This window comes from Hemiscyllium ocellatum, chromosome 46 (genome assembly GCF_020745735.1).
Source record: "Hemiscyllium ocellatum isolate sHemOce1 chromosome 46, sHemOce1.pat.X.cur, whole genome shotgun sequence".
In the NCBI taxonomy this organism is placed as follows: Eukaryota; Metazoa; Chordata; class Chondrichthyes; order Orectolobiformes; family Hemiscylliidae; genus Hemiscyllium; species Hemiscyllium ocellatum.
The window spans coordinates 14,165,539-14,287,434 of NC_083446.1; the positions used below are offsets into that span (position 1 = coordinate 14,165,539).

The 121,896-nt window shown below is 43.6% G+C and overlaps 4 protein-coding genes across 14 annotated transcripts; 1 reads left to right on the plus strand and 3 right to left on the minus strand.

Moving 5' to 3' along the window:
- Positions 1–50,161: 50,161 nt before the first annotated feature.
- LOC132836281 (zinc finger protein 239-like) lies at positions 50,162–55,430 on the minus strand. Of its 2 annotated transcripts, none has more exons than XM_060855668.1 (2): positions 55,300–55,430; positions 50,162–50,917 (listed from the first exon to the last, which is right to left on the minus strand). In XM_060855668.1, the coding sequence occupies exon 2, from the start codon at positions 50,811–50,813 to the stop codon at positions 50,196–50,198; it is 618 nt and encodes a 205-aa protein (XP_060711651.1). In that variant the 5' UTR covers positions 50,814–50,917; positions 55,300–55,430; the 3' UTR covers positions 50,162–50,195. The 2 variants fall into 2 exon arrangements, with proteins under 2 accessions (XP_060711651.1, XP_060711650.1); XM_060855667.1 differs by having other exon boundaries at positions 55,090–55,430.
- A 175-nt stretch (positions 55,431–55,605) lies between these two features.
- LOC132836271 (gastrula zinc finger protein XlCGF8.2DB-like) lies at positions 55,606–119,305 on the plus strand. Of its 8 annotated transcripts, none has more exons than XM_060855641.1 (4): positions 55,606–55,666; positions 57,843–57,925; positions 97,612–97,720; positions 118,111–119,305. In XM_060855641.1, exon 4 carries the CDS (start codon positions 118,220–118,222, stop codon positions 119,195–119,197), a length of 978 nt encoding a protein of 325 aa, XP_060711624.1. In that variant the 5' UTR covers positions 55,606–55,666; positions 57,843–57,925; positions 97,612–97,720; positions 118,111–118,219; the 3' UTR covers positions 119,198–119,305. The 8 variants fall into 8 exon arrangements, with proteins under 8 accessions (XP_060711624.1, XP_060711628.1, XP_060711625.1 ...); XM_060855642.1 differs by having other exon boundaries at positions 55,653–55,693; XM_060855645.1 differs by lacking the exons at positions 97,612–97,720; positions 118,111–119,305 and adding an exon at positions 72,190–73,878.
- On the minus strand, positions 86,943–91,256 carry LOC132836273 (gastrula zinc finger protein XlCGF7.1-like). Of its 3 annotated transcripts, none has more exons than XM_060855650.1 (2): positions 91,192–91,256; positions 86,943–89,248 (listed from the first exon to the last, which is right to left on the minus strand). In XM_060855650.1, exon 2 carries the CDS (start codon positions 88,947–88,949, stop codon positions 87,981–87,983), a length of 969 nt encoding a protein of 322 aa, XP_060711633.1. In that variant the 5' UTR covers positions 88,950–89,248; positions 91,192–91,256; the 3' UTR covers positions 86,943–87,980. The 3 variants fall into 3 exon arrangements, with proteins under 3 accessions (XP_060711633.1, XP_060711634.1, XP_060711632.1); XM_060855651.1 differs by lacking the exon at positions 91,192–91,256 and adding an exon at positions 90,807–91,181; XM_060855649.1 differs by lacking the exon at positions 91,192–91,256 and adding an exon at positions 90,738–91,181.
- LOC132836267 (zinc finger and SCAN domain-containing protein 2-like) lies at positions 99,590–113,317 on the minus strand. Its single transcript, XM_060855635.1, has 2 exons — positions 113,216–113,317; positions 99,590–106,646 (listed from the first exon to the last, which is right to left on the minus strand). Exon 2 carries the CDS (start codon positions 106,527–106,529, stop codon positions 105,324–105,326), a length of 1,206 nt encoding a protein of 401 aa, XP_060711618.1. The 5' UTR covers positions 106,530–106,646; positions 113,216–113,317; the 3' UTR covers positions 99,590–105,323.
- Positions 119,306–121,896: the final 2,591 nt, after the last annotated feature.

The following is a 121,896-nucleotide window of genomic DNA, read 5'->3' on the forward strand; positions in this document are numbered from 1 at the left end:
GGTCCAGGTGGGTTTAGCTTTAGAGTCAGTTGGGACGCAGGGCCTGTTTCCACACTGTAGGGAATCTAATCTTGGCTGACCTTTTCATGGACTTTACAAACACAAATACACACAAGTGTCAACCAGAAGCAGACAAGGAATGTATTTGGTTTTCACAAACACGTGTACTCATAGACACACATGAAAGTGCATGAAACTCCATCATTCACATCCAGTGGTAAAACTCACTCACACAAAACTACTATCACCAAAGAAGCATTTTTATGATCTAATTCACACATCTTTATTGAGTTCTTTGTGAAGGTGACCAAATAGGTAGATGAGAGTAAACAGTTGATGTGGTGTATATGGATTTCAGCAAGGCATTCAATAAGGTTCCCCACAGTAGGCTATTGTACAAACTGCGGAGGAATGGGATTGTGGGAGATTTGGCAGTTTTGATCAGTAATTGACTTGCTGAAAGAAGACAGAGGGTGGTGGTTGATGGGAAATGTGCATCCTGGAATCCAGTTACCAGTGGTGTACCGCAAGGTTTGGTGTTGAGTCCACTGCTGTTTGTCATTTTTATAAATGACCTGGATGCAGGCGTAGAAGGGTGGGTGAGTAAATTTGCAGATGCCACTAAGATCAGCGGAGTTGTGGATAGTGACGAAGGATGTTGTAGGTTACAGAGAGACATAGATAAGATGCAGAGCTGGGCTGAGAAGTGGCAAATGGAGATTAATGCGGACAAGTGTGAGGTGATTCACTTTAGTCAGAGCAACCGGAATGCAATGTACTGGGCTAATGGGAAGATTCTTGGTAGTGTAGATGAGCAGAGAGATCTCGGTGTCCATGTACACAGATCCTTGAAAGTTGCCACCCAGGTTGACAGGGTTGTTACGAAGGCATGCAGTGTTCAAGCTTTTATTAATAGAGGGATCAAGTTCCGGAACCATTAGGTTATGCTGCAGCTGTACAAAACTCTGGTGCAGCTGCCCTTGGAGTATTGTGCACAGTTCTGGTCACCGCATTATAAGAAGGATGTGGAAGCTTTGGAACGGGTGTAGAGGGGATTGACTAGGATGTTGACTGGTATGAAGGGAAGGTCTCACAAGGAAAGGCTGAGGGACTTGAGGCTATTTTTGTGAGAGAGACAAAGGTTGAGAGGTGACTTAATGGAGACATACAAGATAATTAGAGGGTTGATAGGGTGGACAGGGAGATACTTTTTCCAACTATGGTGATGGCGAGCACGAGGAGGCATAGCTTTAAATTGAGTGGTGATAGACATAGAACAGATGTCAGAGGAAGTTTCTTTACTCAGAGAGTAGTAAGGGTATGGAATGCTTTGCCTGCAACAGTAGTAGATTCGCCAACTTTAAATACATTTAAGTGGTCATTGGACAAGCATATGGACGTACATGGAATAGTGTAGGTAAGATGCACTTCAGATTGGTATGACAGGTCTATGTTCTATCATATGGAGAAGCAATGGCAGGAGAATACCGAAACAAGAGATAAATGATACAAAAATATCAAACATCAATAACAAATTTGCCAAAACCAAATGTCGAAGATTTATTTGAATGGACACTGCTGGCAATAATTGCCTCTGTCAACATTCGTGGGAACATATTGTTTTATTGAATCGCATAGTGGTCCTGCTATGCATTGACAGAACTTTCTCAGTTCAATGTCCTTGATGATGCCCCCTACATTTCCATACGAGGAAAATGTTGGGGATTCATATCAAACGTGTGCTAGGCTGCAGCTATGCACTTCTGGCATATGTTATTGGAGGGATGTGATGGCACTGGGGAGGGAAGAAAGGAAATTTATCAGAATGTTGCCTGTTCTGGAGTTTTAATTATGAAGACAGATTAGATATATTGGAGTTGTTTTCACTGGAAATGAGAAGACTGAAGGGCGACGTAATTGAAATTGATAAAACTACCAGGGACATCAACAAGGAAGACAGAAAGAGGCATTGGGGTGAAGTGATCATAGAGTCATAGAGTCCTACAGCATGGAGACAGGACCTTTAGCCCAAACTGATCCATGCTGACCAAACCATCCATTGATGCTGACCCCATTTCTCTGCACTTGGCCCATATCCTTCTAAACCTTTTCTTACCATGTATTTGTCTGAATGCCTTTTAAATGTTGTTAATATATTGGCCTCAATCACTTCCACTGGCAGCTCATTCCATATGCATACCACCTTCTGCATAAAACTTTTGCCCCTCAGGTTCCTTTTTATTCTTTCCTCTCTCAACTTAAACTGATGCCCTTTTGTCCTCGATTCCCCAAATAAATGAACTCACATCAGTGTATAATTGTTTCAGCCAGGAGCTGAGTCAACAAGAATGTGAACTATGTGGAGGAAATGCATAACTGTTTTTTTTTGTATTAGCTAAAAGTGTATGCAAGAAAGAAACGGGACTGAAAAACAATGGTAAAACATACAGGCACTAAATAAGATGCTGTGAAGACAGGCAGTTAAACTAGATATGCCTATATAAACAATAGGTATAAACATCTGTTTCCCACTTTTACAGAAACACAGGAACCAACTCCAATTAAAATGGTTTAGTGATAAGATGCTGTGAAGGGCAGCACAGATGGAAGGAATAGATAATGGCAAGGCAAGAAATGCCTAACAATAACCCACAGAAGGACGAGGTCAAATGGCCCTGTGAAGCCAGACATAAGCATTTTGTCACAGTCAAGGCCGGATAAGACAAGAGATAAACAGGAGTAATGGGTACCGGTCTTAGGGAAGTGGAGGATGTAAACAGGGGGGAAACAATGAAAGAAGAAAAAAATATCGGAACCAAATTATATAAATATCGAGTATTTGTTGAATTCAGTGTGTTTTGTCCCTGCCTTGTGGACATCACACCCGCTTGCAAGTGTGAAACAAAGGGCACTACTGATTCAGATCTTGTCTTGGTCTGAAATTATTGACATAAGTGAGTTTTGTTTCTCACACTGGGAAAAAGACCAAGTGCATTCATCCTATCCATGCCTCTCCTGATCTTCTCCACTTCTATAGGATCGCCCCTCAGTCTCCTATGCTCTAACGAAAACTGTCCTAGCTTGTCCAATCTCTCCCTATAACTCAGACCCTTGCGTCCCAGCAACATCCTTGTCTGCACCCGTTACAGTTTAATAACCTCCTTTCTACAGCAAAGTGACCAAAACAGAACACAATAATTGAAGTGATCGGGGAGCATAGATTTAAGGAAAGGGCAGAAGGTTTAGACGTGATGTGAGGGTTTATTTAATGCCCTGAGGATAGTGGGAATCTGAAATTCACTGTCTGTACGGTTGGTTGGAGCAGAAAGCCTCATAACATTGAAGAGGTATTTAAATGTGCACGTGCTATACTAAGGCTTATAAGGCCATGGGACAAGAATGAGAACATTGGCATCAAATAGCTCGATGTTTATTTTTGACCTTTTAGGCTTTTACTGTGCTGTATTCCTCCCTGACTCAAAAAACAGAACAGTTGGAAATTCATATCCAACATCTTATACAGAACCTCAGTGAGCCCACACCGTGAGTATTGTGTGCAGTTTTGGTCTCCTAGTCTGAGAAGGGACTTTGAGTGAGTCCAGCGAAGGCTCACCAGACTGATTCCCAGGATGGGAGGACTGACATATGAGGATCAACTGGACTTGGATTCGCTGGAATTTAGGAGAATAAGGGAGTGGGGAGATCTCAGAGAAACATATAAAATCCTGATGGGACCAGGCAGGCTAGACGCAAGATGTTCCCAATGTCGGGGAAGGTCAGAACAATGGCTCTCAGTCTAAGAATAAAGGGTAAGCCATTCAGGGCTGAGATGAGGAAGAACTTCTTCCCCCAGAGAGTTGTGAACCTGAGGAATTCTCTCCCACAGGAAGCTGTTGGGACCAGTCCATCAGACGTATGCAAGAGGGAGCTGGATGTTGCACCTGCCGATAAAGGGATCAAGGGGTATGGGGAGAGGGTAGGAATGGGATACTAAGATTGCATGAACAGCCATGATTGTATTGAATGGTTGGGCAGGATTGAAGGGCCGAATGGACTACTCCTGCACTTAATTTCTATGTTCACTAGCACTAACTGATACCTGCAAAACAAACTTACAGATTTGAGACTATAAAATATATTCACATGATCATCAATATTTTAAAATTGCAGGCGCATCAAGTGTTTGCAAATATAATCATGCTTGAGATTGAGTTGTTCATGATAATTTCATGCAGAGCCTGCTGGCTAACAAATGAAGGGAATTGCTTATTGAATTGTATCACAGGTACTTTGTTAAACTATTAATTCAGTTTCCTTACCTCATGCGATTCAGGTGCCTGTAACGAGGGCAATATTCATTGCCCATCCCTAATTTTCCAGAAGACAATTAAAAATCAATCATATTGCAGTGGGTCTGGAGTCACATGTAGGTCAGATCAGGTGAAAATAACAGTTGTTCGTACCTCAAGGGCATTAAATGAACAAGATAGATTTTTCCAACAACCAACAATGGCTTCATCATTATCATTATACCCTGAATTATCAATTATCAAGGAAGCAATGTCAGGACATTCAGAAAGTCAAAATGCTATCCATCAGAGCCTGGTTTGCCCTTTATTAAGGGCAAACCAGGTTTGATTAATATGTTCGAGTTCTTCAAAGATGGAACAAGCAAAATGGATAATGGGGATACTGTCGATGTAACACATCTGGATTTCTGAAAGGCATTTGATAAGGTGCCACACAAAAGGTTAAATTACAATTGGATCATAGGGAATTAGGGGTAATTTATTAGCCCAGATAGATGTCTGGCTAAGGGACACAAAATAGAGTCGGTATAAATGTTTTTTTTTTCCAGATGGCAAGATGCAACTTATGTAACCCATAGGGTTCAGTCCTTGGACCCCAGCTATTTACAATCTATGTTAATGACTTGGATGCAGGGATGGAAGGCTCTTTGGCCAAATTTGCAGATGACACAAAAATAGGGAGGATGCTAAATTGCATTAAGGAAACAGGAACCTTACAAATGGTAATAGGTAGGTTAGGAGAGTGGGCCAAAATATGGCATATGGGGTTTAATGTGGATAAATGCGAGGTCATGCATTTTGATTGAGAAAATGGGAAGGCGACCAATGATCTTAATGGGGAAGAGTCTTTGGGGTGCTCTGGTGCAGAGGGAGCTAGGTGAACTCTTTCATGAGTCACAGAAAGCTAGCACACAGTTACCGCAGGTGATAAAGTGAATGGAATGTTGACTCTTATAGCTAAAGGAATGAATATAAAAGGTAAGGAAGTATTTTTGCAACTATATAAGGTATTGGTAAGACCACACCTGGACTAGTGTGCACGGTTATGGTTCCCTCATTTGAAGATAAATGTAGTGGCATTGGAGGCAGTTCAGAGGAGGTGCACTAGATTGATCCCAGAGATGAGGCGTTTGTCGTATGAAGAGAGATTGAACAGTTTAGGCCTATACTCTGTGGAATTTTTTTTAAAAAGAGGGAAGATCAAATTCAAGATGATAAATGTTGTGAAAAAAAAGAGGTGCAGCGGATGCTTCCTCTTGTGGGGGATTCTATGATGCGACCTCATAGTCTGAGGATGAGGGATAGCAAATTTCAAACAGAGTTGAGGAGAGACCACTTCTCCCAAAGTGTTTGTGAATCTGTGGAATTCGCTACCCTAATGTGCAGTGGATGCTGGGATAGTGAGTAAATTTAAGGAGAGTTTCACCGATTGAAATTGGCAATGGGTTGAAGGGATAAGGAGAGAAGGCAGGGGTTGAGGAGGATATCAGCCATGATCGAGTGGCAGAGCAGAGTCGATGGGCCAAATGGCCTAATTCCGCTCCAGAAGCTGATGAAAAAGCAACATTCAAACAAGATTTCATGTCCTAACTTAACATCATGTTATTACTCAGAGAATAGTAGGGGCATTGAATGCACTGCCTGCAACAGTAGTAGACTCGCCAACATTAAAGGCATTTAAACCGTCATTGGATAAACATATGGATGAAAATGGGATTGTGTAGGAAAAATGGGCTTCAGATTTCTTCCACAGGTTGGCACAACACAGAGGGCCAAAGGGCCTGTGTAGTGTTGTAATGTTCTATGTTCCATATCATTGGTTTAAAAGAACAGAAGCCCTACAGGTGGAAACAGACCTTTTGGCTCAAAAAGTCCACACTGGCTCTCCAAAGAATAACCCATCCCCCTCCCCAATTATCCTACATTTATTCCTGACTAATGCACCTAACCTACACATTCCTGAATACTGTGAGCAATTTACCATGGCCAATCCACCCAACCTGCACATCTTTGGACTGTGGGAAGGCACCCATGCAGACTCAGAGAGTATATGCAAATGCCACACAGACAGTCACCCGAAGCTGGGATTGAACCCGAGTCTCTAGTGCTGTGAAGCAACAGTGCTAAGCACTTAGCCACCCTGTCAGCCCAAGGTTGAGGGCATCTTATTTTATTCTTTTGTTTCATATGGCATTGCTGACTCGGTTAACATTTATTGTTCACAACTTTACAAAGGAATAACTTATTCACAACTCACAATCTTCCTTCCCACCTATCCACTCCACCCTCCTCTTAGATCTATAACCTTTACCTCCCACCTCCATCCACTTACTGCACTCTCAGCTAACTTTCCCCCAGTCCCACACCCTCTCATTTATCTCTCCATCCAGGGGGCTCGCTGCCTCATTCCTGATGAAGGGCTCCGGCCCAAAATGTCGATTTTCCTGGTCCTCGGATGCTGCCTGACCTGCTATGCTTTTCCAGCACCACTTCTAATCGTGATCTATTGTTCACAGCTCTTTGAGAAGATAGTGACGAACGACCTTATGGAGTTGTTGCAGGCCTTCAGGTGTAAGTGCACCCTGAATGCCGTGAGGGAGCTTCAGATTCAGTGAGATAGCAACAAGGGGGAGAAAAAACAAGCGATATCGTTGCAAGTCAGGATGATGAGCTGAAAATGTGTTGCTGGTTAAAGCGCAGCAGGTCAGGCAGCATCCAAGGAACTGGAAATTCGACGTTTCAGGCAAAAGCCCTTCATCACTGATTCCTTGGATGCTGCCTGACCTGCTGCGCTTTAACCAGCAACACATTTTCAGCTCTGATCTCCAGCATCTGCAGACCTCACTTTTTACTACAAGTCAGGATGATGTGCAACTTGAAGGGAAACCAGCAAGTTCTGATGTTCGCATGAATCTGCTGTCCTTGTTCTTCTTAGTGGGGGAGATTGAAGAGTGGGAAGGTGCTTTTGGAGGACTCCTACAGCAGTGCATCATGCAAAAGGTGCATGCTGCTGCTAATGGACATCGGTGGTTTACATAGTAAATACTTTATGGTTTATGGGTGCCTGTGGGGTGTACTGTATTGTCCTTACGAGTTTTGAGCTTCTTCAATGTTGCTTATGTTATATAAACCCAAGCAAGTCGAGGGTATTCAACATACTCCTGACTTGTACCTTGTTGGTGGCGGACAGGTTTTGGAGAGTTAGAATTCCCACTCTCTGACCTTTCATTTTAGCCACAGTGTTTAAATAATCTATCCTGTTCAGGTTCTGGTAAGTGGTATCCTTCAGGTTCTTGATGTTGGAGGATGCGATGATGACCGATGATGATTGATGATGATTGAACTGAGTAGTCTTGCATTGTAATTCACACAGTTACATTTCATTTTACGGATGCCTGGCGTTTTTCTTGGGATGGCCCAATACACTGCCCTTTGAAACTGTGTTGATCCAATTACCTGATGTTGATGGTGAACTGAGGATATTCCAGATCATATGGTTACACATTGTGATTGAATTCAACTGCTATTAATGGTCCTTAGAATCTCATGGTCATCTAGTCTTTAATTCAAAATCTATCCCAAACAGGATGTTGGAGTATGTCCTCAAAGAAGATAGCAAATGTTTATGGAGTGGTTGCTTCTCCTGAAACTGTCATGGAGAGTTCCATCTAAGACAGGTAGCTTGGCTATGATGAGATCAAATATTTTCACCCCTGTTGATGCTTTCAACAAGACTTGCTACTGACCATATCAAATAGCTCAGTTAGTAGTTCTGCTACCAAGTCACTTTTGATTCTGGACTTTACATTTCGTCACCCAGAGTGCATTCTGTGTCCTTGCCAAATCTCCCTGCTTCCTCCAAATGGTGTTCAACATAGAGGAGTATTAACTCTAAGGTGGCAATGATGAGGACCTTGATCCAAATCAACTGGAAGTGTTCTTGCCCATGTTTGAATTTATGCCATGAGGCTTAATGGTATTGAATGTTCAAAGGCTCATGTTAAGAATCCCTAAAGAAATCTGTTCTCATTGGAAAGGAGAAGGCAAAGAGGGGATTTGATAGAAACATACAAGATGATTAGATAGAATAGACAATGACATCCCAGGATGATTACGTCAGCTTGTACAAGGGGGCATAACTACAAATTGAGGGGTGATAGATTTTAGACTGATGTCAGAGGCAGGTTCTTTACTCAGAGAGTGGTAAGGACGTGGAATTCCCTACCTGCTAATGTAGTTAACTCAGCCACATTAGGGAGGTTTAAACAATTCTTTGATAAGCACATGGATGATGATGGGGTACTGTAGGGGGATGAGCTTAGAATAGTTCACAGGTCGGCGCTACATCGAGGGCCGAAGGGCCTGTTCAGCGCTACATTGTTCTCTGATCTATGATTTATGAAACTCCTTCCCAATAATGTATCATTGCCTGGCCCATGTCTGCCTTGCATGTGGGACAGAACATGCCTGGAGTGAAAGTAACATTGTCTGGATTGAATCAATGCCCTTAACTATGTGAGACTACTGCTTGGTTAATCTAGGTGAAAGCTTGTCCTTTTTTCCTTCAAACACGTCGATAAACATGTGGATGAAAATGGAAAAGCATAGGATAGATGGGTTTCAGATTGATTCCACAGGTAGATGCAACATCGAAGGCCGAAGGGCCTGTACTGTGCTGTAATGTTCTGTGTGCTATTTTCTAAGTCACATTTCAATCTGGGACATAACTTCTCCAGCCATACCACCGGCTTGTTTCATGACAGGGGTCGCATGAGACTCGTCTAAAAATAAAAGATGACTCCACTTGCATCACAATTGATGCAATATCATTGTGACAGTTTGCAAGCTGCAGCTGGTGACTGTCTGTGACCAGCTAATCCTGAATAAATGGTGGGAGAAAACTCTGATGTTGGTTATTGAAACAGCATGGATGAAATATAAACTGAAATTTGTAGCAAATAAGACTGGCCCTGTGTAATATAACAAGCACACGGTCCAGTTAAAAAAAAACTCAAGCAGAAAGTATTGCAAAATAAACAAAGCCATGGTCTACAGCAGTAATATCTGAGATAAGGCCCAGAACGGGTGACTGTGTGGAGTTTGCACATCCTCCCTATGTCTGCATGGGTTTCCTCCGGGTGCTCCGGTTGCCTCCGACAATCCAAAGGTGTGCCAGGTTAGGGTGAATTGACCATGCAAAATTGTCCATAATGTTCAGGGATGGGTAGGTTAGGGGTAAATGTAGAGGAGTGTGGATGGGTTCGGATCGGAGGTCTTGTTGGACCTAATGGCCTGTTTCCACACTGTAGGCTTTCGATGATTCTATGAATATAACTATGGACATGGTCATGTGCCAAATACAGACACTGATCATTATAAAAGAAGAAATGAGGTTCAACGCATTAATAACTTTGAGAGAATCTGATGTAATGTGAGTAGTCATGGTCTACTGCAGAAAAGCACGATCTGTTGTGGTATTATCAGGGATGGGATGTGGTACAAATTACACCAACACAGGGCCCAGTCAAATAAAACTGAAATGGAACATTTAGTAGCAATATGCTCAGAAGTGCCTGGCATAAATGTAATTTTGGCTTAAGAAATCCATGTAAGATCTGCAGTTTCAACTGCTATAATAACTGGCTCAGGGCTTGGTTCAAAACTGGGATTTGAGTTCATTTGGTAATAGTCATACAATCATAGAATAATTTAAATTCCAACACCGCCATGCCAAGATTTTTCCACTTCTTCACACTCATGTCCACATCCACTTTGTTTTAAATTTCTTGTTGCAGTTACCTTACAAATCTTTTCACATATAATAAACTGGAAGGAACTGTGGATGCTGCAAATCAAAAACAAAATCAGAAATTGCTGGAAAAGCTCAGCAGGTCTTCCAGCAACTTCTGTTTTCAGAAATATTGTTCCACATCACACCCACTTTGAGCAGATTTTGTTTTTTGGTCAAATTCTGTCTGTATCTATTGCCCCCCTGCTTTTAAGAATCTCTACAGTGCGGACAGCGGGGGCGGTGGGAGGTGGGGGTGGGGGTGGGGCGTCGGCGTTCGACCCAGCAAGTCTGCACCCATCTGCCGAAGACCATCTGACCCAAATCCTGCCCCCTACCCTGGCTTTGTAACCTTGTATGCACCATGGACCATCCATCTAACCTACACATCCTTAGAGTGTGGGAGGAAACCGGAGCACCCAGCAGAAACTCACGCAAACACATGGAGGGGGGACGCGTAAGAACTCCACGGAGACAGATCCAAGGCTGGATAGAACCTGGGTCCCTGGCATTATAAGATAGCTGTATTAACCACTGAGCCACTGTGATTTTTAATGTACGGCTCCTCCTTCTCGAATAAATCGGCCGAGGGCATCATGATTCACCGTTTCCTCTGAGCAACCTCAAATTATTTTGAAAGCAATTATGCATCACTTGCCAATCTTTCCAGTCCTGTGGGGAAAGGTGCTGACTTTATCAGCCTGTTCTCATAACAGGAGTCTTCCATTCTCGGCAACATCCGAGTAAAACTCTCCTGTTTCCTTTCTGAGGATTTTTTTTTTCATCTTTGACAGAATCAGGGAATTATAGCTATTTAATACACAGAGGAAGCCCATTTCACCTTCTCTGACTGAGACAGAGTCATAGAGCTGAACAGCACATAAACAGACCCTTTGGGCCAATTCGTCCATGCAGACCAGCTATCCCAACCCAATCTAGTCCCATTTGGCTGAATATCAGAGAATTACAGTTCCTAGCAGTCTGTCTGCACCTCTTGTTGGCTGCAATGCCTCAAATCTATATCCGCTGGCACGGTGGCTCAGTGGTTAACATTGCTGCCTCACAGTGCCAGGGACCCGGGTTCCTTTCTCGCCTTGAGCGACTACCGTGTGGAATTTGCGCGTTCTCCGCTTGCCTGATTTCCTCCCACAATCCAAAGATGTGCAGGTTAGGTGAATTGGCCATGCGAATTGCCCATTATGTCCTGGGATGTGTAGGTTAGGTGAATTAGTCAATGTTAAATGCAGAGTAATAGGATAGGGGAATGGGTCTGTATGGGTTACCCTTTGGAGGGTTGATGTGGACTTGTTGTGCCAAATGGTCTGTTTCCACACTGTAGGGATTCTACTCGAATGGTAAGATTGGCTCACGATTAATGGATTTTGGTACATTCAATTACAGAGACAAGTTACTGCAAAGATTCACTAACTCTTCCCTTTTACCCACCAATTGGATGTTTGATATTTCTCCATTAATCTCCATTGTCACAACACAATACTAATTTTACTTAAATATGTGTACTTCCTTATTATCAATGAGTTCATTGTTTTAAAGTCTGTTTCTTCATTGATAATGTGTCCGTGCCATGTCATTTAACCTATGCTTTCCTACTCTTCTAGGAAGAGTGTGTTTATGTATGTGCATGCGTGTGTGCGTGCATGCATGTGTTACAATGCTTTGCAATTTGAGGGAAGATTTGCAAAATCTGAACATAGACGTCCTTCCATATTATGGAGAAAGTATCTTGAAATAAATTCGTATTAGAATCTCTTACGTTATTTGCATTTTTGTCTCCATTTCCATTCTGTGTTGGTGAGGAAAAGTTCGTTATGTTTCTGTCACTTAATAATATATTCTGAGGGTTATGTTTCTGTGGTTATTTACACAAATACCTCACCAGTCCTTTAATAAAATGTGCATCACAAAAATAGAAAACATATTAACAAAGTTATTTCTGCAATAGTTTCAACTGAGAGCAAGGTTTTCTTTAAGAATGTAAGCAGTCAATACAAACATCATCGAAACTTGTTGAAAATTAATTAGCACAGATATTATTTAATTCAAGCAAAATACATTGAAGTGAAGATTTTGTTTCTTAACATTGCCTCAGAAATTAAACAATTCTGAACAGGCTGGTAGAATACAAAACATCAATTTGATTGAAAATTGAATCAATTTCACCCACATAATCTTTAATAGCAGAAAAGGTAGCCATCTACACTGCATTAATTTCAGATCTGTCACAGCTTGCAGTTCATAATTACAATATGTAGGAGAAAAATGCATTGTGAAAACACTGTTCAGAATGAATAGGAAGGGTTCGGGGGGGTGGGGGGGGGGGGGGTAAGGGCCAAATGCTGGCAAATGGGACGAGATTAATTTAGGATATCTGGTCGGCATGTACGAGTTGGACCGAAGGGTCTGTTTCCGTGCTGTACATCTGTATGACTGTATGTCCTCACAACATCATGACGATGTGGGTAAAGTAACTGACTACCGCTTGCTTTGTTACACTTCTGCTCACCTTCTCTGCCCTTCCACTAACGAATCAGGCTTCCTCCAATTAGAATACCAGTTGGAGGAATCACTGGAACTGAACCACGATAAAGGCACAAAATATACTCTGCATGGAGAACTTTAAAGTCCACCATAATAAATGGCTCGACAGCACCACAACTGGTAAAAGGCCAAACGAGACGATGCATGGAGGACAGAGCTGTGGCAGGTGAAGAGTGAGCTTACAAGAGGCGAAAATGTATGTGACTGTAACCTCACAGATGTGCTTGTTTCAGATCCGTTTACCTATGACAATATCAATGAAAGTAACAATCATGCTGACAACCAAATTCCAGGTTGCACTTTGAGAACACAGTCATCATATTTGGCACTATCGTTGTCCTAAATGGGATAGAGTTTGAACAGAAGTTATCAAATAAGACGAGACATCAATGAGAAGTTGTGGACCGTCAAAGGCAATACAACTTTACTCAAACACAATTAATAATCTTGTGACCAGCAAATCCCATTACCGTCAGGCAGGGGACCAAGCGTGGTGAACGAGTGGAAGAACAAATTCTGAGGGTAGCAGCGGGCATGCATAAAAGATTAGGTGTCAATCTGGAGAAGCAGCAAAACAGGACTACTTACGTGCTAACCAGCAAAAACACGTGATAGACAGAACTAAGCAATTCCACAACTGACAGAGCAGACCTGAGTTCTTCAGTGCTGCTGTATTGGATCTGTAGTGGAAGACCATTTCACTGGAAAAGGAGGCTCCACAATCATCGCCTCCCTCATCAAATGTTGGGGGAGACAAGCAGATCAGTGAAGAAATAAGGCTGAAGCATTTACAACAATCTTCAGCCAGAAGTGTGGTGTGAATGGTTCTTTTGGCTTCCTCCAGATGTTCCTGGTATGAGAGCTGCAAATCTTCCAGCAATTCGATTCACTCCATGGCATAAGAAGAAATGGTTGGAGGCATTGGATCATGCAATGGTGATGGGCCTTTCATAGAATCCCTATAGTGTGGAGACAGGCATTTGGTCCAATAAATCTATACCGACCATCCAAAGGTTATCACACCCACACCCATTACTCTACGTTTCCCATGACTAATGCACCTAGCCTACACATCCCTGGACACTATTGTCAATTCGCCGAACCTGCGTAACTTTGAACTGTGGGAGGAAACCTGAGCACCTGAAAGAAATGCACGCAGACAGGGGGAGAACATACAGAATTCACACAGACAGTCGCCTGAGGCTGGAACCGAACCTGAGCCCCTGTGAGGCAACAGTGCTAACCACTGAGCCACCGTGCCACCTTTACATCTTGCCAGCAAATGCACTGAAGACCTGTACTTCCAAAATTCCCATTCCACACTCGCCAAAATCATCTCCTACAACTACAATAAATATGTTAAGCCAAAAATGTGGAAGATCGTCCTGTCGAGAGAATTCAAGTGACTTTATTGATATGACACAGCATTAACTGATGTCAGACAGCATTAACTGACTTTATTGATATCACTCAGCATTAGCTGACCTTATTGATGCCAGACATTAACTGACTTTATTGGTATCACACAACATTAACTGACTTTATTGGTATCAGATCGAATTAGCTGACATTATTGATATCAGACAACATTAACTGACATTATTGCTATCACATAACACTAACTGACTTTTTGATATCACACAGCATTTACTGACTTTATTGATATCACACAGCATTAGCTGACTTTTTTGATATGAGACAGCATTACCTACTTTGTTGATATCACACAACATTGACTGTATTGATATCACACAGCATTGGCTGACTTTAACGCTATCGCACAACATTTACTGATTTTATTGATATGAGACAGCATCAACTGACTTTGTCGACATCACACAGCACTAACTGACTTTTTGATATCAGACGGCACTAGTTGACTTTATTGATATCACACAGCATTAATTGACATATGTTGATGACATTAATTTTAGTAACTGGCTGATACTGATGTGAATAATAATACCATTGTGATGACTGTGATTATCTACCATATTGTTTACGCAACAGAATGCAAAACGCGGTGTCGTAGAACTCCTGGTACTAGGCTCATTTATGTTCCAGTGGCCTGAGTGATAAACACGGCTCCAGTGTTGATATTCCTATGATTCTAATCGCCTTCCTCCATACATCTACTTCAGACTTTCACGTGGTATCTAAGGCAGATTGTGATTCTGGAAGTAGTTATGGTACTAAAGTAATGAGATTTCTCACAAATTTTCTCAGAGATGAATTCATCTGGGGAAAAACCACAGGCCGGTGTATAAATTATATTTTTATACCTACAAACATTGAGAGGATTAATCTTAATGCGAAGCACTCTTTTTAAAACATTTTACACTTATTATCGCCAGAGAAAATTTGAAGACAAATCAGAGACTTTGGAATATTGTGGCGATTAACTCACCTCCTGACTCCTCCACACTTTAAGGCACCAATCAGGAATGTGATGACATACTGACCACTTTCCTGGATCGGTGTCACATCAACAACACTCAAGAAGCTTGACACCATCCAGGACAAAGCAGTACATGTTAGTGGCACCACATTCACAAATATCCACTACCTCTACCTCTGATTCTCCGTGACAGCAGCGTGTGCTATTTAAAAGATATGCTGTGGAAATGTGTACTAGATCCTTAGACAGCACCTTTCACGAGGAATTAAGGGCTACGGGGAGGATGCGGGTAAGTGGAGTTGAAATGCCCATCAGCCATGATTGAATGGTGGAGTGGACTCGATGGGCCGAATGGCCTTACTTCCACTCCTATGTCTTATGGTCTTATGGTCTTTCAAACATCCAACTACTTCCATCTCGGAGAATGAGGGCAGCAGATAAATGGAAATACCCCCATCTGCAAATCCAACCCACCCCCGCCAGCCACTCACTATTCCAACTTGGTGATATATCGGTGTTCCTTCAATATGATTGGGTTAAAATCCTGGAAATCCCTCCCTGAGGGCTTGGTGGGTTTACCCCACATGGACTGCAGCAGTTCAAAAAAAAGCTCCCACTTTCTCTCGGGGCAGACAATAAAGGCTGTCCAGCCAGCGACGTTCCACATTCCAGCAATTTCAAAAAAAAGTGAATTGGAACGAATCACAACTGAGTTAATTGAAATTTTAACATAACTGAGCTAACGCTGTATGTTTTTATTCCTTATTCACCATGGGAAATATGAATCATAAGGAGCTCTCGCGCTTGGCCTGAGGGTAAAACCAGCTGCCACTTCAATTTGTGCAAATACCTGTGACTAATGTCCATGAATGTTTGACTAATTATTCTCATTTGAGAGTTCTCTGCATTATAAGTTAGTCTAACCTCAAAGATCCTTATCAGTGCTTCAATAACACCAGCAGCATTCTTCACCTCTGGAAAATGGAATTCGCCATCATTCCAAACATTGAAAAAATTTACTACCCCATCCTGGCCCTGATTGGAGTTCCTGGTAAGTTAGCACTGGCCTTTCCTCATATTTTTGCGGTGTTTTTATGTGCTTTGGGAATTAGGTTATTTTTGCTGGTATCACTGCCTAGCGTTTACTGTTCATCCCCAATATCCCAGAAGGTTAATATGAATTAATCATACTGCTGACGGTCTAGAGTCACGTGTCAGTAAAACCTGGCGATGGGACAGTCACTTGCCTACATGTAAGTTCAGTCAATCTGATGAGTGTTTAATGACAAAAAGAAGACAAAGAACAGCGGATCATGGATATCAGAAACAAAAACAGAAATTGCTGGAAAACATCAACAGATCTGGCAGCATCTGTGAAGCCAAATTAAAGGGTGCAGTGACCTGTTCTGAAAAGGAATTGCTGAGTTTTCCGTTTTTGTTTCTGATTTCCAGCATCCCCAGTTTTTTCCTTTGCTAAAATTCTGTTGTGCTGATATGTCCGAGCTGTGGAAATATTAGCTTTGCCTTAACTGCCCACGTTCTGTTGGTTCAATTCTGATTTTATTTAGAATCACAAACTTATCACAGCGCAGAGGGAGATCACACAGACCACCTTATCTGTGCTGACTCTCCAAAATGAATGAATGGGCGTCACTTTTATTGTCTTTCTCTTGCCTTCTCTGCTATTACCATGACTCTATGACTCTGCAAACTGATGACAAGCAAGAATTTTGACAGTAAGAATTGTGAGGCGGCATGGCTGTAACATGACTCGGCGAGGTCCTGGGGTGTGTTGCTGAACAAAGAGACCTTGGAATTCAGGTTCATAGCTCCTTGAAAGTAAAGTCGCAGGTAGATAGAATAGTGAAGAAGTCATTTGGTATGCTTTCCTTTATTGGTCTGAGTTGGAAGGCCATGTTGCAGCTATACAGGACATTGGTTCGGCTACTTTTGGAATATTTTTGTGCAATTCTGGTCTCCCTCCTATTGGTGGATGTTGTGAAACTTTAAAGGGTTCAGAAAAGATTTACAAGGATGTTGCCAGAGTTGGAGGGATTGAGCTATAGGGAGAGGTTGAGTAAGCTGGGGCTCTTTTCCCTGGAGCATCGGAGTCTGAGGGTGACCTTATAGACGTTTATAAAATCATGAGGAGTGTGGATAGGATAAACAGACAAGGTCTTTTCCTTGGGGTGGGGTGTCCCAAACTAGAGGGCATAGGTTTAGGGTGAGAGGCTTAATGGGCAACGTTTTCACACAGAGGGTGGTACGTGCATGGAATGAGCTGCCAGAGGATGTGGTAGAGGCTGATACAACGTTTAAAAGGCATCTGGATTGGTATATGAAGGAAGGGTTCAGAGGGATATGGGCTGGGTGCTGGCAAATGGTTAAGATTAGGTTTGGCTATCTGGTCAGCATGGATGAGTTGGACTGAAAGGTCTGTTTCCGTGCTGCATATCTCTATGACTGGATGACTCTATTACTAGCAATTCAGAACTAAAATAGAGATGGCACAATTCCTACAATTGCCAATGGTAAAATATGAGCCCAATAACAAAATTACATAAAGTTGGAATTATACATTCCAACACGGGAACACACGCTGATGAATGATAATAATAACAATAATAATTATCATTCTTGGGACATGATGTCTAGGTCACAAGCCTGATTGATTCAGTTTCTTTCTCCTGTTCCAAGAACTTACACTTCCCTTATTTTATGCATAATGAAAATACATTTGATGAGAAATTCTGTTCTTACCGCATTTTTCAACTAAAAAATTATAATTGCAGACAGATTTTATGGTTTGGCAGCTCATTCCAATTTTCCGTAGAGATTTGCAATGAACTTGTCAACAGTTAGACATTACTGTGAGCTGATGTTCTTTATTGATTCTTTATCTTGTGCGCAAAGTCCATCAAAAATGTTGGGAGGGAGTGAGGACTGCAGATGCTAGAGGTCAGAGTCCAGAGTGTGGTGCTGGAAAAGCACAGCAGGTCAGGTAGCATTCGTGGAGCAGGAGAATCGATGATTCGGGCATAAACCCTTTATCAGGAATCAGAATTATCATTGTTGGCCCAAGCTGTACTATTTGAAAATAAGGTGCATCCATCTCCTCATTGAGCATTGAAAGTTAATGACAGATTGTGGTATGAAAGAATATTAAAATGGTTAATATGTCGTTGACTTAACATTTACTAAATAGTTTTCAGTGAGAAATGTAAGATTGAAAATTAAACTTAATTGGCTATGGTGCAATCCCATGGAGTCTCAATTATGAAGGGCGTATGCCCGAAACATTGACTTTCCTGCTCCTCGGATGCTGCCTAACTGGCTGTACTTTTCCAGCACCACACTCGCGACTCTGATCTCCAGCATCTGCAGTCCTCACTTTCTCCTCAAATTCACACAAGCAAATGTCTCAAAATTCTCAAGGCATTTGACTAAATCAGGACATTTAGCCAAATCAATTCTGATATTTGATTCAATGTGTGCATGAGGAATACTCATTAATATCAGTGTATTGCAATGTCATAAACATTGGTTCTACTAATTATGCATAATTTCATTTCAAGTGTAAGGGATGCACTAAAGGGAGAATGGGTGTGAGTGCAAAAGAGATTTGCCAAAGTGATTCCAGGTTTGGGGCACTTCAATGATGATGACAGATTGGAGAGGCTGAGGATTTTCTTCTTGGAAAGAAGATGGCTCAGATGATATTTGATATAAGTTTTCAAAAATCATAAGAGATATGCACAGAGCTGGTGGTAAATATTAGTTCCTCCTCTGAAAAGCATTGAGAGTGAAAGACACAGACTTAAAGTGATTGGCAAATGAGGTGTGACCAGAAAACGTTTCATACAATGAATGCTTCAATTCTGGAATGCACTGCCTGGAAGTAGGAGGCAGAGTTAATTTAGCACAACAGATGGTTTAACATGTTTATTTGAATGCAAACAATGTGTAAAGGTATGTGGAACAGGCAGAGGAATGACAATCAGTCTCCTTGGAGAGTCAGTGCATTACTGATTGTTGCGAATGGCCACTACAGTATAAAACGCTAGTGTGATTCTGCCATTCTCTGAGTAGGAATGATCATACCGCTCATCAATCGACTGATAACTTGGGGATATTTTTAGTTTTGGGCGATTGACTAAATCGTGAAATTTTAGAACAAATGTGTGTTTCAATTTACCTATTTCCCTCAGTTTTAATGGCAGATAATCATCAGGGATGTTTGCTCCAATATCAGACAGCTGTACTTGTTTTCAGATTTTTTTTTCAATCAGGTCCCTGAAAGGGAAAATGGAAAACAGTGTGCAATCTACTTGCAATCTTATATGCAATAATACAAATCAAAATCGCCTCAAATATTTTTCTTTATTCAGAAGATTTGTGTTTCGCTGGTTGGACCAGTATTTATTGACCTTCACTAGCAGACATGTAGAAGTTGTTGGCAAAATGTTGTCTTGAAATGCTACAATCCGTTGAGTGTAGGTGCCCCCACATTGCAGTTTTGGAAGGAGCTTTAGGAATTTGGCTCTGTTATGATAAAGGAATGGCTGTATATATCCAGGTCAGGATGGTGGGTGGGTGGGGAGGAAGTTGCAAGTTCCCATGTATCTGCCACCCTTGTCCTTTTGGATAGCAACGTATATAAGTCTAGAAGGTACTGTCGAAGGTACTGTCGAAAGAATGTTCCTTCTGTGGTGCATATTGTAGATGGTGCTGTTGCGAAGCATCCGCACTGGAGGGAGTGAACATTTATGGATTTGGTGGCAATCATGTGCACTGCTTGGTTGTGGATGGTGTCAGGTTTCTTAAACATTATTGAAGTTGTGCTCATCCAAGAACTTGGAGAATATTCTATCACATTCCATAAATATTGATATTTTGGAAACAGTCCACATCACAGAATATAGAACATAGAACATAGAAACGTACAGCACAGAACAGGCCCTTTGGTCCATGATGTTGTGCCGAGCATTAATCCTCATGTAAAATAAAATAACTTAACCTACGCAGTCGTCAATTCACTACTATCCATGTGCATGCTCAGCAGTCGCTTAAATGTCCCGAATGACTCTGCTTCCACCATCACCGCTGGCAACACATTCCATGTATTCACAACTCTCTGCATTAAAAAAACCTTCCTCTGATGTTCCCTCTATACCTTTCTCCTAATATCTTAAAACTATGCCCTCTTAAAACTATAATGCCCTGGGGAAAAGACTCTGGCTATTGATTCATCTTATATACCTCAATCAGGTCACCTCTCTTCCTCCTTCTCTCCAGAGAGAAAAGTCCAAGCTCAGTCAACCTCTCTTCATAAGGCAAGCCCTCCAGTCCTGGCAGCATCCTGGTAAACCTTCTTTGCACCCTCTCCAAAGCCTCTGTATCTTTCCTATAGTAGGGTGACCAAATCTGGACACAATATTGCCTCACCAGGGACTTGCAAAGCTGTAGCAAAACCTCATGGCTCTTAAACACGATCCCCATGTTAATGAAAGCCAAAACACCATTTGCTTTCTGAAACCCTATCCACTTGCGTGGCAACTTTGATGGATTTATGTACTTGAACACCAAGATCCCTCTGTTCCTCCACACTGACAAGAATCCTGTCATTAATTCTATGTTCAGCATTCAAGCTCGACCTTCCAAAATGTATCATGTCACATTTATCCAGGTTGAACTCCATTTGCCATTTCTCACCCCAGCTCTGCATCCTGTCTATGTCACGCTGCAGCCTGCAATAGCCCTTAACACTATCAACGGTACCTCCAACCTTTATGTTATCTGCAAATTTACTAACCCATCCCTCAACCTCCTCATCCAAGCCATTTATAAAAACTACAAAGAGGCGCAAGAACCGAGCCCTGCAGGACTCCACTCAACACTGACCCCTAGGCAGAATACTTCCATCTACAACCACTCTGCCTTCAGTCAGCCAACCAATTCTGAATCCAGATAGCCACAACTCCCTGTATCCCATACTTCCTGACTTTATAAATGTGCCTAACATGGGGAGGAGGTACTGGAGTTCTTGAGAGGCATAAAGGTAGATAAGTCCCTGGAAACCAATCAACTAATTCCCAGGAGATTGTGGGAAGCTAAGGAAGAAATTGTAGGGCCCCCAGCAAAGGGATTTGTTTCATCTCGAGCCACTAGTGGGCTGGTGGAAGACTGGAGGGTGGTTAATGTTGTTTATTTTTGACAAGTCTGTAACGTGAAGCCTGGGAACTATATAATGGTGAGCCTGAAGACAATGGTGGGTAAGTTGTTGAAGGGGATTCTGAAAAGGAGAATTTACATTCATTTGGAAGGGCAAGGACAGATTAGTCAGCTTTGTGCATAGGGAATTGTTTCACACAAAGTTGGTTGTGTTAGAATTAGATGGAAGTGGATACTGCAGATTCTGGAGATTAGAGTGGTGCTGGAAAAGCACAGCAGGTCAGGCAGCATTCCTGATGAAGGGCTATTGCCAGAAACATCGATTTTCCTGCTCCTTAGATGCCGTCTGGCCTGCTGTGCTTTCCCAGCACCACTCTAATCTTGACTTAGATTAAGAATCCCTACAGTGTGAGAATAGGCCCTTTGGCCCAACAAGTCCACACTGAAACTCCGAACAGTAACCTACCCAGACACATTCTCCTACATCTACTCCTGATTAATGCACTTAACCTAGGCATCCCTGAACACAATAGGCAATTTAGCATGGCCAATTCACCTCACCTGCACATCTTTGGATTGTGGGAAGAAACACTTGCAGACTTGGGGAAATTGTTCAAACTCCACACAGACAGTCGCCAAGGCTGGAATCAAACCTGGCACTGTGAGGTAGCAGTGCGAACCACTGAGCCACCGTGCCACCCTAAAGTTTTTCTTGAGAACATGGCAAAGACGATAATTGAGGGCAGAGGGACAGATGTTGTCCACATGAACTTTAGCCGGGCCTTTGGCAAGGTTAGTAAAGCTAAACCACGTCAGATCCAGGGACACCTTGCCAATTGGATACAAAATTGGCTTGCCAGCAGGAGATACAGGGTATTAGTGGAGGGTTGTTTTTTGGACTGGAAGCCTGTGAGCAGTGGTGTTCCATAGAGATCGGTGTTTGTTCCACTGTCATTTGTCATATAAATGAATGATTTGGATGTGAATGTAGGAAGCACGGTTAGTACGTTTATGCATGAGAACAAAATTGGATGTAAAGTGATGTGTGAGCAAGGTTATCTAAGAGAATGATGAGAATTGATCAATTGGGCCAATTTGCTGAGGTGTGGCTGATAGTGTTTAATTTGAATAAATGTCTGGCGTTGCATTTTGGCGAGACAAACAAGGGCAGGACTTACACAGGTGATTGTAGTGCCCTATGTAGTGTTTTTGAACAGACAACTAGGGGTTCAGGTAGAGAGATCCTTGAATGTGGCATCACAGGTAAAAGTGTGGTGAAGAAAGCATTAGTTACACTTACCTTCATTAGTCAGAATACTGAGTACAGCGGCTGGGACATTATGGTTGCAGCTGTAAAGGACATTGGTGAGGCGACTTTTGGAGTACTGTGTCCAGTTCTGGTTGCCCTGCTATCAGAAGGATATTACTGAATTCAAAAAGGGGCCTGGAAGGACTTACAATGTTGTTACTGTGATGGGCGGGGGGGGGGGGGGGGGGGGGGGGTTTGAGTTCTAAGGCGAGGCTGGATGGAATCATAGTATCACTGTGCAGATAGAGTCTGCACTAACTTTCCGAAAAGAATCCAACCTGACCCAGCCTATTCGCATAACCCCACATTTATCATAGCTAACCTGTGGGGCTTGCACAATCCTGGACACTATGGGCAATTTAGCATGGCCAATCCACCTAAACCTGCACATCTTTGGACTATGGCTGGAGACCAGACTATCCAATACAAACCCACGCAGACACAGGGAGCATGTGTAAACTCCATACAATCACCCAAATGGAATTGAATCCAGGGTCCCTGGAACTGTAAGGCAAGTTCATTCAGCCCTTCAGATGTTGTAGCAGTTTGATACAACTTAGCTATCTCATTGGCTAGTTCAGAGTCAAGCATTCATAAGTAACAATACATATAGCAAAATTCCTGAACCAGGGTGGCCAAGGATGATTTTATGATCTTCATTAGATCCTCACATCCAGTTACATCTTTTAAATTAGTTATCGCTGTGATGAGATTCTCACACCCTTTCCCCAGAGCTTTACCTTGTCACTGAATTTCTCAGCAAAGAACACACTACACCATCGTTTACCATTCATCAGTTTGCCATCAATGGCCATCTCAGTGTTTTCTTTTCAATATCTGACTAATAGTTTAATATTCATATTGCACATGAAGAGATGCAAGGAACTGTCACTGTCCCTTGCAGTGTTTTTTGTAGATAGTTGAGGCAACATTAACTGGGTGCAGTGTGAAACTAGCTGCTGATTGAGTGAGTACATTGGTGCATTGTGCAAATCCAATTTCATCTGATTAGCTGGCCTTTTCAACAAGAGGTAATCTGACCGAGGATAAAATATAAGTGTAAAGATCACTTTAAAACGGAAGCAAGAGAGCCAAGGTGGTGGAAGGTAAAGCATTAATGTGCAAAATTATCTGAAGCAAAAGAAAACTAGCATTGTATGGAAATAAAGAATAGAAATTAATTCCCAAACTGAGCATCCATGTGTTATTATCATATTCACCATGTCATTCTCTTTCATTTTTTGCAGGCAATCTGGTGGCGATTGTGATTCTCTCCCGTGGAAAATGCGGTCTGTCTAAATGTATCACACGTTATCTGGTTGCTATGGCAGTGGCAGATCTATTTGTGATAATATTTGATGTCATATTGTATGAGATTAAAGGCATATATTTTTCCTATACATTTCTGGATTACACACCCGTTTGTAGTCTTAATATTGCCCTGGTTTTCACAGCCATTGATTGTTCTGTCTGGCTAACTGTTACTTTCACCTTTGATAGATTGATTGCCATTCGCTGCCAAAAGGTGAGAGAAAGGTATTGCACTGAAAGAACCGCGACCATAATTATAGCCGCTGTGTTTGTATTGAGCATCATAGAAAACATTCCAATCTATTTTGAGAATGAACACCAGGAAATCATTGACAATATAAAGTGGTTCTGCAGTGTAAAATCAAACCTTTCAAATTTACCAATATGGGTAGCATACTTCTTCTTCGACATTACCTTAACCCCATTTCTACCATTTGTATTGATCGTTCTGCTGAATGCTTTGACCGTACAGCACATTATCCAGGCCAATGATGTTAGGAAAGGACTCCGAGGAAGCAAAAACTGTGATGATTCTAATGACCTGGAGATGGAGAATCGGAGGAAATCGATCATATTATTGCTGGCTATCTCCACCTGCTTTATACTCTTATGGATGATAACTTTTGTACATTTTGTTTGTACACAATTTACCAGCATTCAGTTTATGCTTACAGATTACAGTGACCCCTTTGCCATCATGGAACACACTGGATACATGTTGCAGTGTTTGAGTTCCTGCACAAACACCATTATTTATGCAGTGGCACAGTCTAGGTTCAGAGAAGAATTGAAGAAAATCGTTAAATATCCTTTCACTTTGATTAAGTTTGCTTTTTCATAATTCTAAAATGAAATGGCACCCAATCTCAGAAATTAACCAACATCAATTAAAATATGTTCTCTGAATCCATTGATGGGCTTTCTTTCTCTCTATCCTTTCTAATTTTCCTTCTGACTCTCATTCTCTCTCCCACCCTCCCTTTGTCTCTCTCTTTCTCTCTCTCTCGTTCTCTCTCTCTTTCTCTCTCTCTCTCTCTCTTGCGATCTCTCACTTCCTTCTCTGCAAATTCTTTTCATGAAATACTGAATGGATTAAAACGCAGACAAAATACAGGTTCATTGTGACAAGTGGCAGGCAACATTCTCGCCAAACAAGTACCAGGCATTACCATCTCAAACAATCAGCACCTGTTGTCCTTCAATGGAAGCAACATTGTTGAGTCCTGCATCAACAATAATTAGCATTGATATTGACCAGAAACCGAATTCAACCAGCCATATCAATACTACAGCCACATCACAGGCTAGGATTCTGCAGCGAGGAACTCAACTCATGGTTATCAAAAGCAAGGCAGAAGTGGGTACTGCAGATGTAGGAGATTAGAGTCAAGATTACTGTGGTTCTGGCAAAGCACAGCAGGTCAGGCAGCATCCAAGGAGCAGGAGAATCAATGTTTCAGGTAAAAGCCCTTCATCTGGAAGCAAGTTCACAATCAACATGGCACTGATTCGAGGGGTGGCTGAATGCTCCCCAATTGCCTGGAAGAGTGCAGAACCACCACCACTTAAAAAGGCTTGATACCATCCAGGATAAGCATAGAACAGTACAAGCCCTTTGGCCCTCAATGTTGTGTCAGCCTTTCAACCTACTTTAAGATCAAACCAACCAACATACCCTTCATTTTACTATCATCCATGTGCTTATCCAAGAGTCGCTTTAATGTCCTTAATGTACCTGACTACTACCACTGCTGGCTGTGCATTCCACACACCCACCACTCTCTGTGTAAAGAACCTACTTCTGACACCTCCCCCATACCTTTCTCCAATCATCTTAAAATTATGTCCTCTCATGACAGTCATTTCTGCCCTGGGAAAAAGTCTCTGACTATCCACCTTATCTGTGCTTCTCACTATCTTGTACACCTCTATCAAGTCATCTCTCATTCTTCTTCACTCCAATCAGAAAAGCCCTAGCTCCCTCAACCTTTATTCATAAGACATGCCCTCCAGTCCAGGCAGCATCCTAGTAAATCTCCTCTGTGTACTCTCTAAATCTTCCACATCCTTCCCATAATGAGGCAATCAAACTGAACACAATATTCCAAGTGTGGTCTAACCAAGGTGTTATAGAGCAGCAGCATAACCTCGTAGCTCTTAAACTCAATTCCCCGCTAATGAAAGCCAACACAACGTATGCCTTCTTAACAACCCTATCAACTTCAGTGTTAACTTTGAGGGATCTATGGGCGTGGACCCCAAGATCTCTCTTATTCTCCATACTGCCAAGAATCCTGCCTTTAACTCTGTGTTCTGCATTCAAATTCAACCTTCCAAAGTGAATCACTTCATACGTAGAACAAAGAAAGAACAAAGAAAATTACAGCACAGGAACAGGCCCTTCGGCCCTCCAAGCCTGCGCTGATCCAGATTCTCTATCTAAACCTGCTGCCTATTTTCTAAGGGTCTGTATTCCTCTGCCCTCTGTCCATTCATGCATCTATATACATTTTAAATGATGCTATTGTTCTTGCACCTACCACCTCCACTGGTAACGGATTCCAGGCACCCACCATCCTCTGCGTGAAGAACTTTCCCCATATATCTCCCCTAAACTTTTCCCCTTTCACTTTGAACTCATGACCCCTTGTAATTGAATCCCCCATCTTGCTATCCATCCTGTCTTCACCTCTCATGATTTTGTAGGGCTCAATCAGGTCCCCCCTCAACCTTCTTCTTTCCAATGAAAATAATGGCAACCTACTCAACCTCTCCTAGTAGCTAGCACCCTCCATACCAGGCAACATCCTGCTGAACCTCCTCTGCATCCTCTCCAAAGCATCCACATCCTTTCGGTAATGTAGCAACCAGAACTGTACGCAGTATTCCAAATGTGGCCAAACCAAAGTCTTATTCAACTGCAACATGACCTGCCAACTCTTGTACTCAATACACTGTCCGATGAATGAAAGTGTGCTGTATAACTTCTTGACCACTCTATTGACCTGCATTACCACCTTCAGGGAACAATGGACCTGAACACCCAGATCTCTCTGTCCATCAATTTTCCATTTACTATATAGTTGGTTCTTGAATTAAATCTTCCAAAGTGCATCACCTCATATTTGTCCAGATTGAACTCCGTCTGCCATTTCTCTGCCCAACTTTCCAATTGATCTATATTCTGCTGTATTCTCTGACAGTTCCGCTCACTACCTGCCACTCCACCAACCTTAGTGTCATCTGCAAACTTGCTAATGAGGCAACCTACACCTTCCTCCAAATCAGTTATGTATATCACAAACAACAGTGGTCCCAGCACAGATCTCTGTGGAACACCACCATTTTGAGAAGCTCCCGTCTATTACTACTCTCTATCTCCTGTTGACCAATCAGTTCTTTACCCATCTAGCTAGAACACCCTGGACCCCACGCGAATTCACCTTCTCCAACAGCCTACCTTATCAAATGCCTTACTAAAGTCCATGTATGTGACATCTATATCCCTTTCATCATCAATCAACTTCATCACCTCTTCAAAGCATTCTATTAGCTTTGTAAGACATGGCCTTCCCTGCACAAAATCATATTGCCTATCACTGATAAGCTCATTTTCCTCCAAAGGGGTATATATCCTATCCCTCAGTTTCTTCTCCAGTAGCTTCCCTACTACTGATGTCAGCCTCACCGGTCTATAATTACCTGGATTATCCCTGCTACCCTTCTTAAACAAGGGGACAACATTAGCAATTCCCCAGTCCTCTGCGATCTCCCCATCTTCAAGGATGATGCAAAAATATCTGTTAAGACCCCAGCTATTTCCTCCCTTGTTTCCCTCAATAACCTGGGATAGATCCCATCCAGACCTGGGGACTTGTCCACCTTAATCCTTTTGGAATACCCAACACTTCCACTCTCCATGTGCCAACTTGGCCTAGACTAATTTAGGACTATCCCTAACCTCAACACCTGTCATGTCGTTCTCCTCGGTGAATACCAATGCAAAGTACTCATTAAGAATCTCACCCATTTTCTCTGACTCACTGCATATCTTTCCTCCTTTGTCCTTGATTGGGCCAACCCTTTCCCTAGTTACCCTCTTGCTGCTTACATATGAATAAAAGGCATTGTGGTTTTCCTTAACCTTGCTCGCTGAGGATATCTCATGACACCTTTTAGCCCTCTTAATTCCTCATTTCAAATTGGTCCTACTTCCCCGATATTCTTCCAAAGCTTCGTCTGTCTTCAGTCGCCTACACCTTATGTAAGCATCCTTTTTCTGCTTAGCTAGTCTCACAATTTCACCTGTCATCCACGGTTCCCTAATCTTACCATTTCTATCCATTATTTTCACAGGAGCATGACTTTTCTGCACTCTAATCAACCTCTCTTTAAAAGTCCCCCACATGTCAAATGTGGATTTTCCCTTCAAACAGCTGCTCCCAATCTGCATTCCCCAACTCCTGCCAAATTTTGGTATAGTTGGCCTTCCCCCAATTTAGCATTCTTCCTTTCTGACCACTCTCCTCTTTGTCCATGAGTATTCTAAAACTTATGGAATTGATGAAGATCTGGACTCCCCAGGAGTTTCTTTCTCTCTCTGTTCCACGAGTAGTTCAGTCTGGTTCTGTCAGATTTCACACTTTATTCAATCTTGGCCGGGCACAGGTTGTCCAGCAACACAGACATTAAACTCTTCTGTGTCCCTCAGAGAAATTGCTTCACATGGTTTAAGACAAAGACATTTTTATACCTTTTTTGAAAAGAGCAGATTCAAAAAATTACCAATCAAATTTAATAAAATGACATTATTAACAGCAACTTAACCCAATGATATTTCCTGGGAACCAACTTTGTTTTACACATCCAAGCTTCTTTATCTCCCTCAGCACCTGTGTTTGCAAGGTCAGTTAGGATAGCTAGTAATGCGGTGGCTAAGTGGTTAGCACTGCTGCCTCACAGTACCAGGAAGCCGGTTTGATTCCTGTATCGGGCGATTCTCTGTGTGGAGTTTGCACATTCTTCCTGTGTCTGAGTGGGTTTTCTCCATGTGCTCCGGCTTCCTTCCACAGTCCAAAGGTGTGTAGGTTAGGTGATTTGGCCATGCTAAATTGCCCATAGTGTTAGGTGCATTAGTCAGGAGTAAATGTAGGGGAATGGGTCTGGGTGGGTTACTCTTTGGAGAGTCGGTGTGAACTTGTTGGGCCGAAGGGCCTGTTTCCACACTGTAGGGACTCTTATTTAGTCTAGTTATTTCTATGCTATAAAGGAAGCATTATCTGCTAACCTCTGTTACAGTACCCTATGGTTAATTCAGGAATGCAGCTTTAAGCAGGGTTAAAAAGCCATTTTAAGCAGAATTGTCAATTTGCAGTCTAGAGCCACTTTGTCATGTTATTTGCATTAGGAAGCCATTTTGTTGTTAGTAAGAGCATGTATTAAATGGTTTTTCTTGACAATAGCCTGTATTCAGATTTCAGATCCTCATTGTGATCACTATTCCCAAAATAATCCCCTTCTGAAACTTCAACCAAATGGTCGGGCTCATTTCCCAACACCAGGTCTAGTATGGCCCCTTCACGAGTTGGACTATTTACATACTGCTCTATAACACCACCCTGGATGCTCCTTACAAATTCTGCTGCTCAATGGTAGAAGACAGAGGGTGGTGGTGGAGGGTTGTTTTTCAGACTGGAGGCCTGTGACCAGTGAATGCCACAAGGATCAGGGCTAGGTCCTCTACTTTGTATCATTTACATAAATGATTTGGATGCGAGCATAAGAGGTAGAGTTTGTAAGTTTGCAGATGACGCCAAAATTGGAGGTGTAGTGGACAGCGAAGAGAGTTACCTCAGATTACAACAGGATCTGGACCAGATGGGCCAATGGGCTGAGAAGTGCCAGATGAAGTTTCATTCAGATAAATACGAGATGCTGCATTTGGGGAAAGCAAATCTTAGTAGGACTTATGCACTTAAAGGTGAGATCCTAGGGAGTGTTCTGAACAAAGAGACCTTGGAGTGCAGGTTCATAGCTCTTTGAAAGTACAATCGCAGATAGATAGGAGAGTGAAGAAGGCGTTTGGTATGTTTTCTTTTATTGGTCACAGTATTGAGTACAGGAGTTGGGATGTCATGTTGCAGCTGTACAGGACATTGGTTAGGCCATTGTTGGAATATTGTGTGCAATTCTGGTCTCCTTCCTATTGGAAAGATGTTGTGAAACTTGAAAGGGTTTAGAAAAGATTTACAAGGATGTTGCCAGGGTTGGAGGATCTGAGCTACAGGGAGAGGCTGAACAGGCTGGGGCTGTTTTCCCTGGAGCATCGGAGGCTGAGGGGTGACCTTGTAGAGGTTTACAAAATTATGAGGGGCATGCATAGGATAAATAGACAAAGTCTTTTCCCTGGGGTCAGGGAGCCCAGAACTAGAGGGCATATGTTTAGGGTGAGGGGGGAAAGATATAAAAGAGACCTAAGGGGCAACTTTTTCACACAGAGGGTAGCGCGTGTATGGAATGAGTTGCCAGAGGATGTGGTGGAGGCTGGTACAATTGCGACATTTAAGAGGCATTTGGATGTGTATATGAATCGGAAGAGTTTGGAGGGATATGGGCCGAGTGCTGGCAGGTGGGACTAGATTGGGTTGGGATATCTGGTCGGCATGGACGGGTTGGACCGAAGGGTCTGTTTCAATGCTGTACATCTCTATGACTCTATGACTCTAGACCTCTAACACATAAGTGAATCCCAGTTAATGTTGGGAAAATTAAAATCTCCTATCACCACCACCCTGTTGCTCGAACATCTGTCTATGATCAGTTTACATATTTGTACCTCTGTCTCACATTCACTGTCGGGAGGCCTGTAGTACAGCCCCAACATTCTTACTGCACCCTAACTTTTTTCTGAACTTTGCTCATATTGCCTCACTGCTCGAGTCCTCCATAGTGCCCTTCTTCAGTGCAGCTGTGATCTGCTCTCTGACCAGTAATGCAACACCTCCACCCCATTTACCTCCCTCTCTATCTTGCCTGAAGCATCCACATCCTGGGATATTTAATTGCCAATTATGCCCTTTCCTCAACCAAGTCTCAGAAATAGCAGTAACATCACACTCCCAGGTACTCATCCAGGTCCTAAGTTCATCTGCCTTACCTACTATACTTCTCACATTAAAACAAATGCACCTCAGACCATCAGTTCCTCTGCGTTCATCCTCCACTCCCTGCCTACTCTTCCCCTAAGACATGCTAACTTCATTATCTAGTTCCTTGCAGGCTTTAGTTACTACTTCCTTACTGTCTACAACCCCTGCCACATTAGTTTAAACCTCCCTAACAGCGTTAGTCAAAGCACCCCCAAGGAAATTTGTTCCAGTCCAGTCCAAGTGTACACCGTCCAATTTGTAATGGTCCCACCTTCCCCCAGGACTGGTCCCAATGTCCCAAAAATCTGAACCCCTCCCTCCTGCACCATCTCTCAAGCCACACACTCATCCTGCTTATTCTATCATTCCTACTCTGACTAGCATTGGACACTGGTCGCAATCCTGAGATTACTACCTCTGAGGTCCTGCTTTTTAACTTGACTCCTAACTCCCTAAATTCTGCTTGTAGGACCTTATCCCTTTTTTTTAACCAATCGCATTGATGCCTATATGCACCACCACATCTGGCTGTTCACCCTCCTCTTTTAGAATGTTCTGCAGCCCATCCGAGACATCCCTGAACCATGGAGGCAACGTACCATTCAAGAGTCTCATTTTTGACAACTGAACTGCCTATCTACTCCACCTCCAATTGAATCCCCAATGACTATAGCCCTTCCAATCTTTTCCCACCCTTCTCTATAGCAGAGCCAGCCAGGGTGCCACGAACCTGGCTACTGCTGCCTTCCCCTTGTGAGCCATCTCCCCCAACAGGATCCAAAATGGTAAACCTGTTTTGGAGGGAGATGACCAGAGGAGACACCTGCAATGCCTTCCTGCTCTTTCCCTGCCTTTTGGTCACCCATTCCCTTTCTCCCTCAGCAATCCTGGTCTGTGGTGTGACCATTCACTAAATGACCTCCTCAGCATTGCAGATGCTCCAAAGTGAGCCCATCCACAGCTCCAGAGCCATCATGTGATCTAACAAGAGGTTAGACCACATTTCCAGGTTGAACTCCATCTGCCTCTTATCAGCCCAGCTCTGCATCCTGTCAATGTCCCATTGCAACCGACAACAGCCCTTCACATTATCCACAACTCCACCAACCTTTGTGTCACTGACAAACTTACTTACGCACTCTTCCACTTCCTCATCCATGTCATTTATAAAAATCACAAAGAGCTGAGATCCCAGAGTCAAGCCCTGTGGAACGCCACTGGTCACTGAGCTCCAGGTTGAATACTTTCCATCAACTACCACCCTCTGTCTTCTGTGGGCCATCCAATTCTGTATCCAGATTTCCCTGGAGAAAGTGAGGACTGAAGATTCTGGAGATGAGAGTCGAGAGTGTGGTGCTGGAAAAACACAGCAGGTTGGGCAGCTTCCAAGGAGCAGGAAAATCGATGTTTCAGGCATAGAAATCTCCCAATAAAGTGACTGCTCCTTTCCTGTTTCTAACTTACACCCATACTGACTCTGTAGATAAACCCTCCTCGATGATCTCACTTTCTGCAGCTGTGATACTATCTCTGATTAGCAATGCCACTCCTTCACTACTCTGACCTCTACCCCTATTCCTTTTGAAACATCTAAACCCTAGAACATTCAACAACCATTCCTGACCCTGTGATATCCAAGTCGCCATAATGGCCATAACATCATAGTTCCGAGTACTGATCTATGTTCTGAGTTTGTCATCCTTGTTCCTGATACTTCTTGCATTAAAATGACACACTTCAACCCATCACTCTGACTGCAGCTTTGCCGTATCAAGTCCCTATCCCTTTTCACAGACTCTCTGCACGCTGTATCTGGCTGTTCACTACCTACTCCATCCTCGGATCCATAGCTCCAGTTCCCACTCCCCTGCCAATCTAATTTAAGCCCTCCTGGAAACCTCCCACCCAGGATATCGGTGTCCCTCCCATTCAGATTGAAATTGATGTCAGAAGCCAAACTTTGATTTATGAATTAATTCATAATCATCTGCCATTTCTGCTGAAGTTATAACTCTATGCCCTACCACGTGAGTTTTCACTACTAGTTCTCACTAGTGAATTTTGAACACCTCGGAAGCACCTGATGCAGTAAATGAGGTTGGAGGAGAGGCAGGTGAATGTCTGTCTCACCTGGAAGGACTGTTTGGGGCCCTGGATGGAGGTGAGGGGGTTGGTGTACCAGCAAGTTTTGCATCTTTACTGAGGGGGGCTGGGGAGGTTTGGTGGGGACAGTGGTGTGAACCAAAGATTGGCAAAGCAATTGTCCTTGTGGATGGCAGAGAGTGCTGGGGAGGGGAAGATGTTCTTGGTGGTGGGGTCCGGTTGGAGTTGGCAGAAGTGATGAGTCCGATGTGGTGATTGGTGGTTGCTAGGTGAGGACACAGGGGAGACTGTCTTTATAACATTTGCAGGAGGGGTATTAGAGCAGTAGAGTGAGGATTGGAGGTGGTGCGGCTGATGGCTGTCTAGAAGACAGAGGGAGGAATAATGCATTGTTCGAAATAGTTGGACATGCGGGATGCTTGGGAGTGGAATGCCCTCTATCTGAGCAGATGCAACGGAGCAATTGGGAAAACGGGATGGAGGTCTTGCAGAACAGTTGGTGGGAGGAGGTGTAGTCCAGGTAGTTATGGGAGTCTGTGGGTTTACAGTAAATGCTCGTCTGGAGGCTGTCGCCCGAGATGGAAATGGGGACGTCAAGAAAGCGGAGGGAAATGTCCGAGATGGACTAAGTGAATTTAAGGACGGGGTGGAAGTTGTGGGTGAAGTCGATGAATTGCTCCAGTTCAGCCTGGGTGCAGGATGCAGCTGTCACTAACCCACCACCCGTCCCTCTCCTCACCAAAACCCCTTCGCCACACCCCCCCCCCAACTTTATCTTCAGCTTCCCTTACACCCACCCTCAGTCCTGAAAAGGTTTGACTTCTCCAACCTCTGATGCTGCCCGGCTTGCTGTGTTCCTCCAGCCTCCTGCTTGTCTAACTTTGTTTGAATCAGCAATACTCATTTGGCCAGTTGCCAATTCATTTGCTTATCTCAAACGAAATGTAAAAGGCTTCTCACCCTTCTTGTCAAATGGTGGCGAAGCTTGGATATATTTAAACAGATCCAAGATGCGGAGGAGCCGATGTTGGGTTGAGGTGGACAACATTTGATATCATACAACACCAGGTTACGCACAGAGGATGCTACACATATGGGATGAGCTGCCACATTGTTGAGGCAGGAACCTGAGGGGCAACGTGCTAGCTTTCAGAGCGTCGCTCCTTCATCAGGGAGCTGGTCAACCTCACTAGCTAAATGACAAAGGAGCATGGCTCCGAAAGCTTGCACTTCCAAATAAAGCTGTTGGACTATAACCTGGTGTCGTGTGACTTTTAACTTAAACAGATCCATCAGGCCTTTGGTTACCATGGGTTTGCTCTTCATCATTGGCCTCATCATTTTTCCTTCACCTCCGTCATTTTAAGTTGACTTTCACTTTTTATTGCCAACCTCTTAAGTTCAACATCTCTCTCTGTATCCCTTTCTTTTGCCAAGGCTAGTGGAGTCATGGAGTCGTGGAGTCCTACAGTAGAGACAGGCCCTTTAGCCCAAACTGATCGATGCTGACCAAAATGTCCAACTACATGAACCCTATTTCCCTGCACTTGGCCCTTATCCTTCTAAACCTTTCCTGTCCATGTACTTGCCCAAGATGTTGTTAATGTACCTGCCTCAACAACCATGGCTGCTCATTCCATATGTGTACCATCCTCTGTGCAAAAATGTTGCCCCTCAGGTTCCCTTTTATTGTTTCCCCTCTCACCTTAAAATGATGCCCTCTAGTCTGCGATTCACCATCCCTGGGAAATAGACTGAGTGCATTCACCATGTTCATGCGTCTCATGATCTTATACATTTCTATAAGATTCTCTCTCAGTCTTCTATACTCTGAAGAAAAAAGTCCTAACTTGTCCAATCTCTCTGACTATTGAGTCCTGGCGACATCCTTGTAAATTTCTTCTGCACTCGTTCCAGTTTAATAACATCCTTCCCATAGTAAGGTGACCAAAACTGAACACAATACTCCAAGTGCAGCCTCACTAATGTCCTGTACAACTGCAACATAACTTCCCAACTTCTGTACTCAGTGCCCTGACTGATGAAGACTAGTGTACCAAAAGCTGCCTTCACTGCCCTGTCTACCTGTAACTCCACTTTCAGAGAATCGTGCACCTAAACTCCAAGGTCTTCTGTTCCACTGCACTCTTTAAGGCCCTGCCATTCACCATGAAACTCTTACTTTGATTTGACTTCCCAAGATACAACATCTCATACTTATCTCTATGAAACACCATTTGCCATTTCTCAGCCCATTTCCTCAGCTAATCAAGGTCCTGCTGCAATTTCTGATAATCTTCCTCATTGCCTATGATACTGCCCATTTTAGTGTCATCAGCAAATGTATTAATCATGCCTTGCACATTCTCATTCAAAAAGATAACAAACAGCAAAGGGCCCAGCACCAAACCCTGGGGCATTCCACTAGTCACAGGCCTCCAATCTGACAAGCATCCTTCCACTATTACCCTCTGCTTCCTACCATCAAGCCACTTGTGTATCCAATTTGCCAGATCCCCCTGGATTCCATGTGATCTAACTTTCCAGAGCAGCCTACCATGTGGAACTTTACCAAAGACCTTACTGAAATCCATATAGACTACATATACCTCCCCGCCCTCATCAACCTTCCTGGTCACTTCATCAAAGAACTCTAACAAATTTGTGAGGCATGATCTCACACTCACAAAGCCATGCTGACTATTCCCAATCAAACCCTTTCTTTCCAAATATTTTATCTCTTAGAATCTTCTCAAGTAACTTACCTACCATCGATATTAAGCTGACTGGTCTACAGTCCTCAGGTTTCTCTTTGCAGCCCTCCTTGAGTAATGGCACAACATTCACTCCCCTCCAGTCTTCCTGGATCTCACCCATGGCTAATGATGAGGCAAAAATATCAGCCAGGGCCCCTGCAATTTCTTCTCGTGTCTTGCAGTGTTCTTGGATATGTCTGGTCAGGACCAGGAGATTTATCCACCTTCATGCACTCTAATATGTCCAACACCTCCCTCTAGTATGATATGGACCGTCCCCAAGATGTGACCACTAACTTCCTGAAGTTCCCAAATCTTCATGTCTTTCAGCATGGTCAACACAGAGGAGAAATATTTATTGAGGACCTTGCCCATCTCCTGCGCTTCCACGCATTCATGTCCACTTTGGTCCTTGAAGAATCCTATTCTCCCTCTAGTCATTCTTTTCCCTTTAGTATATTGAAATTTGGATTCACCATTAACTTCTCAGCTCTTTCTGTTTCTTCTGCTTTCAATCATAGCATAAACTGTTTCATTTCATTTTCATATTCAAGCTGTTTTAATTCTTTTGCTCTGTGTTCTGCTGCAATTATCTCTCTCTTTTGCTCTTGCCTCTCTTTCTTTGCCTATTGCCATTACCTCTCATTCAACCTGCTTCAGTGGCAACTGAATTTTAGCAATTTTCAATGATTCCAATTGCATTCCTGTCAATTGTAATTCCTGAAGCATTGCTAGAATTATCTTCCCTTTCCTCACAGACCAGGTGATTGCAAATACAGCTTGTCTGCCGACTCCAAAAGATTTGCCTTCCTCGCCTTCTGTAAATCACTGAAGTGACTTCTTCCACACCCAGGAATCTCTTAGCCATCAAAAGACGCAATATTACACAAGGCACATTTATTTAAATCAACTGAATGCAACACCTGAAAAGAGAACGTCAACGCTCTCCACTCACTGTCTCTGAGTTCACTGATCCTAAACTCAAACTGGAAATAGAGATTTTGATCCAAGACAATATTGTCCAATTTTGTTATGGACTAGATCAGACACTTGTTCCCTACATCCCCTACCCCAAACAAAGTAGATAGATTAGACCCTAATACTTACAATCACTGAAAGGCAAGTGTAAGCTCTGCATTCCTGTTATAAGACCACTAGCCTTTAAGCAAAACTCATTTTATTCTTACAACATAGTTAAAATACAAATGGAAAGCAGAATTGGCATAACTTCAACTCTATTGAAGTACTTAACAAGATAATATATGCTGATCACCAACTGTTTCAACATAGGCAGCAACCATTGGGGATTGGTTTAGCTCAGTTGGCTGGATTGTTGGTTTATAGAGCAGTGTGAGTTCAATTCTCATCGCTGGTTTGAGGTTACTGTGAAGGACTATTCTTCCCTCGCCTGAAGTCTGGTGGCCCTGAGGTTAAATCACCACCAGTTGCTTTTCTCTAATGAGAGAGCAGCCCCTATTGTCTGGTGAGACTATGGTGACACAACTACTGGCAGCATTCTATTGTGCTTCAGTTTTGATATAATAAGGTGGGATTTGAGGTTCATCTTCCTTTTCCGTGAACTGGCTGTACGGTGGGATTTGGGGGTCTGACTTTGCTGCTCCTTTCCCCTGTAAATTGCTGCTTTTTGTAAACTGCTATTCATTGTTAACTGTTCAGTTATAATTTGTACTGGTTAATAAAAAAAGGACAGCATCCTATAAATGCACCCCCGACAAGGCAATTTAGCAAAACAGTTTTATTCTCACATGCTGTTTATCTCCAGTCCAGAAGAAAGAAACAATCTACGCCTTTTGATTTTTTAAAATGGAAGCCTCACTGTCTAAGACTTCAATGTAGCAGCCAGGAACTCAAGCTTTTAACTCATCGTCCAGCAGAGACCTTCAACTACCTGAAGATTGAAACTAAAAACCTTCCAGGGTCTGTGTGAACCCTGACACCACTACCCATGATTCTTCTGTCTCCGAATATTTGAGAAGATTTGCAGCTCAGGTTATGGGTGAGATTGTTGACTTGCTCACTGAGCTGGTAGGTTTGCTCACAGACATTTCATCATCATTCTAGGTAACATCATCGGTGAGCCTCTGCTGAAGCATTGGCACGTTGTCCTGCTTGCTATGTATGTGTCTGGGTCTGCTGGGCTGGATGGCATCCTTTTCAGTTTTGTGCTGGTTCTGTTCATTTGTGGTTGGTGTATGAGGTCCAACTCTACATGTTTGTTGATGGAATTCTGGATTGAATGCCAGACTCCTAAGAATCCTTGTGCATGTCTCAATCTGGCTTGTCCCAGGATGGATACATTGCCCCAGTTGAATTGGTGTCCTTGATTGTTCGTGTGTATGGATACAAATGATAACTGGTCATGTCGTTGGTGGCTAGTTAGTGTTTGTGTACCCCGGTGGCTAATTCCCTTCCTGCTTGCCCTATATAGTGTTTTTGGCAATCTTCACATGGTATTCTGTACATAACATTAGTCCTGCTAGTTGTGGGTATGGGATCATTTGTACTTGTTAGTAGCTACCGTAGTGTGGTAGTTGGTTCATGGCCTACCATAATACCCAGGGGTTGGAATAGCCTGGTGGTCATTTCTGATGTGTCCTATATGTCTGGCAGTGTGGCCAGTTTGTCTGGACGTGTTGTCGCTTCCCGTTGTGGACTGTCAGGTAAGCATCAATGGACTATGCTTTTTGGGCACCCGTTGTTTCTGAGAATGTTGCGTAAATGTTCTTTTTTGGCTTTGCACAGCTCCGGAGTGCTGCAGTGTGTCCTGGCTCACTTGAACAATGTTCTGATGCAGCTCCGTTTATGGGTTTTGGGATGGTTGCTGTTGGAGTTGAGTACTTGGTCTGTATAAGTGGCCTTCCTGTATACGCTGGCCTGGAGCTTCCCATTGGTCTTGCATTCAATCATTACGTCCAGGAATGGAAGCCAGTTGTAATTCTCTTCTTCCTTAGTGAACTTCATGCTGGTAAGGATGTTGCTTATGACTTGATGGTTTTCCTTTAGCTGCTCATGTTTGATAATGACAAAGATGTCATCCATATGGCTGATCCACAGTTTAGGTTGGATAGTGGGCAGTGCTGTCTGTTCTAGTCTGTGCATGACAGCTTCTGCTATTAGTCCTGATATTGGAGATCCCGTGAGTATGCCGTTGATTTGTTCATATACCTGGACAACGTATCCATCCCAAAACAAGCCAGATAGCAACATGCACTGGAATTCCTGGAAGCCTAGCACTCAACACGGAACGCCATGAACAAACATGTAGAGTTGGACCCCATGCACCAACCACAAAAGAACAGAACCAACAACAAAACCAGAAATGATGCCACCCAGCCCAGCAGACCCAGACATGTAAATACCAAACAGGACAGCACACCAACACTTCACTGAAGGCTCACTGATGATGTTACCACAATGGTGACTAAACATCTGAGAACAAACCTACCAGCTCAGCGAGCAAGTCAACAATCCCAATCTTTTGTTTCAGTAAAAGTAAAACACCCAGGGAGAATTCAGAAGCTGTTTACCAATTTTCTGTCTGAAGGAGACATTCTGTTACCACTGTGGCAAAACTTCTCTGCAAGAGAAGCAGCACAGGACAGATCACTCTTAAAGGCACATTACCGTCACACTTTCCCCATCACCCTTGGAGAGCGCGAGCTGGTAAGTTCACTGGTAAAGCATCAGAATCACGATGTAGCCATACGGCTGCAGCAGGGTTAAGGAACATGTTCAAACAAATCACTGTTCACAATGGAGGCCAAAAGATTGTGCAGACACTCATTCAAAAACTCTTCAAAGTTTTTACTTTCCAGGAGGGTGCTGAAGGAGATGACGGAGAGGTTTTGATGGAGAGTTCCAGAATGCGATGCCTCGTGAAATATATTCGCACGTCCCTGCTATCCTCCTCTCAATCCTTTTCTATGACTTAATGAGGTTACTTCTGGGCAACATCCTTATTTCATGGGCCCAGGTATATTCTATAAAGCGCAAAGTCCTCGGCCCAAAAAAATGCTGTTTTCCTGTTTTCACTTGAGAGCCCAGCTTCAGTGGGAATTCCCAGGAAATTCCAGCTTCATCTGACCTTTGTCTGACAACTGCTTCCTCACATCACCTTAAACAACTTTGTGCTCATTTTCTTGTTGTTTTGGTCTTCCCAGGGAAGACAGTATGTTGCTGTGCACCATCTAATCCCTTGATCACTCAAATAGGAAGGACCAAGACCACCAAAACTCACACAAATCCAAGACTACAATGAGCATTGGCAATAGATGCGATGGACTGAATGGCCTTATTTCATGCCTTAAGCATTCTTTGACTCTCATCTGTTCTATTACTTTTAGAAGCTTAGGAACAGACCAATATGCCATTCAACCCCTTAAGCATGTTCCACTAGTCAATAAGATCATGGCTGATCTGTAATCTAAATACTCCTGCCATTGGTCCATTTCCCTTAATACCATTCTTTAATAAAGAAAATCTAGCTCAAATTTAAAACTAATAACAGATCTAGCACCAGTTGTGGACAAGAGTGCCAAACATACACACCCTTTGTCTATAGAAGTGTGTGCTAGCATCTCTTATGAATGGCCCTAATTCTCAGACTATACACCTAATTCTAAAATCCCCAAACAGTGGAAGTAGTTTCTTTATCTACCCTGTCTTTTGCTGCTAACATCTTGAAACTTCGGTCTGATCACCCCTTAACCTTCCAAATTCTGGAGAAATTATGCCTAATTTGTATAATTCCTCCTCATAACTTAGGAGAAAGTGAGGACTGCAGATGCTGGAGACCAGAGTTGAAAAGTGTGGTGCTGGAAAAGCGCAGCATGCCAGGCAGCATCCGAGGAGCAGGAGAGTCGACATTTCGGGCATAAGCCCTTCTTCAGGATGAGGGCTTATGAAGAAGGACTTATGCCCGAAACGTCGATTCTCCTGCTCCTCGGATGCTACCTGACCTGCTGCGCTTTTCCAGCACCACACTCCTCATAACTTAGCACATGAAGGTACCGTTCTTGTAAATTAACCTTGTACTCCCTTCAACGCCAATATATCCTTCCTATGGCGTGGTCCCCAGAACTGCGCACAGTACCCCAAGTGGGATCTAAGCACGGTTTTGTATAACTGCAGTACAACTTATGCATTATTGTATTCCAGTCCCAAGATATAAAGGCCACCATTCAATAGTTTTCTTGATTATTTTCTGTACCTGCTTTTAGACATTTTAAAGATCTACACATCTGAACCCACCAGTCTCTTTGGACATCCACTATATTTAACTTCATAAGATCTAAAAAGTTACCTGATATATCCGTTTTCACTCCAAATAGATAACCTCACACTCACTTACATTAAACTTAATCAGCCATATTTTTGCCCATTCACTTCCCTTTGTAAGTTCATGGTATTATTGACAGTGAATACAATGGCAACTAACTTTGTGTCGCCAGCAAATTTGGATACATGACTTTCAATACAAATATCTCAGTCATTAATAAATAATGTGCCTAACTAAGGATGTTGTGGTTCTGCTCGCCGAGCTGGAAGTTTTTGCTGCAAACGTTTTGTTCCCTGGCTAGGGAACATCATCAGTGCTGTTGGAGCCTCGTGTGAAGCGCTGCTTTGATGTTTCTTCCGGTATTTATATTGGTTTGTTCTTGCCGCTTCCGGGTGTCAGTTTCAGCTGCAGTGATTTGTATGTGGGGTCCAGGTCGATGTGTCTGTTGATGGATGTTCTTGCCGTTTCCGGGTGTCAGTTTCAGCTGTAGTGGTTTGTATATGGTGTCCAGGTCAATGTGTCTGTTGATGGAGTTTGGGGATGAATGCCATGCTTCTAGGAATTGTCTGGCTGTTCTCTGTCTGGCTTGTCCTATGATAGTGGTGTTTTCCCAGTCAAATTCATGTTGCTGGTTGTCTGAGTGTATGGCTACTAGAGATAGCTGGTCATGTCGTTTTGTAGCTAGCTGATGTTCATGGATGTGAGCTAGCCATGAACATCAGCTAGCCACAAAACGACACGACCAGCTATCTCTAGTAGCCATATACTCAGACAACCAGCAACATGAATTTGACTGGGAAAACACCACTATCATAGGACAATTCAGACTGAGAACAGCCAGACAATTCCTAGAAGCATGGCATTCATCCCCAAACTCCATCAACAGACACATTGACCTGGACACCATATACAAACCACTACAGCTGAAACTGACACCCGGAAACGGCAAGAACATCCATCAACAGACACATCGACCTGGACCCCACATACAAATCACTGCAGCTGAAACTGACACCCGGAAGCGGCAAGAACAAACCAATATAAATACCGGAAGAAACATCAAAGCAGCGCTTCACACGAGGCTCCAACAGCACTGATGATGTTCCCTAGCCAGGGAACAAAACGTTTGCAGCAAAAACTTCCAGCTCGGCGAGCAGAACCACAACAACGGATACCCGAACTACAAATCTTCAATCAGATTTTAAATAACTAAGGATCTTTACACAGATCCTTGTAGGACACCTCTGGTCACATTGCTCCAACTTGAGTACCTACCTATTATTTCTACTTTCTATTGCCTAATGCTCAAACAATTCCCCAGCCACGTCAGCAATTTGGCCTCAGTTCGATGGGCTTCCATCTCAGAGAACAGTCTTGAGCATGGATCCTTTTCAAATGCTACTAGAAATCCATGTAAACACCATCCATAGATATTCCATTGTCCACTGTTTTCGTCACCTCTGCAAAAAAATGAGATTTGTCAGCTATGACCGACCTTTTAAAATTAGATTTTATTGTCACCTGCCTTGAATCCATGCTAGCTCTCCCTGATTAACTGAAAAATTAATATGTTCAGTTACCCCTTCCTTAATTATAGACTCCGACAATTTCCCCATCACAGATGATGGCTAACTTGTCTGCACTTGACCAGTTTTCCTCTTTCACACTTCTTAAAAAGATGGAGGGGCATGTGCAATTCTCCAATCCAGAAGGACATCTCCTGTATCGAGGGAAGTCTGAAAGATTATAGTTGTGGCCTCTGCAATGTGCTTCCCCTGGGTGGAAATTGCCAGGTCCGATTGATCGGTCACTCTTTGATTCCATTATTGTTCTCATTATCGATGTTTTTATTCAGTCCCTGTTTCCGAGCCACCATTAATTTCTTTGGGTCTTCCTCCTTTTCTACTGGAAATGCTGAGGCAAAGTAACTACTCAACATACCTGCCATTTCCCAATATTCATTCCCCACTTTTAATACTGAGTAGGCCAACAATATAGAGTAGGGCGACATGGTGGCTCAGTGGTTAGCTCTACTGCCTCACAGCACCAGGGACCGGGTTCGATTCCAACCTCAGGCAACTGTTTGTCTGGAGTTTGCGTGGGTTTCCTCCTGGTAGTCCGGTTTCCTCCCACAATCCAAAGATATGCAGGTCAGGTGAATTGGCCATGCTAAATTGCCCATAGTGTTAGGGGTAAGCCTAGGGTGGGGGAATGGGTCTGGGTGGGTTACTCTTCGGAGGGTTGGTGTGACTTGTTGGGCCGAAGGGCCTGCTTCCATACTGTAGGAAATCTAATCTAACATGGCTCCTCACCAGGCTTTCTCTTTACGTTATTAAGGACCAGACTAAAGCCCCTCAAAATATATCAAGTACATAATCCAGACCCTAACATTTACCTTACTTAATGGTGCTGTATTCCAGGTTCAACTGGTTAAAATACTGGGCTTAGAGCAAAATGTGCTTTATTCTCACAACAGAATTAAAATACAAACAAAACAAAGGAGAATGGGCATAACTGCAACCCAACCAAAACTCTCAGGGAGCTCAAAGCTGTTTACCCACTGTTTCTGAAGGAGACATTTCTGTGGGAACATCTCTGTGCAAGAGCACATCACAAATATCTCTTGAAGGCACAGTACCATCATAATACATCATTGTAAACTTTTTCTTATTGAGTTAGATGTCCCTGGCAAATTTCCGTCCATGATCCATTTTAACAGCTCTAATGAGCTGCATTGTGACCCTTTGGCGGTCTGTCTATCTTCCTCATTCAGCAGCACCAATACCGGCTTTGCATTGTTGGAAGCCTTTTCTTTTAGTTTTATGCTGCCCTGTATCTCTTTAATTGTCCACGGCTTTCTTTTCTGGGATGTGGAGCGTTTTTCTCTTGGGGTGTAAGATGGCTTTGCACTAAATGCTTCTTTAAACGTTACACACTCTTCTTTGAAACAAAAAAAGCAAAAGAACCGCAGATGCCGGAAAACAGAAACAAAAACATAAATTGCTGGAATAAGGTAAACAGATTTGGCAGTATCTGTGGAAAGAAATCAGAGTTAACATTCCAGGTCCAGTGACCCTCCTTCAGAACTGATGGTAGTTGGTTTTAATGCAGTCAATAGGGTGGTGAGAGGTGGCAAGGTGTAAATGATAGGTGGAGATAGAGCCCAAAGAGAGAAGGAGAGTTGGACAGACAAAGGAATGGTTCATGGTCAGCCTGGGAGAATGGATAGCTGCTCAAGGGGACAATTCGTGGCTAATAGTGGGTTGTGGGTAATAGCAGACCATGTGATATCAAGGTCTGGTGTGTGGGGTTGGGGAAAGGACATGGGAGATGGTGCTTCAAGCCCTAAAACTATTGAGTCCAGAAGGCTGTAGAGTTCCCAAGCAGAAAATGAGGTGTTGTTCTTCCAGCTTGCACTGAGCTTCATTGGAGCACTGCAGCAAGCCTGAGACAGAGATGTTGGCCAGGGAACAGGATGAGGTGTTGAAGTGGCAGGCAACTGGAAGCTCAGGGTCTTTTTTGTGGGCAGAACATAGGTATTCTGCAAAGCGGGCACCCGGTCTACGTTTTATTTCCCTAGTGTAGAGGAGACCACATTGTGAGTAGCGAATTTAGTAGATGGGATTGAAGTACAGGTAAAGCACTGTTTCACCTGGAAGGTGTGTTTGAGGCCTTGGATATTGAGGAAGGAGGGAGGAAATAAATGGACAGGCGTTACACCTTCTGTAGTTGCAGAGGAAGGTGCTGTGTGGCTCTCAGATGAAGTGTTGGGAGTGAAGGAGGAGTGGGCTGGAGGAAATAATCCTTGAGGAAGGCTGACAAGGGATGGGAGGGGAATATGTACTTAGGGGCATCCCACTAGAGGTGACAGAAACAATGACCAATAATCCTCTGGATGTGGATGCTGGTGGGGTGGTAGGTGAGGACAAGGGGGAGAGGAGTTGAGGGCTGAATTGCAGGAGATGGGTAAGACCCAGCTGAGGGCCCTGTCAACTACAACGCTGGGGAATCCTCATTTAAGGATGACGGTGGACATTTTGGAGCCCCCCACTGTCAAAGTTAAAAATCACACAACACCAGGTTATAGTCCAACAGGTTTAATTGGAAGCACGAGCTTTCGGAGCGCCGTTCCTTCATCAGGTGGTTGTGGAGTTCACAATTGTAACACACAGAATTTATAGCAATAGTTTACAGTGTGATGTAACTGAAATTATACATTGAAAAATTCCTTGATTGTTTGTTAAGTCTCTCATCTGTTAGGATGACCATGATAGTTTCGTTTGTTCCATATGTAAATCACAAAACTTTTTTTAAAAGTTACATTCTCAGGTTAACTGTAACAATTGGTGTCAGCCCAGATAAGATGTTGAAGGTGTTAGGCCCCTGTGTTTTGTTGTCTGTGCCATAATGTTTAGACTGATTCTAATCTAAAAAATGAGTTAACAGTCTTACATGGATACATGCAGTTTTTGAGCAAAGTACAATGTAATTCTGCAAGTACAAATTCACCCCACAAACGTATATGTGTATGTGTGCATGTAGGTTTTTTTTATATGTGTGTCTGTAGTGGGGAGTTGTGAGTGTCTGTGACAGAGAGTGTATGTATGTGTGGGTGCGTGAGTGTAAAGGGTCCAATGTACCATGCCTCAGGGCATCCTTGCCTACAGTATATGAGATAGACAATGTTGGCTGAGTCGCATGGGTACCTGCCACGTATATGGTGGGAAGTGTCCCCACGTGTAATAGTGGTATCCATGTCCACTCTGACACATCTTGCAGCGCACGATAGAGTGCAGGAAGAAGGCCAGAGGGAGGGGTCCAGGGTGAGGGACAGTGTTGGAGCTGGGAGAAGGGATCTGTGGGATGGGGGGAGGACTGTTGTTTGAAGAAATAAGGTGAAGGAAAAAAAAGTTCGACATCATGTTGTGCCCGAAATTTGTTAAGGTGCAGTTGCAGAGAGATAACACAGATCTTTGCTGTGGACAGAATGTTCAGCATCAGAGACCAGAAGGGCAGAAAGGATGTACAATAAGTGGTGGGGGTGGGAGATAGGTTGGAGTCAGAGGGAAGGTTCCAGATTATTCCAGTTCTGGATATCCTTGTACATGAGATGCAGAAAACTAGTAAGCAGGTTTCACAGGTAATAAAAGGGCAAATAGAATCTTGGTTAGCGATTTTAGAGAGGATTTGTAGCTCAGGTTGATGTAAAGTATGTAGGTTAGCTTGCTGAGCTTGAAGGTTTGTTTCAGATGTTTCGTCACCATGACTCAGTAACACCTTCAGTGAGGGTCTCCAGTGAAGCACTGGTGGTATATCCTGCCTCTCTATTTATTGGGCTTGGTTTCTTAAGCATCCATTAGATACTACCAGCAAAACTAACGTCATTCACAAGATACCAGGCAAGAACTGTAAAAAAAACACTACATTGGACAAACTAGCAGGAAACCTGCCACCAGGATACATGAACACCAAATGGCCACCAAAAGACACGACCCACTCTCACTAGTTTCCATACATACAGACAAAGGACACCACTTTGACTGGGACAGCACACACATCCAAGAACAGGTGAAACAAAGACATGCACGAGAATTCCTCGAGGCATGGCATTATCACCAGAACTCCATCAATAAACACATCAACTTAGATCCCATCTACCTTCCCTTGAAAAAATAACCAGAAATGACATCACCCACTTTAAGAAACTAAGCCCTATAAATAGAGACGCGGGACATACCGCTGATGGTCTGATGTTCTAACTAGTGAAGCAATGTTTCATTTCTCCACTTTCCATGTTCCTGTCTGATCTGTGTTTGCTATAATGGCATAGCAATTGAGCAGCTATTGGGGCAATGATAAGATTAGTTAAATGTTCATTTTAAGTCTGGGTTGGATCAAACAGAGAACAGAACAGCACAGGAACAGACCTTTTGGCTCACCATGTCCATGCCAACCATGACGCCATTCAAAATTAATCCCATCTGCCTGCACTATGTCTGTATCCCTCTATTTCCTGCCTGTCTGTGTGCCTATATGCCTCTTAAACATTGTTGTCATATCTACCTCTACCATCTCCTAAGGCCGCACGCTCCAGGCACCTACCATTCTCTATGTAAAAAACCAGCCTCGCAAATCTCCTTCAAACATTACCCCTCTCATCTTAAACCGATACGTCTGGTTATTTAAGCCTGGGAAAAGGACTCCAACTATCCAGCCTAAACATCCCTCTCAGGTCATCATTTTTTCAGTTCTCCCCTCGGCTCTAACAAAATAATCCAAACTTGTTTAACCTTTCCCTGTTAGCCCCTGCACTCTAATTCAGGCAATGCACTGGTCAAAATAAAAACCGAAAGAACTGTGGATGCTGTAAATCAGTGAAATTGCTGGAAAAGCTCAGCAGTTCTGACAGCATATGCGCAGGGAAATCAGAGTTAACGTTTCCGGTCTGGTGACACTTCCTCAGAATGTACTGGTCAATCGTTTTGCTTCCATGCTGTACGATTCTATGAAGCCATAACTCACCCTGTATTACCAGCGTAAACTGCACTGATCGCTGAGCTCACTGATAGAAATGCACTGGGAAGTACCAGGGAACGAAGGGAACGCTTATTTCAAATGATTTCACCCATTTGAAATCCCAACCAAATATTTACATTCCTGTTAAAAAGTGCTGCAATTTTATAATTCCTGATGGCAAATAAATGTTCAGATTATTTTCTGTTCGACCACTCTCTCCCCTGGTGGCAAACAGCAAGTTGTATTGACACCTGATAACCGTTTCACACGTGCTACTCATTACAAGAGCTGCTTTTCGTGGATTATTTTCTACAACCACCAGTAAAACGACAGCATTTGAACTTCCTTGTCATCAATGGATTTGATTTCCCGGCCATCGTCTTACACGGGAAGAATACTGCAGACATTGACACCTCTGTTGCAGCTCTGAGGCAGCACTGCATTATCAGAGAGAACATCTTTCAAATGCGAACTTCTACAAACAGGTCAAAAATAGAACATAGACCAGTACAGCACATTACGTTGTGCCGAATATGATGCCAAATTAAACTGATCCCTTCTGCTTGCTCTTGGTCCATATCCCTCCATTGCTTGTATATTTATGTGCTTATCTGAAAGTCCCTTAAACACCTCTATTGTATCTGCCTCCAACACCATCCCTGGCAGTGTGTTCCAGATACAGGCCATTCAGCCTACTGAGTCTGCACCAACTGCCCGAAGAGCATCCCACCCAGATTTACCCTCTCCCCCATCCTATGCCCATACCCCACATTTATCATGGCTGATCCATCTAGCCTGCACATCTCTTTTTACTGTGGGGCAATTTAACACAACCAACCACCTAACTGACACTTCTTTCAACTGTTGGAGGAAACCCACACAGACACGTGCAATCTTCACACGTCGCCCAAGGTTGGAAATGAATGTAGGTCCCTGGTGCAGTGAGGCAGTGCTATTTGCAGTGCCACCATGCTACCCTATGAGCTGCCATCCTCAGCTCAATGTAACCCACATGGTCTTTCCATGCATGTAGTCTTACTTATTCCTAATTTCCTTCCTGAACGTAATGACCGGATGCCAGTAGAATCCGTTTTATGATCTTGGGCTGTCCATATTACAGAAAGATATATTTGCGACAGAGATAGTGTAAAAGAGTGATATCTGCAATGAGGAGACTGTTCTTTGAATGAGCTTGAGGAGACTCTGTATTCTCTGTTCCTGAAAAGAATGAGGTAATTTCAGAAAAAAAACTTGAATATTCTTATAAGTATGGAATGAGCTGCCAGAGGAAATGGTGGAGGCTGGTATAATTACAATCATTTAAAATGCATCCGGACGGGTATATGAATAGGAAGGGTTGAGAGTGATGTGGGCTAAGGGCTGGCAAATGGGACGAGATTAGGTTGGGATACCTGGTTGGCATTGATGAATTGGACCGAAGGGTCTGTTTGTATGCTGTACATCGCTATGGCTCTAGGTCACCACCGGTGGCTGCAGAATGGACATTTCCTCTGTGGATTCCAGAATCGGGGACACAGTCTCAGATTAAAAAGTAATCCAGTTGTGACAGAGATGAAGAGATACCTATTTGGTCAGACATTGGTGAACCATGGGAATTCACAACTGCAGAGGGCTGTGGAAGCTCAGTCATTAATCAAGTTCGAGAGAGAGATTGACAGATTTCTAGTTACTGTATAGCAAGGGATAGGGGTCAGCACTTGATTATGCCATTGAGAGAGATAATCAGCCATGATCTAAAATGGAGGAGCAGGCTGGACGGGCTGAGTGGCCTACTGTTGTGCTCCAACACAGTTTGTGTTCAGTGAGATTTAATCAACCCCCAAATGAGTCTGTACATATGCAACTCATATACTAACAGCTTGTGTATCAATTCAGTGAGACCTCATCATCAAGTGACTCAAGTATTTATTTATACTGCATTTATATATATGCATATATATATACTTGCATATATATTCCTGCTCTCACAACTTGATCTGAACCAACACCCACATCTTTACACATCCACCATTACGCTCATTAGGGGTCTGGGTGTAGAAGAGACTTCAACTAGCCACCCATAACATCAGAGACAATAAGAAACCTGTCCAAAGGCAGTTCAGAAACTCAATAACATCATGGTTTGTTTGGCCCTTGAGGGAGGGAAACAGAGGAAAGCAGCAAGAACGGCAGATCGGATTGTCTCAACTCTCAAGACAAAGAAACTCCATGAGCTCCTTGCACTTGTTTTTGGAGGTATGTAGGAGATAGAGAGCATTACAGCCCTTCAAATGTACTGATGTAGAAATTAAAACTCAACTGTGTGTGTGTGTGTGTGAGAGAGAGAGAGAGAGAGACACACACACACAAAGGACATTTAGTTGATTTACAGAGTATTAACATCTATTACTGGGTTGTTTACTAACATCAGCAGAAACAGATGTCATTGAACACGATTCAGGCTTGGATGTAATTAACAGCAAAATCCAATCATGGAGAGACAGCTCTTTATTCAGAGAGATTGTATTTACTGGTGAACGCGTTGGTGTGTCAGCAGGTTGGATGCTTGACTGAATCCCTTCCCGCACACAGTGCAGATGAATGGCCTCTCCCCAGTGTGAACTCGCTGGTGTCTCAGCAGGATGTACGATCGAGTAAAATCCTTCCCGCACTCAGGGCAGGCAAACGGCCTCTCCCCAGTGTGAACACGCTGATGCCTCAGCAGGTGGGATGACTCTGTGAAACCTTTCCCACATTCAGTGCAGGTGAAAGGCCTCTCCCCAGTGTGAACTCGCTGGTGTCTCCGCAGCCGAGATGACTCGGTGAACTCTTTCCCACATTCAGTACAGATGAATGGTCTCTCCCCAGTGTGAACTCGCTGGTGTGTCAGCAGGGTATATGCCCGAGTGAATCCCTGCCCACACCTGGGGCAGGTGAATGGCCTTTCTCCTGTATGGCTGCGCCAATGAGTTTCTAGGTCAGACGGGTAATTGAATCCCTTCCCACAGTTTTCACATTTCCAAGGTTTCTCTCTGTTGTGACTGCATCTATGTCTCACCAGGCCAGATGATTGGCTGAAACCTCGCCCACACACAGAACAGGTGTACAGATTCTCTTGGCTGTGAACAGTGCTTTTTCCTTCCATGGTCTAAGACATATTCAACTCCTGATGAACATAGCGTCTCTGGCAGGTCTTGATCTGATGTTTGATTTGAACTTCCTTGCTGTAAATCCTCCCTTTCCAATTCCCTGGAAAATGAATTTGAAACAAAAAAGCAGCCAATTGACATAAAAACCCAACTGCATTTGTAACATCCTTAAATAAGGGAACCTGCCACCTAGTCAGGACCATTCAAGACTCTAGTCTCTCGGAGGAGTGTTCTGGAGAGGAGCAGGAAAAGGATATGGACTGGCATTGGCAAATAAGATTAAGAAAAATCCCACGGTGTTTTGTAGAGGTATAAGGAGCAAGACGATAGCTCGGGAAAGAGCAGGTCCACTCAAGGTGTAGTTGAGGACTCTGGGTCTGAACCCAACATAGGTGGATCTCATTGAAACACACAGAGAGAGTGGAAGTAGAGGAGATGTTTCCACTAGCAGGAAAGACTAGGACCTGAAAGCACAGCCTCAGAGTGAAGGGACAACTCTTTAGAACTGAGATGCGGAGGAATTTCTTCACCAGATAGTGATGAATCTGTGGAAGGCTGTGAAGGCCAAATCATTGTGTATTTTTAACTTATAGATAGGTCCTTGATTAGTAAGGGGATCAAGGGAGATGGCAGGAGAATGGGATTGAGAAACATTCAAGCTATAATTGAATGGCACAGAGACATGATGGGCCAAATGGCCTACATCTTATGGTCTTGCAATACACTTTTTAGAGTCTACCAGTTGGCCATTTAATTCCTCAAGGCAATTCAAATGTGCAATGAGATCAGAGCTGATTTGTGACCAAACCCTCTAACACTACCCTTGCTCCATATCTCTGAATAGGTTTGGTTAACAAAGATCTATCAACATCAGGTCGATCAAGCATGGACTGAGGGAAATCAGCTCAAAACTTGACCACTTTTGAAAGATGCAGCTCAAACCTTTAGACCATATTCCCTCATCTAAGATTCCCCACCCAGTGGAAATAGTTCCTCTTTATCTTCCCAAGCTGAACATTTTCACCAAACTATTCCACCACTGCCTAAGTCCCAGGGAATCCAACATTTCCAGTGAGACGATGCGTTTGGCAGAAGGTCAGGGAACATATGACATAGAAACTGAAGTAGACCATTCAGCCTCTGGAGCCTGCTCAGTCATTCAAAAAGGCTATTGCTGATCTGCTTGTGTTTTGAATTTCACATTTCCATCTCCTCCAGAAAATGCTTCATTCCCTTGCACAACACAAATCTATTCCTCTCAGTCTTCAAAACAATCAATGGCCCTGCCTCCAATGTCCCTTCTGAGACAGAGAGTTCCATCTTAAGATTTAATATGGGAATGTCCACTGATGAATACATTATTTGCAACTCCTCAGATACTAAAATTGTCCATACCCAATTGCAGCAAGACCAGGACAATATGCAGGTTTTGCTGACAATTAGTAAGTAACATTTCTGCTGCACATGTGATAGGCAGTGGCAATGTCCAACATGGCAGAATTGAGTCATCATATTCCAATGCATTACCTTTGCTGAATCCTCCACTATCATCATCATGGGGGTTACCACTGACCAGAAATTGAACTGGATTATTACCACATAAATATCTTGTCAATGATTGGATGGCAGAAGCCAGGAATTGTGCAGCGAACAATTAACCTCCTAACTCCCCAAAGCCTGTCCACCATCTACAAGACACAAGTCAGAAGTGTGATGGAATATGCTCCACTTGCCTGGATGAGTGCAACTCCAACAATAAGAAGCTCGACACCACCCAGGACAAAGCGGCCTGCTAGGATGACACTCTGTCTCCCACCATCAATATTCACACCTTTCACCATCAATGTGCAGTGGCAGCTGTTTGTACCAGCTAAACGATATACTGTAGAAATTCACCAAGGTTCTTTAAACAGCATACAAGGACAAATGCAGCAGATACATGTGAACACCAGCACTTGCCAATGATACTCCAAGCCACTCACCATCCTGGTGTGGATCTATATCAGTATATACATTCCTTTACTGTCACTGGGTCAAAATGCGAAGGGCATTGTGGGTTTGCCTGCCTCAAATGGATGCCAACAGTTCCAGAAGGTAGTTCACCACTAGCTTCTGAAAGGCAATTAGGGTTGGACAATAAATGTTGGTCCAGCCACATCCTCTGAATAAGCAAAATGAAACAAAAAGCCTCAGCTTACATACACGTGGGACTCTACTCATCACCTTGTGCCAAAGACACAAAGACACACTTATGTCCACTCTCTGTTTTCCGCCAGAGCCCAGTGATCTTCTATTCACACTAATATGTTAATGCATGAGTTTTTATTTTCTCCAACAGCCTTTGTGGTGGCAAGTTATCAAATGCCTTCCGGAAATCCAATTCAGTGCATCTACCAGCTTCCCTTTATCCACAGCTCATGTTACTCCTTCAAAGAAATTTTTGGGAGAGGCAACACATATTTAATGATACAAGTGGAAAGAATATGCAGAGACAGAGCAATTTGAACTTTCTGAGATGAGTATTTGCAAGCAGGTAGCAAAACATATTGGAGTTTGGGCTCCACAAAAATTGAGGGAAAAGCAGGGGAACTATGATTAGTGGTAAGTCCGAAAAATTGGACGGATTCTTGGGGCAATCAAACTGATTAGAAAAAAGAGAAACTAGAACACGTAAGGAAGGAGAGACATTAGTGTACTAGTGTTGTCATTAGATGACTGAGTCAGAGGTGTAGTGTTATGGGCTCAAATCACAGGAGGTTGAATGGATTTTGAATTAAATTCTGGATGAGCAAACAAAGTGGGTAGTGAAAGCTCATTTACATTTCTGGGCCTCTACTACTTTCAGACATGGAAAGCTGGTTGACACGTGATTCCACACCCTGCATTTTTAGGTACCTTAGCAAATTGCACTCTTTTGAAAGATTTAGCCTGCCGATTCAGCAAGCAATGGTGTGTTGCGGGGCAATGGAATATAAAAGTAAGGACTTAAGCCTATACTTGTACAGGGTATTGGTGAGACTGGGATACCGTGCATAATATCAGTCTCCCGATGTATAATGGCATTAGCAGTTCATAGAATGGATGCACAACTGACTCCTGGGAAGAGAGGATTAATTATTGAGGAAATTGGGGGCAGCATGGTAGCTGAATGGTTGGCACGGCTACCTCACAGCACCAGGGATTCCAGCCTCGGGCAACTGTCTGTGTGGAGTTTGCACATTCTCCCCGTGTCTGTGTGCATTTCCTCCAGGTGCTCCGGTTTCCTCCCACAGTCACAAAGGTATGCCGGTCAGGTGAATTGGCTATGCTAAATTGCCAATAGTGTTAGGTGCACTAGTTGGAGTAAATTTCGGATATGGAAATGGGTCTGGGTGGGTTACTCTTCGGAGGGTCGGTGTGGACTTGCTGGGCTGAAGGGCCTGTTTCCACACTGTAGGTAATCTAATCTAATCTAAATTTGCACAGGCTAAACCTGCATTTTTGGGGGTAGAAGGTGAAAGACTACTTTACCTTGTGGAAGTGCTGGAACTAGGGAAACAAATGTAAACAGGACGGAAATTATAAAAGCCTTTTAAGAAAATTTGGATGTTTTATTCCCATGAGTTTTTGGAATTATTCATCAGCCCCCTACCCCAAGAATGGTGGACACAGAATCATTGAACATGTTTAAGACAGAGGTAGCAAGATTCCTGATTAACAAGGAAATCAAATTCTATCAGAGGCAGCCTTGAAAATGGAGTGAGACCAGTATCAGATAAGCCCAAACTTACTGAATGGCAAAATAGGTGTTTTAGGTCAAGTGGCCTACTCAGGACCTTGAATCAGAGGAGAATTACCAGAATGTTACCAGGAAATTTTGGCACAAAGTTACCTTGAAGAGGCTAAGTTTGTTGTCCACGAGCAAAGAGGTTGAAGGGACATTTGGAAAGATTTAGATGAGATAAGACAAGAAAAAGGTGATGGTCTGAAGACTGAGGAGAAAGATTTAAGGTGTGTACAAGAGAAGCAGCGGGAGAGAGCTCATTTTAAAATAATGAATGGCAATACCCAGTCCATTCTGGCTGCCTGAGTGGGAACAAGGGGATCAATACTTTAAAAGAAAGGAAATTGGAAAGGCGTTTGAGGGAAATAAATCTGTAATGCTTTTGGGAGAGAGTTGGGAAATGAGATTAACAGCATTGCTCTCCAGAGGGTTGGTATGGATGAAAGAGGTCAGTGGACTGTGTCAGTGCCACACTGAGTTCAAGCGCAATGTGTGCAGCCTCTGCTCACCATGTAAACCTTGCATCCAGGTATCAGTGGCACTGCTGTCGGAGGAAGGCCTTCTTCAGGAGTGGTGAAGGAGAGGCTCTCCTTCAGGAGTGGTGCCGAGACCTGGGCACATCTTCCAGGGCAGCTTTGAGCAGGATTTCAAATGGTTTGGGGATTTTCAAGTGACACTGATCTCGGATGTCTTTTCCCACAGACGACCCTTCTTTTTACCTTGCACGGTGAAAGGCCGATGATATTGAGGTGCTGGTGAAGGGAGTGACCCTGTCAGGTCAACGCTTCCCCTTGAGTTGTGCTACAAAATGAGTGGACAGAAAGCCGCGCGCTCTCTGTCCGGGACACAGTGTTCCGGCTCGAGACTGCCGCAGCCTGGCCACGCCCCTCATTCCCCTCGGTTGGTTGGGAAGGCAGAAGAAATCCCCGCCCTTCCGTTACCATTGGTCCTGAGCTGCCGCCAATCATTTGGACGGAATAGGCGTGTTAACAATCGAGGCTTGGAGTCTGCGCAGTACGAGGGATGGCCACTTGGAGGTGGTATTTTGTGACTTCCGCAAACAGTCCGGAAAGGTCGATCTGGCGGGTAGGCTTCACGAAGTGTTCAGCGCAGGTCTCAATCTCCAAACGAGTGACTTTTAAAGCAAATGTCGGCCTTGTATGGGAAAGATGTTGTTAAACTTGAGAGGGTGCAGAAAAAAATTACAGAAGTGTTGCTGGGACCTCAGGGAGAGGCTGTAAAGACTGGGGCTATTTTCCCTGGAGCGCTCAAGGCTGAGGGGTGACCTTACAGAGGTTTATAAATTATGTGGGATATAGATAGGATGAATAGTCAAGGTTTTTTTCTTCCTCGGGTGGGAAGTCCAAACAAGAGGGTATAGGTTTAAGGTGAGGGGGGAAGGATTTAGAAAGGACCTGAAGTCTCATGCAAAGGGTAGTGCATGTGGGACAAGCTGCCAGAGGAAGTGGTGGAGGCTGGTACAATTACAACATTTTCTCTCACTTTTGTTTTGTTTTCAATCAATTTCACAGAATATTAGAAGGGGAAGATTTGCATTGAGGAGACTTAAATCAAATATCACATCAAGATGGGAGTTATCCAATTTATTGTACCCTGAATACCTTTGGATTTTGAACGTAGAGGAAAAAGCACCATTCACAGGGAGAGAAACCATGCACATATTATATATGTAGACAAAACTTCAGAACATAAATGCAGTCACACTGTAGAGATGCCATTCATCTGTTCTAAGTGTGGGAAAGGATTCACTTGATCATCCAGACTGCTGTAACATCAGCTGGTTCACACTGTGGAGAGACCTTTTAAATGCCCAGACTGTGGGAAGAGCTATAAAAATTCTGGAGCCCTAATGTCCCACCAACATGGTGGCTCAGGGGTTAGCACTGCTGCCTCACAGTGCCAAGGACCCGGGATCGATCACAGCCCTCTTGTGATTGTCTGCGTGGAGTTTTCAAATTCTCTCTGTGTCTGCATGGGTTTCCTCTGGGTGCTGCAGTTTCCTTCCACAGTCCAAAAATGTGCAGTTTGGTGGGTTGGTCATGCTAAATTGCCCACAGTGTCCAGGGATGTGCAGGCTAGGTGGATTAGCCATGGGAAATGCAGGTGTGAGAAACAAAGCTCAATAATTTCAGTCCGAGACAAGATCTGAATCAGTAGTGTCATTTATTTCACTCTTGCAATAGGGTGCGATGTCCACTGTCTACAAGGCAGGGACACACACACTGAATTCAACAAATACACGATATTTATGTAATTTGGTTCCTTTTTTTTATCCCATTGCTCCCCCCCGTTTACATCTTCCATTCTCTAAGACTGGCACCCAGTCCTGTTTACCTCTTACCTTATCCGGCCTTGTCTGTGACAAAATGCTTATTTCTGGCCTCACAAGGCCGTTTGACCACATCCCGCTGTGGCCCATTGTTAGGTATATCCTTTCTTCACCATTATCTACTCCCTCCATCTGTGCTTTCCCCAACCATACTGATCCTTACGACCTTCCAATTGGGGTTGTTCCTGTGTTTCTGTAAAAATGGGAAACAGATGCTTAAGTACTGCTTGTGCAAGCATATCTGGCTTATCCTACATCCTCACAGCACCTTATCTATTTGTCTGTAACACCTACCATTGTTTTGCAGTCACGTTTCATTCGTGCATACAATTTTAGCCAATACAAAAACAATTATGTATTTCCTCCACATAGTTTGCATTCTTGTTGACTCAGCTCTTAGTTGAAACAATTACACACTGGTGTGAGTTCATTTACCTTGCATAAGTAATTATAAATGCAGAAGTAACACTACTTTACCTATATCCCACACAGGCTTCTAGAGATAGTATTGGCTAAAATTGTATGCACGAATGAAACGTGACTGCAAAACAATAGTAGATGTTACAGACAAATAGATAAGGTGCTGTGAGGATGTAGGTTAAGCCAGATATGCTTGCACAAGCAGTACTTAAGCATCTGTTTCCCACTTTTACAGAAACACAGGAACAACCCCAAATGGAAGGTCATAAGGATCAGTATGGTAGATAATGGTGAAGAAAGGATATACCTAACAATGGGCCACAGCGGGATGTGGTCAAATGGTCTTGTGAGGTCGGGAGTGAGTCTGGGTGGGATGCTGTTTGGAGGTTTGGTATAGACTCCGTTGAATGGCCTGCTTTCACATTGTAGGGATTTTATGATTTTCTATGATTCTCAAATTGTTGAGAGAATGTTCAAATGCTTTCACTGCAGGACTGGGTCAGGCAATCATTCTGAACTCATTGATCATCAGAGGATTCACACCAGGGAGAAACCATTCACCAGCTCAGAATGCGGTATGTGATTCATTCAATTATCCAGTAGTGCTGAAACTCCAATAAGTTCACACTGAGGAGAGATCTTTTAAATGTCCAAACTGGGAAGTTCTGTAAAAGCTCTGGGCCCCTGATATACCATCAATGTGTTTACACTGATGAGACACCTTTCACGGTGGGGCTGGATGCAAGTGTTCATCGCAACCCACTGCACACTGGGAAAGATTATTCACCTGCACTTAGTGTGTTAAGGGATTCACTCATAGATCCAACATGCTGAAACACTAGTGAGTTCATACAGAGATGAGGTCTTTTAAATGCCCAGACTGTCGAACATAGAACACAGGAACGGGCACTTCAGCCCACGATGTTGTGCCGAACATGACGCTTAGTTAAAGAAATCCCTTCAGTCTGCAACTGGTCCAGATTACTCCATTTCTTGCATATTCATGTGCTTATCTAAAAGACCTTTAAACGCGGGTAAGGTATCTGCTTCCATCACCACCCCTTCCAGACACCTCCTTTTCCTGTGTAAAAATTCCTGCCCCCCCACAACTCCTTTGAACTTTTCCCCCTTACCTTGATATTAATCATTTCAAGTCTGGGGAAAAGATTCTGACCATCAACCTGTATCTATGTATCTCTCCTCAGCCTCTGCCACTCCAGAGAAAATAACCTTAGCTTTTCTAACTTTTCCTTATAGTTAATTTCCTCTAATCCAGGTAGCATCCCGGTAAACCTCTTTTGCACCCTCTTCAAAGCCTCCATATCCTTCTTGTAATATGGTGACCAGAATTGAATGCAATTAAGTGTTGCCCAGCCTTACAAAGTTACAACATAACATCCTGATTCCTGTATTCAATTTCACAACCAGTAAAGGCAAGCAAGTCATACGCTGCGTTTTCCACCCCATCCACTTGCATGGCTACTTTCAAGGAGCTATGGACTTGAACCCCAAGATCCCTCTATGTGTCAATGCTGTTTAGGATCCTGCCATTAACTCTATACATTTCCTTAAATTCAATCTCCCAAAGTGCAGCACCTCATACTTATCTGGATTAAACTCCATCTGCCATTTTTCTGCCCATATCTTCAACTATACACTGCTGTGTCCTTTCACAACCTTCTGCGCTATCAAGGGGTAGCGGAGATCAAGGGTTATGGAGTGGAATCAAGGGTTATGGAGATAAGGCAGGGAGTAGATACTGATTAGGAATGATCAGCCATGATCATATTGAATGGCGGTGCAGGCTCGAAGGGCTGAATGGCCTACTCCTGCACTTATTGTCTATTGTCTATCCACAATTCCACTGAGCTTGTCTGCAAACCTATTAATCCACCTATCAATATTTTCACCCAAGTCATTTATATGTATCACAAACAACAGGGGTTCCAGTATGGATCCTGCGGAACACCATTAGTCATGGACCTCAGCCAGAAAACCACCACTACACTCTGTCTTATATGGGCAAGCCAATTCGGAATCCACATGTCCAAGTCAGATTAGATTAGATTCAATTCCCTACAGTGTGGAAACAGGCCTCTTTGGCCCAGCAAGTCCACACCAACCATGTGAAGAGTAACCCACCCAGACCCATTTCCCTCTGACAAATGCACGTAACACTATGGGCAATTTAGCTTGGCCATTCCACCTGAGCTGCACATCTTTGGACTGTGGGAGGAAACCGGAGCACACGGAGGAAACCCACGCAGACACAGGGAGAATATGCCAACTCCATACAGACGGTCACCCGAAGCTGGAATCGAACCTGGGTTCCTGGTGCTGTGAGGGTGCAGTGCTAACCACTGAGCTACCGTGCTGCCCCAAGGTAGCAGTGGGAGTCGAACTCACGCCTCCGCGGAGGCTGAAACCTTAATCCAGCAATTTATACCACTCAGCCAAGGCACCATGTCACCGTGGATCCCATGCATCTTAATTGTCTGGATAAGCCTACAATGTCGAACCTTGTTAAAAGCCTTACTAAAATCGATGTAGACAACATCCAGTGTTCTACCCTCGTCAATTACATTTGTCACCTCGTATATCAAAATTCAATCAAATCACTAAGTCATGACCTGGCCTGTAAAAAGCTCGAACTCAGCACCGCCTTCCTAACCTGCAATCTTCTTCCTGACCTCTCTGCCCCCACCCCCACTCCGGCCTATCACCCTCACCTTGACCTCCTTCCACCTATCGCATTTCCAACGCCCCTCCCCCAAGTCCCTCCTCCCTATCTTTTATCTTAGCCTGCTAGACACACTTTCCTCATTCCTGAAGAAGGGCTCATGCCCAAAACGTCGATTCTCCTGCTCCTTGGATGCTGCCTGACCTGCTGCGCTTTTCCAGCAACACATTTTCAGCTCTGATCTCCAGCATCTGCAGTCCTCACTTTCTCCTGTAAAAAGCTATGCTAACTGTTTATAATTAGTCCATGCTTTTCCAAGTGTGCATAAATCCTATCTCGAAGAACTCTCTCCAATAGCTTCCCAACTACTGATGAGACTCACTGGTCTATACTTTTCTGAGTAATTCCTTTTCTCTTCTTAAACAGAGGAACAACTTTAGTTATTCACCAGTCCTCCGGGACCTCTCCAGTGGGTATCAAGGATACAAAGATCTTGGTCAAGGCCCCAGTAATCTCCTCTCTTGCCTCGCTCAACAACCTGGGGCACATACCATCGGGTCATGGGGAATTATCTACTTCAATGCTACTCAAGAGACCCAACACCACTTCTTTCTTGATCTCAACATGCCCTAGCACATTCAGGTCACTGGACGTAAACCATCAACTCTGATTTCTCTTCACAAATGGCTTCAGACCTGCTCAGCTTTTCCAGCAGTTTCTGGTTTTGATTCTGGTTTTGGCTGTTGAGGGGCCTATAGTATGATCCTATCTAAGTGATTGTACCCATCTTATTTTTGAGCTCGACTCATATTGCTTCAGTGGATGGACCCTCCAGTATGTCCCCTCTGAGTGCAGATGTAACATTGTCCCTAATTATTAATGCATATCTTCCACCTCTTTTACCTCCCTCTCTATCTTGTTGGAAGAAATGAAACCTGGGAACATTGAGCAGCCAGTCCTGTCCCTCTCTCAACCAAGTCTCTGTCATGGCCACAATATCTTAGGCCCATGTACTGGTCCAGGCTCTAAGCTTCTCTGCCTTACCTATAATATTGCTTGCATTGAAATAAACCCACTTCAGTCCATTAGCACCATCATGTTCATTTACCTGTCTGCCTCTCCTTCCTTTCTGATTTACTGATCCTAACATCCACCTTCCCCTCAATCCCTCCACCTGCTGACCTACTGCTCTGGTTTCCAGCTCCCCGCCACTCTTGTTTAAACTCTCCTGTGAAATTGCTACAAAAACTCTGTGGATTTGATTTCCAGTTAAAATGTTCACATGAATGAGAATGTTCAGTGTGATCAGGGCGCTGCTTGATAGTGCCCCTACCTCTTGGCCAGAAGATCTGGTTTCACTTCCATCTGCCATCCAAACAGTTTGACTTTTTTATTGATGTGTCATGTCCAGTGGGATCTGTTTCTGCTGAAGTTAATGAACTCCAGCTCAGTTAAAGGGACTCCCATTCTAGATGACAGTGAAATAAACACACTTTGTGTTAAACACTCTATATTGAGTATTTTTAATCTCATAGGTACAAGTTAAAAGAACATATGTTCCAAGGCATTGATTCCATCTCAGATACTATCAGAAAAGCAAACATAGAGCTGTGGATACTAGAAACCTGAAACCGTCTGATGTTGGTGGTGGGCAAGTTGTTGGAGGGAATCCTGAGGGACAGGATGTTCATGTATTTGGAAGGGCAAGGACTGATCAGGGATAGTCAACACGGCTTTGTGCGTGGGAAATCATGTCTCACAAACTTGATTTGAATTTTTTGAGGAAGTAACAAACACTATTGATGAGGGCAGAGCGGCAGATGTGATCTATATGGACTTCAGTATGGGCGACACAGTGGTTAGGACTGTTGCCTCACAGTGCCAGAGACCCAGGTTCAATTCCCGCCTTAGGCAACTGACTTTGTGGAGTTTGCACATTCTCCCCATGTCGGCGTGGGTTTCCTCCGGGTGCTCCGGCTTCCTCCCACAGTCCAAAAATGTGCAGGTTAGGTGAATTGGCCATGCTAAATTGCCCGTAGTGTTAGGTGAAGGGGTAAGTATAGGGGAATGTGTCTGGGTGGGTTGCGCTTCGTGGGTCGGTGTGGACTTGTTGGGCTGAAGGGCCTGTTTCCCCATTGTAAGTAATCTAATCTAATCTAATCAGTAAGGCATTCAACAAGTGTCCCCATTGGGAGACTGATTAGCAAGGTTAGATCTCACGGAATGCAGGGAGAACTAGCCATTTGGATATAGAACTGGCACAAAGGTAGAAAACAGAGGGTGGTGGTGGAGGGTTGTTTTTCACACTGGAGGCCTGTAACCAGGGGAGTGCCACAAGGATTGGTGCTGGGTCCTCTACTTTTTGTTATTCACATAAATTATTTGGATGCGAGCAAAAAAGGTACAGTTAGTAAGTTTGCAGATTACACCAAAATTGGAGGTGTAGTGGACAGCGAAGAAGGTTACCTCAGATTACAACAGGATCTTGACCATATGGGCCAACGGGCTGAGAAGTGGCAGATGGAATTTAGATAAATGCGAGGTGCTGCATTTTGGGAAAGCAAATCTTAGCAGGACTTATACACTTAATGGTAAGGTCCTGGGGAGTGTTGCTGAACAAAGAGACTTTGAAGTGCAGGGTCAAAGCTCCTTGAAAGTGGAGTCGCAAGTATATAGGATAGTGAAGGCGGCGTTTGGTATGCTTTTCTTTATTGGTCAGAGTATTGAGTACAGGAGTTGCATTGGTTAGGCCACTTTTGGAGTAATGCGTGCAATTCTGGTCTCCTTCCTATCGGAAAGATGTTGTGAAACTTGAAAGGGTTCAGAAAAGATTTACAAGGATGTTGCCAGGGTTGGAGGAGCTGAGCCATAGGGAGAGGCTGAACAGGCTGGGGCTGTTTTCCATGGAGCGTCAGAGGCTAAGGGGTGACCTTACAGAGGTTTACAAAATTATGAGGGGCACGGATAGGATAAAGAGACAAAGTCTTTTCCCTGGGTTCGGGGAGTCCAGAACTAGAGGGCATAGGTTTAGGGTGAGAGGGGAAAGATATAAAAGAGACCTACAGGGCAACTTTTTAACACAGAGTCTGGAATGAGCTGCCAGAGGAAGTGGTGGAGGCTGGTACAATTGCAACATTTAAGAGGCATTTGGATGGGTATATGATTAGGAATGGTTTGGAGGGATATGGGCCAGGTGCTGGCAGGTGGGACTAGATTAGGTTGGGATATCTGGTCAACATGGACGGGTTGGACCGAAGGGTCAGTTTCCATGCTGTACATCTCTATGACTCTATAAAAAAAGAAATCGTTGGAGAAACTCAGCAGGTGTGGCACACCTGTGGAGTTAATTTTAATAATTCAGAATGTAATTGAATATTATGCAATTATCAGAGGACAAGTCCAATTCTGACCATTACAGTTGTTATGGACCAATCCTGACCCCCTCCGGACATTTCGAGAAAGTGACCCTAACTTTGCTAATTGTTTTAAGCAGGTGTATAGTGGATATTCCAAGAGAGATGCAACTGGTCAAACTACTTAGTTTTAAACATAACCAACAAGATTACTGAATGAAACACAAACAAAAGAGAACAGAATACCAAATAACTTAACCTATCCAAAAACCCAACAGACTATCCCTGCGTCATAATGCTGTTCCAAATACTTGCAATAATCCCCATAAACACCCCTTGGCACAAAAGGAAAAATCAAACGCAGGTTCTTACAAGAGAGATGTCAGAGATAGAGGACCAGCATGGACCTGTTTCTTTGGGACCAGCAGTTTCACAAATGACCGCTTGCTAACCAAATGAAACCAGAGAAAAGCTGAGCTGGGAGAACTAGCCACTCCCCTTTCATTGTACAAGTTTTATTTTTTAACTTGAAAGTCTTTTTGCCTGTGGCAGTACCTGTTAGCTATTATGAAATTGGCCCTAAAACCCTTCAAACTAGACTTTTTGGAATTGCTGCTTTTACGTCCTCACTGTAAAAAAAGCCAAGGACAGCATAACCTTATTAAAGGAGCAGCACCATCACACAGTGAGGATGGTTGTGCTAAGAACACTATTATGAGGAACTCCTGCAACGATGAGCTAGGCTTGAAATGATTGACTACCACGAACCACAAGCATTTTGGCTGAATATGATTCCAACCAGTGGAGAGTGTTACCTTTGATTCTTGGTGATGTCTTAGTCAAATGTCAAGGGCAGTCACTCTCCCCTCATGTCTGGAATGCAAACATTTTGTCCATGGTTAAGCCAATGCTGTAAAGAGTTCAGGAGTTGAATGGCCCTGGCAGAAGCTAAACTGTGCATTAATGATCTGGTCTCTTTCATAGTTTTGCTGACAATGAATTGATAGACTGACAATTGGTATGGATTTGTTCTGTATTTTGTGGACTCAACATAACTGGGCAATTATTTTTAGATTGCCAGTTTTGTAGTTGCACTGGAATAACGTGGCTGGGGTCCACCAGTTTTGGAACACAAATCTCTCGTACTGTTGTCAGACTATTGTTGTGCCAATTACCTGAGCAATTTCCAATTCTTAATTTATTACCAAGAAATTGATGAATAAAAACATCAACTTTACTGAACACTGACAAATCTGGGAGGGTTATTAAGATACTTAGTACGCTTGCCTTCATTGCTCAGACCATTGAGTATAAGACTTGGGACGTCATGTTGAGATTGTTGAGGACATTGGTAAAGCCATGTTTGGAGTACTGCATATCGTTCTGGTCACCGTGCTATAGGAAGGATATTGCTGAAATGTGTTGCTGGAAAAGCGCAGGTCAGGCAGCATCCAAGGAGCAGGAGAATCGACGTTTCGGGCATGAGCCCTTCTTCAGGAATAAGGGCTCATGCCCGAAACGTCAATTCTCCTGCTCCTTGGATGCTGGCTGACCTGCTGCGCTTTTCCAGCAACACATTTTCAGCTCTGATCTCCAGCATCTGCAGTCCTCACTTTCTCCTATAGGAAGGATATTATTGAGTTGGAAAGGATTTCCCATTTCAGAGAAGATTTAACAGGATTTTGCTGAAACTGGAGGGTTTAATTTAAAATAAAGGTTGGATAGGCTGGGAATTACTTCACTGGAGCACAGGAGGGTGAGGGGTGACCCTCTAGAGGTTTATAAAATCATGAGGGGCATAAATAGGTCTTTTCCCTAGGTTGGAGGAGTTCAAAACTAGGGCTTATAAGGTGAGAGGAGAAAGATGTAAAAGGGACCTGAGAGGCAAAATTTTCACAGAGAATGGTTCTTATGTAGAATGAACTGCCACAGAAAATGGAATACAGGTATAGTTACATTTTTAAAAAACCATTTAGACAGGTACATGAACAATGAAAGTTTTAGAGGAATATGGGTAAAACGCAGGCAAGTAGGACTAGTTTACTTTGGGAAATATGGTTGATTAGATGAGTTGGACAGAAGGGTCTGTTCCCTTGCAGGGATTCTTCAAGCAAGCTGAGATCAAACATATTCTCATAATTTTGGCAAAACATTATTGTAAATGCTTCAGCCCTTTACTTTGCAATGATATGCTCAGCATCCCCATTATGCATGGTACAAGAGATTAATTGCTACTTTCAGTCTGTTTTTTTTACTGAAATCAAAAATCACATGATACCAGGTTGTAGTGCAATAGGTTGACGTGAAACCACAAGGTTTCGGAGCCCCAGCTCCCTCCTCAGGCAGCTCATGAGAGAGAATACATCAGACACAGAATTTATAGTAAAAGATCAAAGGATATAAATGTATTGAACAATCCTAGATGGCTATTAAGTCTCTAATCAATCAGAATGGAGGTACAGGTTTCAATACATTTGGCATGGACAGGTTGGACCAGAAGGTCTGTTTCCATGCTGTACATCTCTATGACTTCATAAGTCCCTGCAGCAAAATAATTTCAGGTTTTATCAGAATAAAGGTGATACCTTAGATTAAACAATGCATTTTAGGTGTGAGGCCATGTTTCAAGTCTGTTTGTATCTCATCCTGGAGCCGTACTGGTTCGACTTTCAAAACTGGAATTTACAAAATGTCACTCTGACTGACTGTCTACGGATTGTGTGCCTTTTGAACAAAATAAAATGTGTCTGCAAATATGTGCAAAGGGAGGAGTCAGTGCATGTGTGTGTGAGGGGGTGGATGTGAGGGAGACAGTGTGGGTGTGTAAGTGCGCATGCTGTTGAGAGAGTGTGTGAGAGAGTCATAGAGATGTACAACACAGAAACAGATCCTTCGGTCCAATTAGTCCATGCCGACCAGATATCCCAACCCAATCTAGTTCCACCTGCCAGCATATGGCCCATATCCCTCTAAACCCTTCCTGTTCATATACCCATCCAGATGCCTTTTAAATGTTGCAATCGTACTAGCCTCCACCACTTCCTCTGGCAGCTGATTCCAGATACGTACCATTCTCTGCGTGAAAAGGTTGCCCCTTAGGTCTCTTTTATATCTTTCCCCTCTCACCCTAAACCACTGCCCTCTAGTTCTGGACTCCCCCACCCCAGGGAAGAGACTTTGTCTATTTATCCTATCCATGCCCCTCATAATTTTGTCAGCCTCTATAAGGTCACCCCTCAGCCTCAGACGCTCCAGGGAAAACAGCACCAACCTGTTCCACCTCTCCCAATAGCTCAAATCCTCCAAACCTGGCAACATCCTTGTAAATCTTTTCTGAATCCTTTCAAGTTTCATAACAACCTTCCAATAGGAAGGAGACCAAAATTGCATGCAATATTCCAAATGTAGCCTAACCAATGTCCTGTATAGCTGCAACATGACCTCCCAACTCCTGTAGTCAATACTCTGACCAATAAAGGAAAGCATATCAAACACCTTCTTCACTATCCTATATGCCTGCGACTCCACTTTCAAGGAGCTATGACCCTGCACTCCAAGGTCTCTCTGTTCAGCAGCACTCCCCAGGACCTTACCATTAAGTGTATAAGTCCTGCTAAGATTTGCTTTTCCAAAATGCAGCACCTTGCTTACATCTAAATTAAAATCCATCTGCCATTCCTCAGCCCATTGGTCCATTTGATCAAGATCCTGTTGTAATCTGAGGTAACCTTTGCTGTCCACTACACCTCCAATTTTGGTCTCATCTGCAAACTTACTAACCATACCTCCTATGTTCACATCAAAATCATGTATATAAATGATGAAAAGTAGAGGACGAAGCATCAATCCTTGTGGCACTCCACTGGTCACAGGCCTCCAGTGTGAAAAACAACCCTTCACCACCAACCTCAGTCTTCTAACTTTGAGCCAGTTCTGTATCCAAATGGCTAGTTCTCCCTGTATTCCATGATATCTAACCTTGTTAACCAGTCTCCCATGGGGAACCTTGTTGAACGCCTTACTGAAGTCCATATAGATAACATCCACCGCTTTGCCCACATCAATCCTATTTGTTACTTCTTCAAAAAACACAATCAAGTTTGTGTTACATGATTTCCCATGCACAAAGTAATGCTGACCATCCTTAATCAGTCCTTGCCTTTCCAAATACATGTACATCCTGTCCCTCAGGATTCCCTCCAACAAGTTGCCCACCACCGACGTCAGACTCACTGGTCTCCAGTTCTCTAGCTTGTCCTTACCACCTTTCTTAAACAGTGACACCACGTAGCTAATCTTCAGTCTTCCGGCACCTCACCTGTGATTATTGATGATATAAATATCTCAGCAAGGGACCCAGCAATCAGTTCACTAGCTTCCCGCAGAGTTTGAGGGTACACCTGATCAGGTCCTGGGGATTTATCCACCTTTAACCGTTTCAAGATATCCAGCACTTCCTCCTCTGTAATCTGGACATTTTGCAAGGTATCACCATCTATTTTCCCACATTCTCTATCTTCAATATCCTTTTCCACTGTAAACACTGATGCAAACTACTCACTTAGTATCTCCCCGGCTCCACACAAAGGCCGTCTTGCTGATCTTTGAGGGGCCCTATTCTCTCCCTAGTTACCCTTTTGTCCTTAATGTATTTGTAAAAACCCACTGGATTCTCCTTAAGTCTATTTGTCAAAGCTATCTCATGTCCCCTTTTTGCCCTCCTGATTTCTCTCAAGTATACTTCTACTGCCTTTATACTCTTCTAGGGATTCATTCAATCTATCATGTCTATACCTGACATATGCTTCCTTCTTTTTCTTAACCAAACCCTCAATTTCTTAGTCACCCAGCATTCCCTATACCTACCAGCCTTTCCTTTCACCCTAACAGGAATATATTGTCTCTGGACTCTGGTTATCTCATTTCTGAAGGCTTTCCATTTACCACCTGTCCATTTACCTGCGAACATCAGACCCAATCAACTTTTGAAAATCCTTGCCTAATACCATCAAAATTGGCCTCCTTCTAATTTAGAACTCCAACTTTTAGATCCTGCCTATCCTTTTCCATCACTATTTTAAAACAAATAGAATTATGGTCATTGGTCCCAAAGTGCTCTCCCACTGACACCTCAGTCACCTGCCCTGCCTTATTTCCCAAGAGGTGGTCAAGTTTTGCACCTTCTCTAGTAGGCACATCAAGGTATTGAATCAGAAAATTTTCTTGTACACACTTAACTCCATCTAAACCCTTAACACTATGACAGTCCCAGTCTATGTTTGGAAAGTTAAAATCCCCTACCATTACCACCCTATTATTCTTACAGATAACTGAAATCTCCTTATAAATTTGTTTCTCAATTTCCTGTTCACTACTATGGGGGCTATAATATAATCCCAATAAGGTGGTCATCCCTTTCTTATTTCTCAGTTCAACCCAAATAACTTCCCTGCATGTATTTCTGGGAATATCCTTCCTCAGTGCAGCTGTAATGCTATCCATTATCAAAAACACCACTCCCCCTCCTCTCTTGCCTCTCTTTCTGTCCTTCCTGTACCATTTGTATCCTGAAACATTAAGCTGCCAATCCTGTCCACCCCTGAGCCACATTTCTGTAATGACATCCAAGTCCCATGTTCCTAACCATGCCCTGAGTTCACCTGCCTTCTCTTGCATTGACATAAATGCAGTTTAATTTACCAGTCCTACCTTGCTCTCTGCTTTATCCCTGCCTGCCCTGTTTGACTCGCTTCTTTTCTCAACTGTACCAGTCTCAAATTAATCTCTTTCCTCACTATCTCCCTGGCTGTCACCCCACCCCCACCTCCCCCCCCCTTAAGTTTATTGTGAGGGAGAGTGTGTGTGTGTGTGTGTGTGTGTGTGTGAGAGAGAGAGGGAATATATGTCTGAGAGAATGTGAGTGCAAGTGTGTGTATGAGAGAGGATTTGCTTGCGCATGTGTTTGTGTGAGAGAGTGAGTGTCAAGTAGTATGTGCATGAGAGTCTGTGCGTGTGATTGTGTGATAGTGATTGTCAGGGAGTAAGTGATTGTCATGTGAGTGCAAGTGTGTGGCATAAGAGAGTCTGTGAGTGTGTCAGGGAGTACATGTATATGCATGTGTGTGTCTGTTAGGGTGTATAGTGTGGTGGGGTCACCTGTAATGTAACATGAAACCAAGATCCCGGTTGAGGCTGTTCTGAATGAACAATGAACCTTCTCCAGAACAGTCCGCATCATAATCATAGCTCAGCCCCGCCCCTCTTTCATTCCGATTGGCTGGAGGACCAGTGATCTCGCTCAGACCTCCAGCCGCGCCACCCACCTTCTCTTGGCTGGGAGCTGAGCATGCGTTATACGAGGCTTAGGGCTGAAAACTCGCAGTGCCGGCGAATTGGTCAGCCGGGTGAGTGGAGCGGACAGGGGCCGGTGAATATGTTGGACGGCAACGCTCAAAGTTCGCATAAGAAACTCCAGATTCGGCGTTTGTCGGGTGCAGGTTTGCCTCAGACAACAGGCCCTGAGTTAAGGGCTTTTGCCCGGAATGTCGCTTTTACTGCTCCTCGGATGCTGCCTGAACTGCTGTGCTCTTCCAGCACCACTGATCCAGAACCCGAGTTAACGGCCGCCGGGGTTGACGGCGCGCACATATAGCCGCCATCTTTATTGAGAGCACGGCTCTGCAGAACGCATGCGCAGCACCTAGCGTCATGGAAGCTGGCAAACCCGGATGAAGGGCCCAGTGAAACAATGAGACAGATTTTTCCCACAGTGCGTTGCAAAGCTTGAGGGCAAGCAGCAGTAACAACAACAACAACTTACATTTTAATACCGCCTTAGACATAATAAGCCATCCCAGTGCATTTCACAGAAAAGAGGTAAAACAAGTTGTCCCCTAAAGCCACATGAAGCGATATCGTGGCAGATGATCACACACTCGGGCAAAAAAACTTCCGTTTTAAAGAGAAAATTGGGAGAGGGAATGCCAGAACTTGGCACCGAGGCAATTGAAGCTGCAGCCACCAATGATGGATTAATAAAAGTTGGGGATGCTAAAGGGCCGGAATTAGAGTAGCCCAGATATTTCGGACGGTTTTTGTGGGGTCCGGGGTTTCGCAGAAGTAAGGAGGGATGGGCCGCGGGGGAATTTGATAAAAACGAGAATTTTAAAGTCAGGATGTTAGTTGAATGGGAGCAGGTGTACGTCAGCAAATGCAGGACTCAAAAGAGTTTCTGCAGTTTGCCGACAGCAGAGTTTTGGGTGATTTAAATTTCCAGATGTGGAAGATCGTTGAGCACAGCATTGAAGTAGTTGAGCGTTGAGGTAACAAAGGTATGAATAAGGGTTTTAGTAGCAACTACATTGAGGTAGGAACAGGCGCGAATGAGATAACTGGTGGAAACAGGCAGTCTTAGTACTGATGTAAGATCAGAAGCTCCTCTCAGAATCAAATGTAACACCAAGTTGTGCACAGCCTGGCTGAATATCAGAGTGAGGAATTGAGGCAGTAGCTCAGGAATGAAAATTGGAGCAGGAACTGGAAACGGTGGCTTCATTCTTCCCAATATTTAATTAGAGTTAATTAATCTGCATGAAGAGAGAGTGAGAAACCAAAATAGGCCAAGAAGGTGATTCCAAGTTTAATTTAGTTTGAGTTGAAAAGTGTGGTGCTGGAAAAACACAGCAGGCCAGGCAGCATCCGAGGAGCAGGAGAATCGACGTTTCGGGCATAAGCCCAAGTGTATCCTGAAGAAGGATCTCCTGCTCCTCAGATGCTGCCTGGCCTGCTGTGTTTTTCCAGCACCACACCTTTCAACTCTGGTCTCCAGCATCTGCAGTCCTCACTTTCTCCTAGTTAATTTAGTTTGAATTAGGGAGAAGGAGCAGTTGTAACTATGGATATAGAAATTTCAGTCCTGAAGATAGATTGGAGATGGCCAATAGATTTTGTGCAAGTTTTCAAACTAATGAGGGATCTGGACAGAGCAGATAGTGAGAAACTTCGCTCTGGTAAATCTTTGAGTGCAAATTTCAAATAATTTACAAAAGTCAAAAATATGATAGGAGAAAATATTATTATCATGCAGCTAGTAATTACAATCTGGAATGTAATACATGGAACTGTTTAGGCAGGTGCAGTCAAAGTCATTGTATTATTATTTGGCTCGACACAATGTATGAGATGACAGAAACATTAGCAGAATGGCATAAGTGTCAGAGTGCTAATTCAGAGAACCCCACAGCCAAAATGGGCTGAATGGCCACCTTCTGTGCCATAGCAGATTTGTGTTTCATGATTACTCGTTGCTGACAGTTGGTTATGAACATAAGACTGTTTTTCTCGTACTGTGTATGGTCAGTAAACGAAGATCAGACTAATGTTTTGCAGTGAGTAATGATTGAAGTGAATCAGAGATATTGCTCTCTTTAGATGTACATTTTTTTAAAAACTGTTCAGAAAGAATTATCCAAAACTTTAGATTAGATTAGATTAGACTTACAGTGTGGAAACAGGCCCTTCGGCCCAACAAGTCCACACCGACCCGCCGAAGCAAAACCCACCCATACCCCTACATTTACCCCTTACCTAACACTACGGGCAATTTAGCATGGCCAATTCACCTGACCCGCACATCTTTGGACTGTGGGAGGAAACCGGAGCACCCGGAGGAAACCCACGCAGACACGGGGAGAACAACAGACATCTTTGAGAGAACAAGGAAAGATATTCCTCAAAAGCTGGAATTGTTTGTTTTAGATTTCTGTCAGGTGCTCCCAGTGCTGACTTTTATCAATTTCTATTCCAGGATGTTAGAAAGAGAGAATTTGTTGATGGGAAACCTGAACTGTATATCACACCAAGATCCGAGAAGTCACTCAATTCATCAGCACATGAATGTTACATGCACGGATACCGGGCACTGACACCTGAGTGGAAAGAGTTTACTGGTTACACAACCTGAGAGCGTGTGAGAAAGAGCTTACTGTGGAAAGAGATTAATAAAGTTGAAGTCAGAGAGAGACAATAGGGGGTGGAGTTAACCTGAGGGTTACTGTGCCTCAAGTGAAAAACAAGATGGGATTTTCATGATAACATCAATTGGTACAGGAATTGAACCTGTGCTGTTGGCATCTCTCTGCATCAAAAATTACATGGTACAGGACACCCAGAAAGAGTTTTAGCCAGTTTGACACAACACCCTGAAAACATCACACCACAGTGGGGTGAAACCTATTCTGTATCTGACCAAAGCTCGAGCTTATATTTCAAGCAGGAAATCCACAAGGATTTCCTGCATCATGGAGAAACCTTGGAAGTGTGAGAACTGTGGGAAGGGCTTCAGATACCCATCCAGGCTGGAATATCATCGACGCAGTCACATTGCGGTTAATACTGTGGAAAAACGATGGAAATGTGAGGATTGTGGAAAAGGCTTTGATTACCCCTGTCTGCTAGAAACCCATCAACGCATTCACACTGGGGTCAGGCCATTTATCTGCTGTGTGTGGGGAAAAGGATTTACTAACTCATCCAGCCTCATGTTACACCAGCAAACTCACAGTGATGAGAGGCCGTTCATTTGTTCAGTGTGTGGGAAGGGGTTTACTAAGTCAGCGAACCTCATGTTACATCAGCGAATTCACACTGGGGAGAGGCCATTCAGCTGCATGTACTGTGGAAAGAGGTTCAGGCAGACATCTGCCCTCTCTGCACACCAGCGAATTCACACTGGGGAGAAGCCATTCACCTGCTCAGTATGTGGGAAGGCATTTGCTCAGTCATCCAGTCTCCAGTCACACCAGCGAATGCACAACAGGAAGAGACTAATCAGTGACAGTTGCTGCAGAAAAAAGTTGAAGTCTTCAGCTAACACCATGTCATACCAGCAAGAAAAAACTGGACAGAGACCATTCACCTGCTCCGTATGTGGGAAGGGATTTACTCAGTCAGCCAGCCTCATGTCACACCAGAGAATTCACACCAAACAGATGCCATTCAGTTGTACTCACTGTGGGAAGAGATTCAGATCTTCATCTAACCTCAGTGCACACCAGCGAGTTCACACTGGGGAGAAGCCATTCATCTGCTGTGTGTGGTAAGAGATTCACTCAGTCATCCAACCTGGTGGTACACCAGCAAATTCACACTGGAGAGAGACCATTCATCTGCACTCAGTGTGGAATGGGATTCACTCGGTCAGCAAGCCTCATATTGCACCAGCGAATTCACACTGAGGAGAAACCATTCAGCTGCACTCAGTGGAAGAAGGTTCAGGCAGTCATCCACCCTCACTGAACACCAACACACACACACTGGAGAGAGACTATTCACATGCTCTGAATGTGGGAAGGGATTCACTCGTTCAGCCCGCCTCATGTCACACCGGTGAATTCACAATGGAGAGAAGCCATTCAGCTGCACTCACTGTGGAAAGGGATTCAGCCAGACTTCTGACCTGTCTGCACATCAGCGGATTCACACTGGGGAAAAGCCATTTATCTGTTCAGTGTGCAGCAAAGGATTCACTCATTCAACTGGCCTTTGGTCACACAAACGAGTTCACACTGGGGAGAAGCCATTCATTTGCACTGTGTGTGGCAAAGGATTTACTCATTCATCTGGCCTTTCATCACACAAGCAAGTTCACACTGGAGAAAAGACATTCAACTGCTCTGTGTGTGGCAAAGGATACATTCATGCATCTGGCCTTTGGTCACACAAGCAAGTTCACACTGGAGAGAAGCCATTTGTCTGCCCCATTTGTGGGAAGGGATTCACTCTTTATTCCGGCCTTTGGTCGCACAAACAAATTCACGCTGAGGAGAAGCAATTTAGCTGTGTTGCTTGTGGAAAGAAGTTTGGGTCTGCATCCTATCTCAATGTTCACAAGCGTGTTCACACTGGGGAAAGGCCATTCACCTGCTCCACATGTGGAAAAGGATTCACTCGGTCATCCAATTTGCTGAGACATCAGCGAGTTTATAAGCATCGGCAGCATTTGGATTCGACTGATATTGCTGTTGCTAATCACAGCAGTGTTTCTGCTGATGGCAACAACCTTGATTAACAGCTGGAGTCTTTGTTTTACCTTTTTAATTTTATTTTTCTACAGTTATGTTAAGAAAGAAGTCAACAAATGGGCAAAGCTCCACTAATTTGCAAACAAGCAGAGGAGCTCAGCCTTTCTACTTATAGCATGATGATGATTTTGTAACCTTTGAAAGTTTTTTTTCATTCTAGGTGATAATTTTTGAGACGAAGTGCTTGACAACGGGAGATTTGAAAGTTATTTCCAAACCGATTACAAGTACTTCAGCCTCTGCTATACAGACAATACATTACATCAAGATTAGATTGAACAGTAAAGTTCCGCCAGTGCTCCTGAATGAGAATGAATTAGATCTTCCACTCAGTCAACCATAACTCTGAATAAGAGATGGAGAGCATCACAACAGTGAGTGGCAATTGAATAACTGAATAAAGCATGGAGAACATTGCATCAGCGAGTAGGAATAACTCACAAAGTAAAAGATTGCCGTGTGACATGTGTGGTGTAATTAACGTGGGAAAAGCATGGTGAACCTGCCTGAAAGAATTGGTCCCAGACATTCTCAGTAACATAACAACAGAACACCACTGAATAATTATTGTGGATTGTGGCTGAGATAACATTTTAAGTTCTGGACATTGACACATACTCCACAGAGAGAAAATTGACTGTAAACCAATTGGGAGAGAAATAAAGAGTAAAAAATGAGGTCTGCAGATGCTGGAGATCACAGCTGCAAATGTGTTGCTGGTCAAAGCACAGCAGGTTAGGCAGCATCTCAGGAATAGAGAATTCGACGTTTCGAGCATAAGCCCCTCATCAGGAATAAGAGAGAGAGAGCCAAGCCGGCTGAGATAAAAGGTAGGGAGGAGATGACCTGGGGGGTGCAGTGAGGGAGGGACTCACTGAAATCCTTGTAGAGGGAGGAAGAGAGCTTCTTCAAGGAAGGCATCCTTGTAAGAGGATTCGCAGTAGGTTAAAATCTTCGAGTAAAAAATGAGGTCTGCAGATGCTGGAGATCACAGCTGCAAATGTGTTGCTGGTCAAAGCACAGCAGGTTAGGCAGCATCTCAGGAATAGAGAATTCGACGTTGAGAGAAATAAACCAAACTAGATAGTGAAAATAACCTCCAAAGTGGATGCAGGTCAACAGAGAGGTGGCAAATCTTTAAAATCCACATTGGAACTTTATTTAAACCATTTGGATTGATGACATGCAAATGATATAGAATTGTACGAATCAAGCTCCAGTTAGGGAGAATTAATCAAAGTTGACAGTTATCACATTTTACTGGAAATGTTTTGACATCTGTTTATGGAGGCAGCTCAAGGGTTTTTCTGATTCGATCATTGATGCAGCTATAGTCTGTTAGTTACAGTACATAACAAATAAAAATAACCAGCTCCAAGTTTCAAAACTAATTGGGTTACTCAGAAATCTGTTGTAAAAGGTCAATAAGGAGTTTCCCTTCTCAAGACCTGTAATAAATTGTCAGATGAAATTGTAACATTTGAATAAACATATTGAATATTAGAGGAAGCTCCCTATGTCTCATCCAGATGTTGTTCATCTGAAGATAGTTCTGTATCCAAATGGCTAGTTCTCCCTGTATTCTGTGAGATCTAACCTTGTTAACTAGTCTACTATGAGGAACCTTGTTGAACACCTTACTTATCCATATAGATCACGGCCACCGCTCTGCCCTCAATCCTCTTTGTTAGTTCTTCAAAAACTCAATCAAGTTCGTGAGATATGATTTACCATGCCCGAAGCCATGCTGACAATCCTTAACCAGTCCTTGACTTTCCAAATACATGTAAATCCTGTACCTTAGGATTCCCTCCAAAAACTTGCCCACCGCTGATGTCAGGCTCACCAGTCTCTAGTACCCTGGCTTTTCCTTACCACCTTTCTTAAATAGTGGCACTACGTTAGCCAACCTCCAGTCTTCCGTCACTTCACCTGTGACTATCGATGATACAAATATCTCAGCAAGGGGCCCAGCAATCATTTCCTTAGCTTCCCATAGAGTTCTAGTGTACACCTGATCAGGTCCTGGGGATTTATCCACTTTTATGCATTTCCAGAAATCCAGCACCACCACCTCTGTAATACGTACATTTTTCAAGATGTCACCATCTATCTCTTCTGTTTCTTTCTGCACAACAAACACTGATGCAAAATATACATTTGGTATCTCCTCCCTCTCCTGCGGCTCCACACAAAGGCCACCTTGCTGATCTTTGAGGGGCCCTATTCTTATACCTTTGTTACCCCTTTGACCTTATAAAATTCCTTTGGATTCTCCTTAACCCTGTTTGCCAAAGCTATCTCATTTTTGCCCTCCTGATTTCCCTCTTAAGTGTACTCCTACTGCCTTTATACTGTTGTAAGGATTCACTCGATCTCTCCTGTCTATACCTGACATATGCTTCCTTCTTTTTCTTAAGCGAAACCTCAATTTCTCCAATCATCATTCCCTACACTTACCAGCCTTGTCTTTCACCATAACTGGAATATACTGCATCTAGATTCTCATTACCTCATTTTTGAAGGCATCCCATTTTCCAGCCATCCCTTTACCTGCAAACATCTGCCCCCCAATCAGCTTTTGAAAGTTCTTGCCTAATACTGTCAAAATTGACGTTCTTCCAATTTCCAACTCCAATTTTTAGATCCTGATTATCCTTTTCCATAACTACTTTAAAACTAATAGAATTATAGTCGCTGTCCCCAAAGTGCTCCCTCACTGACACCTCAGCCACCTCCCCTGCCTTTTTCCCAAGAGTAGGTCAGGTTTTGTACCTTCTCTAGTAGGTACATCCACATACCCAAAATCAGACAATGTTCTTGTACTCCTCTCCATCTAAACCCTTAACATTATGGCTTTCCCGGTCTATGTTTGAAAAGTTAAAATCCCCCACTATAACCACCCTATAATTTGTAGTCTCCTTACAAATTTGTTTCTCAGTTTCCTGCTGTCTATTAGGGGGTCTATAATACAATCCTAATAAGGTGATCATCCCTTTCTTATTTCTGTCATTCCACCCAAATAACATCCCTCAAGGTATTCCCAGGAATATCCTCCCTAAGTACAGCTTTAATTCTATCCCTTATCAAACAGCCACTCCCCTCCTCTCTTGCCCCCCCTTTCTATTCTTCCTATGGCATTTGTATCCTGGAACATTACAGAACAGAAAAAAGGCCCTTTGGACCACCATGACTTTGCTTTCCATGATGCCATTCTAAATTAATCCCAGCACATGGTCCATATCCCTCTATCCCCTGCCTGTTGGTGTGTCTGTCTAAATGCTTCTTAAACTTTGTCATTGTATCACCTTCCTTCCAGGCACCTACCACACTGTGTAAAAAACTTGTCTCACACACCTCTTTTAAACTTTTCCCCTCTCACTTTAAACCAATCCTCCCTAGTATTTGACACTTCCACCCACATTATCCAATCCTCTCATTTGTTGTAATTGTCTCAGGTCGGTACTCAGCCTCTGCAGCTTGAGCCAAAACAATCCAAGTTTGTCTTTTTATTATAGCTAATATACTCCAATCCAGGCAACATTCTGGTCAATCTTTGCACCCTCCCCAAAGTCCTTGAGTGTGGTACCACATCAGCACACAATTCTCCAAATGTGAGCTAACTAAACGTCTATACAGCTGCAACATGATTGCCAACTTTTACAATCTGACTAATGAAGGCAGCATTGCGGCACAAATCCTTTTTAACTCTGAGAGTCTGAACTTCTTTTTAGTTCTGACAACTTGAAAACTTTGATACAAACGTTTCCAGATTAGAGGCTTCATCAAAGGAAACTCTTGCCCTGAACAGAAAACTTCACTCACCTGCTCCACAGTCAAAACTAAGCTCATGGCTTTGGATCTGTTTTTCTCAGTGCTTTGAACTCAGTACTTTATACACTTTACCCATTTACAACACGTGTCCTGCAAGACATTTGATTAAGTCACATTTGTTATGGAAATTATGTCTTTAGGTCACTGTTCCAAATGACTGACGGCTTGAAAAAATGAAGGGCTCCTGCCCGAAACGTCGATTTTCCTGCTTCTCGGATGCTGCCTGACCTGCTGTGCATTTCCAGCAACACTCTAATCTTGACTCTAATCTCCAGCATCTACAGTCCTCACGTTCACCTTGAAAAAAATTACGACCATTATAGAACTGAAACTAAAACCCACCTATCTCCACCTTAAAAATCCAGATGAAAACAATTCTTAGTTAGACATTCATGCGGTACCAGTGTCATGGGCATTACCTACAGTTGATCGTCATGTCAACCTGTCCTTGAATTACTTGCTAGGCACTTTCAGAGGACATTTAAGAGTCAACTACATATCTGTGGGCGGCACGGTGGCACAGTGGTTAGCACTGCTGCCTCACAGCGCCTGTAGACCCGGGTTCAATTCCCGACTCAGGCGACTGACTGTGTGGAGTTTGCACGTTCTCCCCGTGTCTGCGTGGGTTTCCTCCGGGTGCTCCGGTTTCCTCCCACAGTCACAAAGATGTGCGGGTCAGGTGAATTGGCCAAGCTAAATTGCCCATAGTGTTAGGTAAGGGGTAAATGTAGGGGTATGGGTGGGTTGCGCTTCGGCGGGTCGGTGTGGACTTGTTGGGCCGAAGGGCCTGTTTCCACACTGTAAGTAATCTAATCTAATCTAATCTGTATAGGCCAAAACATGTGGGACAGATCAGGTAAGGATAGCAGATTTCTTTCCCTAACATTTTACTTAGCTATTCGGTTGTCCATCTTGCTGAAACACAAGATTACAATGGGCAATGACCATTCACCATCTACACGTTGAAATTAATCCACTTACCTATTCCATCTGTTGAGACATAAGTGACATCACAAGTAACTACAGTGGCAAGTGTAATATCTCAGATACTACTTATTTATTTTTGAAATATTCTCACTCTTCCCCCACCACCCCATCCTCACCTCTGACAATAAATGAGAGGAGCTTCTCTGTCACTAAATATTAAAACAGTCCAATCAGCTGCCTCTGGTGTTCCCCACAGCTCCACTAGATGCAAGGCCTTCTTAACCAAAACCAGAATTCAGATCTTTCTGCAATTATTGCCTGCCCAGTCAGAGATCACCTTGTCCATGAGACACATTTTCAGCTTCATTGGCCTTATTCGCATTAAACTACCAATCATCCAATTTCCCAATGCTTACTGATACTATTATTGATCCTCTCTCTTTTCTAGCTCTATCCCCGTATCCTTGTGATTCATTATCAGCAATTCTCAAAAATATAATCCTTGACCCCATCTTCCACATATTATTGTCCAATCTCAGACCTCATTCCTTCCGTGGTGTCCTCCTTGCCCCCTCTTATTCCTCATCTACACGTTGCCATGAGGTGACATCATCCAAAAGCACATAGGACAGCAGAGCAAGAGAATGGGCCCTTTGGCCCACAATATTGTGCCAAACATGATGCCAAATTAAACTAATCCCTTCTGCGTACCTGCTCCCTATACCTCCATTGCTTGCATATTCAAGTGCTTGTCTGCAAGACCCCTTAAACACCCCTATCTTATCTGCCTCCACCTTCAGCCCTGGCAGTGTGTTCCACATTCCTACCACTTTCTGTAAAAACGTGCCCCTCACATCTCCTTTGAATTTCCCCCTCTCACCTTAAATGAATGCCTCTTGCTATTAGACATTTCAACCCCGGGTTCATATTCTGACTGACAACCCTATCTATGTATCTCGTTATTTTATAGACTTCTATCAAGTCTTTCCTCAGTCTCCACCTCTCCAGAGAAAACAATCTGAGTTTTACTAGCCTCTACTAATTGCTCATAATCTCTAAGCCAGGCAGCATCCTCTCCAAAGCATCCACATCCTTTAGGGTGTAGGTTTGCTTGCTGAGCTGTAGGTTTGATATCCAGATGTTTCATTACCTGGCTAATTAAAAAGTGGCGTCTGTAGTCTGCAAGATGGACAACCGAATAGCTAAGTGAAGCGAAGCTGTTGTCTCCTGCTTTCTATTTATATGTTTGTCCTGGATGGGGTTCCTGGTGATGTCATTTCCTGTTCTTTTTCTGAGGGGTTGATAGATGGTATCTAGATCTATGTGTTTGTTTATGGCGTTGTGGTTGGAGTGCCAGGCCTCTAGGAATTCTCTGGCTTGTCTTTGCCTAGCCTGTCCCAGGATAGATATGTTGTCCCAGTCGAAGTGGTGGGTTTTTTTTTCCTCCGTGTGTAGGGCTACGAGGGAGAGAGGGTCGTGTCTTTTTGTGGCTAGCTAGTGTTCATGTATCCTGGTAGCTAACTTTCTTCCTGTTTGTCCTACATAGTGTTTGTGGCAGTCTTTGCATGGAATTTTGTAGACGATTCCTCAAGAACAAACCACGACAAGCAGACCAAACACAGCCAGGGTAGATATGTTGTCCCAGGGTAGATATGTTGTCCCAGTCGAAATGGTGTTTTTTTTTCCTCCATGTGTAGGGCTACGAGGGAGAGAGGGTCGTGTCTTTTTGTGGCTAGCTGGTGTTCGTGTATCCTGGTGGCCAACTTTCTTCCTGTTTGTCCTACATAGTGTTTGTGGCAGTCCTTGCATGGAATTTTGTATACGACGTTGGTTTTCTCCATGGGTTGTACTGGGTCTTTGAAGTTTGTTAGTTTTTGTTTGAGAGTGTTGGTGGGTTTAAGTGCTACTAGAATTCCAAAGGGTCTTAGTAGTCTGGCTGTCATTTCTGAAACTTCTTTGATGTATGGTAAGGTGGTTAGGGTTTCTGGCTGTGTTTGGTCTGCTTGTCGTGGTTTGTTCTTAAGGAATCGTCTACAAAATTCCATGCAACGACTGCCACAAACACTATGTAGGACAAACAGGAAGAAAGTTGGCCACCAGGATACATGAACACTAGCTAGCCACAAAAAGACACGACCCTCTCTCCCTCGTAGCCCTACACACGGAGGAAAAAAAAACCACCATTTCGACTGGGACAACATATCTACCCTGGGACAAGTTAAGCAAAGACATGCCAGAGAATTACTAGAAGCCTGGCACTCCAACAACAACGCCATAAACAAACACATAGATCTAGTTACCATCAATCAATCCCTCAGAAAACTAACAGGAAATGACATCACCACAAACCCCAGGAACCCCATCCAGAACAAACAAAAAAATAGAAAGCAGGAGACAACAGCTTCGCTTCACTTGGAGGTCGCCACTGATGATGTTACCTAGCCAGGTAATGAAACGTCTGGATATCAAACCTACAGCTCAGTGAGCAAACCTACACCCTAAAGCTCAACCTGAGCTACAAACCTTCACAAACCTTGCATCCACATCCTGCCTATAATGTGGCAACCAGAATTGAGCACAATACTCTAAGTGTGACCTAACCAAAGTCTTATAAAGCTGCAACATGGCATCCTGACTCTTGTTCTCAATTCCCCAAGCAATAAATGGCAGAAATACCATATGCTAATTTTACCATACTATCTACTTGCGAGCCATTTTCAGGGAGCTATGGACTTGAACTCTGTTCATCAGTACTGTGCAAGGTCCTGCCATTAATAGAACATACAACAGTACAGCACAGTATAGGCCTTTGATGTTGTGCCAACTTTCTATCCTACTCTAAGATCAAACTAACCTACATACCCTTCATTTGGCTGTAATCCATATGCCAATCCAAGAGACACTTAAATGTCCCTAAATCTGACTCTACTACCACTGATGTCACTGCATTCCACACACCCACCACTCCATGTAAATAACCTACCTCTGACATCTCCCCCAAACCTTCCTCCAATAAGCTTAAAATTACACCCCTTTGTGATTTCCATTCCCCCCACGGGAAAAAGTCTCAGGCTATCTACTCTATCTATGTCTCTCATCATCTTGTACACCTCTATCAAGTCACCTCTCATCCTTCTTCATTCCAATAGAGAAGCCCTAGCTCCCTCAACCTTTCCATGCCCTTCAGTCCTGGCAGCATCCTGGTAAATCCTGTGCATCCATTCTAAAGCTTCCACATTACTGTATACTTTTCCTTAAAATTTGATTGCTCAAAGTGCCGCACCTCACACTTCCACAGATCAATATTCATCTGCTATTTTCTGCCCATATTTATAACTCATCTATATCCTGCTGTGTGCTTTGACAACCTTCTACACTATCCACAACTCTTCCGATCTTTGTATCTTCTGTAAATTTACTAACCCACCTATCGACATTTTCATCCAAGTCATATATACCACAAACAGCACAGGTCCCAGTACAGTACAGATCCTTGCAGAACACTAGTTACAGGCCTCCAGCCAGAAAAAAACATCCTTCCACGACTACCCTCTGCCTTTTAAGGCAAGCCAATTTTGAATCCACGCAGCCAAATCACCATGGATTCCATGCACCTTAATTTTCTGAATAAACCTACCTTATGGGACTTTGCCGAAAGCCTTATTAAAATCCATGTAAGACAACTTCCACTGCTCTACCTTTACTTCCTCAAAAAGTTTAATCAAGTTCGTAAGACATGACCTGCCCTGCACAAAGCTATGCTGACCATGCCTAATTAGATTAGATTAGATTCCCTACAGTATGGAAACAGGCCCTTCAGCCTAACAAGTCCACACCGACCCTCCGAGTTAGGCTATGCTTTTCCATGCATATAAATCCTATCCATAAGAATTCTCTCCAATAGGTTCCCAACGACCGATGTGAGTCTGTAGTTTCCTTGATTATGTCTATTCTTTTCTTGAACAGAGGAACATTCGCTACTCATCAGTCTTCTCTCCAGTGGCTAATGAGAATACAAAGATCTTGAAGAAATTGAGGACTGCTGATGCTAGATTTCAGAGCCTGATGAAGGGCTTATGCTCAAAACGCCCATTCTCCTGCTCTTTGAATGCTGCCTGACCAGCTGTACTTTTTCCAGCAACACATACTTTGTATCAAAGATCTTGGTCAAGGCCCCAACAATCTCTTGTCTTATCTATCCAAGTTGTTGAGAGAGACAATCGGACCCTGACAGACATATCCACCTCAATGCTCTTCAAGAGACTGAACACCACTTCTTTCTTGATCTCAAAATGCCCTCGCATATTAACATGTTCTGCACTAATTTCACTATCCTCCATATCCTTCTGGGTGAATACCAACACAAAGTGCTCATTTACGTTTTCATCTATATCTTCTGCCTCCAAACATAAATTCCCTCCTTTATCCTTGAGTGGTCCTACGTTCACCCTAGTTATCCTGTTTTTTTTTAATGTATGTATAGAATGCCTTGGGATTCTCTTTAACTCTACTTGCCAAGGTCATTTCATGGCCCCTCTTTGCTCTCCAAATTCCCTGCTTGAGTTCTTTCCTGCTTTCTTTATATTCCTCACAGGCTTAACTATTTTAACTTCCTAAACCTTACATATGTGCCTTTTTTTCCCTTTTGACTAAATCCACAATGTCCCTTATGACCTTGCCATCCTTGTCCTTCCTTCTTGCTGGAACATGCCGGTCCTGAACTCAGATCAGCAGGCCTTGAAACAAATCCCAGACATCAACTGTGAACTTGCCCAATAATAGCTCCTCCCAATTAACACTCGCTAGCTCCTGGCCAATACTGACATAATTTGCCCTCCCCCAGTTTAGTACCTTCCCTCAATGTACTGACTTATCCTTATTCATAGCTATCTTAAAACTGAAGGAGTTGTGATTGCTGTTTCCAAAGTGCTGTCTCACTGAAATGTCAGTCACCTGGCCTGGCTCATTAGCAAATACAAAGTACAGTATGACCCCTTCTCTGCTTGGACTATCCATGCACTGTTTCAAGAAACCCTCTTAGATGCACTAGCAAATTCTGCCCCATCTAAGCCTCTTGCTCTAAGGGAGCACATGTACACTGACTATGCCAAGCTCCACCTACCACCATACCGCTCTCTTCCTCTACATTTGTCATATTATATTTCAGTACTGGATGAGAAGAAACTCCAATTAAAAATTGGAATGATCTGAGCTATTCCATTTCAAATCGGATCTCCTGAGCTAGAGCTTTTCCCCTTGTAGAAACTCTTTTAAGCTAAATCATACTGTCCACAATACTAATGCCACTTTTGACCCCAAACTGATTTTGTGATCACATCTCCACATCATAACTCCACGGTGGCAACAGAGTAGGCCTCCTGAGTTAGAGCTCAACCACTTTTCTTTCTTCTTTGCTGGCTTTTTTTTTCCCCTCTACTTACCTTCTGGAGGGAGCTTGGGCGTGGAGGCAGCGGCTGGGAGCCCAGAACAGAGACTTTAGCATTTGGTCTTGGTGTGTTTGGTGTACCCGGGCAGAACTCTGTAGCCAGCGGCAATGTGGAAGGGGCTTGCAGTCTGGAGCAGCGTCAGAGGGGCACTCTGGCAGTCTGCATGAGGTAGTTCATGAGCACGAATAGTGCTCGGCGACAAGATGGCAGTACCAGAGATCAAGCCCAGTGCAGGTGGGAGGATCGAGCTCTTGTGAGGAACGCCCAGTGTGGAGCAACTGCAGGCCCATGGCTAAAGAAGGACTGCAAATTGGAATTTTTAACTTAATCACACCTGTACACTGAGAACAGTGTAGTCTTGAATTTTTACCTTATTTCTTTATTTTTCCAACATTTTACTTAAACTCTTGTACATAAGTACCTTATACCTATAAAACCAAAGTCTAATTCCAACTGATACCAGGTACTTCAATTTCCATAAAATCACCCTTCTCCGGCTTAGTTGCTGCTGAAAGCCTCATCCAAGTCTTTGGACTTAATGATAACCAATACATTCCTGACCAGCCTCTCACATACACTGCACCTTCACCTGAGATCATCCAAAACGATGCTGCCTGTGCACTTTCCAGGTTGCATTCTCCCAAACTCCTGTGCTTATTGATCTACATTGTCTCCTGGTCAATAAGTTACTTAGGCTATCAGGCAGGTATAGCTGGCAATTAGGAAATGTATGTTAGCATTTATTGGAAGAGAATTTAATTGCAAGAATAATGAATTTGTGCATGAGTTCTGAAAACCTTGGAGTGACTGCACCTGAGTTAGTGTGTGCATTTTTGGTCCCATTAGCTCATGAAGGCTTTCAATGCCAGAGAGGGACTGCAACTGAGACTCACCAGACTTACCTGGGATGACAGCACTCTGCTGTGAAGGAACATTATGGGAAATGGGCTGATATTAAGAATCTTAGAATTTTACAGGAGAGGATGCCATTCAACCCATCATGTCTGCACCAATTCCTGAAAGATGTACCCAGCTAATCCCACTTTCCAGCCCCACCTCCATAGCCTAACTTCATTCCTTCAAATATATATCTAGCTTTCTTTTGAAACTGTCAGTGGAATCTACCTACAATCTCCCAGCCAATGCATTACAAATCCTAATAACTGAGTAAAAAGTTTCTCCTGATCTCACTCATAGCAGTCTTGCTGACAATCATGAAGTTGCAACCCTACTTACTCTAGTGGTTCAAAGAATTAAAGGTGATCACTTTGAAGCTGACAAATACTTAAGGAATAGACGAGGGATATGCAAGTAATTTTCTAAAATAGGAGTCTGGAACTACAGGACGCAATTGAAACATAAGTGGGCAACCACCTTGGGATAGTGGTGATGAAAAATTATTTTATTCAAATGGTTGTGAATCTTTGGAATTCTCTATCCCAGAGCTATGGAAGATCAGTCATCTCAAAAGTTTAAAATTGAGATTGACAAACTTGTTTTAAAAAATATAGGATGGAAAAGGATAGTGCCGGAAAAAGGCATTGAAGTGAACGATCAGTGATTGAACTGAATGCTAGAGCAGGCTTAATGGGCTAAATGGTTACCACCTGCTCTGAGTATGGTTGACAGTGAATAGAGGTCTCCCAACTCTGAGAACAGAACCTCCTTAATGACGACTGATTTCTGTCTCACCCAGCTCGTTGTTAGCTATCAGTTTGTTTCCTCATTTCCTGATTACACACGGTAGAAAATTTCTGATCAGAATCAGAAAGAGAAACTTTTAAGCTGCCTCCAAGAATTATACATCAAAATCTTTCTGGTAAACATGTATCATCCTCCTGACTGCAGATCATCTCACACAATTCTAAATTATTGGCATACCATCAATACAGATGTTTCAATTAAAAGTCCATGGATGGATTTTAACTTCCTCGTCTCTCTGTTCACTGTATCCTTCCTGGGAAAGTTGTCTCATTGAATTCCAAGTCCAGAATCAATTTAATTTTGCCTTCCAAAAACTCTTTGTGAAGCTTATTGTGGATATATTTGTAATCCCAATCACACACTTCTACAATCCCCAGGCTCTCTTCAGCCCCTGCCTATTTTCTCTCTTAGCAATCAGACATTTCCTGTAATACGTCAAGGTCACTGTATACTCCTGGCCTGATTTAATTAAGCACGGGTAAAGAGGTTCTTAAGACTGATACTCCTCAAGACTATGATCTCCATCACTGCAATCCCACTCCCTGAAAAAAAGGGGCTCAAGCTCATTCATTATTTAAGAGTGGTTTATTAGGAAGCAACAGATTAATGTGAGAAGCTAAACACAACCCTTGACATGAGAGAATGGTTTCCTGGTCCTGGAGGACAAACAGATGGATGATGCAGAATGAATGCTGGTCTCTCTGGTGAATGGCAGTGTCTCCTCTGAATAATTTACTGGTGTGCATCTGAATGCAAGTTTTGTGTTAAAACCAGGTTGAAACACCTTCCAACAGCTTGTCTTTAATGACTAATCAAATACATAGAAGTTTAAGTCCAATTATATCAGAGTCAGAAATATCTTGTTTCAGGATCTGTGCTGGAGTCACATTTTGGACAGAGAGATCAAGCCTGTCCTGCATCTGACAGATAGTAATGTATGGATTTTTTTTCTTCACAAGTGCGACAGAGAGAGCGAGAGAGCGACACAGACAGAGAGAAATGAAAGAGTGAAACAAAGAAAGAGGGATAAAGAGAGAGAGAGAGCGAAAGAAAGAATGAGAGAGAGAGAAAATTTTCTACAACAATCAATACAGTTCAGAAGATTTTATCAACTTATTGAATGCTAATTTCTCAAAGTCCATTACTGGGATCAGACTGGTCTTCATGCCTGTGCTGATAGGATTTCTGTACCAGATGAGCAGGAGAACATTTTGAGACTCTTGAATCTCCACCAAATTCCATTCCTCTTCTTCTTGGTGGATATTGGAGGGACTATTGCGTGGAATGTGCAAGCCGGTCAGAATTGCCAGTAAGGATTCATCAGCACATTCTCATTGGAAATGCTGTTATCAGTGGAAGAGACACTGAATTGTAAAATATGCAAAGGTCAATTTAGGACTAAAGCAAAAAGTTCAGAATTTTATCAACTAATTTCTGGTGAACGTCCCTGAATGATGGCGAACAATCACAGGTAGTACTTTTGAAAGAGACCCTGCAGCCCTGAAAATTCAATCATACAGATCCAGAATATTAATCTCTAGTTCCAGTTACAGGGATTATTAACATTGGCAGTAACAAACAGCAAGTGTCAGAATGAATGTGATTCAGTCCTGAATGTGAGTAATAACAGAACCATATCCTTGCAGTCGCTCATGAACTCGTTGGTGTCTCCGCAGTCGGGATGAATCGATGAATCTCTTCCCGCACTGAGAGCAGGTGAATGGTTTCTCCCCGGTATGAATTCGCTGGTGGACAATGAGGTAGTCGGACTGTTTGAACCTCTTGCCACAGTCAGCACAACTGAAAGGCCTCTCCTCGGTGTGACCTTGCTGGTGTCGCAGCAATGTAGCTGAACTAATGAATCCTTTCCCACACACAGAGCAAGTGAATGGCCTCTCCCCCGTGTGAACTCGCTGGTGTGTGACTAGCTGGGATGGCAGAGTAAATCCCTTCCCACACACTGAGCAGATGGATTGGCTCTCCCCAGTGTGAACCCGCTGGTGTGTTAGCAAGTGGGATTGCTGAGCGAATCCCTTCCCACACACAGAGCAGGGAAATGGTTTCTCCCCAGTGTGAAGTCGCTGGTGTGTCAGCAGGTGGGATGACTGAGTGAATCCCTTCCCACATACAGAGCACGTGAATGGTCTCTCCCCGGTGTGAACTCGCTGGTGCATAACGAGGGTGCCTGAACGAGTGAACCTCTTTCCACAGTCCGTGCAGCTGAATGGCTTCTCCTCAGTGTGGATTTGCTGGTGTCTCAGTAAGGTGGTTGACTGACTAAATGCCTTCCCACACACAGAGCAGGCAAATGGCCTCTCCCCAGTGTGAACTCGCTGGTGTACAGTGAGTGCGCCCGAGTGCCTGAACCGCTTTCCACAGTAAGTGCAGCTGAAAGGCCTCTCCTCAGCATGGACTCGCTGGTGTGTCAGCAGGTTGGATGAATCAGTGAATCCCTTCCCACACACGGAGCAGGTGAACGGCCTCTCCCCAGTATGACTGCGGCGATGAGTTTCCAGCTTTGATGGGGAAATGAATCCCTTTCCACAGTCAGCACATTTCCATGGTTTCTCCATGCTGTGTGTGTCCTGGTGTCTCTCCAGGTTGGATGATCAGTTGAAAGCTTGTCCACACACCAGTTTCTCAGCTACAAATCCAGTGATTTCGCTTTCAGGCTGCGTAACTGGTCAAAGCTTTTTCTGTAATAAGTTCACTGGAACATTCTCACTCAGATCTGTGTTTTTCCAGTCACAATGATGTTAGAAATCTTTTCCTGCTGACAGATCAGATGTTCAACGGTAATGTTTATGTCCTGCTGACTCACTCAGACCTCAGATTCAAGTCTCCCATCATCTAATCCTCTTTCTTTAATACACTGGAAAAGGAGTCAGCATAAAGTCAGCATTGTGAGTATAGGATAGAAATTTAGAACAGAAATTTCAGTTTCTGTGGATTATTTTTTCTTTCTTGTTTCCCAAAGCTGTAAATCCCTATCCCAATCCCTTCTCTCCTTCTGCTGAAATCCAAATAGTTTTGGGTTATTCTTTCTGAACTTTTTAACAAAATAATGTGCGTCTACAGACAGCAATGTGTTTGGTAATTAATTTCAGTCAGTTATCATCACAAAACATTAATCTGATTCTCCTGAACTGACCATACAGAATAGCAGATGTTAGCCTCATAGTCGTATCTGACTGTGTGGAGATTAAATAAGCAATTATGAATCACGAAATTGTTTAAGGCACAAAAATAGGTCAATCAACCCATTTTGTCACTCTCTGAATGAGCATTTGGACATTGTGCTATTCTCCTGATTTTTCTCTATAATCTTGCATGTTGTTCCTATTCAAAAAAATGATCTAATGTCCTCAATTGAACCTGCCTAAATCTCAGTTCCATGCAATGTATTCCAGATCTAATCACAAGCTGTGTGAAATTTCTAAAACACAATTCGCTCTTTTGTACATTTGAAATCTGTGCTCTTGTTTGCAATGCTTTTATTAATGGGGACAGTTTCTCACTACCTAGCCATATCCTGCATGATTTTGAAAATTCCATTTAACCTCCTCTTAACTTTCTCTAACTTAACTTCATGACTGATGTTGCTCACCACTGCAATGAATGTGGTTTCTTCAAACTTTTGTTCCTCCCTCCCACATAAACTAATTTAAACCTGGAATCAGTCTCAGGGTCCATTCTGGTTTCTGATTCTCTTCATGCTGATGAATTAACTCCAAGTAAGTAGTGTAAAAATGAAGCCACTGTTTCCATTTTATGTTCCAATCTTCAGACATGAGCTACTGCCTACACCATTCTAACACACATTCACTCAGACTGCTCCCAGCGTCAAGAGGAGCTTCTGATCTCGTATCTGTGCCATCATGACGACCAAACGTTTCCACCTTGTCATCTCACTCGCCATCATTCCTATTTCAGTCCTACTGCTGCTGCTGAAACCCTCATTAGGCCCTTTGTTACCTCCAAGATCGACTATTTCAATGCAGTCCCCAAAGATCTTCCACATTCTTTCCCTCTGTAAACTTAAAGGTATCACAATCCTTGCTGTGGGTGAATTGCAGCAAGTCTCATTGAAGCCTGTGAGGCCCGTGCTCACTGACCCACTAGATCTCAATCAATCACGTGATGTTGAAAGGCTCAACCTTACCATAAAATTCGCCCCAACAGCCGCGCCCTGATACCTCCCCTTCTCACGGTTTCTGAAATACCTAGGCTCCTCTAAATTCTGGCCTCTGACGCATTCTGAACTTGCATTGCTCCATCATTGGTGGTTTCACCTTCAGTTGCCTTAGTCCTATGGGTCTGGAATTCCCTCCCTGTACCAAACTCTCCTCTTTAAAACCTACCTCTTTGTTCAAGCGTTTGATCATCTGCCCTGATATCGCCTCATGTGGCTTTGCCACAATTTGTTTTACCTCAAAAGGCGGTGTAGAAATAGAAGCCGTTGTTGCAGACTGCACCCCTGGCCTTCTGACTTACAACAACCCGTAGATTTCTGGTGAGGGGGAATCAATCTCTTGTTTATTGTTCCTGCGGGTTCTTCATTCAGGATGACCAGCGCAAGGAAGATGTGGACTGCGCATGCGTTCTGCAGGAAAACCTAATCAACATGGCCGCGCACGCGCCGTGCGACCTGACCCTCCGGTGGCCGTTAATTCGGGGCCTCTTTTCCAAACAAAAGCTGCAGTTGGCTCCTGCATGGGCTAAACATCCAAACTGGGAGATTCTTACACAGGATTTCAGACCTACACCATATATTTCTAAAACTTCTCATTTAACCGAGCCTCTGGCTCCACTCACCAGACGGTTTTTTTTCGCCCCCCCCTCCGCCAATTTCCTTCTCAGCACTAGTCTGCTTGGGTCCCGTACTGCGCATGCTCGCCTCCAAAGTCCTGATTGATACCAGCTTCTACCCAATAGAGACTAGAAGCGTGCCATACTCCCGCGCTACATTGGCTAGCCCGTTAACCAATCGATGCAAACTAGGGGCGGGACTACGCTATGATCGGGATGCGTCAAAAATAACACTTTGATGCAGAGACGCTGGTGTTGGACAAAAAATCACACCGCACCGGGTTGTCCTGCAACAAGCTTATTTGAAACTGTAAGCTTTTGGAGCCCCGCTCCTTCCTAAGGTAGCTAGTCTTCCTACCCATCCCCAGCTCGCTTTCCAGTCCCGTGTCCTCCCTTCTATTTCACCTGCTGACCCTTCCTTCTAGCTAGGATTGCAGATGCTGGAGATTAGAGTGGTGCTGGAAAAGCACAGCAGGTCAGGCAGCATTCGAGGAACAGGAAAAATCGACTTTTCGGGCAAAAGCCCTTCATCAGAAATGAGGACAAGGAGCCTCCGGGTGGAGAGATAAATGGGAGGTGGGTGGGGCTGGGGAGAAGGTAACCAAGAGTACAATAGGTGGATGGAGGTGGTAGGTTAAAGAGGTGAAAAATGGAGAAGTGGGAAGGAAAATTGGCAGGTAGGCCAGGTCATGAGGATGGTGCTGAACTGGAAGGTTGGAACTGGGGTAAGGGGGGGGGGGGGGGAAGAATGTGGAAACTGGTGAAGTCCACATTGATGCCCTGGGGTTGAAGTGTTCCGAGGCGGAAGATGAGGCGTTCTTCCTCCAAGCATCAGGTGGTGAGGGAGTGGTACTGGAGGCGGCCCAGGACCTGCATGTCCTCTGGAGAGGGGAATTGAAATGTTGGGCCACGGGGCAGTGGGGTTAATTAGTGTGGGTCCTGGATTTGGTCCCTAAAGCGCTCTGTGAGAAGGCGTCCACTCTCCCCAGTGTAGAGACAAGTTACAAATCGCACACCAGCAGGTTATAGTCCGACAGGTTTTAATTATACATTAAAAATACCTTGATTGTTTGTTAATTCTCTCATCTGTTAGATGACAGACTTAATTCTAACAGATGAGAGATTGAAAAATACCTTGATTGTTTGTTAAATGTATAATTTCAGTTACCTCACACTGTAAACATTTGCTATAAATTCTGTGCCTTACAATTGTGTACTCCACAATCATCTGATGAAGGAATGGCGCTCTGCAAGCTAGTGCTTCCAATTAGACCTGTTGGACTATAACCTGATGTTGTGAGATTTTTAACTTTAAAGATGTGAGGTTAACGTCTGTCTGTATCCCAATCTTGACTCAGACTAGTTCTATTTCTGAAGTAGAATTTACAAGATATTACATGGATTGACTGCCTGTCAATTATATATTTTTTAAGCAAAATACAATGTGTTTGCAAATATAATTCTGCAAATATAAATTCATCCCCTAAACGTATATGTGCTTGTGTGTGTGAGAGAGAGTGTGTTTGTGTGTGTACAAGCTTGGCAAAGTATGTGTGAGTGTGTTATGGGAGTATAAGCCTGTGAGAGGGTGCATGCATTAGTGTGAGTGTGGGGAGTGTAAATGTGTGCATGTGGGAGGGGGTCTGCGCAAGTGTGTGTTTCCTGTCTGTGTGAGAGAGTGTATAATGAACTGGGGTCACGTATGTGAGCGGTTGAGGCCATCCCAATGGGTACCGAACCTGGCTATCAGCCTCTGCTCGACCACTTTGCGTTTTTGCCTGTTCCGATGTCTGCCTTGGAGGATGGTCACCTGAAGGTCCGAGGCTAAACGTCCCTGACCACTTAAGTGTTCCCCAACTGAGAGGGAACACCAGTGTTTGGGAACTATTGTGCAATGTCCACTCATCTGATGTCGTAGTATCTTCTTGGTCTCATCCATGTACCATACCTCAGAGCATCCTTGCCTGCAATATATGAGATAGACAACATTGGCCAAGTCACATGAATATCTGCCGTGTAATGGTGGCATCTGTATCCACACTCTGGTTGCCATGATAGTGTTGTGATTGATATTATCCTGAAGGCTGGGCAGTTTGCTGCGAACAATGATTTGTTTGAGGTTTGGTGATTTTTTAAAAGGTGAGAAGTGGAGTCGTAGGGAAGGTCTTGGTGAGGTGTTCATTCTTACGTGTTGCAGCCTGTGAATGAGACTCCGGGAATTCTTTCAAGATGTCAACAGTAATCCCAATAAGCCAACTGACGAATCGGAACAGTCATCACAGAGATCTGCACAGGCGTGACCAAAGGAGGAGTCAATTTGGACCCCACCAGAGGGCCGCTACCCTGGGCTTGACATGTATGCTCAAACAAACAGTCAGCAAATGTGTAAGTGCCAGGTTCATCAGCTGCACCCACAAGCAGAGCAATACTTCAGTCAATCACAACGTGATGCCATCCATGCTGTTAAAACCAAATCACAACATTGTCATCAAATCAGCAGATAAGGGAGAAGCCATTGTCATTCAGAATAGCTTACTGCAAGGAAATGTATCGACAACTGAACAACCAGGAACAGTACAGGCAACTACTGGCCAAATCAGACCAACGAACACACCCATGAACTAAACACACTGATCAAGACTTCTGATCCAGTCCGACAGGATTCCCTGCATGCTTTCATCCCATGTACTTCTCGTGTAGGGGACTTCTACTGCCTTCCGAAGATGCACAAAGCCAACACACCAGGGCATCCCATATCAGGAAACGGGACCAAGTGTGAGGACTTCTCTGGCTATGTTGAAGGCATCTTGAAACCCATTGTACAGGGGACCCCCAGCTTCTGTCGCGACACTACAGATTTCTTATAGAAACTCACTACCCACGGACCAGTCGAACCCAGAACATTCTTCATCGCAATGGATGTTTCAGCACTCTACACCAGCATCAGGACAACATCCTCAGTACTCAATACCAACAACTGCCAATCTCCAAGCACTGTCCTACAACTCATCCGCTTCATCCTTGGCCACAATGTTTTCACCTTTGACAACCAATAGAAATAGAACAGTACAGCACAGAACAGGCCTTCAGCCCACGATGTACTTCGTCCTGACACATGGAACAGCCATGGGACCAAATGTGCACCCCAATATCAACATTTTCATGCACAGGTTCGAATAAGACTTCTTTTCTGCACAGGACTTCCAATCAACACTATACATCAGCTATACTGACAACATTTTCTTCCTCTGAACCCATGGCAAGGAGTCACTGAAACAACTACACAGTGATATCAACGAGTTTCATCCCACTATGAGACTTACCATGTACAACTCTTTAGTATCTGTCTCATTCTTGGACACATGCATCTCCATCAAGGATGGGCACCTGACTCTACCACAAACCCATGAATAATGTCACGGTGCTACACTTCTCCAGCTTCCACATATCAAAACAGCCATCCCCTACAGACAAGCCTTGTGCATACACAGGATCTGTTCAAATGAGGAGAAACGTGACAGGCACCTGAAAGTGTTCAAGATGCCCTCATAAGAACAATGTAGACATCGGGACAGGCAACAACGCAAAGTGACCGAGCAGAGGCTGATAGCCAGGTTCGGTACCCATTGGGATGGCCTCAACCGGTCACATTACAAGTGACCCCAGTTCATTATACACTCTCTCTCTCTCTCTCTCACACACACACACACACACACACTTTCATACTCACACACTCATGTAGACCCCCTCTCACATGCACACATTTACACTCCCCACACTCACACTAATGAAGGCACCCTCATCAATTGCCAATTCCAACATGCCAGAGTGAGAAACCATAATGAACTCCTCAGGAGATGGGCACAGGTTGCAATCGATAGGGTATCCTTTGTTGTCCAGTACATCCCGGTAGCCGAAAAACTGTACCATCTTCGCAGCCTGCAACACATTATCAATAAGGATGAACACCTTGCCAAGACCTTCCCTATACCTCCACTTCGCGCCTTTAAACAACCACCAAACCTTAAACAGATCAGTTTTTGCAGCAAGCTGCCCAGCCTTCAGGACAACATCGACCACAACACCGGACAGCCCGTCACAGCAACCACTGCAAGACATGCCAGAGGGTCGACGCGGATACCACCATTACACGTGTGGACACCATCCACCATATACAAAGCAGGTACTCATGTGACTCAGCCAACATTGTCTATCGCAAATGATGCAGGCAAGGATGCCCCAAGGCATGGGACATTGGCGAGACCAAGCAGACAACGTACAACAATCATTAGACAAGGGTGTTACCTCTGAGTCGAGGAACACTTCAGTGATCAGGGACATTCGGTCTAAAACCTTCGGGTGAGCATCCTCCAAGGCAACGACGTAAAGTGATCAAGCAGAGGCTGATAGCCAAATTCAGTACACTGAGGATGGCCTCAACCGGACCTTGGGTTCATGTCACACTACAGGTAACCCCAATGCATTGTGTGTGTGTATATATATATATATATATATACACACACACACTCAGACCTTCTCTCATACACACATATACATGCCCCACATTCACATCCACGCATGTACCTTCTCACAGGATTATATCCCATCACACACACACTTTAACAAGCTTGCACATTCTCCCTCACATGCACACACAAATGCACACTCACTGTCTCTTTGTCCTACGTGCATGCGCGCACACATTAAAGTCCATATTTGCAATATTATATTTGCAAAAACATTCTATTTTGCTCAAAAAATACTTAACCGACAGGCAGTCAATCCAAGTAAGATCTTGTAAATTCCATTTTAGATATAGAACCAGTCTGACTCAGGATTGGGACACAGACTTTCACCTCACCCCTTTAATGCAGTAACAAACCCATTCTAAAAGATGAAAGACTTAATCGAGTTCAAAGTTTGTGAGAAGATTTGTAGCTCGGGTGCTCGTTGTGGTGGTTCTGTTCGCCGAGCTGGGAATTTGGGTTGCAGACATTTTGTCCCCTGTCTAGGTGACATCCTCAGTGCTTGGGAGCCTCCTGTGTAGCGCTTCTGTGATCTTTCCTCTGGCATTTGTAGTGGTTTGAATCTGCCACTTCCGGTTGTCAGTTCCAGCTGTCCGTTGCAGTGGTCAGTATATTGGGTCCAGGTCAATGTGCTTACTGATTGAATCTGTGGATGAGTGCCATGCTCTAGGAATTCCCTGGCTGTTCTCTGTTTGGCTTGTCCTATAATGACAGAGAACAGCCAGGGAATTCCTAGAGGCATGGCACTCATCCACAGATTCAATCAACAAGCACATCGACCTGGGCCCAATATACTGACCATTGCAACGGACAGCTGGAACTGACAACCGGAAGCGGCTGATTCAAACCATTACAAATGCCAGAGGAAAGATCACTGAAGCGCTTCACAGGAGGCTCCCAAGCACTGAGGATGTCACCTAGACAGGGGACGAAACGTCTGCAACACAAATTCCCAGCTCGGCGAACAGAACCACAACAACTTAATATAGTCTTGTTCAACATATAATTTCAGCCGCATTACACTTTTCTTTTGCAATAAATTCTGTGTCTTAAGATCCTGCTTCACAACCACCCAATGAAGAAGCAGCGCTTCGAAAGCTAGTCTCTAAATAAATCTGTTGGACTATAACCTGGTGTTGTGTGATTTTTAACCCTAAAAGTTGACATCCCCACCTCCTGATGTTGCTGTGTCTGATCAGGATATGTACCAGTTAGGTGAAAGGTTCGCTCTGTCCTCAAGGCACAGTGGGGAAAGAACACAACCTAAGGTCATTGTGCTGAAGTTAAATTCCGTTATCAGACCATCCGCTGTCTCAAATATATGTCAATATAATCTTGTCCAACTAAATGCTCAGTTGCAAAGGTTCATTTGCTGGATATAGTCATGTTCCAATGTTTGTTTATCCACGTGCTACTGTACAGAGCCAAACTGCTTTATTGACTATGTATGTATCCAAAGATTTGTTTTATGAAGAAGGCCAATTTTTAGTGTGTATGATGGGGTTGCCAACTATAGGGCTTTATAAGCCTTAGAAACAATCCTCAATATCACAGGTGCCAGCATTCAGCCAAACCATTGCCAAAAATGAATACATAAACAACTCGATACTGCATAGGCAATTAGCCCAGACAATGTTCCATCAACAGTATAACTGAACAGCACTGCTCCATAACTGGTGCACCGGAACCAAGATGTGCAGTGCAAAATTGGCATCCACTAGGCAATATAGCTATACAGCCATGTCATATCCACAAAAAATACAAATCCAACTCTGCCAATTACTTTCAATAATTTACTCTCCGTCATCAGTAAGGTCATGGAAGGGGCAATAACAGTGCTATCAAGTAGTATTCACTCCACAATAACCAGCTCACTGATGCTGTTTGTGTTCGACCACAGCCACTTGGTTCTTGATATCATCACAATATTAGTCAACATGGACAAAAGCACTGAACACCAGAGGGGAGGGAAGAGTGACCGTCCTTGACATCACCGCAGTATTTGACCGGTAAGATATTAACAAGCTGTTTCAAAACTAGAGTCAATGCGAATCAAAGGGGAATCAAATCCAGCCCAAATGCTTATGACTCTTCATAGTCAGTCAATCATCCCAAGCCCAGCACACCATGTACGTTCCTCAGAGTACTGTGCTCAGCCCAGCCTTGTTCAAATGTTTCATCAATAACCTTTCTTCAACCATTAAGTGCAAACTGGATGCATTCTCTCTTGATTGCACAATATTCAAACACCATTCTGGGCTCCTTAGATACTGACACTCGCAAATAAAACCACTTATCTGATTGGTGTTTTTAGAATCTTAGTTTACACAAATTGCCTACCGTAAACAGGAACAAGGAAAAATCACATGGGATAGGGGTAATTTAGTACCTTAGATAGAGCATTGGTTAACCAATAGAAAACAAAGAGCCAGAACAAATGGGACTTTTTCTAGATGACAGAGTTTGATCCTCAGGAGGAAACTATTTACAATGTATTTTAATGTCTTGGATTCAGGACTAAAATATACTATAGCCAAATCTGCAGATGACATTAATGTATGTGAGAAAGTACACTACAATAAATAAATGAGAAATCTACAAATGGATATAGAAAGGTTAGGTCAATAAGCCAAAACTCAGCAGATGAAATTTAGCCTGGATAAGTGTAAGGTTTTCGAGTAAAAAATGAGGTCTGCAGATGCTGGAGATCACAGCTGAAAATGTGTTGCTGGTCAAAGCACAGCAGGTTAGGCAGCATCTCAGGAATAGGGAATTCGACATTTCGAGCATAAGCCCTTCATCAGGAATGAAGTGTAAGGTTATCCATTTTGATCAGAGGAATAGAAAGGCAACTTATTATCTAAATGGAGAGAAATCTCAGAGCATAGAGGGATCTGGGTATCCCTTTGCATCAATCGCAGGAAACTAGTGTGCACGTAGAGGTAATAAGGAAGGCAAATTGAGTTTTGGTATTTATTGCAAAAGGAATAGAGTATAAAAATTTGGAGGTGATGCTACAACTATGCAAAGCACTGTCATACAGCACGGAAACAGACCTTTCCACACAGCTTGACCATGACAACCAGGTTTCCCAAACTGAACTAGTCCCATTTGCCTGCATTTAGCCCACATCCCTCTAAACCTTTCCTATCCATGTAGCTGTCCAAATGTCTTTTAAATAGTATAATTGTACTCACCTCTATCATTTCCTCTGACAGCTTGTTCCAATACGCACCACCTTCTGTGAAAATGTTGCCCCTTAGGTCCCCTTTAAATCTGTTCCCTCTCACCTTCAATCTATGCCTTCTAGTTTTTTAAAACGGTGGCATGAAAAAGATTTAAAAACAACATGAGGGGCAACGGCAAGAGAGTGGTTCATATGTGGAATGAACTGCCAGAGGAAATGGTGGTGCAGGTCCAGTAACAACATTTAAAATACATTTGGATAAGTACATGAATAGGAGACATTTAGAGAGATAAGGACCAAATGCAGGTAAGTGGGACTATTTTGATTTGGGAAAATAGTCGGTGTGGATTAACTGGACCGAAGTTTCCATGTAGTATGACTCAACCCTGGGATAAAGACTTTGGCTATTCACCTTATCTATGCCCCTCATGATTTTATAAACCTCTATAATGTCACCCTTCAATCTCCTACGCTTGAAGGGCAAAAGGTCCCAGCCTATCTAGCCTCTCTTTATAACCCAAACCCCCAATCTCTGTAACATCCTGAGAAAGCTTTTTTTGCACCTTTCCAGTTTAATAACATCCTTCCTCTAGCGGAGTGATCATAAATGTACTCCCATCCAATTCTGACTTTCTGATTGAAGGAAGGAAATTGATGAAGCAGGTGAGCAAGCTTGAGCCAAGGACATTTTTCTGAGGAACTCTACTAGTGTGCAGGGCTTGGGATGATTGACTACAAAGAACCATAAGCATTTGAGCTGGATATAATTCCTCTTTGATTAGTGAGGCTGCACTTGGAGTATTGAATGCAATTTTGGTTTCCTTACTTGAGGAAGGATGCAGCTGTATAGGAGGTACGTCAGAGGAATTTACTAGATTGATTCCAGGGATGAGGGGTTTGTCTTATAAAGAGAGTTTGAGCAGTTTAGGCCAATTCACTCTGGCATTTAGAGGAATGCAAAAGTGGATTGATGAATGATTGACAGGTTTAGGGATGGAATATCAGAGCTGAGGCAATGCCACTATTGACTCCTTACAATCAGAGGATCTAAGGAGTTCACAATAAAAGGAAGACTTGTATCTCAGGGCAAGTAAATAGAGACAATTGAGGTAGGGAGTAACACAGCCAAATGTTCAAATATCACAGAGAGGGTGTGACTGGATATTACAAACGGGTAAAAACAGAAATTACTGCAGAAACGCAGAAGGTTTGGCAATATCTGTGGAGAGAAAGCAGAATCAACATTATGGCTTCTTCAAGATAGGAAGGAAGGAACATGGCCAAGAAATCAGTTATCTCAGAGAGTGACCAACTGGAGATGAGAGATGGGGAGGGGCATGGCCAGATGTGAAATTATCACAGAGAGCGAGGGACTGGAGGTTAGGTGATCAGCAGGGATGAAGCCAAGGAGGGATTTGTAAACCAGGATGCAAATTTTCAAATTTGGACATGGTTCGGTCAGGAGACAATTTAGTCAGTCAGTGACGGCAGAGGTGAGGTTGAATAGGTTTTGGTACACAACAAGCAGACTTTGAATAACCTCACATTTCTGGGTCAGGATGGAGCGAGTATGAACTGGAATCAAATCTCAAGGTAATACAAAGCTCTTGAAAGATGAGCTATGATGGACTGCCAACAGATGCTGTCATAGAGCTAGAAAGTTCTGGTGTTCGGTATGGTGTGGGAATGTGGCCAAGAACACATCTGCAATGACAGTGAGAGGTGTTCAAAAAGGAATGGACGTGAGTACAGGCACAATGTGTTTCCTTTAGGGCAAAATGTTGTAGCACAAGCCCAGAGAACCTTGGATGTCTATGAACGTTCAGGACTGGATTAAAAAGAAAAATAGAGTACAAAAGATACAAAGGGTGCAAATCCACAGAGGTCATAGTACTGGGCTGTGAGCGCATTGAGGAGACAGAGGGAATGAGAAGGCAGGATTTGGGAGAATCCTAAGCTGTTCTGCAAATATCTCAAGAGGAAGATAATATCCATGGAAACAGTAGGGCCCATTAGGGACCACAGGGTAAATCTGTGTATAGCCGCAGAGGACATCAGTGGTGTTAAATGAATTCTTCACAACTCTTTTTACTCAGATACATGCAGGCATAGAATTTGAAAAGATTGGCGATGAAGTTCTTGAGCGGATTGATATAAGGCGTGAAGCGGTTGTAAAGGTTTTAGCAGATTTAAAAGTGAACAAATCCCCAGGTTCAGACAAATTGTATTCCAGGCTGCTGTGGAAGACGAGGGAAGAAATCACAGGGGCTCTGGCCACAGAGGGATGCCAGAGAACGAGAGGACAGATAATCTGGTTCCCACCCTTCTTGAAAAGTGTTAGATAAACCCCAGGGAAGTACAGACCAGTGAATCTCACATCATTTGTAGGGAAACTGTTGGATAAAATTCTGAAGGAGAGAATTTACCTTCAGTTAAAGAAGCAAGGTTGATCAGGAAGAGCCAACATGGCTTTGTCAGAAGGTGGTTATGACTAACAAATCTGGTCAAATGTTTAGAAGAGGTGCACTAGTGTGTTGATGAAATTGATGTAGTTTGCATGGATTTCAACAAACCCTTTTTACAAGTTTCCATGTGGGAGACTGATTAAAAAAATTGGCTGCGTGGCAGAAGACAAAAGGCTGTTAGTGTGATTACAGTCCAGCATGCAGTGGTATGCCATAGGAATCAGTATTGAGTTCGTTATTGTTCGTGATATACGTCAACAATATGGATAATAATGTTGGGAGGATGAAACAAAGATTTTGAGAAAGTCTTTGACAGTGAGGAAGAAGGTTTTAGGTTACAGGATTAGTCTGATGGATAGATTAATGGCAGATGGTATTTAATCCAGATACATGTGGGGTGATGCACTTTGGAAGTAACATGACAATGGAATACTCAACAAATGGCAGAACAATAAGAAGCTCAGAGGTACAGAAGGATCTTGGGTGCTTGTCCATAAATTCCTGAAGATGGCAGCACAGATGAATAGGGTTGTTAAGGTCACTTGTGTTTATTAGTTGAGGCATAAGAGTAGGGAGGTTATGTTGGAGCTGTACACAACTTTGGTTAGACCACAGCTGACATACCTTGTGGAGTCTGGACACCACACTATGGGAAGAATTGCACCGAAAAGGGTGCGGAGGAGACTCACCAAAATGTTACTCAGGGTGTAGCATTCAGTTATGAAGAGAGGCTGGATAAGCTCAGGTTGTTTTCTTTGGAGCAGTGAAGGTTGAGGGGGGACCTCATTAAGGTTTACAAGAACGAAGGAAATGCACACAGCAAATAGAAAGCAGCTGTGCCTTTCATCAAAAGGTCATTGATAAAGAGGGCATCATTTTAAGATGAAAGGCAGAACATTTAGATGAGATTTGAGGAAAATGTTTTCACCAAGAGTGTCGTAGGGACCTGGAATACATTGCTTCACAGCGTAGTTGAAGTGAGGTAATCTCATGACCTTTCAAGTATTTGGATGAGCACTTGAAATGCCAAAACATTCAAGTCTGTGGGCCCAGTGCCTGAAAGGAGGACTAGTAATAGATCAGTTGAGCTTTGGCAGTACAGGGAGAAAGTGAGGACTGCAGATGCTGGAGACCAAAGTTGAAAAATGTGGTGCTAGAAAAACACAGCAGGCCAGGCAGCATCTGAGGAGCAGGAGAATCGACATTTCGGGCATAAGCCCTTCTTCAGTACAGACTCAATAGTTTTTCTGCACTGTATGATTCTCATCATGTACAGTGAAGGAGAAGATAATTGGGAAATAGAATTTAGAGTGGTAACTGAAGACATCAGCTTTTATCTTCCAATGGTTAGCAGGAGGAATTGCTGCTTATCCAGCTCTGGAACCAACAGTCTAATAATTGAACAATAGTAGAAAAATGGAGAGGTGGGACAGGGAGTGAGTAGGTAGAAACAGACGTGTGAAAACTAATGCAAGGATTTGGATTATGCCACATAGTAGCATTGTATGGATAAGAAATAGGAGAGCCAAAGATAAATCCCTTCAATCATAAACTTTACAATACAGAAGGTGTCCATTTCAACCCACTGTGTCTGTACCAGCTCCCAAAAGAGCTACCCAGCTACTTCCATTTTCCAGCCCCATCTAACTTCATCCTTTTCAAACATATTCAGCTGTCTTTTGAACCTTCCTGTGGAATCCATTTCCACCACTCTCTCAGGCAGCAATTCAAAATCCAAACAACTCCAAGTAAAGAAATCTCTCCCCATCTCACTTCCTGCTGTCTTGCTGGCAATCTTGAATTGTGACCTCTCGTTACTGACATATCACGGAATGGAAGCAGAACGTCCTTTTTTTAAACCGTCAAAATTGTCCATAATTTTGAAAGTGTCAGGAAGGTCACGTCTTAATCTTCTCTGCTCCAAGGAGAATAAGCCAAGTTTCTCTAATCTTTCCTTGAATCTAAAATTCCTCATTCCTGGTATCATTCTAGTGTATTTCCTTTGCATTCTTCCCAGGATTTTAATATCGTTCATAAAATAAAGTGCCCTAGAACCGAATACTCCAAATGTGGCCTGACCAATGATTTGTCGACCTGTAGCATCACTTCCTTTTTCTATACTCTTTCCCCTAATAATTAACCCAAAGATCCCATATACCCCCTTCAAAGCTGTTTCAACTTGTTTGACCACCTTCAGAGAATTGTACACTTGAAACCTGACACTCCTGGATGACACTCAAAGTTGTATCACTTAACCTGCTTATCTCTCCATGTTTCTTCTTCCAGAATGCATTACCTCACATTTCCCTGCATTGACCTATCTGGGCCAACATGACACGTATTGTTAAAGTTCACTTGAGAATGTAAATTTTTTTAAAAGTTTTGCAATTTACATATGAGAGAACTGAAATTAACATGGTCATTCTAAATGATGAGAGACTTCACAAACAATCCAGGTCTTTTTCAATATATAATTTCAGTTACATCACACTGTAAATTTTTGCTATAAATTCTGTGTCTTACAATCTTATTCTCCACAACCACCTGATGAAGGAGCAGTACTCCCAAAGCTAGTGCTTCCAAATAAACCTGTTGGACTATAACCTGGTGTGGTGTGATTTTTAACCCTGCATTGAAAATCATCTGCTAAGTATCTACCCATTTGGCTAATTTGTCAGGGGCCTGCTGAAGTCGCTCAGTGTCATCCTCACAGTTCACTACTTTTCCTCCCTGCAAGGTTAGAGATTTTGCCCTCGACACTCATCTCCAAGCCATTTATAGAGATCAGAAAAAGCAAGGCTCCCAAACTGATCCATGGGGTACACCACTTTCAACTCGTCTCTAGATTGAGAAATTCTTATATTAAGATCTGTTTCCAATCATTTAGCCAACCTCTAATCCATGCTGCCAAAAAAACTCAACAATCCCAAACATTTCTAATTCACTAAGCAACCTGTCAAGTGGCACCATGTCAAATGCTTTCTGAAAGTCCAAATATTCATCATCTACAACCTGTCAAAGAACTCAACTAAATCAATCAGATATGACCTGCCCTGGACAAAGCTATGTTGACTCTTGTATTAACTTATTTTTCTCCAAGTGTATATTTATCCCTTAATTCAGGCTCCATCAGTTTGTGGACTATTGAAGTCAAGCTGACAGGTCTGTAGTTTCCTTTTCTTAAGACACAGCATCATATTTGCAATCCTGTCCCCCGGGACTTATCCTGTGGAATTTCTGTCAACCGCTCCATGATTTGCCCCCTTATCTCTCTCAACAATCTAGAATGCATCCCATCGGGCCAGGCAATTTGTCTACCTAGAATGCTGCCAGCCTTAGAGGACACCAAGTTCTAAGCCTTCTGAAAGGAAAGGGTGGTGCAGAGATGGGGTGGTTGCTTTCAAGGATAGTGCAGTCATGATTTGGTTTTTCACGGGATTTAAACTGAGTTCCATGATCAAGCAAGACTGCACAATATCAACTTATTTGGGGATGTAGGGAGAGTTTTGCTCAGCAACTGAATGAGAAAGGTGGAGGGACTAGGAAGTTGGTCTCAGAAGCACTGGAGGTAGTAGAGGAACTGGACACAGTTGAGAGCTCAGGGTTCAGAGGAGGAGGACAGTTTCAGGGAAAGGAAGTACGTGGAAGAGGCAGCTGGTCAGATCATCTCAAAGTGAATGACAAAGAAGCTCGACCAACTCCCCACAAGATGGGGGCAACAGAAAAGGAGAACAGTTCGAAAGGAAGGGGCCAGGATCTTCAAATGTTTTGACAGACTGTGTTTACCGAGCTGGAGTTGATTAATTTCAGAAGACACAGACTCAATGGAATGGTTCAAACATCGGTTTAAAAAAGAATTCCGAATCAAACTGATTGGATAAATATTGAGGTAGCTCCATGACAAGTAAAACCAGATTTTTGGCCGTGAGCTAAGTACACAGTGAAATCCAAGCACAGTCGTTATTCATGGACCCGTTGATGACTCAGCAGATTGGATTTCACAGCAAATCTCTTTCCACACTCAGAGCAGGCAAACGGCCTCTCTCCAGTGTGAACACGTTGGTGTACAGTGAGTTGGGATGACCACTTGAACCCAGTCCCACATTGAGAGCACCTGAATGGTCTCTCGTCAGTGTGAACACGCTGATGGGACATCAAGCTCCCGGAGCTTTTATAGCACTTCCCACAGTCTGGGCATTGAAAAGGTCTCTCCTCTGTGTGAACTTGCTGGTGTTTCAGTAGGTTGGATTTCTGAGTGAATCCCTTCCCGCACTCAGTGCAGGTGAACGGTCTCTCCCCAGTGTGAATCCGCTGGTGATCAATGAGGTCAGATGATCGCCTAAACCCAGTATCGCAACGAGAGCACCTGAAAGGTCTCTCATTAGTGTGAACACGCTGATGGGACATCAGGTCCCCAGAACTTCTGTAACGTTTCCCACAGTCTGGGCATTTAAAAGGTCTTTCCTCACTATGAATAGGTTGATGGGACATCAGTTCCTTGGTGCTTTTATAGCACCTCCCACAATCTAAACATCTGAAAGGTCTCTCATTAATGTGAACGTGCTGGTGTGTCAGCAGATTGCATGACTGAGTGAATCTCTTCCCACACACAAAGCAGCTGAACGGCCTGTTGTTGGTGTGAACTCGCTGGTGTGACGTGAGGTTCGATGAATCAGTGAATCCCTTCCCACAGACAGAGCAGGTGAAGGGCCTCTCCCCAGTGTGAAGCCGCTGATGTGTCATGAGGTGAGTTGACCGAGAGAACCCCTTCCCACACTCCATGCAGGTGAACGGGGTCTCCCCAGTGTGAACTCGCTGGTGTGTAGCAAGTTGGGATGACCACCTGAATCCAGCCCTACATTGAGAGCAACTGAAGGGTCTCTCATCAGTGTGTACACGTTGATGGGACACCAGATCCCTAGAGCTTTTAAAGCACTTGCCACAGTCTAAGCATTTAAAAGGTCTCTCCTCTGTGTGAATTTGCTGGTGCCTCAGCAGAGTGGATGATCGAGCGAATCCTTTCCCACACTGGGAACAGATGAACGGCCTCTCCCCGCTGTGACTGTATTCATGTTCTGTCAGGGCCAATGATCTGCTGAAACCTTGTCCACAGGTACAACATGTGTACAGTTTCTCCTCTCTGTGAACGGCACTTTTTCCTTCCATGTTCAAAATCCAATGTTATTCAGGCTACAATGAATTGGATAACTCAGTCAGATCTCGAAGCGATGTTTGGTTTAAGTTTCCTCACTGCAAATCGTCCCCTTCCAACAGCCTGTGAAACTGGTTGAAAACAGAATAAAGAAAGTGAGAGAGAACCCAGAAAAAAAAATGAGATTGTCTTTTACACCTCAAAGAATATACTCCCAACCTACTCAACTTCTCCTCAAAAAACAAAAATCATCCCCCCCCCGCCTACCACCACATCCAGGGTCAAACTAGTGAACATGCTCTGGACTGCCTCCACTGCCAGTATATCTTTCTATTACAAGGGATGAAAACCATTCAAATGTAGTCTGACGACTGTTTTGTACCTTACTTTTATACCTCATTCACTTTGAGGTCAAGGCCAACAGACCATTTTCCTTCTCTGCTACTGAGCTTGGTGCTAAACTTTTGTGTTTCAAGGACAAAGAGACCCAAGTCCCTCACTGCTGTCTGCAGTGTTTTTCCCTATTTAAATAACATTCATCTCACCTATTGGCAGGAGAAATATGTATTAACCTCACATTTTCCCTACACATTACATTCCAACTGCTAGGAATTTTGTCCACACACTTAACCTAACTATATCTTTCTATTGACCCTTAGTATCATCATCAACTTGGAGGAGAAAGTGACGTCTGCAGATCCTGGAGATCAGAGCTGAAAATGTGTTGCTGGAAAAGCGCAGCAGGTCAGGCAGCATCCAAGGAGCAGGAGATTCGACGTTTCGGGCATAAGAAGGGCTTATGCCCGAAACGTCGAATCTCCTGCTCCTTGGATGCTGCCTGACCTGCTGCGCTTTTCCAGCAACACATTTTCAGCTATCATCATCAACTTGCCTCACGATCGATTTTGAATCATCCAGAGTTGGCAACAAAAGAGAAGTACAGCTCGGATCAGGCCTTTCGTCCCCTCCAAGCCAGTGCCCTAACTAAACTAAAAAAAACCTTCTGCCCTTACTTGGTCCGCTTTCCTCTATTCCCTCTCTATTCATGTGACCATCCAGATATCTCTTAAATGTCACCAACATGCCTGCTTTCAGTACCTCCTCTGGCAGTGCGTCTCAGGCTTCTACCACTCTTGGTGTGAAAGATTTCCCTTGCATATCTCCCTCAAGCTTTCCCTCTCTCACCTCAAACCTGTGCCCCCTTGTAATTGAAACTTCAACACTGGGAAAAAAATGCCTCTATCTACCCTAATTTTGGAGGTCTTTACCAGATCCCCTCTCAGCTGCCATCTTTTCAGTGAAAACATTCCTCGTCTTTTTAACCTTCCCTCACAGTCAATACCTTCAACATCCTGGTGAACATTGTCTGCATTTTCTCCAAAGCTTGTAAGTCCTTCTGGTACTGTGGTGACCAAAACTGCATATTATACTCCAAATGTGGCCGAACAAGGGTTTTATATAACTGCAACAGTACATTCCATAGATGTGCAGGTTAGATGGATTGACCACGCTACATTGCCCATAGTGTCCAGAAATGTGTGCATTGCCAATGGGAAATGCAGGATTACAAGAATATTGTAGAGGGAGGAAATAACTGCATGTGATGCTCTTCAGAGGGTCGGTGTGGACCCAATGGGCTGAATGGTTTGTTTCCACACTGTGGGGATTCTATGATGATGATATTCACTTCCATCATCCATTATTATATATTGTCAATAAATGTGACCTCAGTATTGATTCCTACTACCCAGCTGCTCTACTAACAATTTGACATCATTAGAATGCCCCATTTATCCCAACTCTATGTCTTTACTAGTTAGCCAATCCTCCATCCATGCTAATATGTAACAACAACAGCAAGCATTCTTATCTTAAGTAGTCTCATGTACAATGCCTTAGAGTGCTTTTTGGAACTTCAAACATATTACATCTACAAGTTCCCCTTTGTATACCCTGCTCAGTATCACCTCAAAATTCTAATTGACAGGTCAGGAATGATTTCCCCTTTCGAAAGCCATGCTGACTCTGCTTCATTATATTATGTATTTCTAAACGCTCTGTTATTCCAACATTGATAACTGATTCATACATCTTCTAATTGACAGAGCAGATTGTGAAATTAAGCTGAATGTATCTGTTAGTTTGTGGTTCTGGTACTTGGAAACAAAAAACTGCTGGGTTAGACTTTGGGTTTTCAAATCACTTTCTGAAAACCATTAGTCCCATTGTGGTAATCTTTGCTGAACATAGAAACCTTTCAGATAACTGCGCATGCTTTCATTTTTCTGGGCCCCAGTTTCTGGTGAAATTCCTCCAGAAACCTCTCAGCCCTCCCTCCCTTACTTTCCTATTTAAGATACCCCTTAAAAGTCTCCTTTTTGACCAAGTTTTTGGTCACTTTCCCAAGTATCTCATGATGTGGCTCAGTGTCCAAACAAAATGACTGTCACCAAGACAGAAATCAGCATCCCCTCATCACTGTTAACTCCTTACTGAACAGCATTGTGGGAGCAGCTTTGCTACAGGAACCGCAACAGGTCAAAAAAGTTAAACATCATCCAGATAACTGGGGCTGGTAACATAAACTGCAGGTCTTTTTTATTGAAACCCAATTCCAAAAAAATAAATTTTTCAAAATAGGTTTATGGAAAAGAGATTTAAAGAACCTACAGAAATATTTTTCCTTAAAATAATATTTTTTCATTAAACGGAGTTGCCCATTTAGCAACCTGCAATCTGCTTTCTGAGGATGTCCCTCACTCGACAATTTCATATCCTACTAGAAACATCTTATGGATGCTGTAAATCTGACAAAAGTATTAAATGCTGGGAATACTCAGCAGGTCAGGCAACATCTGTGGAGACAGAAACAGAGTTTACCTTTCAGGTTGTACAGATGAATTACAGGGAATAAAACTGGAGCAGTATTTAAGGATCAATATTAGCTCAGAAGCAGAAGTGTTCTCCTGAGCTGGATAAAGAATTCCTGACCATGGGAAGGTAAAGCTGGGAAATCATAAGCAATTGTACAATCAATGGAAACAACAACAAAATACCAAACATAGTTCAAATAAATCCATTATTAGAGGCAGGAGGAAGTCAGACAACAGCAGAAAGATGATCAGAGAGGGCAGAGGTGAAACAGAGCAATAAGTGGCCATCGATTCCGATCCACAGTAAATAAGCCACACCAGCCCCAGTGCTTAGGAATTAGAGGATTCCACAAAAAGATCTAAACTGCTGACAAATGCTCAAAAACTCTCAACTCCTTACAATTTCAGTGTTTTCAAACATTCAGCTTGACCTGCAGCTGGAAAAATATCAGAAGCAGTGGAGCCAGAGAAAGCCAGCAAATTTTCTAAAATACCTGAGAAAGGACATAGAGTCATAGAGATGTAAAGCATGGAAACAGACCCTTCAGTCCAACCTGTCCATGTTGACCAGATATCCCAACCCAATCTAGTCCCACCTGCCAGCACCCTGCCCATATCCCTCCAAGCCCTTCCTATTCATCCAAATGCCTCTTAAATGTTGCAATTGTACCAGCCTCCATCACATCCTCTGGCAGCTTATTCCATACACGTACCACCCTCTGTATAAAAAGGTTGTCACTTAGGTCTCTTTTATATCTTTCCCCTCTCACCCTAAACTCATGCCCTCTACTTCTGGACTCACCAACCCCCGGGAAAAGACTTTGTCTATTTATCCTATCCATGCCTCTCATAATTTTGTCAACCTCTGTAAGGTCACCCTTCAGCCTCCAACGCTTCAGAGAAAACAGTCCAGCCTGTTCAACCTCTCCTTATAGCTCAAATTCTCCAACCCTGGCAACATCCTTGTAAATCTTTTCTGAACCCTTTCAAGTTTCACAACATCTTTCTGATAGAAAGGAGACCAGAATTGCATGCAATATTCCAACAGTGGCCTAACCAATGTCCTGTACAGCCGCAACATCACCTCCCAACTCCTGTACTCAATACTCTGACCAATAAAGGAAAGCATACCAAGCGCCTTCTTCACTATCCTATCTACCTGCGACTCCACTTTCAAGGAGCTATGAACCAGCACTCCAAGGTCTCTTTGTTCAGCAACACTCCCTAGAACCTTCCCATTAAGTGTATAAGTCCTTCTAAGATTTGCTTTCCCAAAACATGATAAAGTTGAGGTTAAAAACTCAGCAGAGTTCCAAGGGATAGGAAGGAAAGGGAAGTTGAAGGGTCAGAATCAGAGCAGCTATGATAGTTAGCAGAGCAGGCTCAGTAGCTCAAAAAGCCTAATCCCCCTATTTCTCACATTCCGAGGATTGTCCTGCATGCTCCCTTTAGTGCAGTGGGTGGCCATTATGCCAACCTATCTCCAGCTTCTCTGGGCAGAATGAAAATAAAAGCAATGACTTGGCCAGTGGGAACCCTGAAGCTCCTCCCACTCGTGTCCCTTCACCAGGATGCTCACACGTGTTCCACTCTCCACTAAACCAAGGTGGTGCCTGTTGACAGGGGACTTGTTCAGGATAATAACTGCTGCATCACCCTGAACATATGAGGAATTATGCCAACAACATTTTTAGGATTGTCAGTTGAACTCTCAACATGTTTATGCAATGAAAAAGGTGGGTTTGCTCTGATGTGGAAAATTAATTAATTGATCCGTGAGACTGGAAAAGCATTGAGGGGCAGGATGGTGGCTCGTGGTTAGCACTGCTGTCTCACAGAACCAGGGACATGGGTTTGATTCCAGCCTTGGGCAATTTGTGTGTGGAGTTTGCACATTCTCCCCAGATCTGCGTGAGTTTCCTTCAGGTGTTCCAGTTTCCTCCCACAATCCAAAGATGTGCAGGTCAGGTAAATTGGCCAAGCTAAATTGCCCATAGTGATAGTTGCATTAGTCTAGGGTAAATATAAGGTGTGGACTCATTGGGCCAAATGGCCTGTATCCATACTGTAGGGAATCTAGTCTAAGTAGATTTCCTTCCATACTCCAAAGGCGTGCAGGTTAGGTTGATTGGCCATGCTAAATTGCCAGGAATGTGTCCAGGAATACGTAGGCTTGGTTGATTAGCCATGGGAAATGCAGGGTTACAAGGATAGGGAGGTGAGTCTGGGTGGAATGCTCTCAGAGTGTTGGTGTGGACTTCATGGGCCAAATGGCGTGTTTCCACAGGGTAGGGACTCTCTGATTGTATGACTCAAGTGACTGCATACTAGTGTGTGGGAAGAGCTCTAACCCGTTACACAGCTTGAGTGAGTGTACTCCAGTGAACTGACTGCAAAGAGCTTTCACCAGTCACAGAGCATGAAAAGAAAATGCATTCACCATGGGGAAAACATATGCATGTCTGTGCAGCTGAAGTCTAATTCAATGATCATCCACCAGAAGTGTGAAAAGACATTATGGAGACACTGTGGAAATAACAGGACAATGACAGGGATGGTGTAGTCACATCACGGATAGACCACTCCCCGCTCCATGTGCAGGAAGGATTCAGTCAGACATCCCGCTGCTGTAAGTTTACAGGGATTGGATTCTGGTGGTATGGCTGCTTTTCAACACCTTCGTATTGTACTTCCCCACAGTAAAACATTTGACATGATGTTAACAAACAAAATTGCAGGGCCACATAAACAGAAATTAAAGCAGATGAATAAAAGCCTACTTACAAAAAGTTAAATATTTAAGGATATCTCAGAGGGAGTGAAACAAGTAAAAGCAGAGTGCTTTAGGACGGGAACTACATAACAAAGAGACTTCAGCACAGACTTAACAATGGAACAAAATAAGCTTGTGTGTCAAATTAGAAGGACAGAAATTTTAGAGAGATGTGGGGTTGGACGAGTTCACAAAGGTAGGGAGGGCAAAGTACTGTGTAGGAACTGAACACATGGAGCCTCACCCTAATACTTGAATGCGAGCATAAGAGGTACAGTTAGTAAGTTTGCAGATGATACCAAAATTGAAGGTGTAGTGGACAGCAAAGAAGGTTACCTCAGATTACAACAGGATTTTGACCAGATGAGCCAACGGGCTGAGATGTGGCAGATGGAGTATAATTCAGATAAATGCAAGGTGCTGCATTTTGGGAAAATAAATCTTAGCAGGACTTATACACTTAATGGTAAGGTCCTAGGGAGTGTTGCTGAACAAAGAGACCTTGGAGTGCAGGTTCATAGCTCCTTGAAAGTGGAGTCACAGATAGATAAGATAGTGAAGGCGGCGTTTGGTCAGAGTATTGAGTACAGGAGTTCGGAGGTGATGTTGCGGCTGTACAGGACATTGGTTAGGCCACTGTTAGTTCAGGCAGCCTGACCTGCTGTGCTTTTCCAGCACCACTCTAATCTAGACTATGATGATCAGGTGAGGCAAGTCTGAAATGGAGCAGTAGAGTGTGCTGCGAGTAAATGCTGTTCTCTTGTAAAAAGGAGTTTCTGGGCTCCATCCCTTGTCAGCCCAAGACTCTGTGTGTGTGTGTGTGTGTGTGTGTACTGGGCCCTGGAATGGCCTACATTGCCCTGGAGCAGAGAGCCGCCTGGGACACAGGGGACAGAGCCTCGGCCCCGCCCACCCCGCTGCACTGAACCAAGATGGCGGCTTATCAGCTCGAGCCTGCTCTCCGAGAAAATGGCTGCATGGTCTGACTGAAACGTAGCACCGAAAGATACTTGTTTGACGATTGAGACCTGACTGATCATTTTCTGAAACTTACCCGCCAGCTTGGTATATCACTTCAACCCTCCCGGACTGCCCGTGCATAATCACTAATTAACGTCCGTCTACCGTGATCACTCACAATGCGCATGCTCCAACCCGCGACTCCTCTTGGTGACGAGACCAATAGGAAGCGGGGGGCGGTGCTTGAGGACACATAAGCCGTGCGGGGGCTATGTTGTCGCACCAATAGAAAGCGGGGCTTGGTGTCCGGGAACCAATAGAAATCTGAGACTAGTGCTGGATGACCAATAGAAAGCGGGGAGTGGTACGGAAGGTCCAATAGGAAGCGGCGTGGTGCCGGGGGAAACAATAGGAAACTGAGGGTGGTGCTGGATGACCAATAGGAAGCGTGTAGCGATGCGGAAAGACCAATAGAAAGCTGGGGACGGTGCTAGAGGTCCAATCGGAAGCTGGGGCTCCTGAAGGACCAATAAGAAATGGGAGAGGTGTTGTACGATCAATAGGAAGCGGGGCACCGTTGGATGACCAATAGGAAGCGGGAGGGGCGGTGCTGGATGACCAATTGAGAGCTCCTGGTCCTCCAACCAATCAGTGTTACGAAAGTGCGAGGAGTCATGAAGGATTCCAAGTGTTAACTGCGTTTCTTTCCACATGCAGAGTCTCCCCAACACTCTTTGTGTTTGCTTCAGATTTCCAGCATCTGCAGTATTTTACCATCAAGCTGGGTGCGGGGCGGGGCCGGGCTGTGACTAGAGCATGCGCAGTGCGGGCCCTGGATCCGGAACCTTGTCCCGGACCGAGTGGGAGGGGCTGTCTGTCCACCCCTTTTGCAGCACATTGAATGGGAAGCCCGTTTCCAAATCGTCAGTTCCAACCAAGCACCACGGCAAGATCGAGTAGAGTCACTCCCTTCACAAGCGCCTCCGTATCATCGGCCTTTCACCGTGCAAGTTAAAAGGTTTGTCTGTTGTGGTTGTAGGCTGAGATTTCAGTGTCAATGGAAAAGCTCCGAGAGATCTGTAATTCTACCCAGGGTAGACCTGGAGGATGCCTCCAGCTCTGGAGAAGTCAGCTCGCCAACGTCCCAGAGGACTGCAGAGTGACCATTGGTTAGAGATAAAAAAGAACTGCAGATGCTGGAATCCAAGGTAGACAAGCTGAAAGAACACAGCAAGCTATGTAGCATCGGTGGTGGGGAAGTGGTATGACCTGGTTGGTCGATGGAAGGAATCAATCCAGTATGGTGGCTTGAAGGAAGTGTCGACCAGAGGAATGGAAGGGAGGGGGAGGGACTGGGAAGGGATTTGGGACATGGGAAGGGAGGTTATTTGAAATTGGAGAGCGCAATGTTGAGTTCTCTGGGCTGTAGGTTGCCCAGGTGAAAGATGAGGCGTTGTTCCTCCAAGTTGTGGTCTCATTTGTTGTGACAATGGAAGAGGCCATGGATGGTCATGTCAGAAAGGGAGTGGGAAGGGGAATTAAAATGGGCAGTGTCTGGGAGGTCAGGTCGGCCCCTGCGGGCCCAGCTGAGGTGCTTGGCGAAATGTGCCCAGTTTATGTTTGGTATCCCCGATGTAGAGAAGACCACATCAGGAGCACCGGATAAAGGGTGACAACACTTCAGGCAAGGGGAGAGGTTGGGAAGGAGTGTCTGTCATGGTATTTCTTCTGACAAAATATATCTGCATTGAAATTCACCTGACAGATGTCTGCCCATTTGGCCAAATGTAAATACTGTAATAATAAATTTATGTAAATCAGAAAAAGCAAGGGGCCCCAACACCAATTCTTTGAGAACACCACTTTCAACTCATTTCCACTTATCCTGTGTTTTCTCCTTTTAGCCAACTTCTAATTGATGCTGCCAAGGACTGTGATCCAAAATGTGATAACCAACTTGCCATGTGGCACCATGGCCAATGCTTTCTGAAAATCCAAATACACTATATTCCCTGATCCCACTGCCTGTGTCATCTCGTCAAAGAACTCAATTAAGTTTATCACCTTGATAAAGCTATGTTGACTATTTTGTATTTTTCTCTAAGTGCATCCCATCTTATGGCCCCCATTAGGTTTTCCCGCTGATCGCATCAAGCTGACAAGTCTGTTTCCTGGATTATCCTTTGTCTCTTCCTTCAATAACGGTGTCACATTTCCGCTGATTACATCTGTGTCAACTCTCTGTAGAACAATCCCAATTCTCTTTTACCCCTGTTGTCTGGTCAAAGCCTTGCAAGTCTATTTCACTCGAGTGCCTTTCCAATGTCCTTTTTTACATTGTTGATCCTCTTTCGATACATTATGCATGTAGCCAGAGAGTACTGGGTATTGTCATTCATTCTATCGAAAATGTTTTGTCTGAATCTCTGGCCTACACCTTAAATCTTTCTCCCCCAGTTTTTGGACCATCACCCAATGGAAATACCTCTTTCTTGTCCTCTCCAATATAAACATGTCAACGTGTTCACCTTTACCAAATCTCCGTTTGCTTGATGGAGAAGAAACTCACACTCTCCAAACAAATATCATGTATGAATTTCTATTTTCCTGTTAGCTTTATGGAATAGAATCCCAACAGTGTGGAAACATTTGGCCCAGCATTCCACACCGGCCCTCCGAACAATAATCGTCCCACACCTATACTCCTACAGTACTACTGTATATTTACCCCTCACTAATGCACCTAACCTACATATCCCTGAACACTATGTGCAATTTAGCATGGCCATTAGTTACACATCTTTGGATTGTGGGAGGAAACCAGAGCACCTGTGGGGAACCCAGGTCCCTGGCGCTGTGTGGCAGCAGTGTTAACAACAGAACCACCATGCCACCCTTCTCTAGAACATCTAGAAGCATGATAAGGCTATTCAGCCCCTTCAGTCTCCTCTGCCTTTGAATAAGATTATGGCTGAATGATGATGACCTCCGACACAATATGTCTTCCTTTTTAATCAGGAGTTTTGCTACTTCTGCCCTAAGTATATTTAAAATAATTCCATAGACTCATGACCCTTTGAAAGACTAAATTGCTCCTCGATTTTCTTAAAATGCAGATGCCTTAGTTTTAAACTTAGTTGCCTAGTTCTATACACCCCTAAACAGGGGAAAACCAGCCTGCCACCTGAGATGAGTGTTTTGTTCAGATGTGGCATTTGGCGGTTGGCACAGGATTCCCATTTCCTGGCTTGTCTTAGCGTCTCTTGTCCGTAGGTGTTCAACGTTTGTGAGAAGATTTCTAGCTCAGGTGCTCGTTGTTGTGGTTCTGTTCGCCGAGCTGGGAATTTGTGTTGCAGACATTTCGTCCCCTGTCTAGGTGACACCCTCAGTGCTTGGGAGCCTCCTGTGAAGCTTCCCAACTCAAATTCCCAGCTCGGCAAACAGAATCACAACAATGAGTGGTTTATTTTCTGAAGATCGGTTGAACAGGCAGGGCTTGTTTCCATTGGGGTTCAGAAGAGGAGGGGTCCTGAATGACCTTGGCCAGGTGGAGATGGAAATGACGTGAGTGAGGCTAGCACCAGGAGGCACAGCTTTAATTTTAGAAGATACCCTTTCAGACCAGAAATGAGGGTCACTTTTTGTTTCCCCTCTCTGAGGGTTATGTGACCCTGGAACTCTGTCACACAAAGCAGTGGAGGTGGGGCCTTGAGTATTTTGAAGACTGTGGTGAATAGATTTGTGTTGAGCACGAGATTCGAGCATTGTTGGAGCAAGGTGTATATGTGAAGTTCGGAACACAGAGCGTCAACTATGACCTTTTTGAATGGTCTACTTCTGTTTCTACTTTGTACGTTCTTCACCTCTTCTGCTAAAATGCATCACTCATCTAGTATGATGTTTTCCCTGGAATTTCGGTGACAATTGGATGATTTGATAATGTGTTCCGGTTGTTCATTTAACCTGATCAGTTCGATACAGAGGCACTGGGTGCGGGATCCAGGATGAGGGGATAAGGTCTACAAGGCTTGAGTCAGAGTGGAACGAGGAAACATTCACCAGGTATCCATCCCATTGAGAAAGTAGTGACTGCTGGGCCTACATTTTGTTGTTAATGATATCCCGGACTCAATCGTGTCCATCTAAAACAGGAAAAAGTGTGCATGAAAACTGGATCATGGATTAACTCTCATTTCAGATGCATGGAGCATGTGATCAGTTTCTCTCCACTGGAACTCACTGGTGTTTGGCATGTAGGCAAAAGTGAGGACTGCACATGCTGGAAATCAGAGTCTAGATTAGAGTGGTGCTGGAAAAGCACAGCAGGTCAGGCAGCATCCGAGGAGTAGGAAAATCGATCTTTCGGGCAAAAGCCCTTCATCAGGACTGATGAAGCTTTTGTCTGAAAGGTCGATTTTCCTACTCCTCGGATGCTGCCTGACCTGCTGTGCTTTTCCAACACCACTCTAATCTAGACTTTGGCATGTAGGTGATGGTTTTCCTGTGCACCAGCTGCTCTTGCCTTCCTGGTCAGTGTGGGTTCTGTCAAATAGCAAGTTGAGTTTAACTGGAAGTCCATTATCTTTTCCCACTCCTCCACTAGAATCATACAATTCCGACAGTGCAGAAAGAGGCTATTCAGCCCATCGAGTCCACAATGAGTGTCCCACCCTATCCCTGTAATCTCATCTTTTACTATGGCCAATCCACCTAGGCTGTACATCTTTGGACTGTGGGAGGAAACCCACACAAACGGGGGAGAACGTGCAAACTCCACACAGTCGCCCAAGACTGGAATCGAACTTGGAGCCTTGGTGCTGTGACACAGCTGTGCTAACCACTGCGCCACCCTGCGTTTTCCTCTGTGGAGATCCGTCTCTTGTGTAGCCCTGACTGGAGGTTCCCTTCACTGAAAGTTGATACTGGTGGGTTTTTATAACAAACGGCACTTTTCATCCCACTTTCTCATATTTTAAATCATTTTTGCAGAGAATTGAAAAGAGAGGATTTACAGAGAAGAAGCTCAAATCAAACATCAAATCAAGACCTGTCCGAGACGGTCAACTCATCAGGAACTTAATATCGTTGCCTATTGACCATGGAAGGAAAAAGAACGGTTCATGGTGAAGAGAAATCGTATTTGTTTCGGAGGGCAAAATTGTGGAAATGTGAAGACTGTGGGAAGGAATGCAATTACCCATCCGACCTGGAAACACATCGACGAAGTCACACGGGAGAGAGGCCGTTCAGCTGCCCTGAGTGTGGGAAGGGATTCATTCAATCTTCTGACCTGCTGAGACACCAGCGCGTTCACACTGGGGAGAGGCCGTTCACCTGCACTGAGTGTGGGAAGGGATTTACTCAGCTATCAAACATGCTGATACACCAGCGAATTCACACAGGGGAGAAGCCATTCACCTGCCCTGAGTGTAGACAAGGCTTTACTCAGCTATCGACCCTGCTGAGACACCAGCATGTTCACACTGGGGAGAGGCCCTTCACCTGCTCCAAGTGTGGGAAGGGTTTCACTGAGTCATCCCATCTGCTCAATCACCAGCGAATTCACAGTGGGGAGAGGCCATTCACCTGCTCCAAGTGTGGGAAGGGTTTCACTCGGTCATGCACCCTGCTGAGACACCAGCGAGTTCACAACGGAGAGAGACCGTTCACTTGCTCCAAGTGTGGGAAGGGATTCACGACCTTGTGCACCCTGCTGAACCACCAGCGGGTCCACACTGGTGAGAGGCCTTTCACCTGCTCAGTATGCGGGAAAGCATTCAGTCAGTTGTCCAACATGCTGGCGCACCGGCGCGTTCACACTGGGGAGAGACCATTTGCCTGTCCAGAATGTGGGAAAGGGTTCAGTACCACATCCACCCTGATGAATCACCAGCGTGTTCACACCGGGGAGAAGCCATTCACCTGCCCAGAGTGTGGGAAAGGATTCTCTCAGTCATCCAACATGCTGACACACCATCGCGTTCACACAGGGGAAAAGCCATTTCCCTGTACCGTGTGTAAGAAGAGATTTGCTCGTTTGTGTAACCTGCTGACTCACCAGCGAGTTCACCAGTAAATACACGTGATTGGATTTTGCTGTTCATCTCATCCAGGCCTAAACTATGTTCGTTGGGCTCGGTTTCCATTGATGTTAACAAACACATTAATAAACGTGTGTTAATACGCTGGTTGTCAAATCTTTGTTTTACACACAGAATTCATTGTCCCTTTTTAATTTCCCCCACACAAATTTGCTCCTCTTCAAGGGCTGACCCTCTCCCCATCTCTTCTTTCCTCACCTCCAACATGTGCCAGGAGCTCATGAAGCTTTGTTGTGACTAAAGTTGAAACAATCTAACTTGCTGCTTCCCTCCCTCTCTCAGTCAACCCTCTGGTCTTAGACATATCTGCCATGAGGAAAAGATTCTCACATTTCTTTGTGTGCCTCTCATAATTTTGTATACCTCAATCCAATCTCCCTACAACCTCCTGTGCTCCAAGGAGAACAAACCCAGACTACCCAATCTCTCCTCATAACTGAGACTTTTCATCCCAGGCAACATCTGGTGAATCTCCTCTGCATCATTTCCAGTGCAATCACATCCTTCTGGTGACCCAGAACTGCACACTGTATTCCATCTGTGACCAAACTAATGTTCTGTAAAGTTACAACAGGACTTCCCTGCTCCTATATTCTATGTCCCAGCTAATGAAGACAAGCATCCCTGTACGTCTCAGGGACTCGGGGATCCTTTCCGTATCAGAATTTCCGAAATGTATCACCTCAAGCATGTCCGAATTAAATTACATCTGCCACTGCTCTGCCCAATTTACCAGCAGATCAATATCAGACTATAGCCTGAGACCTACCTCTTTGCTATCAGCAATATTTTTGTGTCATCTGCAAACTTACTAATTTATATTTTCTACATTCTCATCCAAGTTGATAACGTACATAACAAACATTGAGGGTCCTAACACTGGTCCCAGGCTTCCAATCAAGATAAAAACAACTCTCCAGGATCAACCTTTCCAGTTTTCCAATTTACCATGGATCCCATGGGCTCTTACCTTTTCATGTGAGATCTTGTTAAAGACCTTACTGAAGTCTGCGTAAACACATCAACTGCGCTACCCTCATCAATATATTTCGTCAACCTTTCAATAAAACTCAAAATTAGTCAGGCAGGATCTCACTCCAACAAATCTGTGCTGACTAACCCTCATCAATCCCTGCTGTTGATTGATCCGGTCTCAAAATGTTTTCCAAGAATTTCCCGATCACTGATGTCAGACTAATTGGCGTGCAATATTCAAGCCTATCCCGGCTGCCTTTCTTGCAGAAAGGAACCACATTAACTCTCTTCCCGTCATCTGGCACTTCACTTGTGGCCAGTGATGTATTAAATATCTCAGCCAGAATCCCAGCAATCTCCTCTCTTGCCTCCCATCACTTCCTGGGGTGTATCTCATCACATTATGCACTAATGCCCACTAAAACATCTAATGACTCTTCCTTATTAATGTTAGCATGCTGTAGAACTTCACCATCCTAACTGAAATCTCCAGCTACAATGTCTTTCTCCTTTGTGAATACAGATGAGAAATATGCAGTTAACATCTCACACGTCATCTGGTTGCAAACACAGATAGTCTCTTTGATTTCTAATAGGCCCCACTCTTGGCATAGTAATCCTCTTCCAATTAATATACTTATAAAATGCCTTGGGGTTTTCCTTAATCTTATCTGCCAAAGATATTCTGTGGCTCCTCTTTGCTGTTCTAACTCCTTTTTTTAAGCATCCTCTACAATCTCTATACTCCTGAGGGCCTCCCCTGTTTTTAATGCTCTGCACTTAACATATGCTTTCTTCTTTCTTTATCAAAGTCTCAATATGTGTTTACATCCAGGGTTCCCTGGTCTTGCTGCCCATTTTCCTCACCTTTAGAGAAATATACTGACCCTGAACTCTCACCCTACTACTTTTAAAAATCTCCTACTTCCCAAATGTAGCCATGATGTGGGGATGCCGGTGATGGACTGGGGTGAACAAAGTCAGACATCACACAACGCTAGGTTATTGTCCAATAGGTTTATTTGAAGGAGCAGCACTCCGAAAGTTTGTGATTTCGATTAAACCTGTTAGACTATAACCTGGTGTCATGTGACTTCTGACTGTTTCCAAATGTAGACTTATCTGCAAATAGATGCTCCCAGTCAATGTTTATCAGATTCTGTCTAATGCTGTTGAAAATTGGCCTTCCCCTTTTTAGATATTTAACTTCTGCACTACCCTTATCCCTTTCCAAAATGACTTTGAAACTTAAAGTTATGTTTACTATCCCAAAATACTCACCCGCTGACACTTCAACCACTTGACCGGCTTCATCTCTAGGATTAGGTCTAGCACTGCCCCATCTAATCCAGAGAAGGTGCTTTAAAAATTCCACCCCGTCTAATCATAGAGTCAGAAGAATTGTACAGCATGGAAACAAACCCTTTGGTCCAACCTATCCATGCCAATCAGATATCCTAAATTAATCTAGTCCTATTTGCCAGCATTTGGTCCATATCCCTCTAAACGCTTTCTATCCCATGAATCATTTACACTAAGACAATTACGGTTAACATTAGCAAATTTGAAATCCTCTACTACCATAACCCCATCCTCTCAAACATCTCTGCAATCTGCCTGCATATCTGCTCCTCGATTTCCCTTTGACTGTTGGGAGGTCTGCAGTATAATCGCACCAAAGTGATCTCCTTTCGTTTAG

Bases quoted from the DNA above. Each gene is read 5' to 3' on its own strand.
- LOC132836281 (XM_060855668.1), bottom strand. From the start codon at position 50,813: ATGGAAGGAAAAAGCACTGTTCACAGCCAAGAGAATCTGTACACCTGT.
- LOC132836273 (XM_060855650.1), bottom strand. From the start codon at position 88,949: ATGGAGAAACCATGGAAATGTGCTGACTGTGGAAAGGGATTCATTTCC.
- LOC132836267 (XM_060855635.1), bottom strand. From the start codon at position 106,529: ATGGAAGGAAAAAGTGCCGTTCACAGAGAGGAGAAACTGTACACATGT.
- LOC132836271 (XM_060855641.1), top strand. From the start codon at position 118,220: ATGGAAGGAAAAAGAACGGTTCATGGTGAAGAGAAATCGTATTTGTTT.